Here is a 142234-nt window from a genome sequence, read left to right on the forward strand (position 1 = left end):
GGAGTTGGGGACTTGGGGAAGGGGACCTGGGGTCACCTTGGTGTTGGGATTTGGGGAAGGGGACCTGGGGTCACCTTGGTGGGGTGATTTGGGGAAGGGGACCTGGCGTCACCTTGGTGTTGAGGATTTATGGAAGGGGACCTGGGGTCACCTGGGTGTTGGGGACTTGGGGAAGGGGACATGGGGTCACCTTGGTTTTGGGAAATGGGGAAGAGGACCTGGGGTTACCTTGATGTTGGGGACTCGGGGAAGGTGACCTGGAGTCACCTTGGTGTTCAGGACTTGAGGAAGGGGACCTGGGGTCACCTTGGTTGGGGATTTTGGGAAAGGGACCTGGGGTCACTTTGGTGTATTGGATTTAGGGAAGGGGACCTGGAGTCACTTTGGTTGGGGGATTTGGGGAAGGGGACCTGGGTCACCTTGGGGTTGGGGATTTGGGAAAGGCAACCTTTGTTCACCTTGGTGGTGGGGATTTGAGGAAGGGGACCTGGGGTCAGTTTATTGTTTGAGATTTGGTGATGAGGACCTGGGGTTATCTTGGTGGGGGGAGATTTGGGGAAGGGGACTCTGGGTCACCTTGGTTTTGGGGATTTGGGGAAGGGGACCTGGGGTCACCTGGGTGTTGTGGATTTGGGAAGGGGTCCTGGGTTCACCTTGGTGTTGGGGACTTGGGGAAGGGGACCTAGAGTCATCTTGGTTTGGGGAATTTGGGGAAGGGGACCTGGGGTCACCTTGTTGGGGGGATTCGAGGAAAGGGACATGGGGTCAACTTGGTGGGGTAGCTTTTGGGAAGGTGACCTTGGGTCATGTAGGTGGGGTAGATTTTGGGAAATGGACCTGGGGTCACCTTTGTGGGGGGGATTTTGGGAATGGGGATCTGGGGTCACCTTGGTGGGGTGGATCTGGGGAAGGGGACCTGGGGTCACCTTGGTGTTGGGATTTGGGGGAAGGAGACCTTGGGTCACCTTGTTGTTGGGGATTTGGGGAATGTGACCTGGGGTCACCTTGGTGGAGGGAGATTTGGGGAAGGGGACATGTGGTCACCTATTTGTTGGGGATTTGGGGAAGGGGACCTGGGGTCACCTTGGGGTTGGGGACTCGGGGAAGGGGACCTGGGGTCACCTTGGTCTGGTAGATTTGGGGAAGGGGACCTGGGGTCACCTTGGTGTTTGGGATATGTGGAAGGGGACAAGGTCACCTTGGTGTTGGGGATTTCGGGAAGGGGACCTGAGGTCACCTTGGTGGGAAAAATTTAGGGAAGTGGACCATGGACCACCTTGGTGGGGAAAAATTGGGGAAGGGGACCTGGGTTCACCTTGGTGGGGGGGATTTGGGGAAGGTGACCCGGGGTCACCTTGGTGGGGAGATTTGGGGAAGGGTAACTGGGGTCACCTTGGTAGGGTGGATTTGGGGAAGGGGACCTGGGGTCACCTGGGTGGAGTTGATTTGGGGAAGGGGCCCTAAGGTCACCTTTGTAGGTGGATTTTGGGGAAGGGGACCTGGGGTTACCTTGGTGGGGGAAATTTGGGGAAGGTGACTTAAAGTCACTTTGGTTGGGGAAATTTGGGGAAGGTGGGCTGGGGTCACCTTGTTGGGCGAAATTTGCAAAATGGGACATGAGGTCTCTTTGGTGGGGAGGATTTGGGGAAGGGGACCTTGGGTACACTTGGTGGGGTTGATTTTGGGAGGGAGACCTGGGGTCACCTTGGTGTTGGGGGTATGGGGAAGGGGACCTGTAGTCACCTTGGTGTTGGGATTTGGGGAAGGGGACCTGGGGTCACTTTGTTGGGGTGATTTAGAGAAGGGGACCTGGGGTTACCATTGTGGTTAGGATTTGGGGATTGGGACCTGAGGTCACTTTGGTGTTGGGGATTTGTGAAAGGGGACATGGGGTCACCATGGTGTTATGGATTTGGGGGAGGGGACCTGGGGTCACCTGGGTGTTTAGGATTTGGGGAAGGGGACCTGTTGTCACCTTAGTGCTGGGGATTTGGTGAAAGGGACCTGGGGTCACCTTGGTGTTGGGGACTTGGGGAAGGGGACCTGGGGTTCCCTTGTTGTTGGGTACTTTGGGAAGGGGACCTGGGGTAACCTTGGTGTTGGGGATTTGGGGAAGGGGACCTGGGGTCACCTTGGTTTTGGGAATTGGGGAAGAGGACCTGGGGTCACCTTGATGTTCAGGACTTGAGGAAGGGGACCTGGGGTCACCTTGGTTGGTGATTTTGGGAAAGGGACCTGGGGTCACTTTGGTGTTGTGGATTTAGGGAAGGGGACCTGGAGTCACTTTGGTTGGGGGATTTGGGGAAGGGGACCTGGGGTCACCTTGGGGTTGGGGATTTGGGAAAGGGGACCTTTGGTCACCTTGGTGGTGGGGATTTGAGGAAGGGGACCTGGGGTCAGTTTGGTGTTTGAGATTTGGGGATGGGGACCTGGGGTTACCTTGCTGGGGGGAGATTTGGGGAAGGGGACTCTGGGTCACCTTGGTGTTGGGGATTTGGGGAAGGGGACCTGGGGTCACCTGGGTGTTGTGGATTTGGGGAAGGGGTCCTGGGGTCACCTTGGTGTTGGGGACTTGGGGAAGGGGACCTAGAGTCATCTGGGTTGGGGGAATTTGGGGAAGGGGACCTATGGTCACCTTGGTGGGGGGATTTGGGGAAAGGGACATGGGGTCAACTTGGTGGGGTAGATTTGGGGAAGGTGACCTTGGGTCATGTTGGTGGGGTAGATTTGGGGAGATGGACCTGGGGTCACCTTTGTGGGGGGGATTTTGGGAATGGGGACCTGGGGTCACCTTGGTGTTGGGATTTGGGGGAAGGAGACCTTGGGTCACCTTGTTGTTGGGGATTTGGGGAATGTGACCTGGGGTCACCTTGGTGGAGGAAGATTTGGGGAAGGGGACATGGGGTCACCTATTTGTTGGGGATTTGGGGAACGGGACCTGGGGTCACCTTGGGGTTGGGGACTTCGGGGAAGGGGACCTGGGGTCACCTTGGTGTTGGGGACTTGGGGAAGGGGACCTGGGGTCACCTTGGGGTTTGGGACTTGGGGAAGGGGACCAGGGGTCACCTTGCTGTTGGGGACTTGAGGAAGGGGACCTGGGGTCACCTTGGTGTTGGGGACTTGGGGAAGGGAACCTGGGGTCACCTTGGTTTTCGGAATTGGGAAAGAGGACCCGGGGTCACCTTGATGTTTGGGACTCTGGGAAGGGGACCTGGGGTCACCTTGGTGTTCAGGACCTGAGGAAGGGGACCTCACATTGGTGGGGGGATTTGGGGAAGGGGACTACGGGTCACCTTGGTGGAGGGAGATTTGGGGAAGGGGACATGGGGTTACCTATTTGTTGAGGATTTGGGGAAGGGGACCTGGGGTCACCTTGGTGTTGGGGACTCGGGGAAGGTGACCTGGGGTCACCTTTAGGTTGGGGACTTGGGGAAGGGGACCAGGGGTCACGTTGGTGTTGGGGACTTGGGGAAGGGGACCTAGGGTCACATTGGTGTTGGGGACTTGTGGAAGGGGTCCTGGGGTCACCTTGGTTTTGGGAATTGCGGAGGAGGACCTGGGGTCACCTTGGTGTTCAGGACTTGAGGAAGGGGACCTGGGGTCACCTTGGTGGGGGGATTTGGGGAAGGTGACCTAGGGTCACTTTGGTGTTGTGGATTCAAGGAACGGGACCTAGGGTCACTTTGGTGGGGGGATTTGGGGAAGGGGACCTCAGGTCACCTTGTGGTTGGGGATTTGGGAAAGGGGACCTGGGGTCACCTTGTTGGTGGGGATTTGGGGAAGGGGACCTGGGGTCACCTTGTGGTTGGAGATTTGGGAAAGGGGACCTGGGGTCACCTTGTTGGTGGGCATTTGGGAAAGGGGACCTCGGGTCACCTTGTGGTTGGGGATTTGTGAAAGGGGACCTGGGGTCACCTTGTTGGTGGGGATTTGGGGAAGGGGACCTGGGGTCACCTTGTGGCTGGGGATTTGGGAAAGGGGACCTGGGGTCACCTTGTTGGTGGGGACTTCGGGAATGGAACCTGGGGTCACTTTGGTGTCGGGGAATTGGGGAAGGGGTCCTGGGGTTACCTTGGTGTTATGGTTCACCTTCGTTTCGAGGATTTTGGGATGGGGACCTGGGGTCACCTTGGTGGTGGGGATTTGGTGAAGGGGACCTCGTGTCCCCTTGGTGGGGGAAATTTGGGGAAGGGGACCTGGGGTTACCTTGGTGGGGGAAATTTGGGGAAGGTGACTTAAAGTCACCTTGGTGGGGGAAATTTGGGGAAGGTGGCCTGGGTCACCTTGGTGGGCGAAATTTGCAGAATGGGACCTGGGGTCTCTTTGGTAGGGAGGATTTGGTGAAGGGGACCTTGGGTCACCTTGGTGGGGTTGATTTTAGGAAGAAGACCTGGGGTCACCTTGGTGTTCGGGATATGGGGAAGGGGACCTTGGGTCACCTTGGTGTTGGGTTTTGGGGAAGGGGACCTGGGGTTACCTTCGTATGGTGATTTGGGGAAGGGGACCTGGGGTCACCTCGGTGTTGAGGATTTGGGGAAGGGGACCTGGGGTCAACTTGGTTTTGGGGATTTGTGAAAGGGGACCTGGGGTCACCATGGTGTTATGGATTTGGGGGAGGGTACCTGGGGTCACCTGGGTGTTTAGGATTTGGGGAAGGGGACCTGTGGTCACCTTAGTGCTGGGGATTTGGGGAAGGGGACCTGGGGTCACCTTGTTTGTGGGGATTTGGGGAAGGGGACCTGGGGTCACCTTGGTGTTGGGGATATGGGGAACGGGACCTGGGGTCACCTTGGTGTTGGGGATTTGTAGAAGGGGACCTGGGGTCACCTTGGTGGGGTGATTTAGGGAAGGGGACCTAGGGTCACCTTGGTGTTGAGGATTTGGGGAAGGGGACATGGGTCACCTTGGTGTTGAGGTTTTTGAAATGGGACCTTCGGTCACCTTGGTGTTAGGGATTTGGGGAGGGGACCTGGGGTACTTGGGTGTTTAAGTTTTGGGGAAGGGGACCTGGGGTCACCTTAGTGCTGGGGATTTGGGGAAGGCGACCTGAGGTCACCTTGGTGTTGGGGATTTGGGGAAGGGGACCTGGGTTCACCTTGGTGTTGGGGACTTGGGGAAGGGGACCTGGGGTCACATTGGAGTTGGGGACTTGGGGAAGGGGGCCTGGGGTCACCTTGGTGTTGGGGACTTTGGGGAAGGGGACCTGGGGACACCTTTCGGATGGGGACATGGGGAACGGAACCAGGGGTCACCTTGGTGTTGTTGATTTGGGGAGGGGACATGGGGTCACCTTGGTGTTGGGGACTTGGGGAAGGGGACCTGGAGTCACATTGGAGTTGGGGACTTGGGGAAGGGGACCTGCGGTCACCTTGGTGTTGGGATTTGGGGAAGGGGACCTGGGGTCACCTTGGTGGGGTGATTTGGGGAAGGGGACCTGGCGTCACCTTGGTGTTGAGGATTTATGGAAGGGGACCTGGGGTCACCTGGGTGTTGGGGACTTGGGGAAGGGGACATGGGGTCACCTTGGTTTTGGGAAATGGGGAAGAGGACCTGGGGTTACCTTGATGTTGGGGACTCGGGGAAGGTGACCTGGAGTCACCTTGGTGTTCAGGACTTGAGGAAGGGGACCTGGGGTCACCTTGGTTGGGGATTTTGGGAAAGGGACCTGGGGTCACTTTGGTGTATTGGATTTAGGGAAGGGGACCTGGAGTCACTTTGGTTGAGGGATTTGGGGAAGGGGACCTGGGTCACCTTGGGGTTGGGGATTTGGGAAAGGCAACCTTCGTTCACCTTGGTGGTGGGGATTTGAGGAAGGGGACCTGGGGTCAGTTTATTGTTTTAGATTTGGTGATGGGGACCTGGGGTTATCTTGGTGGGGGGAGATTTGGGGAAGGGGACTCTGGGTCACCTTGGTGTTGGGGATTTGGGGAAGGGGACCTGGGGTCACCTGGGTGTTGTGGATTTGGGAAGGGGTCCTGGGTTCACCTTGGTGTTGGGGACTTGGGGAAGGGGACCTAGAGTCATCTTGGTTTGGGGAATTTGGGGAAGGGGACCTGGGGTCACCTTGGTGGGGGGATTCGAGGAAAGGGACATGGGGTCAACTTGGTGGGGTAGCTTTTGGGAAGGTGACCTTGGGTCATGTTGGTGGGGTAGATTTTGGGAAATGGACCTGGGGTCACCTTTGTGGGGGGGATTTTGGGAATGGGGATCTGGGGTCACCTTGGTGTTGGGGACTTGGAGAAGGGGACTTGGGGTCAATTTGGTGTTGGGGACTCAGGGAAGGGGTCCTGGGGTCACCTTGGTGTTGGGGACTTTGGGGAGGGGACCTGGGGTCACCTTGGTGTTGGGGACTTGGGGAAGGGGACCTGAGGTCACCTTGGTGTTGGGGATTTGGGGAGGGGGACGTAGGGTCACCTTGGTGTTGGGGACTTGGGGAAGGGAACCTGGGGTCACCTTGGTGTTGGGGACTTGGGGAGGGGGACCTGGGGTCATCTTGGTGGGTTGGATTTGGGGAAGGGGACTTGGGGTCACCTTGGTATTGGGGACTTGAGGGAGGGGACCTGGGGTCACCTTGGTGTTGGGGACTTTGCGAAGGGGACTCGGGGTCACCTTGGTGTTGGTGACTTGGGGAAGGGGACCTGGGGTCACGTTGATGTTGGGGACTTGGGGAAGGGGACATGAGGTCACCTTGATTTTGGGGACATGGGGAGGTTAACCTGGGGTCACCATGGTGTTGGGGTCTTGGGGAAGGGGACCTTTGGTCACCTTGGTGTGGGGGATTTATGGGAAGGGGAACTGGGGTCACCTTTGTGGGGGGGATTTTGGGGATGGGGATCTGGGGTCACCTTGGTGGGTGGATTTGGGGAAGGGGACCTTTGGTCACCTTGGTGGGGGGATTTGGGGGAAGGGGACCTGGGGTCACCTTGTTTTTGGGGATTTAGGGAAGGGGACCGGGGGTCACCTTGGTGGAGGGAGATTTGGGGAAGTGGACATGGGGTTACCTATTTGTTGGGGATTTGGGGAAGGGCACCTGGGGTCACCTTGGTGTTGGGGACTCGGGGAAGGGGACCTGGGGTCACCTTGGTGTTGGGGACTTGGGGAAGGGGACCTCTGGTCACCTTGGGGTTGGGGACTTGGGGAAGGGGACCAGGGGTTACGTTGGTGTTGGGGACTTGGGGAAGGGGACCTGGGGTCACCTTGGTTTTGGAAATTAGGGAAGAGGACCTGGGGTCACCTTGATGTTGGGGACCCGGGGAAGGGGAGCTGGGGTCACCTTGGTGGTCAGGACCAAAGGAAGGGGACCTGGGGTCACTTTGGTGGGGGGATTTGGGGAAGGGACCTGGGGTCACTTTGGTGTTGTGGATTTGGGGCAGGGGACCTGGCGTCACTTTGGTGGGGGGATTTAGGGAAGGGGACCTAGAGTCACCTTGTGGTTGGGGATTTGGGAAAGGGGACCTAGGGTCACCTTGTTGGTGGGGATTTTGGGAAGGGGACCTGGGGTCATCTTGGTGGTGGGGACTTGGGGAAAGGAACCTGGGGTCCCTTTGGTGTTGGGGACTTGTGGAAGGGGACCTGGGGTTACCTTAGTGTTAGGGACTTTGGGAAGGTGACCCCGGGTCACCTTGGTTTCGGGGATTTGGGGATGGGGACCTGGGGTCACATTGGTGGTGAGGATTTGTGGAAGGGGACCAGGGGTCCCCTTGGTGGGGGAAATTTGGGGAAGGGGACTTGGGGTTACCTTGGTGGGGGAAATTTGTGGAAGGTGACTTAACCCTGGATAGGTACGGTCCTCGGACACCCCTTTAAGGGTATACTCGGACGCGAACGACCCCGACGCCAAAAAAAATTCTTGAAAAATCAGTTTTTGCAGTAACCTCCTTTTTTCTTTTGCCAAAAAAAACTTCAATGAATGCTTAAAACAACTGTAAAGATAAATACTACTCATCTGCAGAAAAACTATTTATTATAAATATTTTAAAAAATTAAGTAGAAAAAAAAAAGACCTGACATAAAAATTCATAAAAAAAAGTTTATACATATATACACAAATCCTTTTAGGAATTGATTCTTGAATGTTTAGGACACATCTTGATGTATTTTGGATGAAGTCAGACCCATGGAGGTGAAGATCTGAAATGAGAAAAAAGGGTAACTTTTTTTGGCCAAAAAAAATTGTCCAAATTTCATGAATTTTTTTGGGTACCCAAATGAAATAGGAAGTGGCTAATTTTTTTAGGGAATAAACATATGTTATCCTAAAATAGAAATATGTAAAAAAATCTTCATTATTTTGTAAATTACATTTATATCAGGGGCCATATCTAAAGGTAATTTTTTGAGTACTTGGAAATTTCGTAAAAAAATACATATATTTAATATATAATATGATATTTATGCAGGTAAAAATATACCAAAATATCACAAATTCTATAGGGAACAAGAATATATATAGATAGGGCAGCTTACGCTTCGGATATGTCCACAAAATGGCCGCCAACCACACTGACTCAGACTCCCTAATGTGCCACTTGAAATGTAGGAAGGGTATGTCAATTTCAAGGTGTTATTTACTAATCTAATATTATTGGATATGCATAAAAATTGTATGGTGGGTTGCTGGATAATTGTCGATTATTTTACGTCTATAAAATTAAAATTCTGACCCAAAAAATTTTTTTTGAAGGGAAATAAAATCGAAAAAAAAAATGTAAAACAATATTTTAGCTAAAAAAATTTGATGATATTCAATCAAAAAAAAAGTAAACAAAATTTTCCGACAAATAAACATCTAGAGGAATCATTACTCTGTGATAGTTCCTTAGTACGTAGTAATTTTGAAAGAATTGGGAAAAAACGAAAAAATGGCAATCACCGGAAAATCGAACACATACCTATATATACGCCATATCTGGCTAAAAAAAGATAGGCATGGGTAGCCAGATCATCTAGAAACACTTTCCAACACTATAAAAATATAAGTTTTGCGACACTACTTGCCAATTCCTTACGGTAACATGACTAAGCAAAAAAATGCAAAACAAATAAAAAGGGGCACTCGTGGAAAAATGGCCATTCTAATATACGGCATTTCAGAAAAAAAAAATTTCAGCCACGTGCTAGGCAAACCATCAAGGCATATTTTCCGACAAATAAACATATAAATGAAATATTACTCTGTGATAGTTCCTTAGTACGTAGTAATTTTGAAAGAAATGGGAAAAAACGAAAAAATGGCAATCACAGGAAAATCGAACACATACTTATATATACGCCATATCTGGCTAAAAAAAAAATAGGCATGGGTAGCCAGATCATCTAGAAACACTTTCCAACACTATAAAAATATAAGTTTTGCGACACTACTTGCCAATTCCTTACGGTAACATGACTAAGCAAAAAAATGCAAAACAAATAAAAAGGGGCACTCGCGGAAAAATGCCCAACATTCTAATATACGGCATCTCAGATAAAAAAAAAAGACATGCACGTGTTAGCCCAACCATCAAGGCACACTTTCTAACACATAAACATGAAAAATAAATCAATAATATACGGCAATTCCTTACTACGTAGTAAATTTTTACAAATATTGAAAAAAACTGAAATTGGCAACCGCAGTTAAATACCCAATATACCAATAACTACGTCGTATCTGACAAAAACAAAATCACGCATGGGTAGCCAGATTATCTAGACACACTTTCCAACATTAAAAAAGCAAAAGTTTTACGACACTATTTGGCAATATCTTACGGAAAAATGACTTGGCAAAAAAATTAAAAAAAATTAAAAAGGGACACTCGCGGTAAAATGCCCGACATTCTAATATACGACATCTCAGATAAAAAAAAAGACATGCACGTGTTAGCCCAACCATCAAGGCACACTTTCTAACACATAAACATGAAAAAAAAATGAATAATATACGGCAATTCCTTACTACGTAGTAATTTTTACAAATATTGAAAAAAAAACAGAAATTGGTAACCGCAGTTAAATACCCAATATACCAATAACTACGTCGTATCTGACAAAAACAAAGTCATGCATGGGTAGCCAGATCATCTAGACACACTTTCCAACACTAAACAAGCAAAAGTTTTACGACACTATTTGGCAATATCTTACGGAAAAATGACTTGGCAAAAAAATGAAAAAAAAATGAAAAAGGGGCACTCGCGGTAAAATGGTCCTCGTGGTGATGAACGACATTTTAACTAAAAAAAAAAACATGCACATGGTAGCCAAACAATCCACCAAGACTTTCCACAACTGATAACCTATACAAGTTGCACCATTCTACGACAATTTCATAATACGTAATAACTTTGATAATTATGCAAACTACCTCAGAAGGGTAAACTCGGACACGAACGACCCCGACGCGTCTCAGAAATCGGGGAAGGAGTACAGCTACAGCAATGCACATCTGGACACTACTAGAGCGTGTAGGGGAGACACCTCCTGCAGGTCGATCACCCACAAATTCAGTCACAGGGGTGAGTCACGTGAGAAAAACCTGTTTTTTTTGACGCTCGGGGTCGCAAAAGACCCACCGTACCTATCCAGGGTTAAAGCCACCTGAGTGGGGTGAAATTTGGGGAAGGTGGCCGGGGGTCACCTTGGTGGGTGAAATTTGCAAAATGGGACCTGGGTCTATTTGGTGGGGAGGATTTGGGGAAGGGGACCTTGGGTCACCTTGGTGGGGTTGATTTTGGGAAGGAGACCTGGGGTCACCTTGGCGGGGTGATTTGGGGAAGGGGACCTGGGGTCACCTTGGTGTATAGGATTTAGGGAAGGGGACCTGGGTTCACCTTGGTGTTGAGGTTTGTGAAAGGGGACCTGGGGTCACCTTGGTGTTAGGGATTTGGGGAGGGGACCTGGGGTCATCTTGGTGTTGGGGACTTGGGGAAGGGGACCTGGGGTCACAATGGAGTTGGGGACTTGGGGAAGGGGACCTGGGGTCACCTTGGTGTTGGGATTTGGAGAAGGGGACCTAGGGTCACCTTGATGGGGTGATTTGGGGGAGGGGACCTGGCATTCCCTTGGTGTTGAGGATTTGGGGAAGGGGACCTGGGGTCACCTGGGTGTTGGGGATTCCTGAAAGGGGACCTGGGGTCACCATGGTGTTATGGATTTGGGGGAGGGGATCTGGGGTCACCTGGGATCACATTGGAGTTGGGGACTTGGGGAAGGGGACCTGGGGTCACCTTGGTGTTGGGGACTTGGGGAAGGGGACCTGGTGTCACCTTTCGGATGGGGACTTGGGGAAGGGAACCAGGGGTCACCTTGGTGTTGGGGACTTGGGGAAGGGGACCTTGGGTCACCTTGGTATTGGGGAATTGGGGAAGGGGACCTGGGGTCACCTTGGTTTTGGGAATTGGGGAAGAGGACCTGGGGTCACCTTGATGTTGGGGACTCGGGGAAGGCGACCTGGAGTCACCTTGGTGTTCAGGACTTGAGGAAGGGGACCTGGGGTCACCTTGGTTGGGGATTTTGGGAAAGGGACCTGGGGTCACTTTGGTGTTGTGGATTTAGGGAAGGGGACCTGGAGTCACTTTGGTTGGGGGATTTGGGGAAGGGGACCTGGGGTCACCTTGGGGTTGGGGATATGGGAAAGGGGACCTTTGGTCACCTTGGTGGGGGGGATTTGAGGAAGGGGACCTGGGGTCAGTTTGGTGTTTGAGATTGGGGGATGGGGACCTGGGGTTACCTTGGTGGGGGGAGATTTGGGGAATGGGACTCTGGGTCACCTTGGTGTTGGGGATTTGGGGAAGGGGACCTGGGGTCACCTGGGTGTTGTGGATTTGGGGAAGGGGTCCTGGGGTCACCTTGGTATTGGGGACTTGGGGAAGGGGACCTAGAGTCATCTTGGTTGGGGGAATTTGGAGAAGGGGACCTGGGGTCACTTTTGGTGGGGGGATTTGGGGAAAGGGACATGGGGTCAACTTGGTGGGGTAGATTTGGGGAAGGTGACCTTGGGTCATGTTGGTGGGGTAGATTTGGGGAAATGGACCTGGGGTCACCTATGTGGGGGGGATTTTGGGAATGGGGATCTGGGGTCACCTTGGTGGGGTGGATCTGGGGAAGGGGACCTGGGGTCACCTTGGTGTTGGGATTTGGGGGAAGGAGACCTTGGGTCACCTTGTTGTTGGGGATTTGGGGAATGTGACCTGGGATCACCTTGGTGGAGGAAGATTTGGGGAAGGGGACGTGGGGTCACCTATTTGTTGGGGATTTGGGGAACGGGACCTGGGGTCACCTTGGGGTTGGGGACTCTGGGAAGGGGACCTGGGGTCACCTTGGTGTTGGGGACTTGGGGAAGGGGACCTGGGGTCACTTTGGGGTTTGGGACTTGGGGAAGGGGACCAGGGGTCACCTTGGTGTTGGGGACTTGGGGAAGGGGACCTGGGGTCACCTTGGTGTTGGGGACTTGGGGAAGGGAACCTGGGGTCACCTTGGTTTTCGGAATTGGGGAGGAGGACCCGGGGTCACCTTGATGTTTGGGACTCGGGGAAGGGGACCTGGGGTCACCTTGGTGTTCAGGACCTGAGGAAGGGGACCTGGGGTCACAATGGTGGGGGGATTTGGGGAAGGGGACCGCGGGTCACCTTGGTGGAGGGAGATTTGGGGAAGGGGACATGGGGTTACCTATTTGTTGAGGATTTGGGGAAGGGGACCTGGGGTCACCTTGGTGTTGGGGACTCGAGGAGGGGGACCTGGGGTCACCTTGGTGTTGGGGACTTGGGATAGGGGACCTGGGGTCACCTTGAGGTTGGGGACTTGGGGAAGGGGACCAGGGGTCAAGGTGGTGTTAGGGACTTGGGGAAGGGGACCTAGGGTCACCTTGGTGTTGGGGACTTGTGGAAGGGGTCCTAAGGTCACCTTGATTTTGGGAATTGCGGAGGAGGACCTGGGGTCACCTTGGTGTTCAGGACTTGAGGAAGGGGACCTGGGGTCACCTTGGTGGGGGGATTTGGGGAAGGTGACCTGGGGTCACTTTGGTGTTGTGGATTCAAGGAAGGGGACCTGGGGTCACTTTGGTGGGGGGATTTGGGGAAGGGGACCTCGGGTCACCTTGTGGTTGGGGATTTGGGAAAGGGGACCTGGGGTCACCTTGTTGGTGGGGATTTGGGGAAGGGGACCTGGGGTCACCTCGTGGTTGGGGATTTGGGAAAGGGGACCTGGGGTCACCTTGTTGGTGGGGATTTGGGGAAGGGACCTGGGGTCACCTTGGTGTTGGGGATTTGGGGAAGGGGACCTGGGGTCACCTTGTTGGTGGGGATTTGGGGAAGGGGACCTGGGGTCACCTTGTGGTTGGGGATTTGGGGAAGGAGACCTGGGGTCACCTTGGTGGGGGAAATTTGGGGAAGGTGGCCTGGGGTCACCTTGGTGGGCGAAATTTGCAGAATGGGACCTGGGGTCTCTTTGGTAGGGGGATTTGGGAAGGGGACCTTGGGTCACCTTGGTGGGGGATTTTAGGGAAGACCTGGGGTCACTTGGTGTTGGGGATTGGGGAAGGGGACCTGGGGTCACCTTGGTGTTGGGATTTGGGGAAGGGGACCTGGAGTTACCTTTGTTGGTGATTTGGGGAAGGGGACCTGGGGTCACCTTGGTGTTGAGGATTTGGGGAAGGGGACCTGGGGTCACTTGGTGTTGGGGATTTGGAAAGGGGACCTGGGGTCACCTGGTGTTATGGATTTGGGGAAGGGTACCTGGGGTCACCTGGGTGTTTAGGATTTGGGGAAGGGGACCTGTGGGTCACCTTAGTGCTGGGGATTTGGGGAAGGGGACCTGGGGTCACCTTGTTTGTGGGGATTTGGGGAAGGGGACCTTGGGTCACCTTGGTGTTGGGGATTTGGGAAGGGGACCTGGGGTCACCTTGGTTGGGTGATTTGGGGAAGGGGACCTGGGGTCACCTTGGTGTTGGGGACTTGGGGAAGGAGACCTGGGGTCACCTTGGTTGGGGACATGGGGAACGGACCAGGGGTCACCTTGGTGTTGGGAATTTGGGGAGGGGACCTGGGGTCACCTTGGTGTTGGGTGGAAGGGGACCTGGGGTCACATTGGAGTTGGGGACTTGGGGAAGGGGACCTTGGGTCACCTTGGTGTTGGGATTTGGGGAAGGGGACCTGGGGTCACCTTGGTGGGGTGATTTGGGGAAGGGGACCTGGCATCACCTTGGTGTTGAGGATTTGGGGAAGGGGACCTGGGGTCACCTGGGTGTTGGGGATTTCTGAAAGGGGACCTGGGGTCACCATGGTGTAATGGATTTGGGGAGGGGACCTGGGGTCACCTGGGGTCATATTGGAGTTGGGGACTTGGGGAAGGGGACCTGGGGTCACCTTGGTATTGGGGGCTTGGGGAAGGGGACCTGGTGTCACCTTTCGGTTGGGGACTTTGGGGAAGGGAATCAGGGGTCACCTTGGTGTTTGGGACTTGGGGAAGGGGACCTGGGGTCACCTTGGTATTGGGGACTTGGGGAAGGGGACATGGGGTCACCTTGGTTTTGGGAATTGGGGAAGAGGACCTGGGGTCACCTTGATGTTGGGGACTTGGGGAAGGTGACCTGGAGTCACCTTGGTGTTCAGGACTTGAGGAAGGGGACCTGGGGTCACCTTGGTTGGGGATTTTGGGAAAGGGACCTGGGGTCACTTTGGTGTTGTGGATTTAGGGAAGGGGACCTGGAGTCACTTTGGTTGGGGGATTTGGGGAAGGGGACCTGGGGTCACCTTAGGGTTGGGGATTTGGGAAGGGGACCTTTGGTCACCTTGGTGGTGGGGATTTGAGGAAGGAGACCTGGGGTCAGTTTGGTGTTTGAGATTTGGTGATGGGGACCTGGGGTTATCTTGGTGGGGGGAGATTTGGAGAAGAGGACTCTGGGTCACCTTGGTGTTGGGGATTTGGGGAAAGGGACCTGGGGTCACCTGGGTGTTGTGGATTTGGGAAGGAGTCCTGGGGTCACCTTGGTGTTGGGGACTTGGGGAAGGGGACCTAGAGTCATCTTGGTTTGGGGAATTTGGGGAAGGGGACCTGGGGTCACCTTGGTGGGGGGATTTGGGGAAAGGGACATGGGGTCAACTTGGTGGGGTAGCTTTTGGGAAGGTGACCTTGGGTCTTGTTGGTGGGGTAGATTTTGGGAAATGGACCTGGGGTCACCTTTGTGGGGGGGATTTTGGGAATGGGGATCTGGGGTCACCTTGGTTGGGTGGATCTGGGGAAGGGGACCTGGGGTCACCTTGTGTGGGGATTTGGGAAGGGGACCTGGGGTCACCTTGTGGTTGGGGATTTGGGAAAGGGGACCTGGGGTCACCTTGTGGTGGGGATTTGGGGAAGGGGACCTGGGGTCACCTTGTGGTTGGGGATTTGGGAAGGGGACCTGGGGTCACCTTGTTGGTGGGGATTTGGGGAAGGGACCTGGGGTCACCTTGTGTTTGGGGATTTGGGAAGGGGACCTGGGGTCACCTTGTTGGTGGGACTTGGGGAAAGGACCTGGGGTCATTGGTGTTGGGGACTTGGGGAAGGGGTCCTGGGGTTACCTTGGTGTTAGGGGTCACCTTGTTTCGGGGATTTGGGGATGGGGACCTGGGGTCACCTTGGGTGTGGGGATTTGGGGAAGGGGACCTCGTGTCACCTTGGTGGTGGAAATTTGGGGAAGGGGACCTGGGGTCACCTTGGTGGGGGAAATTTGGGGAAGGTAACCTTGGGGTCACCTTGGAGGGGGATTTGGGGAAGGTGGCCTGGGGTCACCTTGGTGGGGAATTTGGGGAAGGGGACCTGGGGTCTCCTTTGGTAGGGAAGATTTGGGAAGGGGACCTGGGGTCACCTTGGTGGGGGATTTGGGGAAGGGGACCTGGGGTCACCTTGGTGTTGGGGATATGGGGAAGGGGACCTGGGGTCACCTTGGTGTTGGGATTTGGGGAAGGGGACCTGGGGTCACCTTGTAGGGGATTTGGGGAAGGGGACCTGGGTCACCTTGGTGTTGGGATTTGGGGAAGGGGACCTGGGTCACCTTGGTGTTGGGGATTTGGAAGGGGACCTGGGGTCACCTTGGTGTTGGGGACTTGGGGAAGGGGACCTGGGGTCACCTTGGTGTTGGGGACTTGGGGAAGGGGACCTGGGGTCACCTTGGTTAGGGGGATTTGGGGAAGGGGACCTGGGGTCACCTTGGTGGGGGGATTTGGGGAAGGGGACCTGGGTCACTTTGTGGGGTGGATTTGGGAAGGGGACCTGGGTCACCTGGTGGGAAAAATTTGGGGAAGGGACCATGGATCACCTTGGTTGTGAAAATTTGGGGAAGGGAACCTGGGTCACCTTGGTGGGGGGGGGATTTTGGGAAGGTGACCCGGGGTCACCTTGGTGGGGAGATTTGGGGAAGGTGAACTGGGGTCACCTTGGTGGGGTGGCTTTGGGGAAGGGGACCTGGGGTTACCTGGGTGGAGTGGATTTGGGGAAGGGGACCTAGGGTCACATTTGTGGGAGGATTAAGGGATGGGAACCGTGGGTCACCCTGGTGAAAGGATTTGGGGAAGCGGACCTGGGGATACCTTGGTGTTGGGATTTTGGGAAGGGGACCTGGGGGCACCTTGGTGGGGGGAGATTTGGGGAAGGGGACCTGGGGTCACCTTGGTGGGGGAAATTTGGGTAAGGGCACCTGGGGTTACCTTGGTGGGGGAAATTTGGGGAAGGTGGCCTGGTGTCACCTTGGTGGGCAAAATTTGCAAAATGGGACCTGGGGTCTCTTTGGTGGGGAGGATTTGGGGGAGGGGACCTTGGGTCACCTTGTTGGGATTGATTTTGGGAAGGAGACCTGGGGTCACCGTGGTGTTGAGGATTTGGGGAAGGGGACCTGGGGTCACCTTGGTGTTGGGGATTTGTGAAAGGGGACCTGGGGTCACCATGGTGTTATGGATTTGGGGAGGGGACCTGGGGTCACCAGGGTGTTTAGGATTTGGGGAAGGGGACCTGGGGTCACCTTAGTGTTGGGGACTTGGGGAAGGGGACCTGGGGTTACTTTGGTGTTGGGGACTTTGGGAAGGGGACATGGTGTCACCTTGGTGTTGGGGATTCTGGGAAGGGGACCTGGGGTCACCTTGGTTTTGGGGACTTTGGGAAGGGGACCCGTGGTCATTTTGGTGTCGGGGACTTGGGGAAGGGGACCTGGGGTCACCTTGGTGGTTGGGACTTTGGGGAGGGGACCTGGGGTCACCTTGATGTTGGGGACTTGGGGAAAGGGACCTGGGGACACCTTGGTGCTGGGGATTTGGGGAAGGGGACCTGGGGTCACCTTGGTGTTGGGGACTTGGGGAAGGGGACCTGGGGTTACTTTGGTGTCGGAGACTTTTGGAAGGAGACCTGTGTATACCTTGGTGTTGGAGATTTTGGGGAAGGGGACCTGGGGTCACCTTGGTGTTGGAGACTTGGGGAAGGGGACCTGGGGTCACCTTGGTGTTGGGGACTTGGGGATGGGGACCTGGGGTCATCTTGGTGGGTTGGATTTGTGGAAGGGACTTGGGGTCAACTTGGTGTTGGAGACTTGGGGAAGGGGACCTGGGATCACCTTGTTGGTGGGGATTTGGGGAAGGGGACCTGGGGTCACCTTGGTGGTGGGGACTTGGGGAAAATAACCTGAGGTCACTTTGGTGTCGGGGACTTGGGGTAGGGGTCCTGGGGTTACCTTGGTGTTAGGAGTCACCTTCGTTTCAGGGATTTGGGGATGGGGACCTGGGGTCACCTTGGTGGTGGGGATTTGGGGAATGGGACCTGGGGTCCCCTTTTTGGGGGAAATTTGGGGAAGGGGACGTGGGGTTACCTTGGTGGGGGAAATTTTGGAAAGGTGACCTAAAGTCACCTTGGTGGGGGAAATTTGGGGAAGGTGGCCTGGCGTCACCTTGGTGGGCGAAATTTGCAAAATAGGACCTGGGTTCTCTTTGGTGGGGAGGATTTGGGGAAGGGGACCTTGGGTCACATTTGGTGGGGTTGATTTTGGGAAGGAGACCTGGGGTCACCTTAATGTTGGGGATATGGGGAAGGAGACCTGGGGTCACCCTGGTGTTGGGATTTGGGGAAGGGGACCTTGGGTCACCTTGGTAGGGTGATTTGAGGAAGGGGACCTGGGGTCACCTTGGTGTTGAGGATTTGGGGAAGGGGACCTGGGGTCACCTTGGTGTTGGGGATTCGTGAAAGGGGACCTGGGGTCACCATGGTGTTATGGATTTGGGGGAGGGGACCTGGGGTCACCTGGGTGTTTAGGATTTGGGGAAGGTGACCTGTGGTCACCTTAGTGCTGGGGATTTGGGGAAGGGGACCTGGGGTCACCTTGTTGTTGGGGATTTGGGGAAAGGGGACCTGGGGTCACCTTGGTGTTGGGGATATGGGGAATGGGACCAGGGGTCACCTTGGTGTTGGGGATTTGGAGAAGGGGACCTGGGGTCACTTTGGTGGGGTGATTAGGGGAAGGGGACCTGGGGTCACCTTGCTGTTGACGATTTGGGGAAAGGGACCTAGGGTCACCTTGGTGTTGGGGTTTGTGAAAGGGGACCTGGGGTCACCTTGGTGTTAGGGATTTGGGGAGGGGACCTTGGGTCACCTGGGTGATTAAGATTTGGGGAAGGGGACCTGGGGTCATCTTAGTGCTGGGGATTTGGGGAAGGGGACCTGGGGTCACCTTGGTGTTGGGGATTTGGGGAAAGGGGACCTGGGGTCACCTTGGTTTTGGGGACTTGGGGAAGGGGACCTGAGGTCACATTGGAGTTGGGGACTTGGGGAAGGGGACCTGGGGTCACCTTGGTGTTTGGGACTTGGGGAAGGGGACCTGGGGTCACCTTTCGGTTGGGGACATGGGGAAGGGAACCAGGGGTCACCTTGGTGTTGGGGACTTGGGGAAGGGGACCTAGGGTCAACTTGGTTTTGGGAATTGGGGAAGAGGACCTGGGGTCACCTTGATGTTGGGGACTCGGGGAAGGTGACCTGGGGTCACCTTGGTGGTCGGGACTTGAGGAAGGGGATCTGGGGTCACCTTGGTGGGGGATTTTGGGAAGGGGACCTATGGTCACTGTTGTTGTGAATTTAGGGATGGTGACCTGGAGTCACTTTGGTTGGGGGATTTGGGGAAGGGGACCTGGGGTCACCTTGGGGTTGGGGATTTGGGAAAGGGGACCTGGATCACCTTGGTGGTGGGGATTTGGGGAAGGGGACCTGGGGTCACTTTGGTGTTGGGGATTTGGGGAAGGGGACCTGGGGTCACCTTGGTGGGGGGAGATTTGGGGAAGGGGACTCTGGGGTCACCTTGGTGTGGGGATTTGGGGAAGGGGACCTGGGGTCACCTTGGGTGTTGGGATTTGGGGAAGGGGACCTGGGGTCACCTTGGTGTTGGGACTTGGGGAAGGGGACCTGGGGTCACCTTGGGGTTGGGGACTTGGGGAAGGGGACCAGGGGTCACCTTGGTGTTGGGGACTTGGGGAAGGGGACCTGGGGTCACCTTGGTGTTGGGGACTTGGGGAAGGGGACCTTGGGGTCACCTTGGTGGGGGGATTTGGGGAAAAGGACCTGGGGTCACCTTGGTGGGGATTTGGGAAGGGGACCTGGGGTCATGTTGGTGGGGTAGATTTGGGGAAGGGGACCTGGGGTCACCTTGTGAGGGATTTTGGGGAAGGGGACCTGGGGTCATCCTGGTGGGGTGGATTTGGGGAAGGGGACCTGGGGTCACCTTGGTGAGGGATTTGGGAAGGGGACCTGGGGTCACCTTGGTTGAGGGATTAGGGGAAGGGGACCTGGGGTCACCTTGGTGTAGGGGATTTGGGGAAGGGGACCTGGGGTCACCTTGGTGTGGTAGGATTTGGGGAAGGGGACCTGGGGTCACCTTGGTGGGAATTTGGGGAAGTGGACCATGGATCACCTTGGTGGGGAAAATTTGGGGAAGGGAACCTGGGGTCACCTTGGTGGGGGGGATTTGGGAAGGTGACCCGGGGTCACCTTGGTGGGGAGATTTGGGGAAGGTGAACTGGGGTCACCATGGTGGGGTGGCTTTGGGGAAATGCACCTGGGGTCACCTGGGTGGAGTGGATTTGGGGAGGGGGGCCTAGGGTCACCTTTGTGGGTGGATTTTGGGGATGGGGACCATGGATCACCTTTGTGAGAAGGATTTGGGGAAGGGACCTGGGGATACCTTGGTGTTGGGGATTTTGGGAAGGGGACCTGGGGGCACCTTGGTGGGGGGAGATTTGGGGAAGGGGACCTGGGGTCACCTTGGTGGGGAAATTTGTGGAAGAGGACCTGGGGTTACCTTGGTGGGCGAAATTTGGGGAAGTTCACTTAAAGTCACCTTGGTGGGGAGGATTTGGGGAAGGGGACCTTGGGTCACCTTGGTGGGGTTGATTTTGGGAAGGAGACCTGGAGTCACCTTGGTGTTGGGGATATGGGGAAGGGGACCTGGGTCACCTTGGTGTTGGGATTTGGGGAAGGGGACCTGGGGTCACTTTGGTGGGGATTTGGGGAAGGGGACCTGGGGTCACCTTGGTGTTGGGATTTGGGGAAGGGGACCTGGGGTCACCTTGGTGTTGGGGATTTGGAAAGGGGACCTGGGGTCACCTGGTGTTGGATTTGGGGAGGGGACCTGGGGTCACCTGGGTATTTAGGATTTGGGGATGGGGGCCTGTTGTCACCTTAGTGCTGGGGATTTGGGGAAGGGGACCTGGGGTCACCTTGGTGTTGGGGACTTGGGGAAGGGGACCTGGGGTTACCTTGGTGTTGGGGACTTTGGGAAGGGGACCTGGGGTCACCTTGGTGTTGGGGATTTGGGGAAGGGGACCTGGGGTCACCTTGGTTTTGGGACTTGGGGAAGGGGACCAGGGGTCACTTTGGTGTCGGGGACTTGGGGAAGGGGACCTGGGTCACCTTGGTGTTGGGGACTTAGGGGATGGGACCTGGGGTCACCTTGGTGTTGGGGACTTGGGGAAGGGGACCTGGGGTCACCTTGGTGTTGGGGATTTGGGGGAAGGGGACCTGTGGTCACCTTGGTGGTGGGGACTTGGGGAAGGGGACCTGGGGTTACTTGGTGTCGGAGACTTGGGGAAGGGGACCTGTGTATACCTTGGTGTTGGGGATTTTGGGAAGGGACCTGGGGTCACCTTGGTGTTTGGGACTTGGGGAAGGGGACCTGGGGTCACCTTGGTGTTGGGGACTTGAGGAAGGGGACCTTGGGTCGCCTTGGTGGGGGCATTTGGGGAAGGTGACCTGGGGTCACTTTGGTGTTGTGGATTTAAGGAAGGGGACCTGGGGTCACTTTGGTGGGGGATTGGGGAAGGGGACCTGGGGTCACCTTGTGGTTGGGGATTTGGGAATGGGGACCTGGGGTCACCTTGTTGGTGGGATTTGGGGAAGGGGACCTGGGGTCACCTTGGGGTGGGGACTTGGGGAAAGGAACCTGGGGTCACTTTGGTGTTGGGGACTTGGGGAAGGGGTCCTGGGGTTACCTTGGTGTTAGGGGTCACCTTTGTTTCTGGGATTTGGGAAGGGGACCTGGGGTCCCCTTGGTAGGGGAAATTTGGGGAAGGGGACCTGGGATTACCTTGGTGGGGGAAACTTGGGGAAGGTGACTTAAGGTCACCTTGGTGGGGGAAATTTGGGGAAAGTGGCCTGGGGTCACCTTGGTGGGCGAAATTTGCAAAATGGGACCTGGGGTCTCTTTGGTGGGGAGGATTTGGTGAAGGGGACCTTGGGTCACCTTGGTGGGGTTGATTTTGGGAAGGAGACCTGGGGTCACCTTGGTGTTGGGGATATGGGGAAGGGGACCTGGGGTTACCTTGGTGTTGGGATTTGGGGGAGGGGACCTGGGGTTACCTTCGTATGGTGATTTGGGGATTGGGACCTGGGGTCACCTTGGTGTTGATTATTTGGGGAAGGGGACCTGGGGTCAACTTGGTGTTTGGGATTTGTGAAAGGGGACCTGGGGTCACCATGGTGTTATGGATTTGGGAGGGGACCTGGGGTCACCTGGGTGTTTCGGATTTGGGGAAGGGGACCTGTGGTCACCTTAGTGCTGGAGATTTGGGGAAGGGGACCTAGGGTCACCTTGGTGTTTAGGATTTGGGGAAGGGGACCTTTGGTCAACTTGGTGTTGGAGATTTGTGAAAGGGGACCTGGGGTCACCTTGGTGTTAGGGATTTGGGGGAGGGGACCTGGGGTCACCTTGGTAGGTTACATTTGGGTAAGGGGATTTGGGGTCACCTTAGTGTCGTGGGACTTGGGGGAGGGGACCTGGGGTCACCTTGGTATTGGGGACTTCGGGGAAGGGGACATGGGGTCACCTTGGAGTTGGGGACTTGGGGAAGGGGACCTGGGATCACCTTGGTGTTGTGGACTTGGGGAAGGGGATTTGGGGTCACCTTGGTGTTGGGGACTTGAGGGAGGGGACCTGGGGTCATGTTGGTGTTTGGTACTTGGGGAAGGGGACTTGGGGACACCTCTATGATGGGGACATGGGGAGAAGAACCTGGGGTCACCTTGGTGTTGGGGACTTGGGGAAGGGGACCTGTGGTCACCTTGGTGTGGGGATTTGGGTAAGGGGACCTTTGGTCACCTTTTTGGGGGGATTTAGGGAATGGGACCTGGGGTCACCTTGGGGTTGGCGATTTGGGGAAGGGGACCTGGGGTCACCTTGGTTGTGGGGATTTGGGGGAAGACGACCTGGGGTCACCTTGGTGGGGGAAATTTGGGGAAGGGGATCTGGGGTCACCTTTGGTGGGGAAATTTGGGAAGGTGACCTGGGGTCACTTGGTGAGCAAAATTTGGGGAATGGGACCTGGGGTCTCCTAGGTTGGGGATTAGGGGAAGGGGACCTCGGGTCACCTTGGTGTTGGGGATTTGGGGAAGGGGTCCTGGGGTCACCTTGGTGTGGTAGATTTGGGGAAGGGGACCTGGGGTCACCTTGGTGTTTGGGATATGAGGAAGGGGACCTGGGGTCACCTTGGTGTTGGGGATTTGGGGAAGGGGACCTGAGGTCACCTTGGTGGGGAAATTTGGGGAAGTGGACCTGGATCACCTTGGTGGGGAAAAATTTGGGGAAGGGACCTGGGGTCACCTTGGTGGGGGATTTGGGGAAGGGACCTGGGGTCACCTTGGTGGGGAGATTTGGGGAAGGGACCGGGGTCACCTTGGTGGGTGGATTTGGGGAAGGGGACCTGGGGTCACCTGGTGGATTGATTTGGGGAAGGGGACCTAAGGTCACCTTTGTAGGTGGATTTTGGGGAAGGGGACCTGGGGTTACCTTGGTGGGGGAAATTTGGGGAAGGTGACTTTAAGTCACCTCGGTTGGGGAAATTTGGGGAAGGGGCCTGGGGTCCCCTTGGTGGGGAAATATGCAAAATGGGACCTGGGTCACTTTGGTGGAAAGGATTTGGGGAAGGGGACCTTGGGTCACTCTTGTTGGGGTTGATTTTGGGAAGGGACCTGGGGTCACCTTGGTGTTGGGGATATGGGGAAGGGGACCTGTAGTCACCTTGGTGTTGGGATTTGGGGAAGGGGACCTGGGGTCACTTTGGTGGGGTGATTTAGGGAAGGGGACCTTGGGTCACCATTGTGTTGAGGATTTGGGGATTGGGACCTGGGGTCACCTTGGTGTTGGGGATTTGGAAAGGGGACCTGGGGTCACCATGGTGTTATGGATTTGGGGGAGGGGACCTGGGGTCACCTGGGTGTTGGATTTGGGGAAGGGGACCTGTTGTCACCTTGGTGTTGGGATTTGGGGAAGGGGACCTGGGGTCACCTTGGTGTTGGATCTTGGGGAAGGGGACCTGGGGTCACCTTGGTGTTGGGGACTTTGGGGAAGGGGACCTGGGGTCACCTTGGTGTTGGGGATTTGGGGAAGGGGACCTGGGGTCACCTTGGTGTTGGGGACTTTGGGGAAGGGGACCTGGGGTCACCTTGGTGTTGGGGACTTGGGGAAGGGGACCTGGGATCACCTTGGTGTTGGGGATTTGGGGAAGGGGACCTGGGGTCACCTTGGTGTTGGGGACTTGGGGAAGGGGACCTGGGGTTCACCTTGGTGTTGGGGATTTGGGGAAGGGGACCTTGGGTCACCTTGGTGGTTGGGGACTTGGGAAGGGGACCTGGGGTCACCTTGGTGTTGGGGACTTGGGGAAGGGGACCTGGGGTCACCTTGGTGTTGGGGACTTGGGGAAGGGGACCTGGGGTCACCTTGGTGTTGGGGACTTGGGGAAGGGACCTGGGGTCACCTTGGTGTTGGGGACTTGGGGAAGGGGACCTGGGGTCACTTGGTGGGTTGATTTGGGGAAGGGGACTGGGGTCACCTTGTGTTGGGGACTTGGGGAAGGGACCTGGGGTCACTTGGTGTTGGGGACTTTGGAAGGGGACTGGGGTCACCTTGGTGTTGGGACTTGGGGAAGGGGACCTGGGGTCACCTTGGTGTTGGGGACATGGGGAAGGGGAACCTGGGGTCACCTTGGTGTTGGGGATTTGGGGAAGGGGACCTGGGGTCACCTTGGTGTGGGGGATTTGGGAAGGGGACTGGGGTCACCTTGGTGGGGATTTGGGGAAGGGGACCTGGGGTCACCTTGGTGGGGGGATTTGGGGAAGGGGACCTGGGGTCACCTTGGTGGGGGGATTTGGGGAAGGGGACCTGGGTCACCTTGGTGGGGGGATTTGGGGAAGGGGACCTGGGGTCACCTTCTTTTTGGGGATTTGGGGAAGGGGACCAGGGGTCACCTTGGTGGGGGAGATTTGGGGAAGGGACCTGGGGTCACCTTTGTTGGGGATTTGGGGAAGGGGACCTGGGTCACCTTGGTGTTGGGATTTGGGGAAGGGGACCTGGGGTCACCTTGGTGGGGGATTGGGGAAGGGGACCTGGGGTCACCTTGGTGTTGGGATTGGGGAAGGGGACCTGGGGTCACCTTGGTGTTGGGGATTTAAGGGGACCTGGGGTCACCTTGGTGTTGGATTTGGGGAAGGGGACCTGGGGTCACCTTGGGGTCATGGAGTTGGGGACTTGGGGAAGGGGACCTGGGGTCACCTTGGTTGGGGGTTTGGGGAAGGGGACCTGGGGTCACCTTGGTTGGGGACTTTGGGGAAGGGGACCTGGGGTCACCTTGGTGTTGGGGACTTGGGGAAGGGGACCTGGGGTCACCTTGGTTTGGGGACTTGGGGAAGGGGACCTGGGGTCACCTTGGTTTGGGGATTGGGGAAGGGGACCTGGGGTCACCTTGGTGTGGGGACTTGGGGAAGGGACCTGGGTCACCTTGGTGTTGGACTTGGGAAGGGGACCTGGGGTCACCTTGGTTGGGACTTTGGGAAGGGACCTGGGGTCACCTTGGTGTTGGGATTTGGGAAGGGGACCTGGGGTCACCTTGGTTGGGGGATTTGGGGAAGGGGACCTGGGGTCACCTTGGTTGGGGATTTGGGGAAGGGGACCTGGGGTCACCTTGGTGGTGGGGATTTGGGGAAGGGGACCTGGGGTCACCTTGGTGTTGGATTTGGGGAAGGGGACCTGGGGTCACCTTGGTGGGGGAGATTTGGGGAAGGGGACCTGGGGTCACCTTGGTGTTGGGGATTTGGGGAAGGGGACCTGGGGTCACCTTGGTGTTGGGATTTGGGGAAGGGGACCTGGGGTCACCTTGGTGTTGGGGACTTGGGGAAGGGGACCTGGGGTCACCTTGGTTTGGGGATTTGGGGAAGGGGACCTGGGGTCACCTTGGTGGGGGGATTTGGGGAAAGGGACCTGGGGTCACCTTGGTGGGGACTTTGGGGAAGGGACCTGGGGTCACCTTGGTGGGGAGATTTGGGGAATGGACCTGGGGTCACCTTTGTGGGGATTTGGGGAAGGGGACCTGGGGTCACTTGGTTGGGGGATCTTGGGGAAGGGGACCTGGGGTCACCTTGTTGTGGGGATTTGGGAAGGGGACCTGGGGTCACCTTGTGGTTGGGGATTTGGGAAGGGGACCTGGGGTCACCTTGTTGGTGGGGATTTGGGGAAGGGGACCTGGGGTCACCTTGTGGTTGGGGATTTGGGAAGGGGACCTGGGGTCACCTTGTTGGTGGGGATTTGGGGAAGGGGACCTGGGGTCACCTTGTGTTGGGGATTTGGGGAAAGGGGACCTGGGGTCACCTTGTTGGTGGGACTTGGGGAAGGAACCTGGGGTCATTTGGTGTTGGGGACTTGGGGAAGGGGTCCTGGGGTTACCTTGGTGTTAGGGGTCACCTTCGTTTCGGGGATTTGGGGATGGGGACCTGGGGTCACCTTGGGTGTGGGGATTTGGGGAAGGGGACCTCGTGTCCCCTTGGTGGTGGAAATTTGGGGGAGGGGACCTGGGATTACCTTGGTGGGGGAAATTTGGGGAAGGTAACTTAAAGTCACCTTGGAGGGGGAAATTTGGGGAAGGTGGCCTGGGGTCACCTTGGTGGGCGAAATTTGCAGAAGGGGACCTGGGGTCTCTTTGGTAGGGAAGATTTGGTGAAGGGGACCTTGGGTCACCTTGGTGGGGTTGATTTTGGGAAGGAGACCTGGGGTCACCTTGGTGTTGGGGATATGGGGAAGGGGACCTTGGGTCACCTTGGTGTTGGGATTTGGGGAAGGGGACCTGGGGTTACCTTCGTAGGGTGATTTGGGGAAGGGGACCTTGGGTCACCTTGGTGTTGAGGATTTGGGGAAGGGGACCTGGGTCACTTGGTGTTGGGGATTTGGGGAAGGGGACCTGGGGTCACCTTGGTGTTGGGGACTTGGGGAAGGGGACCTGGGGTCACCTTGGTGTTGGGGACTTGGGGAAGGGGACCTGGGGTCACCTTGGTGGGGGATTTGGGGAAGGGGACCTGGGGTCACCTTGGTGGGGGATTTGGGGAAGGGGACCTGGGGTCACATTTGTGGGGTGGATTTGGTGAAGGGGACCTGAGGTCACCATGGTGGGAAAAATTTGGGGAAGTGGACCATGGATCACCTTGGTTGTGAAAATTTGGGGAAGGGAACCTAGGGTCACCTTGGTGGGGGGGGATTTTGGGAAGGTGACCCGGGGTCACCTTGGTGGAGATTTGGGGAAGGTGAACTGGGGTCACCTTGGTGGGGTGGCTTTGGGGAAGGGGACCTGGGGTTACCTGGGTGGAGTGGATTTGGGGAAGGGGACCTAGGGTCACATTTGTGGGAGGATTAAGGGATGGGAACCGTGGGTCACCCTGGTGAGAAGGATTTGGGGAAGCGGACCTGGGGATACCTTGGTGTTGGGGATTTTGGGAAGGGGACCTGGGGTCACCTTGGTGGGGGGAGATTTGGGGAAGGGGACCTGGGGTCACCTTGGTGGGGGAAATTTGGGTAAGGGCACCTGGGGTTACCTTGGTGGGGGAAATTTGGGGAAGGTGACCTTAAAGTCACCTTGGTGGGGGAAATTTGGGGAAGGTGGCCTGGTGTCACCTTGGTGGGCAAAATTTGCAAAATGGGACCTGGGGTCTCTTTGGTGGGGAATTTGGGGGAGGGGACCTTGGGTCACCTTGTGGGATTGATTTTGGGAAGGGACCTGGGGTCACCTTGGTGTTGGGATTTGGGGAAGGGGACCTGGGGTCACCTTGGTGTTGGGGATTTGGGGAAAGGGGACCTGGGGTCACCTTGGTGTTATGGATTTGGGGAAGGGGACCTGGGGTCACCTTGGGTGTTTAGGATTTGGGGAAGGGGACCTGGGGTCACCTTGTGTTGGGGATTGGGGAAGGGGACCTGGGGTCACTTTGGTGTTGGGGACTTTGGGAAGGGGACCTGGGGTCACCTTGGTGTTGGGGATTTGGGAAGGGGACCTGGGGTCACCTTGGTTGGGGACTTTGGGAAGGGGACCTGGTCACCTTTTGGTGTGGGGACTTGGGGAAGGGGACCTGGGGTCACCTTGGTGTTGGGACTTTGGGGAAGGGGACCTGGGGTCACCTTGTGTTGGGGATTTGGGGAAGGGGACCTGGGGTCACCTTGGTGGGGGATTTGGGGAAGGGGACCTGGGGTCACCTTGGTGTTGGGGATTTGGGGAAGGGGACCTGGGGTCACCTTGGTGTTGGGACTTTTGGAAGGGGACCTGGTCACCTTGGTGTTGGGATTTGGGGAAGGGGACCTGGGGTCACCTTGGTGTTGGAGATTTGGGGAAGGGGACCTGGGGTCACCTTGGTGTTGGGGACTTGGGGAAGGGGACCTGGGGTCACCTTGGTGGGTTGGATTTGGGGAAGGGACCTGGGGTCACCTTGGTGTTGGGACTTGGGGAAGGGGACCTGGGTCACCTTGTTGGTGGGGATTGGGGAAGGGGACCTGGGGTCACCTTGGTGTTGGTGGGGATTTGGGGAAGGGGACCTGGGGTCACCTTGGTGGTGGGGATTGGGGAAGGGACCTGAGGGTCACCTTGGTGTTGGGGACTTGGGGAAGGGGACCTGGGGTTACCTTGGTGTTAGGAGTCACCTTGTTTGGGATTTGGGGAAGGGGACCTGGGGTCACCTTGGTGGTGGGGATTTGGGGAAGGGACCTGGGGTCACCTTTTTGGGGATTTGGGGAAGGGGACCTGGGGTCACCTTGGTGGGGGATTTGGGAAGGGGACCTGGGGTCACCTTGGTGGGGGATTTGGGGAAGGGGACCTGGGTCACCTTGGTGGGGATTTGGGAAGGGGACCTGGGGTCACCTTGGTGGGGAGGATTTGGGGAAGGGGACCTGGGTCACCTTGGTGGGGGATTTGGGAAGGGGACCTGGGGTCACCTTTGTTGGGGATTGGGGAAGGGGACCTGGGGTCACCTTGGTGTTGGGGATTTGGGGAAGGGGACCTGGGGTCACCTTGGTGGGGATTTGGGAAGGGGACCTGGGGTCACCTTGGTGTTGGGATTTGGGGAAGGGGACCTGGGGTCACCTTGGTGTTGGGGATTCGTGAAGGGGACCTGGGGTCACCTTGGTGTGTGGGGATTTGGGGAAGGGGACCTGGGGTCACCTTGGTGTTGGGGATTTGGGGAAGGGGACCTGGGGTCACCTTGTGTGGGGATTTGGGGAAGGGGACCTGGGGTCACCTTGTGTTGGGGATTTGGGGAAAGGGGACCTGGGGTCACCTTGGTGTTGGGGATTGGGGAAGGGACCTGGGGTCACCTTGGTGTTGGGGATTTGGGAAGGGGACCTGGGGTCACCTTTGGTGGGGATTTGGGGAAGGGGACCTGGGGTCACCTTGGTGTTGACGATTTGGGGAAGGGGACCTGGGTCACCTTGGTGTTGGGGTTTGGGGAAGGGGACCTGGGGTCACCTTGGTGTTGGGATTTGGGGAAGGGGACCTGGGGTCACCTGGTGTTAGATTTGGGGAAGGGGACCTGGGGTCACTTGTGTGGGGATTTGGGGAAGGGGACCTGGGGTCACCTTGGTGTTGGGGATTTGGGGAAGGGGACCTGGGGTCACCTTGGTTGGGGATTTGGGGAAGGGGACCTGAGGTCACCTTGGAGTTGGGGATTTGGGGAAGGGGACCTGGGGTCACCTTGGTGTTGGGATTTGGGGAAGGGGACCTGGGGTCACCTTGGTTGGGGAATGGGGAAGGGACCTGGGGTCACCTTGGTGTTGGGGATTTGGGGAAGGGGACCTGGGGTCACCTTGGTTTGGGATTGGGGAAGGGGACCTGGGGTCACCTTGGTGTTGGGGATTTGGGGAAGGGACCTGGGGTCACCTTGGTGTTGGGATTTGAGGAAGGGGACCTGGGGTCACCTTGGTGGGGATTTGGGAAGGGGACCTGGGGTCACCTGTGTTGTGATTTGGGGATGGGGACCTGGGTCACCTTTGGTGGGGATTTGGGGAAGGGGACCTGGGGTCACCTTGGTGGTTGGGGATTTGGGGAAGGGGACCTGGGGTCACCTTGGTGTGGGGATTTGGGGAAGGGGACCTGGGGTCACCTTTGGTGTTGGATTTGGGGAAGGGGACCTGGGGTCACCTTGGTGGGGGATTTGGGGAAGGGGACCTGGGTCACCTTGGTGTGGGGATTTGGGGAAGGGGACCTGGGGTCACCTTGGTGTTGTGGATTTGGGGAAGGGGACCTGGGGTCACCTTGGTGTTGGGACTTGGGGAAGGGGACCTGGGGTCACCTTGGGGTTGGGGATTGGGGAAGGGGACCTGGGGTCACCTTGGTGTTGGGGACTTGGGGAAGGGGACCTGGGGTCACCTTGGTGTTGGGGACTTGGGGAAGGGGACCTGGGGTCACCTTGGTGGGGGATTTGGGGAAGGGGACCTGGGGTCACCTTGGTTGGGGATTTGGGGAAGGGGACCTATGGGGTCACCTTGTTGGTGGGGAGATTTGGGGAAGGACCTGGGGTCACCTTTGTGAGGGGGATTTGGGAAGGGGACCTGGGGTCACCTGGTGGGGATTTGGGGAAGGGGACCTGGGGTCACCTTGGTGAGGGATTTGAGGAAGGGGACCTGGGGTCACCTTGGTTGGGGATTTGGGGAAGGGGACCTGGGGTCACCTTGGTGTGGGGATTTGGGAAGGGGACCTGGGGTCACCTTGGTGTGGGGATTTGGGGAAGGGGACCTGGGGTCACCTTGGTGTTTGGGATTTGGGGAAGGGGACCTGGGTCACCTTTGTGGGGGATTTGGGGAAGGGGACCCTGGGTCACCTGGTGGGAAAATTTGGGGAAGTGGACCTGGTCACCTTGGTGGGGATTTGGGGAAGACCTGGGGTCACCTTGGTGGGGGATTTGGGGAAGGGACCTGGGGTCACCTTGGTGGGGAGATTTGGGGAAGGGACTGGGGTCACCTTGGTGGGGTGGCTTTGGGGAATGACCTGGGGTCACCTGGGTGGGGGATTTGGGGAAGGGGCCTGGGTCACCTTTGTGGGGGATTTGGGGATGGGGACCTGGGGTCACCTTGTGGGGATTTGGGGAAGGGACCTGGGGTCACCTTGGTGTTGGGGATTTTGGGAAGGGGACCTGGGGTCACCTTGGTGGGGAGATTTGGGGAAGGGGACCTGGGGTCACCTTGGTGGGGGATTTGGGGAAGGGACCTGGGGTCACCTTGGTGGGGATTTGGGGAAGGGGACCTGTCACCTTGGTGGGGAGATTTGGGGAAGGGGACCTGGGTCACCTTGGTGGGTTGATTTGGGGAAGGGACCTGGGGTCACCTTGGTGTTGGGGATTGGGGAAGGGGACCTGGGTCACCTTGGTGTTGGGATTTGGGGAAGGGGACCTGGGGTCACTTGGTGGGGATTTGGGAAGGGGACCTGGGGTCACCTTGGTGTTGGGATTTGGGGAAGGGGACCTGGGGTCACCTTGGTGTTGGGGATTTGGGGAAGGGGACCTGGGGTCACCTTGGTGTTGGGGATTTGGGGAAGGGGACCTGGGGTCACCTTGGGTATGGATTTGGGGAAGGGGACCTGTTGTCACCTTGTGCTGGGGATTTGGGAAGGGGACCTGGGGTCACCTTGGTGTTGGGGACTTGGGGAAGGGGACCTGGGGTTACCTTGGTGTTGGGGACTTTGGGAAGGGGACCTGGGGTCACCTTGGTGTTGGGGATTTGGGGAAGGGGACCTGGGGTCACCTTGGTGTTGGGACTTGGGGAAGGGGACCTGGGGTCACTTTGGTGTTGGGGACTTGGGGAAGGGGACCTGGGTCACCTTGGTGTTGGGGATTTGGGGAAGGGACCTGGGGTCACCTTGGTGTTGGGGACTTGGGGAAGGGGACCTGGGGTCACCTTGGTGTTGGGGATTTGGGGAAGGGGACCTGGGGTCACCTTGGTGGTGGGGACTTGGGGAAGGGGACCTGGGGTTACTTTGGTGTGGAGACTTGGGGAAGGGGACCTGGGGTCACCTTGGTGTTGGGGATTTGGGAAGGGACCTGGGGTCACCTTGGTGTTGGGACTTGGGGAAGGGGACCTGGGGTCACCTTGGTGTTGGGGATTGGGGAAGGGGACCTGGGGTCACCTTGGTGGGGGATTTGGGGAAGGGACCTGGGGTCACCTTTGGTGTTGGGATTTGGAAGGGGACCTGGGGTCACCTTTGGTGGGGGATTTGGGGAAGGGGACCTGGGGTCACCTTGTGGTGGGGATTTGGGGAAGGGGACCTGGGGTCACCTTGGTGGGGACTTGGGGAAGGACCTGGGGTCACTTTGGTGTTGGGGATTTGGGGAAGGGGACCTGGGGTCACCTTGGTGTTGGGGATTTGGGGAGGAAGGGGACCTGGGGTCACCTTGGTGGGGATTTGGGGAAGGGGACCTGGGTCACCTTGGTGGGGGATTTGGGGAAGGGGACCTTGGGTCACCTTGGTGGGGGATTTGGGGAAGGGCCTGGGGTCACCTTGGTGGGGATTTGGGGAAGGGACCTGGGGTCACTTTGGTGGGAGGATTTGGGAAGGGGACCTGGGGTCACCTTGGTGGGGTTGATTTGGGAAGGAGACCTGGGGTCACCTTGGTGTTGGGGATATGGGGAAGGGGACCTGGGGTCACCTTGGTGTTGGGATTTGGGGAAGGGGACCTGGGGTCACCTTGTATGGTGATTTGGGGAAGGGGACCTGGGGTCACCTTGGTGTTGATTATTTGGGGAAGGGGACCTGGGGTCACCTTGGTGTTGGGGATTTGGAAAGGGGACCTGGGGTCACCTTGGTGTTGGATTTGGGGAAGGGGACCTGGGGTCACCTGGTGTTGGATTTGGGGAAGGGGACCTGGGGTCACCTTGTGTGGGATTTGGGGAAGGGGACCTGGGGTCACCTTGGTGTTGGATTTGGGGAAGGGGACCTGGGGTCACCTTGGTGTTGGGATTTGGGGAAGGGGACCTGGGGTCACCTTGGTGTTGGGGATTTGGGGAAGGGGACCTGGGGTCACCTTGGTGGTTATTTGGGGAAGGGGACCTGGGGTCACCTTGTGTGTGGGGACTTGGGGAAGGGGACCTGGGGTCACCTTGGTGTTGGGGACTTGGGGAAGGGGACCTGGGGTCACCTTGGTGTTGGGGACTTGGGGAAGGGGACCTGGGGTCACCTTGGTGTTGGGGACTTGGGGAAGGGGACCTGGGGTCACCTTGGTGTTGGGGACTTGGGGAAGGGGACCTGGGGTCACCTTGGTGTTGGACTTGGGGAAGGGGACCTTGGGGTCACCTTTGTTGGGGACTGGGGAAGACCTGGGGTCACCTTGGTGTTGGGGACTTGGGGAAGGGGACCTGGGGTCACCTTGGTGTGGGGATTTGGGAAGGGGACCTGGGGTCACCTTTTTGGGGGGATTTGGGGAAGGGACCTGGGGTCACCTTGGTGTTGGGATTTGGGGAAGGGGACCTGGGGTCACCTTGGTTGGGGGATTTGGGGAAGGGGACCTGGGGTCACCTTGGTGGGGGATTTGGGGAAGGGACCTGGGGTCACTTTGGTGGGGGATTTGGGGAAGGGGACCTGGGGTCACCTTGTGGGGATTTGGGAAGGGACCTGGGGTCACCTTGGTGAGATTTGGGGAAGGGACCTGGGGTCACCTTGGTGTTGGGGATTTGGGGAAGGGGACCTGGGGTCACCTTGGTGTTGGGGATTTGGGGAAGGGGACCTGGGGTCACCTTGGTGTGGGATTTGGGGAAGGGGACCTGGGGTCACCTTGGTGTTGGGGATTGGGGAAGGGGACCTGGGGTCACCTTGGTGGGGGATTTGGGGAAGGGGACCTGGGGTCACCTTGGTGGGGAAATTTGGGGAAGGGACCTGGGGTCACCTTGGTGGGGATTTGGGGAAGGGACCTGGGGTCACCTTGGTGGGGGATTTGGGGAAGGGGACCTGGGGTCACCTTGGTGGGGAGATTTGGGGAAGGGGACCTGGGGTCACCTTGGTGGGGGATTTGGGGAAGGGGACCTGGGGTCACCTTGGGTGGAGGATTTGGGGAAGGGGACCTGGGGTCACCTTTGTAGGGGATTTGGGGAAGGGGACCTGGGGTCACCTTGGTGGGGGATTTGGGGAAGGGGACTGGGGTCACCTGGTTGGGGAAATTTGGGGAAGGGGACCTGGGGTCACCTTGGTGGGGAAATATGGGGAAAATGGGACCTGGGTCACCTTGGTGGGGATTTGGGGAAGGGGACCTGGGTCACCTTGTGGGGGATTTGGGAAGGGACCTGGGGTCACCTTGGTGTTGGGGATTGGGGAAGGGGACCTGGGGTCACCTTGGTGTTGGGATTTGGGGAGGGGACCTGGGGTCACCTTTGGTGGGGTGATTTGGGAAGGGGACCTGGGTCACCTTGTGTGAGGGATTTGGGGAAGGGACCTGGGGTCACCTTGGTGTTGGGGATTTGTGGGAAAGGGGACCTGGGGTCACCTGGTGTTATGGATTTGGGGAGGGGACCTGGGGTCACCTTGGTGTGGATTTGGGAAGGGGACCTGGTCACCTTGTGTGGGATTTGGGGAAGGGGACCTGGGGTCACCTTGGTGTTGGAGTTTGGGGAAGGGGACCTGGGGTCACCTTGGTGTTGGGATTTGGGAAGGGGACCTGGGGTCACCTTGGTGTTGGGGATTTGGGGAAGGGGACCTGGGGTCACCTTGGTGTTGGGGATTTGGGGAAGGGGACCTGGGGTCACCTTGGTGTTGGGGATTTGGGGAAGGGGACCTGGGGTCACCTTGGTGTTGGGGATTTGGGGAAGGGGACCTGGGGTCACCTTGGTGTTGGGGATTTGGGGAAGGGGACCTTTCACCTTGGTGTTGGGGATTTGGGGAAGGGGACCTGGGTCACTGTGGTGGTGGGGATTTGGGAAGGGGACCTGGGGTCACCTTGGTGTGAAGGATTTGGGGAAGGGGACCTGTGTCACCTTGGTGTTGGGGATTTGGGGAAGGGGACCTGGGGTCACCTTGGTGTTGGGGACTTGGGGAAGGGGACCTGGGGTCACCTTGGTGTTGGGGACTTTGGGGAAGGGGACCTGGGGTCACCTTGGTGTTGGGGATTTGGGGAAGGGGACCTGGGGTCACCTTGGTTTTGGGGACTTGGGGAAGGGGACCAGGGGTCACTTTGGTGTCGGGGACTTGGGGAAGGGGACCTGGGTCACCTTGGTGTTGGGGACTTAGGGGATGGGACCTGGGGTCACCTTGGTGTTGGGGACTTGGGGAAGGGGACCTGGGGTCACCTTGGTGTTGGGGATTTGGGGGAAGGGGACCTGTGGTCACCTTGGTGGTGGGGACTTGGGGAAGGGGACCTGGGGTTACTTTGGTGTCGGAGACTTGGGGAAGGGGACCTGTGTATACCTTGGTGTTGGGGATTTTGGGAAGGGACCTGGGGTCACCTTGGTGTTTGGGACTTGGGGAAGGGGACCTGGGGTCACCTTGGTGTTGGGGATTGAGGAAGGGGACCTTGGGTCGCCTTGGTGGGGGCATTTGGGGAAGGTGACCTGGGGTCACTTTGGTGTTGTGGATTTAAGGAAGGGGACCTGGGGTCACTTTGGTGGGGGATTTGGGGAAGGGGACCTGGGGTCACCTTGTGGTTGGGGATTTGGGAATGGGGACCTGGGGTCACCTTGTTGGTGGGGATTTGGGGAAGGGGACCTGGGGTCACCTTGGGGTTGGGGACTTGGGGAAAGGAACCTGGGGTCACTTTGGTGTTGGGGACTTGGGGAAGGGGTCCTGGGGTTACCTTGGTGTTAGGGGTCACCTTTGTTTCTGGGATTTGGGGAAGGGGACCTGGGGTCCCCTTGGTAGGGGAAATTTGGGGAAGGGGACCTGGGATTACCTTGGTGGGGGAAACTTGGGGAAGGTGACTTAAGGTCACCTTGGTGGGGGAAATTTGGGGAAAGTGGCCTGGGGTCACCTTGGTGGGCGAAATTTGCAAAATGGGACCTGGGGTCTCTTTGGTGGGGAGGATTTGGTGATGGGGACCTTGGGTCACCTTGGTGGGGTTGATTTTGGGAAGGAGACCTGGGGTCACCTTGGTGTTGGGGATATGGGGAAGGGGACCTGGGGTTACCTTGGTGTTGGGATTTGGGGGAGGGGACCTGGGGTTACCTTCGTATGGTGATTTGGGGATTGGGACCTGGGGTCACCTTGGTGTTGATTATTTGGGGAAGGGGACCTGGGGTCAACTTGGTGTTTGGGATTTGTGAAAGGGGACCTGGGGTCACCATGGTGTTATGGATTTGGGGAGGGGACCTGGGGTCACCTGGGTGTTTCGGATTTGGGGAAGGGGACCTGTGGTCACCTTAGTGCTGGAGATTTGGGGAAGGGGACCTAGGGTCACCTTGGTGTTTAGGATTTGGGGAAGGGGACCTTTGGTCAACTTGGTGTTGGAGATTTGTGAAAGGGGACCTGGGGTCACCTTGGTGTTAGGGATTTGGGGGAGGGGACCTGGGGTCACCTTGGTAGGTTACATTTGGGTAAGGGGATTTGGGGTCACCTTAGTGTCGTGGGACTTGGGGGAGGGGACCTGGGGTCACCTTGGTATTGGGGACTTCGGGAAGGGGACATGGGGTCACCTTGGAGTTGGGGACTTGGGGAAGGGGACCTGGGATCACCTTGGTGTTGTGGACTTGGGGAAGGGGATTTGGGGTCACCTTGGTGTTGGGGACTTGAGGGAGGGGACCTGGGGTCATGTTGGTGTTTGGTACTTGGGGAAGGGGACTTGGGGACACCTCTATGATGGGGACATGGGGAGAAGAACCTGGGGTCACCTTGGTGTTGGGGACTTGGGGAAGGGGACCTGTGGTCACCTTGGTGTGGGGGATTTGGGTAAGGGGACCTTTGGTCACCTTTTTGGGGGGATTTGGGGAATGGGACCTGGGGTCACCTTGGGGTTGGCGATTTGGGGAAGGGGACCTGGGGTCACCTTGGTTGTGGGGATTTGGGGAAGACGACCTGGGGTCACCTTGGTGGGGGAAATTTGGGGAAGGGGATCTGGGGTCACTTTGGTGGGGGAAATTTGGGGAAGGTGACCTGGGGTCACCTTTGTGGGGAAATTTTGGGAAGGTGACCTGGGGTCATCTTGGTGAGCAAATTTGGGGAATGGGACCTGGGGTCTCCTAGGTTGGGGATTAGGGGAAGGGGACCTCGGGTCACCTTGGTGTTGGGGATTTGGGGAAGGGGTCCTGGGGTCACCTTGGTGTGGTAGATTTGGGGAAGGGGACCTGGGGTCACCTTGGTGTTTGGGATATGAGGAAGGGGACAAGGTCACCTTGGTGTTGGGGATTTGGGGAAGGGGACCTGGGTCACCTTGGTGGGGATTTGGGGAAGTGGACCATGGATCACCTTGGTGGGGAAAAATTGGGGAAGGGAACCTGGGGTCACCTTGGTGCGGTGGATTTGGGGAAGGGGACCTGGGGTCACCTGGGTGGAGTTGATTTGGGGAAGGGGACCTAAGGTCACCTTTGTAGGTGGATTTTGGGGAAGGGGACCTGGGGTTACCTTGGTGGGGGAAATTTGGGGAAGGTGACTTTAAGTCACCTCGGTTGGGGAAATTTGGGGAAGGTGGCCTGGGGTCCCCTTGGTGGGCGAAATATGCAAAATGGGACCTGAGGTCGCTTTGGTGGAAAGGATTTGGGGAAGGGGACCTTGGGTACTCTTGTTGGGGTTGATTTTGGGAAGGAGACCTGGGGTCACCTTGGTGTTGGGGATATGGGGAAGGGGACCTGTAGTCACCTTGGTGTTGGGATTTGGGGAGGGGACCTGGGGTCACTTTGGTGGGGTGATTTAGGGAAGGGGACCTTGGGTCACCATTGTGTTGAGGATTTGGGGATTGGGACCTGGGGTCACCTTGGTGTTGGGGATTTGTGAAAGGGGACCTGGGGTCACCATGGTGTTATGGATTTGGGGGAGGGGACCTGGGGTCACCTGGGTGTTTAGGATTTGGGGAAGGGGACCTGTTGTCACCTTAGTGCTAGGGATTTGGGGAAGGGGACCCGGGGTCACCTTGGTGTTGGATCTTGGGGAAGGGGACCTTTGGTTCCCTTGGTGTTGGGTACTTTGGGAAGGGGACCTGGGGTGACCTTGGTGTTGGATTTGGGGAAGGGGACCTGGGGTCACCTTGGTGTTGGGGACTTGGGGAAGGGGACCCGGGGTCACTTTGGTGTTGGGGACTTGGGGAAGGGGACCTGGGATCACCTTGGTGTTGGGGACTTTGGGGAGGGGACATGGGGTCACCTTGGTGTTGGGGACTTGGGGAAGGTGACCTTAAATCACCTTGGTGTTGGGGATTTGGGGAAGGGGACCTTGGGTCACTGTGGTGGTGGGGACCTTGGGAAGGGGACCTGGGGTTACTTTGGTGTCGAAGACTGGGGGAAGGGGACCTGTGTATACCTTGGTGTTGGGGATTTTGGGTAAGGGGACGTAGGGTCACCTTGGTGTTGGGGACTTGGGGAAGGGAACCTGGGGTCACCTTGGTGTTGGGGACTTGGGGATGGGGACCTGGGGTCATCTTGGTGGGTTGTATTTGGGGAAGGGGACTTGGGGTCACCTTTGTGTTGGGGACTTGAGGGAGGTGACCTGGGGTCAACTTGGTGTTGGGGACTTTGCGAAGGGGACTCGGGGTCACCTTGGTGTTGGTGACTTGGGGAAGGGGACCTGGGGTTACGTTGATGTTGGGGACATGGGGAGGTTAACTTGGGGTCACATTGGTGTTGGGGTCTTAGGGAAGGGGACCTGTGGTCACCTTGGTGTGGGGGATTTATGGGAAGGGGAACTGGGATCACCTTGGTTATGGGGATTTGGGGAAGGGGACCTGGGGTCACCCTTGTGGGGGGGGGATTTGGGGATGGGGATCTGGGGTCACCTTGGTGGGGTGGATTTGGGGAAGGGGACCTTGGGTCACCTTGGTGGGGGGATTTGGGGGAAGGGGACCTGGGGTCACCTTCTTTTTGGGGATTTGGGGAAGGGGACCAGGGATCACCTTGGTGGAGGGAGATTTGGGGAAGTGGACATGGGGTTACCTATTTGTTGGGGATTTGGGGAAGACCACCTGGGGTCATCTTGGTGTTGGGGGCTCGGGGAAGGGGACCTGCGGTCACCTTGGTGTTGGGGACTTGGGGAAGGGGACCTCTGGTCACCTTGGGGTTGGGGACTTGGGGAAGGGGACCTGGGGTTACGTTGGTGTTGGGGACTTGGGGAAGGGGACCTGGGGTCACCTTGGTGTTGGGGACTTGGGGAAGGGGACTTGGGTCACCTTGGTTTTGGAAATTGGGGAGGAGGACCTGTGGTCACATTGATGTTGGGGACCCGTGGAAGGGGACCTGGGGTCACCTTGGTGGTCAGGACTAGAGGAAGGGGACCTGGGGTCACTTTGGTGGGGGGATTTGGGGAAGGGACCTGGGGTCACTTTGGTGTTGTGGATTTGGGGCAGGGGACCTGGGGTCACTTTGGTGGAGGTATTTAAGGAAGGGGACCTGGAGTCACCTTGTGGTTGGGGATTTGGGAAGGGGTACCCAGGGTCACCTTGTTGGTGGGGATTTGGGGAAGGGGACCTGGGGTCATCTTGGTGGTGGGGACTTGGGGAAAGGAACCTGGGGTCACTTTGGTGTTGGAGACTTGTGGAAAGGGACCTGGGGTTACCTTAGTGTTAGGGACTTTGGGAAGGTGACCCCGGGTCACCTTGGTTTCGGGGATTTGGGGATGGGGACCTGGGGTCACATTGGTGGTGGGGATTTGTGGAAGGGGACCAGGGGTCCCCTTGGTGGGGGAAATTTGGGGAAGGGGACCTGGGGTTACCTTGGTGGGGGAAATTTGGGGAAGGTGACTTAAAGCCACGGGGAAGGAGACCTGGGGTCACCTTGGTGTTGGGGATATGGGGAAGGGGACCTGGGGTCACCTTGGTGTTGGGATTTGGGGAAGGGGACCTGGGGTCACCTTGGTAGGGTGATTTGGGGAAGGGGACCTGGGGTCACCTTGGTGTTGAGGATTTTGGGAAGGGGACCTCGGGTCACCTTGGTGTTGGGGATTCGCGAAAGGGGACCTGGGGTCACCATGGTGTTATGGATTTGGGGAGGGGACCTGGGGTCACCTTGTTTTTGGGGATTTGGGGAAGGGGACCAGGGATCACCTTGGTGGAGGGAGATTTGGGGAAGTGGACATGGGGTTACCTATTTGTTGGGGATTTGGGGAAGGGCACCTGGGGTCATCTTGGTGTTGGGGGCTCGGGGAAGGGATCCTGGGGTCACCTTGGTATTGGGGACTTGGGGAAGGGGACCTCTGGTCACCTTGGGGTTGGGGACTTGGGGAAGGGGACCAGGGGTTACGTTGGTGTTGGGACTTGGGGAAGGGGACCTGGGTCACCTTGGTGTTGGGGACTTGGGGAAGGGGACTTGGGTTCACCTTGGTTTTGGAAATTGGGGAAGAGGACCTGGGGTCACCTTGATGTTGGGGACCCGGGGAAGGGGACCTGGGGTCACCTTGGTTTTCAGGACTAGAGGAAGGGGACCTGGGGTCACTTTGGTGGGGGGATTTGGGGAAGGACCTGGGGTCACTTTGGTGTTGTGGATTTGGGGCAGGGGACCTGGGGTCACTTTGGTGGGGGTATTTAAGGAAGGGGACCTGGAGTCACCTTGTGGTTGGGGAAATTTGGGGAAGGGGACCTGGGGTTACCTTGGTGGGGGAAATTTGGGGAAGGTGATTTAAAGCCACGGGGAAGGAGACCTGGGGTCACCTTGGTGTTGGGGATATGGGGAAGGGGACCTGGGGTCACCTTGGTGTTGGGATTTGGGGAAGGGGACCTGGGGTCACCTTGGTAGGGGGATTTGGGGAAGGGGACCTGGGGTCACCTTGGTGTTGGGGATTTTGGGGAAGGGGACCTGGGTCACCTTGGTGTTGGGGATTTGGGGAAGGGGACCTGGGGTCACCTTGGTGTTATGGATTTGGGGGAGGGACCTGGGGTCACCTTGGTGTTTAGGATTTGGGGAAGGGGACCTGTGGTCACCTGGTGGGGATTTGGGGAAGGGGACCTGGGGTCACCTTGGTGTTGGGGATTGGGGAACGGGACCTGGGTCACCTTTTGGTGTTGGGGATTGGGGAAGGGACCTGGGGTCACCTTGGTGTTGGGGATTTGGGGAAGGGGACCTGGGGTCACCTTGGTGGGGTGATTTGGGGAAGGGGACCTGGGGTCACCTTGGTGTTGGGATTTGGGGAAGGGGACCTGGGTCACCTTGGTGTTGAGGTTTGGGAATGGGACCTGGGGTCACCTTGGTGTTAGGGATTTGGGGAGGGGACCTGGGGACACCTTGGTGTTGGGGATTGGGGAAGGGGACCTGGGGTCACATTGGAGTTGGGGACTTGGGGAAGGGGACCTGGGGTCACCTTGGTATTGGGATTTGGGGAAGGGGACCTGGGGTCACCTTGGTGGGGTGATTTGGGGAAGGGGACCTGGGGTCACCTTGGTGTTGAGGATTTGGGGAAGGGGACCTGGGGTCACCTTGATGTTGGGATTTCTGAAGGGGACCCGAGGTTACCATGGTGTTATGGATTTGGGGGAGGGGACCTGGGGTCACCTGGGGTCACATTGGAGTTGGGGACTTGGGGAAGGGGACCTGGGATCACCTTGTTGTTGGGGACTTGGGGAAGGGGACCTGGTGTCACCTTTAGGTTGGGGACTTGGGGAAGGGACCAGGGGTCACCTTGGTGTTGGGGACTTGGGGAAGGGGACCTGGGGTCACCTTGGTATTGGGGACTTGTGGAAGGGGACCTGGGGTCACCTTGGTTTTGGGAATTGGGGAAGAGGACCTGGGTCACCTTGATGTTGGGGACTCGGGGAAGGTGACCTGGAGTCACCTTGGTGTTCAGGACTTGAGGAAGGGGACCTGGGGTCACCTTGGTTGGGGATTTTGGGAAAGGGACCTGGGGTCACTTTGGTGTTGTGGATTTAGGGAAGGGGACCTGAAGTCACTTTGGTTGGGGGATTTGGGGAAGGGGACCTGGGGTCACCTTGGGGTTGGGGATTTGGGAAAGGGGACCTTTGGTCACCTTGGTGGTGGGGATTTGAGGAAGGGGACCTGGGGTCAGTTTGGTGTTTGAGATTTGGGGATGGGGACCTGGGGTTACCTTGGTGGGGGGAGATTTGGGGAAGGGGACTCTGGGTCACCTTGGTGTTGGGGATTTGGGGAAGGGGACCTGGGGTCACCTGGGTGTTGTGGATTTGGGAAGGGGTCCTGGGGTCACCTGCGTGTTGGGGACTTGGGGAAGAGGACCTAGAGTCATCTTGGTAGGGGGAATTTGGGGAAGGGGACCTTGGGTCACATTGGTGGGGGGATTTGGGGAAAGGGACCTTGGGTCATGTTGGTGGGGTAGATTTTGGGAATTAGACCTGGGGTCACCTTGGTGGAGGGAGATTATGGGAAGGGGACATGCGGTCACCTATTTGTTGGGGATTTGGGGAGGGGACCTGGGGTCACCTTGGTGTTGGGGACTCGGGGAAGGGGATCTATGGTCACCTTGGTGTTGGGGACTTGGGGAAGGGGTCCTGGGGTCACCTTGGGGTTTGGGACTTGGGGAAGGGGACCATGGGTCACCTTGGTGTTGGGGACTTGGGGAAGGGGACCTGGGGTCACCTTGGTGTTGGGGACTTGAGGAAGGGAACCTGGGGTCTCCTTGGTTTTCGGAATTGGGGAAGAGGACCCAGGGTCACCATGATGTTGGGGACTTGAGGAAGGGGACCTGGGGTCACCTTGGTGTTCAGGACCTGAGGAAGGGGACCTGGGGTCACCTTGGTGGGGGGATTTGGGGAAGGGGACCGTGGGTCACCTTGGTGGAGGGAGATTTGGGGAAGGGGACATGGGGTTACTTATTTGTTGAGGATGTGGGGAAGGGGACCTGGGGTCACCTTGGTGTTGGGGACTCGGGGATGGGGACCTGGGGTCACCTTGGTGTTGGGGACTTGGGGAAAGGGACCTGGGGTCACCTTGAGGTTGGGGACTTGGGGAAGGGGACCAGGGGTCACGTTGGTGTTGGGGACTTGGGGAAGGGGACCTAGGGTCACCTTGGTGTTGGGGACTTGTGGAAGGGGACCTGGGGTCACCTTTGTTTTGGGAATTGCGGAGAAGGACCTGGGGTCACCTTGATGTTGGGGACTCGGGGAAAGGGACCTGGGGTCACCTTGGTGTTCAGGACTTGAGAAAGGGGACCTTGTGTCACCTTGGTGGGGGGATTTGGGGAAGGTGACCTGGGGTCACTTTGGTGTTGTGGATTCAAGGGGACCTGGGGTCACTTTGGTGGGGGGATTTGGGGAAGGGGACCTCGGGTCACCTTGTGGTTGGGGATTTGGGAAAGGGGACTTGGGGTCACCTTGTTGGTGGGGATTTGGGGAAGGGGACCTGGGGTCACCTTGTGGTTGGGGATTTGGGAAAAAGGACCTGGGGTCACCTTGTTGGTGGGGATTTGGGGAAGGGGACCTGGGGTCACCTTGTGGTTGGGGATTTGGGAAAGGGGACCTGGAGTCACCTTGTTGGTGGGGATTTGGGGAAGGGGACCTGGGGTCACCTTTTCGTTAGGAATTTGGGGAAGGGGACCTGGGGTCACCTTGTTGGTGGGGACTTGGGGAAAGGAACCTGGGGTCACTTTGGTGTCGGGAACTTGGGGAAGTGGTCCTGGGGTTACCTTGGTGTTAGGGGTCACCTTCGTTTCGGGGATTTGGGGATGGGGAACTGGGGTCACCTTGGTGGTGAGGATTTGGGGAAGGGGACCTCGTGTCCCCTTGGTGGGAGAAATTTCGGGAAGGGGACCTGAGGTTACCTTGGTGGGGGAAATTTGGGGAAGGTGACTTAAAGTCACCTTGGTGGGGGAAATTTGGGGAAGGTGGCCTGGGGATACCTTCGTGGGCGAAATTTGCAGAATGGGACCTGGGGTCTCTTTGGTAGGGAAGATTTGGTGAAGGGGACCTTGGGTCACCTTGGTGGGGTTGATTTTGGGAAGGAGACCTTGGGTCACCTTGGTGTTGGGAATATGGGGAATTGGACCAGGGGTCACCTTGGTGTCGGGATTTGGGGAAAGGGACCTGGGGTTACCTTCGTATGGTGATTTGGGGAAGGGGACCTGTGGTCACCTTGGTGTTGAGGATTTGGGGAAGGGGCCCTGGGGTCAACTTAGTGTTGGGGATTTGTGAAAGGGGACCTGGGGTCACCTGGGTGTTTAGGATTTGAGGAAGGGGACCTGGGGTCACCTTGGTGTTGGGGATATGGGGAACGGGACCTGAGGTCACCTTGGTGTTGGGGATTTGGAGAAGGGGACCTGGGGTCACTTTGGTGGGGTGATTTGGGGAAGGGGACCTGGGTCACCTTGGTGTTGAGGATTTGGGAGAGGGGACCTGAGGTCACCTTGGTGTTGGGTTTTTTGAAAGGGGACCTGGGGTCACCTTGGTGTTAGGGATTTGGGGAGGGGACCTGAGGTCACCTGGGTGTTTAAGATTTGGGGAAGGGGACCTGGAGTCACCTTAGTGCTGGGGATTTGGGGAAGGGGACCTGAGGTCACCTTGGTATTGGGGATTTGGGAAAGGGGACCTGGGTTCACCTTGGTGTTGAGAACTTGGGGAAGGGGACCTGGGGTCACATTGGAGATGGGGACTTGGGGAAGGGGACCTGGGGTCACCTTGGTGTTGGGGACTTGGGGAAGGGGACCTGGGGTCACCTTGGTTTTGGGAATTGGGGAAGAGGACCTGGGGTCACCTTGATGTTGGGGACTCGGGGAAGGTGACATGGGGTCATCTTGGTGTACAGGACTTGAGAAAGGGGATCTGGGGTCACTTTGGTTGGGGATTTGGGGAAGGGGACCTGGGGTCACTTTCTTGTTGTGGATTTAGGGAAGGTGACCTGGAGTCACTTTGGTTGGGGGATTTGGGGAAGGGGACCTGGGGTCACCTTGGGGTTAGGGATTTGAGAAAGGGGACCTGGGTCACCTTGGTGGTGGGGGTTTGGGGAAGGGGACCTGGGGTCACTTTGGTGTTTAAGATTTGGGGAAGGGAACCTGGGGTCACCTTGGTGGGGGGAGATTTGGGGAAGGGGACTCCCGGTCACATTGGTGTTGGGGATTTGGGGAAGGGAACCTTGTGTCACCTTGGTATTGTGGATTTGGGGAAGGGGTCCTGGGTCACCTTGGTGTTGGGGACTTGGGGAAGGGGACCTGGGGTCATCTTGGGGTTGGGGACTCGGGGAAGGGGACCAGGGGTCACGTTGGTGTTGGGGACTTGGTGATGTGGACCTGGGGTCACCTTAGTGTTGGGGACTTGGGGAAGGGGACCTTGGGTCATCTTGGTTAGGGGGATTTGGGGAAGGGGACCTGGGGTCACCTTGGTCGGAGGATTAGGGGAAGGGGACCTGTAGTCACATTTGTGGGGTGGATTTGGTGAAGGGGACCTGAGGTCACCTTGGTGGGAAAAATTTGGGGAAGTGGACAATGGATCACCTTGGTGGTGAAAATTTGGGGAAGGGAACCTTGGGTCACCTTGGTGGGTGGGGGGATTTGGGGAAGGTGTCCCGGGGTCACCTTGGTGGGGAGGGTGGCTTTGGGGAAGGGGACCTCGGGTCACCTTGGTGGGGGGAGATTTGGGGAAGGGGACCTAGGGTCACCTTTGTGGGAGGATTAAGGGATGGGAACCGTGGGTCACCTTGGTGAGAAAGATTTGGGGAAGCGGACCTGGGGATACCTTGGTGTTGGGGATTTTGGGAAGGGGACCTGGGGGCACCTTGGTGGGGGGAGATTTGGGGAAGGGGACCTGGGGTCACCTTGGTGGGGGAAATTTGGGGAAGGGGACCTGGGGTTACCTTGGTGGGGGAAATTTGGGGAAGGTGACTTAAAGTCACCTTGGTGGGGGAAATTTGGGGAAGGTGGCCTGGGGTCACCTAGGTGGGCAAAATTTGCAAAATGGGACCTGGGGTCTCTTTGGTGGGGAGGATTTGGGGAAGGGGACCTTGGGTCACCTTGTTGGGATTGATTTTGGGAAGGAGACCTGGGGTCACCTTGGTGTTGGGGATATGGGGAATGGGACATGGAGTCACTTTGGTGTTGGGATTTGGGGAAGGGGACCTGGGGTCACCTTGGTGGGGTGATTTGGAGAAGGGAACCTGGGGTCACCTTGGTGTTGAGGATTTGGGGAAGGGGACCTGGGGTCACCTTGGTGTTGGGGATTTGTGAAAGGGGACCTGGGGTCACCATGGTGTTATGGATTTTGGGGAGGGGACCTGGGGTCACCTGGGTGTTTAGGATTCGGGGAAGGGGACCTGGGGTCAGCTTGGTGTTGGGGACTTTGGGATGGGGAGCTGGGGTCACCTTGGTGTTGGGGATTCGGGGAAGGGGACCTGGGGTCACCTTGGTTTTGGGGGCTTGGGGAAGGGGACCCGGGGTCATTTTGGTGTCGGGGACTTGGGGAAGGGGACCTGGGGTCACTTTGGTGTTGGGGACTTTGGGGAGGGAACCTGGGGTCACATTGATGTTCGGGACTTGGGGAAGGGGACCTGGGGTCACCTTGGTGGTGGGGACTTGGGGAAGGGGACCTGTGTATACCTTGGTGTTGGGGATTTTGGGGAAGGGGACCTGGGGTCACCTTGGTGTTGGAGACTTGGGGAAGGGGACCTGGGGTCACCTTGGTGTTGGGGACTTGGGGATGGGGACCTGTGGTCATCTTGGTGGGTTGGATTTGGGGAAGGGGACTTGGGGTCAACTTGGTGGGGTAGATTTGGGGAAGGGGACCTGGGGTCATGTTTTGTTGTAGAATTTGGGAAATGGACCTGGGGTCACCTTGTTGGTGGGGATTTGGGAAAGGGGACCTGGGATCACCTTGTTAGTGGGGATTTGGGGAAGGGAACCTGGGGTCAACTTGTTGGTGGGGATTTGGGGAAGGGGACCTGGGGTCACCTTGGTGGGTTGGACTTGGGGAAAGGAACCTGAGGTCACTTTGGTGTCAGGGACTTGGGGTAGGGGTCCTGGGGTTACCTTGGTGTTACGGGTCACCTTCGTTTCAGGGATTTGGGGATGGGGACCTGGGGTCACCTTGCTGGTAGGGATTTGGGGAAGGGGACCTGGGGTACCCTTGGTGGGGGAAATTTGGGAAAGGGGACCTGGGGTTACCTTGGAGGGGGAAATTTGGGGAAGGTGACCTAAAGTCACCTTGGTGGGGGAAATTTGGAGAAGGTGGCCTGGGGCCACCTTGGTGGGCAAAATTTGCAAAATGGAACCTGGGGTCTCTTTGGTGGGGAGGATTTGGGGAAGGGGACCTTGGGTCACATTTGGTGGGGTTGATTTTGGGAAGGAGACCTGGGGTCACCTTAGTGTTGGGATTTGGGGAAGGGGACCTGGGGTCACCTTGGTAGGGTGATTTGGGGAAGGGGACCTGGGGTCACCTTGGTGTTGAGGATTTGGGGAAGGGGACCTGGGGTCAACTTGGTGTTGGGATTTGTCAAAGGGGACCTGGGGTCACCATGGTGTTATGGATTTGGGGGAGGGGACCTGGGGTCACCTGGGTGTTTAGGATTTGGGGAAGGTGACCTGTGGTCACCTTAGTGCTGGGGATTTGGGGAAGGGGACCTGGGGTCACCTTGTTGGTGGGGATTTGGGGAAGGGGACCTGGGGTAACCTTGGTGTTGGGGATATGGGGAACGGAACCTGGGGTCACCTTGGTGTTGGGGATTTGGAGAAGGGGACCTTGGGTCACCTTGGTGGGGTGATTTGGGGAAGGGGACCTGGGGTCACCTTGCTGTTGAGGATTTGGGGAAGGGGACCTGGGGTCACCTTGGTGTTGGGGTTTGTAAAAGAGGATCTGGGGTCACCTTGGTGTTAGGGATTTGGGGAGGGGACCTTAAGTCACCTGGGTTATTAAGATTTGGGGAAGGGGACCTGGGGTCATCTTAATGCTGGGGATTTGGGGAATGGGACCTGGGGTCACCTTGGTGTTGGGGATTTGGGGAAGGGGACCTGGGGTCACCTTGGTGTTGGGGACTTGGGGAAAGGGACCTGGGGTCACATTGGTGTTGGGGTTTGGGGAAAGGGACCTGGGGTCACATTGGAGTTGGGGACTTGGGGAAGGGGACCTGGGGTCAACTTGGTTTTGGGAATTGGGGAAGAGGACCTGGGGTCACCTTGATATTGGGGACTCGGGGAAGGTGACATGGGGTCACCTTGGTGTTCAGGACTTGATGAAGGGGATCTGGGGTCACCTTGGTGGGGGATTTTGGGAAGGGGACCTGGGGTCACTTTGTTGTTGTGGATTTAGGGAAGGTGACCTGGAGTCACTTTGGTTGGGGGATTTGGGGAAGGGGACCTGGGGTCACGTTGGGGTTGGGGATTTGGGAAAGGGGACCTGGGTCACCTTGGTGGTGGGGATTTGGGGAAGGGGACCTGGGGTCACTTTGGTGTTTGAGATTTGGAGAAGGGGACCTGGGGTCACCTTGGTGGGGGGAGATTTGGGGAAGGGGACTCTGGGTCACCCTGGTGTTGGGGATTTGGGGAAGGGGACTCTGGGTCACCCTGGTGTTGGGGATTTGGGGAAGGGGACCTGGGGTCACCTGGGTGTTGTGGATTTGGGGAAGGGGTCCTGGGGTCACCTTGGTATTGTGGACTTGGGGAAGGGGACCTGGGGTCACCTTGGGGTTGGGGACTTGGGGTAGGGGACCAGGGGTCACGTTGGTGTTGGGGACTTGGGGAAGGGGACCTGGGGTCACCTTGGTGTTGGGGACTTGGGGAAGGGGACATGGGGTCATCTTGGTTGGGGGGATTTGGGGAAGGGGACTTGGGGTCACCTTGGTGGGGGATTTGGGGAAAAGGACTTGGGGTCACATTGGTGGGGTAAATTTGAGGAAGGGGACTTATGTCATGTTGGTGGGGTAGATTTAGGGAAATGGACCTGGGGTCACCTGTGTGAGGGTGATTTTGGGTATGGGGATCTGGGGTCATCTTGGTGGGGTGGATTTGGGGAAGGGGACCTGGGATCACCTTGGTGAGGGAAATTTGGGGAAGGGGACCTGGGGTCTCCTAGGTGGAGGGATTAGGGGAAGGGGGCCTGGGGTCACCCTGGTGTGTGGGATTTTGGGAAGGGGACCTGGGGTCAGCTTGGTGTGGTAGATTTGGGGAAGGGGACCTGGGGTCACCTTGGTGTTTGGGATTTGGGGAAGGGGACCTGTGGTCACCTTTGTGGGGTGGACTTGGTGAAGGGGACCAGAGGTCACCTTAGTGGGAAAAATTTGGGGAAGTGGACTTTGGATATCCTTGGTGGGGAAAATTTGGGGAAGGGAACCTGGGGTCACCTTGGTGGGGGGTATTTGGGGAAGGTGACCCGGGGTCACCTTGGTGGGGAGATTTGGGGAAGGTGATCTGGGGTCACCTTGGTAGGGTGGCTTTGGGGAAATGGACCTGGGGTCACCTGGGTGGAGTGGATTTGGGGAGGGGGGCCTAGGGTCACCTTTGTGGGTGGATTTTGGGGATGGGGACCATGGGTCACCTTGGTGAGAAGGATCTGTGGAAGCGGACCTGGGGATACCTTGGTGTTGGGGATTTTGGGAAGGGGACCTGGTGGCACCTTGGTGGGGGGATATTTGGGGAAGGGGACCTGGGGTCACCTGGGTGGGAAAAAATTTGCGGAAGGGGACCTGGGGTTACCTTGGTGGGGGAAATTTGGGGAAGGTGACTTAAAGTCACCTTGGTGGGGAGGATTTGGGGAAGGGGACCTTGGGTCACCTAGGTGGGATTGATTTTGGGAAGGAGACCTGGGGTCACCTTGGTGTTGGGGATATGGGGAAGGGGACCTGGAGTCACCTTGGTGTTGGGATTTGGGGAAGTGGACCTGGGGTCACTTTGGTGGGGTGATTTAGGGAAGGTGACCTGGGGTCACCATGGTGTTATGGATTTGGGGGAGGGGACCTGGGGTCACCTGGGTGTTTAGTATTTGTGGAAGAGGGCATGTTGTCACCTTAGTGCTGGGGATTTGGGGAATGGGACCTGGGGTCACCTTGGTGTTGGGGACTTGGGGAAGGGGACCTGGGGTTACCTTGGTGTTGGGGACTTTGGGAAGGGGACCTTGGGTCACCTTTGTGTTGGGGATTTGGGGAAGGGGACCTGGGGTCACCTTGGTTTTGGGGACTTGGGGAAGGGACCAGGGGTCACTTTGGTGTCAGGGACTTGGGGAACGGGACCTGGGTCAACTTGGTGTTGGGGACTTTGGGGAGGGGACCTGGGGTCACCTTGGTGTTGGGGACTTGGGGAAGGGGACCTGGGGTCACCTTGGTGTTGGGGATTTTGGGGAAGGGACCTGGGGTCACCTTGGTGTTGGGGACTTGGGGAAGGGGACCTGGGGTCACCTTGGTGTTGGGGACTTGGGGATGGGGACCTGGGGTCATCTTGGTGGGTTGGATTTGAGGAAGGGGACTTGGGGTCAACTTGGGGTAGATTTGGGGAAGGGGACCTGGGGTCATGTTTTGTGGTAGATTTTGGGAAATGGACCTGGGGTCACCTTTGTGTGGAGAATTTGAGGATGGGGATCTGGGGTCACATTGGTGGGGTGGATTTGGGAAAGGGGACCTGGGGTCACCTTGGTGGGGGGATTTGGGGGGAGGGGACCTGGGGTCACCTCGTTTTTGGGGATTTGGGAAAGGGGACTGCGGGTCACCTTGGTGGAGGGAGATTTTAGGAAGGGGACATGGGGTTACCTATTTGTTGGGGATTTGGGGAGGGGGACCTAGGATCACCTTGGTGTTGGGGACTCGGGGATGGGGACCTGGGGTCACCTTGGTGTTGGGGACTTGGGGAAGAGGACCTGGGGTCACCTTGAGGTTGGGGACTTGGGGAAGGGGACTTGGGGTCACCTTGGTGTTGGGGACTTGGGGAAGGGGACCTGGGGTCACATTGGTTTTGGGAATTGCGGAGTATGACCTGGGGTCACCTTGATGTTGGGGACTCGGGGAAGGGGACCTGGGGTCACCTTGGTGTTCAGGACTTGAGGAAGGGGACCTGGGGTCACCTTGGTTGGGGGATTTGGGGAAGGTGACCTGGGGTCACTTTGGTGTTGTGGATTTAAGGAAGGGGACCTGGGGTCACTTTGGTGGGGGGATTTGGGGAAGGGGGCCTGGGGTCACCTTGTGGTTGGGGATTTGAGAAAGGGGACCTGGGGTCACCTTGTTGGTGGGGATTTGGGGAAGGGGACCTGGGGTGACCTTGGGGTGGGGACTTGGGGAAAGGAACCTTGGGTCACTTTGGTGTCGGGGACTTGGGGAAGGGGTCCTGGGGTTACCTTGGAGTTAGGGGTCACCTTTGTTTCTGGGATTTGGGGAAAGGGACCTGGGGTCCCCTTGGTGGGGGAAATTTGGGGAAGGGGACCTGGGGTTACCTTGGTGAGGGAAACTTGAAGAAGGTGACTTAAAGTCACCTTGGTGGGGGAAATTTGGGGAAGGTGGCCTGGGGTCACCTTGGTGGGCGAAATTTGCAAAATGGGACCTGGGGACTCTTTGGTGGGGACGATTTGGTGAAGGGGACCTTGGGTCACCTTGGTGGGGTAGATTTTGGGAAGTCGACCTGGGGTCACCTTGGTGTTGGGGATATGGGGAAGGGGACCTGGGGTCACCTTGGTGTTGGGATTTGGGGAAGGGGACCTGGGGTTACCTTCGTATGGTGATTTGGGGAAGGGGACCTGGGGTCACCTTGGTGTTATGGATTTGGGGAAGGGGACCTGGGGTCAACTTGGTGTTGGGGATTTGTGTAAGGGGACCTGGGGTCACCATGGTGTTATAGATTTGGGGAAGGGGACCTGTGGTCACCATAGTGCTGGGGATTTGGGGAAGGGGACCTGGGGTCACCTTGTTGGTGGGGATTTGGGGAAGGGGACCTGGGGTCACCTTGGTGTTGGGGATATGGGCTACGGGACCTGGGGTCACCTTGGTGTTTTGGGATTTGGAGAAGGGGACCTGGGGTCACCTTGGTGGGGTGAATGGGGGAAGGGGAACTGGGGTCACCTTGGTGTTGAGGATTTGGGGAAGGGGACCTGGGGTCTCCTTGTTGTTGGGGTTTGTGAAAGGGGACCTGGGGTCACCTTTGTGTTAGGGATCTGGGGAGGGGACCTGGGGTCACCTGGGTGTTTAAGATTTGGGGAAGGGGACCTGGGGTCACCTTAGTGCTGGGGATTTGTGGAAGGGGACATGGGGTCACCTTGGTGTTGGGGATTTGGGGAAGGGGACATGGGGTTATCTATTTGTTGGGGATTTGGGGAAGGGGACCTGGGGTCACCTTGATGTTGGGGACTCGGGGATGGGGTCCTGGGGTCACCTTTTTTTAGGGGACTTGGGGAAGGGGACCTGGGGTCACCTTGGGGTTGGGGACTTGGGGAAGCGGACCAGGGGTCATGTTGGTGTTGGGGACTTGGGGAAGGGGACCTGGGGTCAACTTGGTGTTGGGGACTTGTGGAAGGGGACCTGGGGTCATCTTGGTTTTGGGAATTGGGGAAGAGGACCTGGGGTCACCTTGATGTTGGGGACTCGGGGAAGGGGACCTGGGGTCACCTTGGTGTTCAAGACTTGAGGAAGGGGACCTGGGGTCACCTTGGTGGGGGGGATTTGGGGAAGGGGACCCGGGGTCACCTTGTGGTTGGGGATTTGGGAAAAAGGACCTGGGGTCACCTTGTTGGTGGGGATTTGGGGAAGGGGACCTGGGGTCACCCTGTCGTTGGGGATTTGGAAAAGGGGACCTGGAGTCACCTTGTTGGTGGGGATTTGGGTAAGGGGACCTGGGGTCACCTTGTGGTTGGGGATTTGGGAAAGGGGACCTAGGGTCACCTTGTTGGTGGGGACTTGGGGAAAGGAACCTGGAGTCACTTTGGTGTCGGGAACTTGGGGAAGGGGTCCTGGGGTTACCTTGGTGTTAGGGGTCACCTTCGTTTCGGGGATTTGGGGATGGGGAACAGGGGTCACCTTGGTGGGGGAAATTTGGGGAAGGGGACCTGGGGTTACCTTGGTGGGGGAAATTTGAGGAAGGTGACTTAAAGTCACCTTGGTGGGGGAAATTTGGGGAAGGTGGCCTGGGGTCACCTTGGTGGGTGAAATTTGCAGAATGGGACCTGGGGTCTCTTTGGTAGGGAGGATTTGGTGAAGGGGACCTTGGGTCTCCTTGGTGGGGTGGATTTTGGGAAGGAGACCTTGGGTCACCTTGGTGTTGGGGATATGGGGAAGGGGACCAGGGGTCACCTTGGTGTTGGGATTTGGGGAAAGGGACCTGGGGTTTCCTTCGTATGGTGATTTGGGGAAGGGGACCTTGGGTTACCTTGGTGTTGAGGATTTGGGGGAAGGGGACCTGGGGTCAACTTAGTGTTGGGGATTTGTGAAAGGGGACCTGGGGTCACCATGGTGTTATGGATTTGGGGAAGGGGACCTGGGGTAACCTGGGTGTTTAGGATTTGAGGAAGGGGACCTGTGGTCACCTTAGTGCTGGGGATTTGGGGAAGGGGACCTGGGGTCACCTTGTTTATGGGGATTTGGGGAAGGGGACCCGGGGTCACCTTGGTGTTGGGGATATGGGGAACGGGACCTGGGGTCACCTTGGTGTTCGGGATTTGGAGAAGGGGACCTGGGGTCACCTTGGTGGGGTGATTTGGGGAAGGGGACCTGGGGTCACCTTGGTGTTGAGGATTTGGGGGAGGGGACCTGAGGTCACCTTGGTGTTGGGTTTTTTGAAAAGGGACCTGGGGTCACCTTGGTGTTAGGGATTTTGTGAGGGGACCTGAGGTCACCTAGGTGTTTAAGATTTTGGGAAGGGGACCTGGGGTCACCTTAGTGCTGGGGATTTGGGGAAGGGGACCTGAGGTCACCTTGGTGTTGGGGATTTGGGGAAGGAGACCTGGGTTCACCTTGGTGTTGGGGACTTGGGGAAGGGGACCTGGGGTCACATTGGAGATAGGGACTTGGGGAAAAGGACCTGAGGTCACCTTGGTGTTGGGGACTTGGGGAAGGGGACCTGGGGTCACCTTGGTTTTGGGAATTGGGGAAGAGGACCTGGGGTCACCTTGATGTTGGGGACTCGGGGAAGGTGACATGGGGTCACCTTGGTGTTCAGGACTTGAGAAAGAGGATCTGGGGTCACCTTGGTTGGGGATTTGGGGAAGGGGACCTGGGGTCACTTTGTTGTTGTGGATTTAGGGAAGGTGACCTGGAGTCACTTTGGTTGGGGGATTTGGGAAAGGGGACCTGGGGTCACCTTGGGGTTGGGGATTTGAGAAAGGGGACCTGGGTCACCTTCGTGGTGGGGATTTGGGGAAGGGGACCTGGGGTCACTTTGGTGTTTAAGATTTGGGGAAGGGAACCTAGGGTCACCTTGGTGGGGGGAGATTTGGGGAAGGGGACTCCCGGTCACCTTGGTGTTGGGGATTTGGGGAAGGGAACCTTGTGTCACCTTGGTGTTGTGGATTTGGGGAAGGGGTCCTGGGTCACCTTGGTGTTGGGGACTTGGGGAAGGGGACCTGGGGTCACCTTGGGGTTGGGGACTCGGGGAAGGGGACCAGGGGTCACGTTGGTGTTGGGGACTTGGGGATGTGGACCTGGGGTCACCTTAGTGTTGGGGACTTGGGGAAGGGGACCTGGGGTCATCTTGGTTAGGGGGATTTTAGGGAAGGGGACCTGGGGTCACCTTGGTCGGGGGATTTGGGGAAGGGGACCTGTGGTCACATTTTTGGGGTGGATTTGGTGAAGGGGACCTGAGGTCACCTTGGTGGGAAAAAATTGGGGAATTGGACTATGGATCACCTTGGGGGTGAAAATTTGGGGAAGGGAACCTTGGGTCACCTTGGTGGGGGAGGATTTGGGGAAGGTGTCCTGGGGTCACCTTGGTGGGGGGGGGGGTGGCTTTGGGGAAGGGGACCTGGGGTCACCTGGGTTGAGTGGATTTGGGGAAGGGGACCTAGGGTCACCTTTGTGGGAGGATTAAGGGATGGGAACCGTGGGTCACCTTGGTGAGAAAGATTTGGGGAAGCAGACCTGGGGATACCTTGGTGTTGGGGATTTTGGGAAGGGGACCTGGGGGCACCTTGGTGGGGGGAGATTTGGGGAAGGGGACCTGGGGTCACCTTGGTAGGGGAAATTTGGGGAAGGGGACTTTGGGTTACCTTGGTGGGGGAAATTTGGGGAAGGTGACTTAAAGTCACCTTGGTGGGGGAAATTTGGAGAAGGTGGCCTGGGGTCACCTAGGTGGGCAAAATTTGCAAAATGGGACCTGGGGTCTCTTTGGTGGGGAGGATTTGGGGAAGGGGACCTTGGGTCACCTTGTTGGGATTGATTTTGGGAAGGAGACCTGGGGTCACCTTGGTGTTGGGGATATGGGGAAAGGGACATGGAGTCACTTTGGTGTTGGGATTTGGGGAAGGGGACATGAGGTCACCTTGGTGGGGTGATTTGGAGAAGGGAACCTGGGGTCACCGTGGTGTTGAGGATTTGGGGAAGGGAACCTGGGGTCACCTTGGTGTTGGAGATTTGTGAAAGGGGACCTGGGGTCACCATGGTGTTATGGATTTTGGGGAGGGGACCTGGGGTCACCTGGGTGTTTAGGATTCGGGGAAGGGGACCTGGGGTCAGCTTGGTGTTGGGGACTTGGGGAAGGGGACCTGGGGTTACCTTGGTGTTGGGGACTTTGGGAAAGGGAGCTGGGGTCACCTCGGTGTTGGGGATTCGGGGAAGGGGACCTGGGGTCACCTTGGTTTTGGGGACTTGGGGAAGGGGACCCGGGGTCATTTTGGTTTTGGGGACTTGGGGAAGGGGACCTGGGGTCACCTTGGTGTTGGGGACTTTGGGGAGGGAACCTGGGGTCACATTGATGTTGGGGACTTGGGGAAGGGGACCTGGGGTCACCTTGGTGGTGGGGACTTGGGGAAGGGGACCTGGGGTTACTTTGGTGTCGGAGACTTGGGGAAGGGGACCTGTGTATACCTTGGTTTTGGGGATTTTGGGGAAGGGGACCTGGGGTCACCTTGGTGTTGGAGACTTGGGGAAGGGGACCTGGGGTCACCTTGGTGTTGGGGACTTGGGGATGGGGACCTGTGGTCATCTTGGTGGGTTGGATTTGGGGAAGGGGACATGGGGTCAACCTGGTGGGGTAGATTTGGGGAAGGGGACCTGGGGTCATGTTTTGTTGTAGAATTTGGGAAATGGACCTGGGGTCACCTTGTTGGTGGGAATTTGGGAAAGGGGACCTGGGATCACCTTGTTGGTGGGGATTTGGGGAAGGGGACCTGGGGTCACCTTGTTGGTGGGGATTTGGGGGAGGGGACCTGGGGTCACCTTGGTGGGTTGGACTTGGGGAAAGGAACCAAAGGTCACTTTGGTGTCGGGGACTTGGGGTAGGGGTCCTGGGGTTACCTTGGTGTTTCGGGTCACCTTCGTTTCAGGGATTTGGGGATGGGGACCTGGGGTCACCTTGCTGGTGGGGATTTGGGGAAGGGGACCTGGGGTCCCCTTGGTGGGGGAAATTTGGGAAAGGGGACCTGGGGTTACCTTGGAGGGGGAAATTTGGGGAAGGTGACCTAAAGTCACCTTGGTGGGGGAAATTTGGAGAAGGTGGCCTGGGGTCACCTTGGTGGGCAAAATTTGCAAAATGGGACCTGGGGTCTCTTTGGTGGGGAGGATTTGGGGAAGGGGACCTTGGGTCACATTTGGTGGGGTTGATTTTGGGAAGGAGACCTGGGGTCACCTTAGTGTTGGGATTTGGGGAAGGGAACCTGGGGTCACCTTGGTAGGGTGATTTGGGGAAGGGGACCTGGGGTCACCTTGGTGTTGAGGATTTGGGGAAGGGGACCTGGGGTCAACTTGGTGTTGGGGATTTGTCAAAGGGGACCTGGGGTCACCATGGTGTTATGGATTTGGGGGAGGGGACCTGGGGTCACCTGGGTGTTTAGGATTTGGGGAAGGTGACCTATGGTCACCTTAGTGCTGGGGATTTGGGGAAGGGGACCTGGGGTCACTTGTTGGTGGGGATTTGGGGAAGGGGACCTGGGGTCACCTTGGTGTTGGGATATGGGGAACGGAACCTGGGGTCACCTTGGTATTGGGGATTTGGAGAAGGGGACCTGGGGTCACCTTGGTGGGGTGATTTGGGGAAGGGACCTGGGGTCACCTTGCTGTTGAGGATTTGGGGAAGGGGACCTGGGGTCACCTTGGTGTTGGGGTTTGTGAAAGGGGATCTGGGGTCACCTTGGTGTTAGGGATTTTGGGGAGGGGACCTTGGGTCACCTGGGTGATTAAGATTTGGGGAAGGGGACCTGGGGTCATCTTAGTGCTGGGGATTTGGGGAAGGGGACCTGGGGTCACCTTGGTGTTGGGGATTTGGGAAAGGGGACCTGGGGTCACCTTGGTGTTGGGGACTTGGGGAAAGGGACCTGGGGTCACATTGGTGTTGGGGATTTGGGGAAGGGGACCTGGGGTCACATTGGAGTTTGGGACTTGGGGAAGGGGACCTGGGGTCAACTTGGTTTTGGGAATTGGGGAAGAGGACCTGGGGTCACCTTGATGTTGGGGACTCGGGGAAGGTGACATGGGGTCACCTTGGTGTTCAGGACTTGAGGAAGGGGATCTGGGGTCACCTTGGTGGGGGATTTTGGGAAGGGGACCTGGGGTCACTTTGTTGTTGTGGATTTAGGGAAGTGACCTGGAGTCACTTTGGTTGGGGGATTTGGGGAAGGGGACCTGGGGTCCCCTTGGGGTTGGGGATTTGGGAAAGGGGACCTGGGTCACCTTGGTGGTGGGGATTTGGGGAAGGGGACCTGGGGTCACTTTGGTGTTTGAGATTTGGAGAAGGGGACCTGGGGTCACCTTGGTGGGGGGAGATTTGGGGAAGGGGACTCTGGGTCACCCTGGTGTTGGGGATTTGGGGAAGGGGACCTGGGGTCACCTGGGTGTTGTGGATTTGGGGAAGGGGTCCTGGGGTCACCTTGGTATTGTGGACTTGGGGAAGGGGACCTGGGGTCACCTTGGGGTTGGGGACTTGGGGAAGGGGACCAGGGGTCACGTTGGTGTTGGGGACTTGGGGAAGGGGACCTGGGGTCACCTTGGTGTTGGGGACTTGGGGAAGGGGACCTGGGGTCATCTTGGTTGGGGGGATTTGGGGAAGGGGACTTGGGGTCACCTTGGTGGGGGATTTGGGGAAAAGGACTTGGGGTCAACTTGGTGGGGTAAATTTGAGGAAGGGGACTTATGTCATGTTGGTGGGGTAGATTTTGGGAAATGGACCTGGGGTCACCTTTATGAGGGTGATTTTGGGTATGGGGATCTGGGGTCATCTTGGTGGGGTGGATTTGGGGAAGGGGACCTGGGATCACCTTGGTGAGGGAAATTTTGGGAAGGGGACCTGGGGTCTCCTAGGTGGAGGGATTAGGGGAAGGGGCCCTGGGGTCACCCTGGTGTGTGGGATTTCGGGAAGGGGACCTGGGGTCAGCTTGGTGTGGTAGATTTGGGGAAGGGGACCTGGGGTCACCTTGGTGTTTGGGATTTGGGGAAGAGGACCTGTGGTCACCTTTGTGGGGTGGACTTGGTGAAGGGGACCAGAGGTCACCTTAGTGGGAAAAATTTGGGGAAGTGGACTATGGATCACCTTGGTGGTGAAAATTTGGGGAAGGGAACCTGGGGTCACCTTGGTGGGGGGGATTTGGGAAAGGTGACCCGGGGTCACCTTGGTGGGGAGATTTGGGGAAGGTGAACTGGGGTCACCTTGGTGGGGTGGCTTTGGGGGAATGGACCTGGGGTCACCTGGGTGGAGTGGATTTGGGGAGGGGGGCCTAGGGTCACCTTTGTGGGTGGATTTTGGGGATGGGGACCATGGGTCACCTTGGTGAGAAGGATCTGTGGAAGCGGACCTGGGGATACCTTGGTGTTGGGGATTTTGGGAAGGGGGCCTGGTGGCACCTTGGTGGGGGGAGATTTGGGGAAGGGGACCTGGGGTCACCTGGGTGGGGGAAATTTGCGGAAGGGGACCTGGGGTTACCTTGGTGGGGGAAATTTGGGGAAGGTGACTTAAAGTCACCTTGGTGGGGAGGATTTGGGGAAGGGGACCTTGGGTCACCTTGGTGGGATTGATTTTGGGAAGGAGACCTGGGGTCACCTTGGTGTTGAGGATATGGGGAAGGGGACCTGGAGTCACCTTGGTGTTGGGATTTGGGGAAGTGGACCTGGGGTCACTTTGGTGGGGTGATTTAGGGAAGGGGACCTGGGGTCACCGTGGTGTTGAAGATTTGGGGAAGGGGACCTGGGGTCAACTTGGTGTTGGGGATTTGTGAAAGGGGACCTGGGGTCACCATGGTGTTATGGATTTGGGGGAGGGGACCTGGGGTCACCTGGGTGTTTAGGATTTGGGGAAGGGGGCCTGTTGTCACCTTAGTGCTGGGGATTTGGGGAAGGGGACCTGGGGTCACCTTGGTGTTGGGGACTTGGGGAAGGGGACCTGGGGTTACCTTGGTGTTGGGGACTTTGGGAAGGGGACCTTGGGTCACCTTGGTGTTGGGGATTTGGGGAAGGGGACCTGGGGTCACCTTGGTTTTGGGGACTTGGGAAGGGACCAGGGGTCACTTTGGTGTCAGGGACTTGGGGAAGGGGACCTGGGTCACCTTGGTGTTGGGGACTTTGGGGAGGGGACCTGGGGTCACCTTGGTGTTGGGTACTTGGGGAAGTGGACCTGGGGTCACCTTGGTGTTGGGGATTTTGGGGAAGGGACCTGGGGTCACCTTGGTGTTGGGGACTTGGGGAAGGGGACCTGGGGTCACCTTGGTGTTGGGGACTTGGGGATGGGGACCTGGGGTCATCTTGGTGGGTTGGATTTGAGGAAGGGGACTTGGGGTCAACTTGGGGTAGATTTGGGGAAGGGGACCTGGGGTCATGTTTTGTGGTAGATTTTGGGAAATGGACCTGGGGTCACCTTTGTGGGAGATTTTGGGGATGGGGATCTGGGGTCACATTGGTGGGGTGGATTTGGGGAAGGGGACCTGGGGTCACCTTGGTGGGGGGATTTGGGCGGAGGGGACCTGGGGTCACCGCGTTTTTGGGGAAGGGGACTACGGGTCACCTTGGTGGAGGGAGATTTGGGGAAGGGGACATGGGGTTACCTATTTGTTGGGGATTTGGGGAGGAGGAGCTAGGATCACCTTGATGTTGGGGACCGGGGATGGGTACCTGGGGTCACCTTGGTGTTTGGGACATGGGGAAGAGGACCTGGGGTCACCTTGAGGTTGGGGACCTGGGGAAGGGGACCTGGGGTCACCTTGGTGTTGGGGACTCGGGGAAGGGGACCTGGGGTCACATTGGTTTTGGGAATTACGGAGTAGGACCTGGGGTCACCTTGATGTTGGGGACTCGGGGAAGGGGACCTGGGGTCACCTTGGTGTTCAGGACTTGAGGAAGGGGACCTGGGGTCACCTTGGTGGGGGGATTTGGGGAAGGTGACCTGGGGTCACTTTGGTGTTGTGGATTTAAGGAAGGGGACCTGGGGTCACTTTGGTGGGGGGATTTGGGGAAGGGGGCCTGGGGTCACCTTGTGGTTGGGGATTTGGGAAAGGGGACCTAGGGTCACCTTGTTGGTGGGGATTTGGGGAAGGGGACCTGGGGTGACCTTGGGGTGAGGACTTGGGGAAAAGGAACCTTGGGTCACTTTGGTGTCGGGGACTTGGGGAAGGGGTCCTGGGGTTACCTTGGAGTTAGGGGTCACCTTTGTTTCTGGGATTTGGGGAAGGGGACCTGGGGTCCCCTTGGTGGGGGAAATTTGGGGAAGGGGACCTGGGGTTACCTTGGTGAGGGAAACTTGAAGAAGGTGACTTAAAGTCACCTTGGTGGGGGAAATTTGGGGAAGGTGGCCTGGGGTCACCTTGGTGGGCGAAATTTGCAAAATGGGACCTGGGGACTCTTTGGTGGGGACGATTTGGTGAAGGGGACCTTGGGTCACCTTGGTGGGGTTGATTTTGGGAAGGAGACCTGGGGTCACCTTGGTGTTGGGGATATGGGGAAGGGGACCTGGGGTCACCCTGGTGTTGGGATTTGGGGAAGCGGACCTGGGGTTACCTTCGTATGGTGATTTGGGGAAGGGGACCTGGGGTCACCTTGGTGTTGGGATATGGGGAAGGGGACCTGGGGTCACCTTGGTGTTGGGATTTGGGGAAGGGGACCTGGGGTCACCTGGTGTTATTGATTTGGGGAGGGGACCTGGGGTCACCTGGGTGTTTAGGATTTGGGGAAGGGGACCTGGGTCACTTAGTGCTTGGGGATTTGGAGAAGGGGACCTGGGGTCACCTTGTTGGTGGGGATTTGGGGAAGGGGACCTGGGGTCACCTTGGTGTTGGGGATTGGGGAACAGGGGACCTGGGGTCACCTTGGTGTTGGGGATTTGGGGAAGGGACCTGGGGTCACCTTGGTGGGGTGAATTGGGGAAGGGGACCTGGGGTCACCTTGGTGTTGAGGATTTGGGGAAGGGGACCTGGGGTCACCTTGGTGTTGGGGTTTGTGAAAGGGGACCTGGGGTCACCTTGGTGTTAGGGATTTGGGGAGGGGACCTGGGGTCACCTGGGTGTTTGAGATTTGGGGAAAGGGACCTGGGGTCACCTTAGTGCTGGGGATTTGGGGAAGGGGACCTGGGGTCACCTTGGTGTTGGGGAATTGGGGAAGGGGACATGGGGTTACCTATTTGTTGGGGATTTGGGGAAGGGGACCTGGGTCACCTTGGTGTTGTGGACATGGGGATGGGGACCTGGGGTCACCTTGGTGTAGGGGACTTGGGGAAGGGGACATGGGGTCACCTTGGTGTTGGGGACTTGGGGAAGGGGACCTGGGGTCACCTTGGTTTTGGGAATTGGGGAAGAGGACCTGGGGTCACCTTGATGTTGGGGACTCGGGGAAGGGGACCTGGGGTCACCTTGGTGTTCAGGACTTGAAGAAAGGGACCTGGGGTCACCTCGGTTGGGGGATTTGGGGAAGGGGACCTGGGGTCACTTTGGTGTTGTGGATTTAAACCTGGAAAGGTATGATGGGTTGTACACGACCCCTACAGCATTTTCAAAACCTGTTTTTTCCCCATAAATCATCAGCTGTCTCGAATATGGAAGTGATCGACCTGCAAGGGGTGACTAGTCTACATGCCATTGTCTGCTTTAGGACTGATTTTCGTCTAACTCCCCCCAGGGGTCGACCTCGACCCTGACATACATTTATAGGGGTAAGTGATCAAACAGCAAAGTTATTATATAATTATAAATTGTCGAACAGTGTTGATACTTGTTTGGTTCTTTATAGTTGGAAAGTGTGGGTGGATGGTGTGTCTACCACTTGCATGACATTGGTTTTGGCTTAGATGCCATATATTGCCATGAGGTCCATTTTCCCTCAAATGCTAATTTCTGAATTTTGTTTATTTTTTGCAAATTTGATTTTTTTCTATTTATTTTGAATTTATCTTCAATAATGGCCAGGTGGCAGTTTTCCCTAGGCATGGATGTCATCAACACACTTCTAATGGAGTTAAAAAGAGATGTTGATGATAATATGGAGCTTGCAACCCCATTCTTCATTTCAAGTGGTAGATTGGGCTGTAAGAGTTGTTGCGGTCTGCGGCCATTTTGTTGTCATACCCGAAAGGTAAGTTGGCATATCTCTATATATTCTTGTTCTGTATAGAATTTGTGATATTTTGGTATATTTTAATGCATAAATATCATATATTTATAGGAGATACAATGATTTTCATAAGAAATTTACATTGTGAAACTAGGCCGTCAAAAATGACCTTTAGATTTCGCCCCTGTTATAACAGTAAATTACATCTTAGTGCACATTTTATTATGTATTTCTGTTCTAGGATAATATGAGTTTATTCTGTAAAAAAATTATCCTCTTCCTATTTCATTTGGGTACCCAAAAAAATTCATGAAATTTGAACAATTTTTTTTGGCCAAAAAAAGTTACCCTTTTTTTCTCATTTCAGATCTTGACTTCTATGGGTCAAACTCATTTCCAGCAATTACACGCTGTTGCTTTGCCATCTAAGAAGGTGTCCCTAAAGGGATTTATGTGTATATGTATATTTCTATTTTTTGTGAATATTTACATCAAGTCTTTTTTTGTATACTTAAATTTTTAGTTATTTTGTAGATGGGTATCATTTATATTTTCAGTAGTTTTTAGCATTCTTTGAAGTATTTTTAGAAAGTCAAATAATACAGATTGATGCATATCTGAATTTTTCCTGAATTTTTTTCTGAGTCGGGGTCGCTCACGACCAAGTATACCCTTGTGGTTGGGGATTTGGGAAAGGGGACCTGGGGTCACCTTGTTGGTGGGGATTTTGGGAAGGGGACCTGGGGTCACCTTGGTGGTGGGGACTTGGGGAAAGGAACCTGGGGTCACTTTGGTGTTGGCGACTTAAGGAAGGGGTCCTGGGGTTACCTTGGTGTTAGGGGTCACATTTGTTTCGGGGATTTGGGGATGGGGACCCGGGGTCACCTTGTTGGTGGGGATTTGGGGAAGGGGACCTGGGGTCCCCTTGGTGGGGGAAATTTGGGGAAGGAGACCTGGGGGTCACCTTGGTGGGGGAAATTTGGGGAAGATGACTTAAAGTCACCTTGGTGGGGGAAATTTGGAGAAAGTGGCCTGGGGTCACCTTGGTGGGCAAAATTTGCAAAATAGGACCTGTGGTCTCTTAGGTGGGGAGGATTTGGGGAAGGGGACTGGGTCACCTTGGTGTTGGGGATTTGGAAAGGGGACCTGGGGTCACCATTGGTGTTATGGGGATTTGGGGAGGGGACCTGGGGTTACCTTGGTGGGGTGATTTGGGGAAGGGAACCTAGGAGACCAGGGGTCACCTTAGTGTTGGGGATATGGGGAAGGGACCTGGGGTCACCTTGGTGTTGGAATTTGGGGAAGGGGACCTGGGGTCACCTTGGTGGGGTGATTTGGGGAAGGGACCTGGGTCACCTTGGTGTTGAGCATTTGGGGAAGGGACCTGGGGTCACCTTGGTGTTGGGGATTTGTGAAGGGGACCTGGGGTCACCATGGTGTTATGGATTTGGGGAAGGGGACCTGGGTCACCTGGTTGTTGGATTTGGGGAAGGGGACCTGGGTCACCTTAGTGTGGGGATTTGGGGAAGGGGACCTGGGGTCACCTTGTGGTGGGGATTTGGGGAAGGGGACCTGGGGTCACCTTGGTGTTGGGGACTTGGGGAAGGGGACCGTGGGGTCACCTTGGTGTTGGGGACTTTGGGAAGGGGACCTGGGGTCACCTTGGTGTTGGGGATTTGGGGAAGGGGACCTGGGGTCACCTTGGTTTTGGGGACTTGGGGAAGGGGACCCGGGGTCACTTGGTGTCGGGGACTTGGGGAAGGGGACCTGGGGTCACCTTGGTGTTGGGGACTTTGGGAGGGGCCTGGGGTCACTTTGGTGTTAGAGACTTGGGGAAGGGGACCTGGGGTCACCTTGGTGTTGGGGATTTGGGGAAGGGGACCTGGGTCACCTTGGGTGTTGGATTTGGGGAAGGGGACCTGGTCACCTTGTGTGGAGATTTGGGGAAGGGGACCTGGGGTCACCTTGGTGTTGGGGATTGGGGAAGGGGACCTGGGTCACCTTGGTGTTGGGGATTTGGGAAGGGGACCTGGGGTCACTTTGGTGTTGGGGATTTGGGGAAGGGGACCTGGGGTCACCTTGGTTTGGGGATTTGGGGAAGGGGACCTGGGGTTACCTTCGTATGGTGATTTGGGGAAGGGGACCTGGGGTCACCTTGGTGTTGAGGATTTGGGGAAGGGGACCGGGGGTCAACTTGGTGTTGGGGATTTGTGAAAGGGGACCTGGGGTCACCATGGTGTTATGCATTAGGGGGAGGAGACCTGGGGTCACCAGGGTGTTTAGGATTTGGGGAAGGGGACCTGTGGTCACCTTAGTGCTGGGGATTTGGGGAAGGGGACCTGGGGTCACCTTGTTGGTGGGGATTTGGGGAAGGGGACCTGGGGTCACCTTGGTGTTGGGGATATGGGGAACTGGACCTGGGGTCACCTTGGTCTTGGGGATTTGGAGAAGGGGACCTGGGGTCACCTTGGTGGGGTGATTTGGGGAAGGGGACTTTGGGTCACCTTGGTGTTGAGGATTTGGGGAAGAGGACCTGGGGTCACCTTGGTGTTGGGGTTTGTGAAAGGGGACCTGGGGTCACCTTGGTGTTAGGGATTTGGGGAGGGGACCTGGGGTCACCTGGGTGTTTAAGATTTGGGGAAGGGGACCTGGGGTCACCTTAGTGCTGGGGATTTGGGGAAGGGGACCTGGGGTCACCTTGGTGTTGAGGATTTTGGGAAGAGACCTGGGGTTACCTTGGTGTTGGGGACTTGGGGAAGGGGACATGGGGTCACATTGAGTTGGGGACTTGGGGAAGGGGACCTGGGGTCACCTTTCAGTTAGGGACATGGGAAAGGGAACCAGGGGCCACCTTGGTGTTATGGACTTGGGGAAGGGGACCTGGGGTCACCTTGGTTTTGGGAATATGGGGAGAGGACCTGGGGTCACCTTGATGTTGGGGACTCGAGAAGGTGACATGGGGTCACCTTGGTGTTCAGGACTTGAGGAAGGGGATCTAGGGTCACCTTGGTGTTCAGGACTTGAAGAACGGGACCTGGGGTCACCTTGGTGTTGGAATTTGGGTAAGGGGACCTGGGGTCACCTTGGTAGGGTGATTTGGGGAAGGGGACCTGGGGTCACCTTGGTGTTGAGCATTTGGGGAAGAGGACCTGGGGTCACCTTGGTGTTGGGGATTTGTGAAAGGGGACCTGGGGTCACCATGGTGTTATGGATTTGGGGGAGGGGACTTGCGGTCACCTGGTTGTTTAGGATTTGGGGAAGGGGACTTGTGGTCACCTTAGTGCTGGGGATTTGGGGAAGGGGACCTGGGGTCACCTTGTTGGTGGGGCTTTGGGGAAGGGGACCTGGGGTCACCTTGGTGTTGGGGATATGGGGAACGGGACCTGGGGTCAACTTGGTGTTGGGGATTTGGGGAAGGGAACCTGGGGTCACCTTGGTGTTGTGGATTTGGGGAAAGGGGCCTGGGGTCACCTTGGTGTTGGGGACTTGGGGAATGAGACCTGGGGTCACCTTGGTGTTGAGCGTTTGGGGAAGAGGACCTGGGGTCACCTTGGTGTTGGGGATTTGTGAAAGGGGACCTGGGGTCACCATGGTGTTATGGATTTGGGGGAGGGGACCTGCGGTCACCTGGTTGTTTAGGATTTGGGGAAGGGGACCTGTGGTCACCTTAGTGCTGGGGATTTGGGGAAGGGGACCTGGGGTCACCTTGTTGGTGGGGATTTGGGGAAGGGGACCTGGGGTCACCTTGGTGTTGGGGATATGGGGAACGGGACCTGGGGTCACCTTGGTGTTGGGGATTTGGGGAAGGGAACCTGGGGTCACCTGGGTGTTGTGGATTTGGGGAAAGGGGCCTGGGGTCACCTTGGTGTTGGGGACTTGGGGAATGGGACCTGGGGTCACCTTGGGGTTGGGGACTTGGGGAAGGGGACCAGGGGTCACGTTGGTGTTGGGGACTCGGGGAAGGGGACCTGGGGTCACCTTGTGTTGGGGACTTTGGGAAGGGGACCTGGGGTCATCTTGGTTAGGGGGATTTGGGGAAGGGGACCTGGGGTCACCTTGGTGGGGGGATTTGGGGAAGGGGACCTGTGGTCACCTTTGTGGGGTGGATTTGGTGAAGGGGACCTGACGTCACCTTGGTGGGAAAAATTTGGGGAAGTGGACCATGGATCACCTTGGTGGGGAAAATTTTGGGAAGGGAACCTGGGGTCACCTTGGTGGGGGGGATTTGTGAAAGAGGACTTGGGGTCACCATGGTGTTATGGATTTTGGGGAGGGGACCTGGGGTCACCTTGGTGGGGAGATTTGGGGAAGGTGAACTGGGGTCACCTTGGTGGGGTGGCTTTGGGGAAGGGTACCTGGGGTCACCTGGGTGGAGTGGATTTGGGGAAGGGGACCTAGGGTCACCTTTGTGGGTGGATTTTGGGTATGGGGACCGTTGGTCACCTTGGTGAGAAGGATTTGGGGAAGCGGACCTGGGGATACCTTGGTGTTGGGGATTTAGGGAAGGGGACCTGGGGGCACCTTGGTGGGGGGAGATTTGGGTAAAGGGACCTGGGGTCACCTTGGTGGGGGAAATTTGGGGAAGGGGACCTGGGGTTACCATGGTGGGGGAAATTTGGGGAAGGTGACTTAAAGTCACCTTAGTGGGGGAAATTTGGGGAAGAGGGCCTGGGGTCACCTTGGTGGGCAAAATTTGCAAAATGGGACCTGGGGTCTCTTTGGTGGGGAGGATTTGGGGAAGGGGACCTTGGGTCACCTTGGTGGGGTTGATTTTGGGAAGGAGACCTGGGGTCACCTTGGTGTTGGGGATATGGGGTAGGGGACCTGGAGTCACTTGGTGTTGGGATTTGGGGAAGGGGACCTGGGGTCACCTTGGTGGGATGATTTGGGAAGAGGACCTGGGGTCACCGTGGTGTTGAGGATTAGGGGAGGGAGACCTGGGATCACCTTGGTGTTGGGGATTTGTGAAAGGGACTGGGGTCACCATGGTGTTATGGATTTTGGGAAGGGGACTTGGGGTCACCTGGGTGTTTAGGATTTGGGGAAGGGGACCTGGGGTCACCTTAGTGCTGGGATTTGGGGAAGGGGACCTGGGGTCACCTTGGTGTTGGGGACTTGGGGAAGGGGACCTGGGTTACCTTGGTGTTGGGGACTTTGGGAAGGGGACCTGGGGTCACCTTGGTGTTGGGGATTTGGGGAAGGGGACCTGGGGTCACCTTGGTTTTGGGGACTTGGGGAAGGGGACCCGGGGTCACTTTGGTGTCGGGGACTTGGGGAAGGGGACCTGGGGTCACCTTGGTGTTGGGGACTTTAGGGGAAGGGGCCTGGGGTCACTTTGGTGTTAGGGACTTGGGAAGGGGACATGGGGTCACCTGGTGTTGGGGATTTGGGGAAGGGGACCTGGGGTCACCTTGGTGGGGTAGATTTTGGAAAGGGGACTTATGTCATGTTGGTGGGGTAGATTTTGGGAAATGGACCTGGGGTCACCTTTGTGATGGGGATTTGGGGAAGGGGACTGGGGTCACCTTGGTGGGGTGGATTTGGGGAAGGGGACCTGGGGTCACCTTGGTGTTGGGATTGGGGGAAGGGGACCTGGGGTCACCTTGTGTTGGGGATTTGGGGAAGGGGACCTGGGTCACCTTGGTGGGGATTTGGGGAAGGGGACCTGGGGTCACCTTGGTGTTGGGGACTTTGGGGAAGGGACCTGGGGTCACCTTGGTTTTGGGGATTGGGGAAGGGGACCTGGGGTCACCTTGGGTTGGGGACTTGGGGAAGGGATCCTGGGGTCACCTTGGTGTTGAAGACTTGGGGAAGGGGACCTGGGTCACCTTGGTGTTGGGGACTTGGGGAAGGGACCTGGGTCACCTTGGTTTTGGGATTTGGGGAAGAGGACCTGGGGTCACCTTGATGTTGGGGATTTGGGGAAGGGGACCTGGGGTCACCTTGGTGTTCAGGACTTTGAGGAAAGGGGACCTGGGGTCACCTTGGTGGGGGGATTTGGGGAAGGGGACCTGGGGTCACTTTGGTGTTGGGATTTGGGAAGGGGACCTGGGTCACCTTTGGTGGGGGGATTTGGGGAAGGGGACCTGGGGTCACCTTGGGTTGGGGACTTGGGAAAGGGGACCTGGGGTCACCTTGGTGGTGGGGATTTGGGGAAGGGGACCTGGGGTCACCTTGGTGTTGGAGACTTGGGGAAGGGGACCTGGGGTCACCTTGGTGGGGCGAGATTTGGGAAAGGGGACCTGGGGTCACCTTGGTGTTGGGGATTTGGGGAAGGGGACCTGGGTCACCTTGGGGGTTGTGGATTTGGGGAAGGGGACCTGGGGTCACCTTGGTGGTGGGGACTTTGGGAAGGGGACCTGGGGTCACCTGGTGTCGAGGACTTTGGGAAGGACCTGGGGTCACCTTGGTGTTGGGGACTTTGGGAAGGGGACCTGATGTCACCTTGGTGTTGGGGACTTGGGGAAAGGGAGATGGGGTCACCTTGGTGTTGGGGATTTGGGGAAGGGACCTGGGGTCACCTTGGTGGTGGGGACTTGGGGAAAGGGACCTGGGGTCACTTGGTGTCGGGGACTTAGGAAAGGGGACCTGGGGTCACCTTGATGTTGGGGATTTGGGGAAGGGACCTGGGGTCACCTTGGTGTGGGGACTTGGGGAAAGGGTCCTGGGGTCACTTTGGTGTCAGGGACTTGGGAAGGGGACCTGGGGTCACCTTGGTGTTGGGGACTTGGGGAAGGGGTCCTGGGGTCACCAAGGTTTTGGGAATTGGGGAAGGAGGACCTGGGGTCACCTTGATGTTGGGGACTCGGGGAAGGGGACCTGGGACACCTTGGTGTTCAGGACTTGAGGAAGGGGACCTGGGGTCACCTTGGTGGGGGGATTTGGGGAAGGGACCTGGGGTCACTTAGGTGTTGTGGATTTATGGAAGGGGACCTGGGGTCACTTTGGTGGGGGATTTGGGGAAGGGGACCTGGGGTCACCTTGTGGTTGGGGATTTGGGAAAGGGGACCTGGGGTCACCTTGTTGGTGGGGATTTGGGGAAGGGGACCTTGGGGTCACCTTGATGGTGGGGACTTGGGAAGGACCTGGGGTCACTGTGGTGTCGGGGACTTTGGGAAGGGGTCCTGGGGTCACCTTGGTGTTGAGGATTTGGGGAAGAGGGCCTGGGGTCCCTTGGTGGGGGAAATTTGGGGAAGGGGACCTGGGGTTGCCTTGGTGGGGACAATTTGGGGAAGGTGACTTAAAGTCACCTTGAAGGGGAAAATTTTGGGGAAGATGGCCTGGGGTCACCTTGGTGGGCGAAATTTGCAAAATGGGACCTGGGGTCTCTTTGGTGGGGAGGATTTAGGGAAGGGGACCTTGGGTCACCTTGGTGGGATTGATTTTGGGAAATAGACCTGGGGTCACCTTGGTGTTGGGGATATGGGGAAGGCGACCTGGGGTCACCTTGGTGTTGGGATTTGGGGAAGGGGACCTGGGGTTACCTTCGTATGGTGATTTGGGGAAGGGGACCTGGGGTCACCTTGGTGTTGAGGATTTGGGGAAGGGGACCGGGGGTCAACTTGGTGTTGGGGATTTGTGAAAGGGGACCTGGGGTCACCATTGGTGTTATGCATTAGGGGGAGGAGACCTGGGGTCACCAGGGTGTTTAGGATTTGGGGAAGGGGACCTGTGGTCACCTTAGTGCTGGGGATTTGGGGAAGGGGACCTGGGGTCACCTTGTTGGTGGGGATTTGGGGAAGGGGACCTGGGGTCACCTTGGTGTTGGGGATTTGGGGAAGGGGACCTGGGGTCACCTTGGTCTTGGGGATTTGGGAAGGGGACCTGGGGTCACCTTGGTGGGGATTTGGGGAAGGGGACCTGGGGTCACCTTGGTGTTGGGATTTGGGGAAGAGGACCTGGGGTCACCTTGGTGTTGGGGTTTGGAAAGGGGACCTGGGGTCACCTTGGTGTTAGGGATTTGGGGAAGGGGACCTGGGGTCACCTGGTGTTTAGATTTGGGGAAGGGGACCTGGGGTCACCTTGTGTGGGGATTTGGGGAAGGGGACCTGGGGTCACCTTGGTGTTGAGGATTTGGGAAGAGACCTGGGGTCACCTTGGTGTTGGGGACTTGGGGAAGGGGACCTGGGGTCACATTGGAGTTGGGGACTTGGGGAAGGGGACCTGGGGTCACCTTTCAGTTGGGACATGGGAAAGGGACCAGGGGCCACCTTGGTGTTATGGACTTGGGGAAGGGGACCTGGGGTCACCTTGGTTTTGGGAATATGGGGAGAGGACCTGGGGTCACCTTGATGTTGGGGACTCGGAGAAGGTGACATGGGGTCACCTTGGTGTTCAGGACTTGAGGAAGGGGATCTAGGGTCACCTTGGTGTTCAGGACTTGAAGAACGGGACCTGGGGTCACCTTGGTGTTGGATTTGGGTAAGGGGACCTGGGGTCACCTTGGTAGGGTGATTTGGGGAAGGGGACCTGGGGTCACCTTGGTGTTGAGCATTTGGGGAAGAGGACCTGGGGTCACCTTGGTGTTGGGGATTTGTGAAAGGGGACCTGGGGTCACCATGGTGTTATGGATTTGGGGGAGGGGACTTGCGGTCACCTGGTTGTTTAGGATTTGGGGAAGGGGACTTGTGGTCACCTTAGTGCTGGGGATTTGGGGAAGGGGACCTGGGGTCACCTTGTGGTGGGGATTTGGGGAAGGGGACCTGGGGTCACCTTGGTGTTGGGGATTGGGGAAGGGACCTGGGGTCACCTTGGTGTTGGGGATTTGGGGAAGGGACCTGGGGTCACCTTGGTGTTGGGATTTGGGGAAAGGGGCCTGGGGTCACCTTGGTGTTGGGGACTTGGGGAAGGGGACCTGGGGTCACCTTGGTGTTGAGCATTTGGGGAAGGGACCTGGGGTCACCTTGGTGTTGGGGATTTGAAGGGGACCTGGGGTCACCTTGGTGTTAGGATTTGGGGAAGGGGACCTGGGGTCACCTTGGTGTTGGATTTGGGGAAGGGGACCTGTGGTCACCTTGTGTGGGGATTTGGGGAAGGGGACCTGGGGTCACCTTGTTGGTGGGGATTTGGGGAAGGGGACCTGGGGTCACCTTGGTGTTGGGGATATGGGGAAGGGACCTGGGGTCACCTTGGTGTTGGGGATTTGGGGAAGGGACCTGGGGTCACCTGGTGTTGTGGATTTGGGGAAGGGGACCTGGGGTCACCTTGGTGTTGGGGACTTTGGGGAAGGGACCTGGGGTCACCTTGGGGTTGGGGACTTTGGGGAAGGGGACCTGGGGTCACCTTGGTGTTGGGGATTTGGGGAAGGGGACCTGGGGTCACCTTGTGTTGGGGATTTGGGAAGGGGACCTGGGGTCACCTTGGTTAGGGGATTTGGGGAAGGGGACCTGGGGTCACCTTGGTGGGGGATTTGGGGAAGGGGACCTGGGGTCACCTTTGTGGGGGGATTTGGGAAGGGGACCTGGGGTCACCTTGGTGGGAAATTTGGGGAAGGGGACCTGGGGTCACCTTGGTGGGGAAATTTGGGGAAGGGACCTGGGGTCACCTTGGTGGGGGATTTGGGGAAGAGGGACCTGGGGTCACCTGGTGTTATGGATTTGGGGAAGGGGACCTGGGGTCACCTTGGTGGGGAGATTTGGGGAAGGGGACCTGGGGTCACCTTGGTGGGGTGGCTTTGGGGAAGGGACCTGGGGTCACCTTGGTGTGGGGATTTGGGGAAGGGGACCTGGGTCACCTTTGTGGGGGATTTGGGGAAGGGGACCTGGGGTCACCTTGGTGGGGATTTGGGGAAGGGACCTGGGGTCACCTTGGTGTTGGGGATTTGGGAAGGGGACCTGGGGTCACCTTGGTGGGGGATTTGGGAAAGGGACCTGGGGTCACCTTGGTGGGGGATTTGGGGAAGGGGACCTGGGGTCACCTGGTGGGGGATTTGGGGAAGGGACCTGTCACCTTAGTGGGGATTTGGGGAAGAGGGCCTGGGGTCACCTTGGTGGGCTTTGGGGAAGGGGACCTGGGGTCACCTTGGTGGGGGATTTGGGGAAGGGGACCTGGGGTCACCTTGGTGGGGGATTTGGGGAAGGGGACCTGGGGTCACCTTGGTGTTGGGGATTGGGGAAGGGGACCTGGGGTCACTTGGTGTTGGGATTTGGGGAAGGGGACCTGGGGTCACCTTGGTGGGGGATTTGGGAAGGGGACCTGGGGTCACCTTGGTGTTGGGATTGGGGAAGGGGACCTGGGGTCACCTTGGTGTTGGGGATTTGGGGAAGGGACCTGGGGTCACCTTGGTGTTATGGATTTTGGGAAGGGGACTGGGGTCACCTGGTGTTTAGGATTTGGGGAAGGGGACCTGGGGTCACCTTGTGTGGGATTTGGGGAAGGGGACCTGGGGTCACCTTGGTGTTGGGGATTTGGGGAAGGGGACCTGGGTCACCTTGGTGTTGGGGATTTGGGGAAGGGGACCTGGGGTCACCTTGGTGTTGGGGATTTGGGGAAGGGGACCTGGGGTCACCTTGGTTTGGGGACTTTGGGGAAGGGGACCTGGGGTCACCTTGGTGTTGGGGACTTTGGGGAAGGGGACCTGGGGTCACCTTGGTGTTGGGGACTTTGGGGAAGGGGCCTGGGGTCACCTTGGTGTTGGGACTTGGGGAAGGGGACCTGGGGTCACCTTGGTGTTGGGGATTTGGGGAAGGGGACCTGGGGTCACCTTGGTGGGGAGATTTGGGGAAGGGACCTGTCACCTTGGTGGGGGATTGGGGAAGGACCTGGGGTCACCTTGTGTGGGGATTTGGGGAAGGGGACCTGGGGTCACCTTGGTGGGGTGGATTTGGGGAAGGGGACCTGGGGTCACCTTGGTGTTGGGATTTGGGGAAGGGGACCTGGGGTCACCTTGTGTTGGGATTTGGGGAAGGGGACCTGGGGTCACCTTGGTGGGGAGATTTGGGGAAGGGGACCTGGGGTCACCTTTGTTGGGGATTTGGGGAAGGGGACCTGGGGTCACCTTGGTGTTGGGGATTTGGGGAAGGGGACCTGGGGTCACCTTGGTTTGGGGATTTGGGGAAGGGGACCTGGGGTCACCTTGGTGTTGGGGATTTGGGGAAGGGACCTGGGGTCACCTTGGTGTTGGATTTGGGGAAGGGGACCTGGGGTCACCTTGGTGTTGGGGATTTGGGGAAGGGACCTGGGGTCACCTTGGTTTGGGATTTGGGGAAGAGGACCTGGGGTCACCTTGTGTTGGGGATTTGGGGAAGGGGACCTGGGGTCACCTTGGTGTTAGGATTTGGGGAAGGGGACCTGGGGTCACCTTGGTGGGGATTTGGGGAAGGGGACCTGGGGTCACCTTGGTGTTGGGATTTGGGAAGGGGACCTGGGGTCACCTTGGTGGGGGATTTGGGGAAGGGGACCTGGGGTCACCTTGGGTTGGGGATTTGGGAAGGGGACCTGGGGTCACCTTGGTGGTGGGGATTTGGGGAAGGGGACCTGGGGTCACCTTGGTGTTGGGGATTTGGGGAGGGGACCTGGGGTCACCTTGGTGGGGGATTTGGGAAGGGGACCTGGGGTCACCTTGGTGTTGGGGATTTGGGGAAGGGGACCTGGGTCACCTTGGGGGTTGGGATTTGGGGAAGGGGACCTGGGGTCACCTTGGTGGTGGGGATTTGGGGAAGGGGACCTGGGGTCACCTTGGTGTTGGGATTGGGGAAGGACCTGGGGTCACCTTGGTGTTGGGGATTTGGGAAGGGGACCTGGGGTCACCTTGGTGTTGGGGATTTGGGGAAGGGAGATGGGGTCACCTTGGTGTTGGGGATTTGGGGAAGGGACCTGGGGTCACCTTGGTGTTGGGGACTTTGGGGAAGGGACCTGGGGTCACCTTGGTGTTGGGGATTTGGGGAAGGGGACCTGGGGTCACCTTGTGTTGGGGATTTGGGGAAGGGGACCTGGGGTCACCTTGGTGTGGGGACTTGGGGAAGGGGACCTGGGGTCACCTTGGTGTTGGGGACTTGGGGAAGGGGACCTGGGGTCACCTTGGTGTTGGGGACTTGGGGAAGGGGACCTGGGGTCACCTTGGTTTTGGGGATTGGGGAAGGGGACCTGGGGTCACCTTGATGTTGGGGACTTTGGGGAAGGGGACCTGGGGTCACCTTGGTGTTGGACTTTGGGGAAGGGGACCTGGGGTCACCTTGGTGGGGGATTTGGGGAAGGGACCTGGGGTCACCTTGGTGTTGGGATTTGGAAGGGGACCTGGGGTCACCTTGGTGGGGGATTTGGGGAAGGGGACCTGGGGTCACCTTGTGTTGGGGATTTGGGAAGGGGACCTGGGGTCACCTTGTGGTGGGGATTTGGGGAAGGGGACCTGGGGTCACCTTGTGGTGGGGATTTGGGAAGGACCTGGGGTCACCTTGGTGTTGGGGATTTGGGGAAGGGGACCTGGGGTCACCTTGGTGTTGGGATTTGGGGAAGAGGGCCTGGGGTCACCTTGGTGGGGGATTTGGGGAAGGGGACCTGGGGTCACTTGGTGGGGATTTGGGGAAGGGACCTTGGGGTCACCTTGGGGGATTTGGGGAAGGGCCTGGGGTCACCTTGGTGGGGATTTGGGGAAGGGGACCTGGGGTCTCCTTGGTGGGGAGGATTTGGGGAAGGGGACCTGGGTCACCTTGGTGGGATTGATTTGGGGAAATGACCTGGGGTCACCTTGGTGTTGGGGATTGGGGAAGGGACCTGGGGTCACCTTGGTGTTGGGATTTGGGGAAGGGGACCTGGGGTCACCTTGGTGGTTGATTTGGGGAAGGGGACCTGGGGTCACCTTGGTGTTGGGGATTTGGGGAAGGGGACCTGGGGTCACCTTGGTGTTGGGGATTTGGGGAAGGGGACCTGGGGTCACCTTGTATGGTGATTTGGGGAAGGGGACCTGGGGTCACCTTGGTGTTGAGGATTTGGGGAAGGGGACCTGGGGTCACCTTGGTGTGGGGATTTGGGGAAGGGGACCTGGGGTCACCTGGTGTTATGGATTTGGGGAGGAGACCTGGGGTCACCTTGGTGTTGGATTTGGGGAAGGGGACCTGGGGTCACCTTGTGTGGGGATTTGGGGAAGGGGACCTGGGGTCACCTTGGTGGTGGGGATTTGGGGAAGGGGACCTGGGGTCACCTTGGTGTTGGGGATTTGGGGAAGGACCTGGGGTCACCTTGGTGTTGGGGATTTGGGAAGGGGACCTGGGGTCACCTTGGTGGGGATTTGGGGAAGGGGACCTGGGGTCACCTTGGTGTTGGGATTTGGGGAAGAGGGACCTGGGGTCACCTTGGTGTTGGGGTTTGGGGAAAGGGGACCTGGGGTCACCTTGGTGTTGGGATTTGGGGAAGGGGACCTGGGGTCACCTTGGTGTTGATTTGGGGAAGGGGACCTGGGGTCACCTTAGTGTGGGGATTTGGGGAAGGGGACCTGGGGTCACCTTGGTGTTGGGATTTGGGAAGGGGACCTGGGGTCACCTTGGTGTTGGGGACTTGGGGAAGGGGACCTGGGGTCACCTTGGGTTGGGGACTTGGGGAAGGGGACCTGGGGTCACCTTTGTTGGGGATGGGGAAGGGACCAGGGGTCACCTTGGTGTTAGGACTTGGGGAAGGGGACCTGGGGTCACCTTGGTTTGGGAATTGGGGAGAGGACCTGGGGTCACCTTGATGTTGGGGAGGAAGGGACCTGGGGTCACCTTGGTGTTGGATTGGGAAGGGGACTGGGGTCACCTTGGTGTTCAGGATTTGGGGAAGGGACCTGGGGTCACCTTGGTGGGGATTTGGGGAAGGGGACCTGGGGTCACCTTGGTGTTGGGGATTTGGGGAAGGGGACCTGGGGTCACCTTGGTGTTGGATTTGGGGAAGGGGACCTGGGGTCACCTTGGTGTTGGGGATTTGGGGAAGGGGACCTGGGGTCACCTTGGTGTTGGGGATTTGGGGAAGGGGACCTGGGGTCACCTTGGTGTTGGGGATTTGGGGAAGGGGACCTGGGGTCACCTTGGTGTTGGGGATTTGGGGAAGGGGACCTGGGGTCACCTGGTGTTGGGGATTTGGGGAAGGGGACCTGGGGTCACCTTGGTGTTGGGGATTGGGGAAGGGACCTGGGGTCACCTTGGTGTTGGGGATTTGGGGAAGGGGACCTGGGGTCACCTTGGTGTTGGGGATTTGGGGAAGGGGACCTGGGGTCACCTTGGTGTTGGGGATTTGGGGAAGGGGACCTGGGGTCACCTTGGTGGGGATTTGGGGAAGGGGACCTGGGGTCACCTTGGTGGGGGATTTGGGGAAGGGGACCTGGGGTCACCTTTGTGGGGATTTGGGAAGGGGACCTGGGGTCACCTTGGTGGGATTTGGGGAAGGGGACCTGGGGTCACCTTGGTGGGGATTTGGGGAAGGGACCTGGGGTCACCTTGGTGGGGGGATTTGGGGAAGGGACCTGGGGTCACCTTGGTGTTGGATTTGGGGAAGGGGACCTGGGGTCACCTTGGTGGGGAGATTTGGGGAAGGGAACCTGGGGTCACCTTGGTGGGGTGGCTTTGGGGAAGGGGACCTGGGGTCACCTTGGTGTTGGGGATTTGGGGAAGGGGACCTGGGGTCACCTTTGTGGGGGATTTGGGAAGGGGACCTGGGGTCACCTTGGTGGGGATTTGGGGAAGGGGACCTGGGGTCACCTTGGTGTTGGGGATTTGGGAAGGGGACCTGGGGTCACCTTGGTGGGGGGATTTGGGGAAGGGGACCTGGGGTCACCTTGGTGGGGGATTTGGGGAAGGGGACCTGGGGTCACCTTGGTGGGGGATTTGGGAAGGGGACCTGGGGTCACCTTGGTGGGGGATTTGGGGAAGAGGGCCTGGGGTCACCTTGGTGGGGATTTGGGAAGGGGACCTGGGGTCACCTTGGTGGGGAGGATTTGGGGAAGGGGACCTTGGGGTCACCTTGGTGGGGGATTTGGGGAAGGGGACCTGGGGTCACCTTGGTGTTGGGGATTTGGGGAAGGGGACCTGGGGTCACCTTGGTGTTGGGATTTGGGGAAGGGGACCTGGGGTCACCTTGGTGGGGTGATTTGGGAAGGGGACCTGGGGTCACCTTGGTGTTGGGGATTTGGGGAAGGGGACCTGGGGTCACCTTGGTGTTGGGGATTTGGAAAGGGACCTGGGGTCACCTTGGTGTTGGGGATTTGGGAAGGGGACCTGGGGTCACCTTGGTGTTGGATTTGGGGAAGGGGACCTGGGGTCACCTTGTGTGGGGATTTGGGGAAGGGGACCTGGGGTCACCTTGGTGTTGGGGACTTTGGGGAAGGGGACCTGGGGTCACCTTGGTGTTGGGGACTTTGGGGAAGGGGACCTGGGGTCACCTTGGTGTTGGGGATTTGGGGAAGGGGACCTGGGGTCACCTTGGTTTGGGGACTTGGGGAAGGGGACCTGGGGTCACCTTGGTGTTGGGGATTTGGGGAAGGGGACCTGGGGTCACCTTGGTTTGGGGATTTGGGGAAGGGGACCTGGGGTCACCTTGGTGTTGGGATTGGGGAAGGGGACCTGGGGTCACCTTGGTGTTGGGGATTTGGGGAAGGGGACCTGGGGTCACCTTGGTGGGGAGATTTTGGAAGGGGACCTGGGGTCACCTGTTGGTGGGGAGATTTGGGAAGGGGACCTGGGGTCACCTTGTGTGGGGATTTGGGAAGGGGACCTGGGGTCACCTTGGTGGGGGGATTTGGGGAAGGGGACCTGGGGTCACCTTGGTGTTGGGATTTGGGGAAGGGGACCTGGGGTCACCTTGTGTTGGGGATTTGGGGAAGGGGACCTGGGGTCACCTTGGTGGGGAGATTTGGGGAAGGGGACCTGGGGTCACCTTTTGTTGGGGATTTGGGGAAGGGACCTGGGGTCACCTTGGTGTTGGGGATTTGGGGAAGGGGACCTGGGGTCACCTTGGTGGGGACTTTGGGGAAGGGGACCTGGGGTCACCTTGGTGTTGGGGATTTGGGGAAGGGGACCTGGGGTCACCTTGGTGTTGGGGATTTGGGGAAGGGGACCTGGGGTCACCTTGGTGTTGGGATTTGGGGAAGGGACCTGGGGTCACCTTGTGTTGGGGATTTGGGGAAGGGGACCTGGGGTCACCTTGGTGTTGGATTGGGAAAGGGGACCTGGGGTCACCTTGGTGTTGGGGATTGGGGAAGGGACCTGGGGTCACCTTGGTGTTGGGATTTGGGGAAGGGGACCTGGGGTCACCTTGTATGGTGATTTGGGGAAGGGGACCTGGGGTCACCTTGGTGTTGGGATTTGGGGAAGGGGACCGGGGGTCACCTTGGTGTTGGGGATTTGGAAAGGGGACCTGGGGTCACCTGGTGTTATGCATTAGGGGGAGGAGACCTGGGGTCACCAGGGTGTTTAGGATTTGGGGAAGGGGACCTGTGGTCACCTTGTGCTGGGGATTTGGGGAAGGGGACCTGGGGTCACCTTGTTGGTGGGGATTTGGGGAAGGGGACCTGGGGTCACCTTGGTGTTGGGGATTGGGGAAGGACCTGGGGTCACCTTGGTTTGGGGATTTGGGGAAGGGGACCTGGGGTCACCTTGGTGGGGATTTGGGGAAGGGGACCTGGGGTCACCTTGGTGTTGGGATTTGGGGAAGAGGGACCTGGGGTCACCTTGGTGTTGGGGTTTGGAAAGGGGACCTGGGGTCACCTTGGTGTTGGGATTTGGGGAAGGGGACCTGGGGTCACCTTGGTGTTGATTTGGGGAAGGGGACCTGGGGTCACCTTGTGTGGGGATTTGGGGAAGGGGACCTGGGGTCACCTTGGTGTTGGGATTTGGGAAGAGACCTGGGGTCACCTTGGTGTTGGGGACTTGGGGAAGGGGACATGGGGTCACATTGGAGTTGGGGACTTGGGGAAGGGGACCTGGGGTCACCTTTCAGTTGGGGACATGGGGAAGGGACCAGGGGCACCTTGGTGTTATGGACTTTGGGGAAGGGGACCTGGGGTCACCTTGGTTTGGGATATGGGGAAGGACCTGGGGTCACCTTGATGTTGGGGACTCGGAAGGGACATGGGGTCACCTTGGTGTTGGACTTGGGAAGGGGACTAGGGTCACCTTGGTGTTGGACTTGGGAAGGGACCTGGGGTCACCTTGGTGGGATTTGGGGAAGGGGACCTGGGGTCACCTTGGTGTTGAGGATTTGGGGAAGAGGACCTGGGGTCACCTTGGTGTTGGGGATTTGGAAAGGGGACCTGGGGTCACCTTGGTGTTATGGATTTGGGGAGGGGACCTGGGGTCACCTGGTGTTTAGGATTTGGGGAAGGGGACCTGGGTCACCTTAGTGCTGGGGATTTGGGGAAGGGGACCTGGGGTCACCTTGGTGTTGGGGATTTGGGGAAGGGGACCTGGGGTCACCTTGGTGTTGGGGATTGGGGAAGGGACCTGGGGTCACCTTGGTGTTGGGGATTTGGGGAAGGGGCCTGGGGTCACCTTGGTGTTGGGGACTTTGGGGAAGGGGACCTGGGGTCACCTTGGTGTTGGGACTTTGGGAAGGGGACCTGGGGTCACTTGGTGTTGGGGATTTGGGGAAGGGGACCTGGGGTCACCTTGGTGTTGGGGATTTGGGAAGGGGACCTGGGGTCACCTTGGTTGGGGGATTTGGGGAAGGGGACCTGGGGTCACCTTGGTGGGGGGATTTGGGGAAGGGGACCTGTGGTCACCTTTGTGGGGGGATTTGGGAAGGGGACCTGGGGTCACCTTGGTTGGGATTTGGGGAAGGGGACCTGGGGTCACCTTGGTGGGGATTTGGGGAAGGGACCTGGGGTCACCTTGGTGGGGGATTTGGGGAAGGGACCTGGGGTCACCTGGTGTTGGATTTGGGGAAGGGGACCTGGGGTCACCTTGGTGGGGAGATTTGGGGAAGGGACTGGGGTCACCTTGGTGGGGGGCTTTGGGGAAGGGGACCTGGGGTCACCTGGGTGGGGATTTGGGGAAGGGGACCTGGGTCACCTTTGTGGGGATTTGGGAAGGGGACCTGGGGTCACCTTGGTGGGGATTTGGGGAAGGGACCTGGGGTCACCTTGGTGTTGGGGATTTGGGGAAGGGGACCTGGGGTCACCTTGGTGGGGGGATTTGGGAAGGGACCTGGGGTCACCTTGGTGGGGGATTTGGGGAAGGGGACCTGGGGTCACCTTGGTGGGGATTTGGGGAAGGGACCTGGGGTCACCTTGTGGGGGATTTGGGGAAGAGGGCCTGGGGTCACCTTGGTGGGATTTGGGGAAGGGGACCTGGGGTCACTTGGTGGGGAGATTTGGGGAAGGGGACCTGGGGTCACCTTGGTGGGGGATTTGGGGAAGGGACCTGGGGTCACCTTGGTGTTGGGGATTTGGGGAAGGGGACCTGGGTCACCTTGGTGTGGGATTTGGGGAAGGGGACCTGGGGTCACCTTGGTGGGGATTTGGGGAAGGGACCTGGGGTCACCTTGGTGTTGGGATTTGGGGAAGGGGACCTGGGGTCACCTTGGTGTTGGGGATTTGTGAAAGGGACCTGGGGTCACCTTGGTGTTGGATTTGGGGAAGGGGACCTGGGGTCACCTGGTGTTGGATTTGGGGAAGGGGACCTGGGGTCACCTTGTGTGGGATTTGGGGAAGGGGACCTGGGGTCACCTTGGTGTTGGGGACTTTGGGGAAGGGGACCTGGGGTCACCTTGGTGTTGGGGATTTGGGGAAGGGGACCTGGGGTCACCTTGTGTGGGGATTTGGGGAAGGGGACCTGGGGTCACCTTGGTTTGGGGATTGGGGAAGGGGACCTGGGGTCACTTGGTGTTGGGGACTTGGGGAAGGGGACCTGGGGTCACCTTGGTGGGGGGATTTGGGAAGGGGCCTGGGGTCACCTTGGTGTTGGGGATTGGGGAAGGGGACCTGGGGTCACCTTGGTGTTGGGGATTTGGGGAAGGGGACCTGGGGTCACCTTGGTGGGGTAGATTTTGGGAAAGGGGACTTGTCATGTTGGTGGGAGATTTGGGAAGGACCTGGGGTCACCTTGTGATGGGGATTTGGGAAGGGGACTGGGGTCACCTTGGTGTTGGATTTGGGGAAGGGGACCTGGGGTCACCTTGGTGTTGGGATTGGGGAAGGGGACCTGGGGTCACCTTGGTGTTGGGGATTTGGGGAAGGGGACCTGGGGTCACCTTGGTGGGGAGATTTGGGGAAGGGGACCTGGGTCACCTTTGTTGGGGATTTGGGGAAGGGGACCTGGGTCACCTTGGTGTTGGGGACTTTGGGGAAGGGGACCTGGGGTCACCTTGGTGTTGGGGACTTGGGGAAGGGGACCTGGGGTCACCTTGGTGTTGGGGATTTGGGGAAGGGGACCTGGGGTCACCTTGGTGTTGAGATTTGGGGAAGGGGACCTGGGTCACCTTGGTGTTGGGGATTGGGGAAGGGACCTGGGGTCACCTTGGTTTGGGATTTGGGGAAGGGGACCTGGGGTCACCTGGTGTTGGGGACTTTGGGGAAGGGGACCTGGGGTCACCTTGGTGTTGGACTTGGGAAGGGGACCTGGGGTCACCTTGGTGGGGGATTTGGGGAAGGGGACCTGGGGTCACCTTGGTGTTGGGATTTGGGGAAGGGGACCTGGGTCACCTTTGGTGGGGGGATTTGGGGAAGGGGACCTGGGGTCACCTTGTGTTGGGGATTTGGGGAAGGGGACCTGGGGTCACCTTGTTGTGGGGATTTGGGGAAGGGGACCTGGGGTCACCTTGGTGATTGGGGAAGGGGACCTGGGGTCACCTTGGTGTTGGGATTTGGGGAAGGGGACCTGGGGTCACCTTGGTGTTGGGATTTGGGGAAGGGGACCTGGGGTCACCTTGGTGTTAGGATTTGGGGAGGGACCTGGGGTCACCTTGGTGTTAGGATTTGGGGAAGGGGACCTGGGGTCACCTTGTGTGGGGATTTGGGGAAGGGGACCTGGGGTCACCTTGTGGTGGGGATTTGGGGAAGGGGACCTGGGGTCACCTTGGTGTTGGGGATTGGGGAAGGGGACCTGGGGTCACCTTGGTTTGGGGATTTGGGAAGGGGACCTGGGGTCACCTTGGTGGGGGATTTGGGGAAGGGGACCTGGGGTCACCTTGGTGTTGGGATTTGGGGAAGGGGACCTGGGGTCACCTTGGTGTTGGGGATTTGGGGAAAGGGGACCTGGGGTCACCTTGGTGTTGCATTTGGGGAAGGGGACCTGGGGTCACCTGGTGTTGGATTTGGGGAAGGGGACCTGGGGTCACCTTGTGTGGGGATTTGGGGAAGGGGACCTGGGGTCACCTTGGTGGTGGAGATTTGGGGAAGGGGACCTGGGGTCACCTTGGTGTTGGGGATTTGGGAAGGGGACCTGGGGTCACCTTGGTTTGGGGATTTGGGAAGGGGACCTGGGGTCACCTTGGTGGGGGATTTGGGGAAGGGGACCTGGGGTCACCTTGGTGTTGGGGATTTGGGGAAAGGGACCTGGGGTCACCTTGGTGTTGGGGATTTGGGGAAGGGGACCTGGGGTCACCTTGGTGTTGGATTTGGGGAAGGGGACCTGGGGTCACCTTGTGTGGGGATTTGGGGAAGGGGACCTGGGGTCACCTTGGTGTTGGGATTTGGGAAGGGGACCTGGGGTCACCTTGGTGTTGGGGACTTTGGGGAAGGGGACCTGGGGTCACCTTGGGTTGGGGATTTGGGGAAGGGGACCTGGGGTCACCTTGTTGGGGACTTTGGGGAAGGGGACCTGGGGTCACCTTGGTGTTGGACTTGGGGAAGGGACCTGGGGTCACCTTGGTGGGGATTGGGGAAGGGGACCTGGGGTCACCTTGGTGTTGGGGATTTGGGGAAGGGACCTGGGGTCACCTTGGTGTTGGATTTGGGGAAGGGGACCTGGGTCACCTTGGTGTTGGATTGGGAAGGGACCTGGGGTCACCTTGGTGTTGGGGATTTGGGTAAGGGGACCTGGGGTCACCTTGGTGGGGATTTGGGGAAGGGGACCTGGGGTCACCTTGGTGTTGAGCATTTGGGGAAGGGGACCTGGGGTCACCTTGTGTTGGGGATTTGGAAGGGACCTGGGGTCACCTGGTGTTGGATTTGGGGAAGGGGACTTGGGGTCACCTGGTGTTTAGGATTTGGGGAAGGGGACCTGGGTCACCTTGTGTGGGGATTTGGGGAAGGGGACCTGGGGTCACCTTGGTTGGGGATTTGGGGAAGGGGACCTGGGGTCACCTTGGTGTTGGGGATTGGGGAAGGGGACCTGGGGTCACCTTGGTGTTGGGGATTTGGGGAAGGGACCTGGGGTCACCTTGGTGTTGTGGATTTGGGGAAGGGGACCTGGGGTCACCTTGGTGTTGGGGATTGGGGAAGGGGACCTGGGGTCACCTTGGTGTTGGGGATTTGGGAAGGGGACCTGGGGTCACCTTGGTGTTGGGGATTGGGGAAGGGGACCTGGGGTCACCTTGGTGTTGGGGATTTGGGGAAGGGGACCTGGGGTCACCTTGGTGGGGATTTGGGGAAGGGGACCTGGGGTCACCTTGGTGGGGGATTTGGGGAAGGGGACCTGGGGTCACCTTTGTTGGGGATTTGGGAAGGGGACCTGGGGTCACCTTGGTGGGGATTTGGGGAAGGGGACCTGGGGTCACCTTGGTGGGGATTTGGGGAAGGGGACCTGGGGTCACCTTGGTGGGGGATTTGGAAGAGGACCTGGGGTCACCTTGGTGTTGGATTTGGGGAAGGGGACCTGGGGTCACCTTGGTGGGGAGATTTGGGGAAGGGGACCTGGGGTCACCTTGGTGGGGTTTTGGGGAAGGGGACCTGGGGTCACCTGGGTGGGGATTTGGGGAAGGGGACCTGGGGTCACCTTTGTGGGGGATTTTGGGTATGGGGACCTTGGGGTCACCTTTGTGGGGATTTGGGGAAGGGACCTGGGGTCACCTTGGTGTTGGGGATTTAGGGAAGGGGACCTGGGGTCACCTTGGTGGGGGGAGATTTGGGAAAGGGGACCTGGGGTCACCTTGGTGGGGATTTGGGGAAGGGGACCTGGGGTTACCTTGGTGGGGGATTTGGGGAAGGGACCTGGGGTCACCTTGTGGGGGATTTGGGGAAGGGGACCTGGGGTCACCTTGGTGGGGATTTGGGGAAGGGACCTGGGGTCACCTTGGTGGGGAGGATTTGGGGAAGGGGACCTGGGGTCACCTTGGTGGGGTTGATTTGGGAAGGAGACCTGGGGTCACCTTGGTGTTGGGGATATGGGGAAGGGGACCTGGGGTCACCTTGGTGTTGGGATTTGGGGAAGGGGACCTGGGGTCACCTTGGTCTTGAGGATTAGGGGAGGGGACCTGGGGTCACCTTGGTGTTGGGGATTTGGAAAGGGACCTGGGGTCACCTGGTGTTATGGATTTGGGAAGGGGATGGGGTCACCTGGTGTTTAGGATTTGGGGAAGGGGACCTGGGGTCACCTTGTGTGGGATTTGGGGAAGGGGACCTGGGGTCACCTTGGTGTTGGGGATTTGGGGAAGGGGACCGGGGTCACCTTGGTGTTGGGGATTTGGGGAAGGGGACCTGGGGTCACCTTGGTGTTGGGGATTTGGGGAAGGGGACCTGGGGTCACCTTGGTGTTGGGGACTTGGGGAAGGGGACCTGGGGTCACCTTGGTGTTGGGGATTTGGGGAAGGGGACCTGGGGTCACCTTGGTGGGGAGATTTGGGGAAGGGGACCTGGGGTCACCTTTGGTGGGGATTTGGGGAAGGACCTGGGGTCACCTTGTGTGGGGATTTGGGAAGGGGACCTGGGGTCACCTTGGTGTTGGGGATTTGGGGAAGGGGACCTGGGGTCACCTTGGTGTTGGGATTGGGGAAGGGGACCTGGGGTCACCTTGTGTTGGGGATTTGGGGAAGGGACCTGGGGTCACCTTGGTGGGGAGATTTGGGGAAGGGGACCTGGGTCACCTTTTGTTGGGGATTTGGGGAAGGGACCTGGGTCACCTTGGTGTTGGGGATTTGGGAAGGGGACCTGGGGTCACCTTGGTGGGGACTTGGGGAAGGGGACTTGGGAAGGAGACTGGGGTCACCTTGGTGTTGGGGACTTGGGGAAGGGACCTGGGGTCACCTTGGTGTTGGATTGGGGAAGGGGACCTGGGGTCACCTTGTGTTGGGGACTTTGGGAAGGGGACCTGGGGTCACCTTGGTGTTGGACTTTGGGGAAGGGACCTGGGGTCACCTTGTTGGGGATTTGGGGAAGGGGACCTGGGGTCACCTTTGGTGTTGGGATTTGGGAAGGGGACCTGGGTCACCTTGGTGGGGGATTTGGGGAAGGGGACCTGGGGTCACCTTGGTGTTGGGGATTGGGAAGGGGACCTGGGGTCACCTTGGTGGGGGATTTGGGGAAGGGGACCTGGGGTCACCTTGGTGTTGGGGATTGGGGAAGGGGACCTGGGGTCACCTTGGTGGGGGATTTGGGAAGGGGACCTGGGGTCACCTTGGTGTTGGGGATTTGGGGAAGGGGACCTGGGGTCACCTTGGTGTTGGGATTTGGGGAAGGGGACCTGGGGTCACCTTGGTGGTTGGGGATTTGGGGAAGGGGACCTGGGGTCACCTGGTGTTGGGGATTTGGGGAAGGGACCTGGGGTCACCTTGGTGTTGGGGATTTGGGAAGGGGACCTGGGGTCACCTTGGTGTTGGGGATTTGGGGAAGGGGACCTGGGGTCACCTTGGTGTTGGGGATTTGGGGAAGGGACCTGGGGTCACCTTGGTGTGGGGATTTGGGGAAGGGGACCTGGGGTCACCTTGGTGTTGGGGATTTGGAAAGGGGACCTGGGGTCACCTTGTGTTGGGGATTTGGGGAAGGGACCTGGGGTCACCTTGTGTGGGGACTTGGGGAAGGGGACCTGGGGTCACCTTGGTGTGGGGACTTTGGGGAAGGGGACCTGGGGTCACCTTGGTGTTGGGGACTTGGGGACTTGGTGGGGGAGATTTGGGGAAGGGGACCTGGGGTCACCTTGGTGTTGGGGATTTGGGGAAGGGGACCTGGGTCACCTTTGTTGGGTGGATTTGGGAAGGGGACCTGGGGTCACCTTGGTGGGAATTTGGGGAAGGGACCTGGGGTCACCTTGGTGGGGATTTGGGAAGGGGACCTGGGGTCACCTTGGTGGGGGATTTGGGGAAGGGACCTGGGGTCACCTTGGTGGGGAGATTTGGGGAAGGGGACCTGGGGTCACCTTGGTGGGATTTGGGGAAGGGACCTGGGGTCACCTTGGTGTTGGGGATTTGGGGAAAGGGACCTGGGGTCACCTTGGTGGGGGGATTTGGGGAAGGGGACCTGGGGTCACCTTGGTGGGGATTTGGGGAAGGGGACCTGGGTCACCTTGGTGGGGATTTGGGGAAGGGACCTGGGGTCACCTTGGTTGGGGATTTGGGGAAGGGGACCTGGGGTCACCTTGGTGGGGATTTGGGGAAGGGACCTGGGGTCACCTTGTGGGGAGGATTTGGGGAAGGGGACCTGGGGTCACCTTGGTGGGGGATTTGGGAAGGACCTGGGGTCACCTTGGTGTTGGGGATTGGGGAAGGGGACCTGGGGTCACCTTGGTGTTGGGACTTGGGAAGGGGACCTGGGGTCACCTTGGTGGTGGGGATTTGGGGAAGGGGACCTGGGGTCACCTTGGTGTTGGGATTTGGGGAAGGGGACCTGGGGTCACCTTGGTGGGGGAGATTTGGGGAAGGGGACCTGGGTCACCTTGGTGTTGGGGATTTGGGGAAGGGGACCTGGGGTCACCTTGGGGGTTGGGATTTGGGGAAGGGGACCTGGGGTCACCTTGGTGGTGGGGACTTTGGGGAAGGGGACCTGGGGTCACCTTGGTGTCGGGGACTTTGGGAAGGGGACCTGGGGTCACCTTGGTGTTGGGGACTTTGGGAAGGGGACCTGGGGTCACCTTGGTGTTGGGGATTTGGGGAAGGGACCTGGGGTCACCTTGGTGTTGGGGATTTGGGGAAGGGGACCTGGGGTCACCTTGGTGGTGGGGACTTGGGGAAGGGGACCTGGGGTCACCTTGGTGTGGGGACTTTGGGGAAGGGGACCTGGGGTCACCTTGGTGTTGGGATTTGGGGAAGGGACCTGGGGTCACCTTGGTGTGGGGCTTGGGGAAGGGGACCTGGGGTCACCTTGGTTTTGGGATTGGGGAAGGGGACCTGGGGTCACCTTGATGTTGGGGACTTTGGGGAAGGGACCTGGGGTCACCTTGGTGTTGGACTTGGGGAAAGGGGACTGGGGTCACCTTGGTGGGGGATTTGGGGAAGGGGACCTGGGGTCACCTTTGGTGTGGATTTGGGAAGGGGACCTGGGTCACCTTTGGTGGGGGATTTGGGAAGGGGACCTGGGGTCACCTTGGGTTGGGGATTTGGAAAGGGGACCTGGGGTCACCTTGGTGGTGGGGATTTGGGGAAGGGGACCTGGGGTCACCTTTGGTGTTTAAGATTTGGGGAAGGGACCTGGGGTCACCTTGGTGGGGGATTTGGGGAAGGGGACTGGGTCACCTTGGTGTTGGGGATTTGGGGAAGGGACCTGGGTCACCTGGTGTTGTGGATTTGGGGAAGGGGACCTGGGGTCACCTTGGTGGTTGGGACTTGGGGAAGGGGACCTGGGGTCACCTTGGTGTTGGGGACTTGGGGAAGGGGACCTGGGGTCACCTTGGTGTTGGGGACTTGGGGAAGGGGACCTGGGGTCACCTTGGTTAGGGGATTTGGGGAAGGGGACCTGGGGTCACCTTGGTGGGGGATTTGGGGAAGGGGACCTGGTCACCTTTGTGGGGTGGATTTGGGAAGGGGACCTGGGGTCACCTTGGTGATTTGGGAAGGACCTGGGGTCACCTTGGTGGGGGGAGGATTTGGGGAAGGGACCTGGGGTCACATGGTGGGGGGGGGGGGTGGCTTTGGGGAAGGGGACCTGGGTCACCTTGGGTTGGGGATTTGGGGAAGGGGACCTGGGGTCACCTTTGGGGGGATTGGGGAAGGGACCTGGGGTCACCTTGGTGGGATTTGGGGAAGGGGACCTGGGGTCACCTTGGTGTTGGGGATTTGGGAAGGGGACCTGGGGTCACCTTGGTGGGGGAGATTTGGGGAAGGGGACCTGGGTCACCTTGGTGGGGGATTTGGGGAAGGGGACCTGGGGTCACCTTGGTGGGGATTTGGGGAAGGGACTGGGGTCACCTTGGTGGGGGATTTGGGGAAGGGGACCTGGGGTCACCTTTGTGGGGAGGATTTGGGGAAGGGGACCTTGGGTCACCTTGCTGGGTTGATTTGGGAAGGGACCTGGGGTCACCTTGGTGTTGGGGATTTGGGGAAGGGGACCTGGGTCACTTGGTGTTGGGATTTGGGGAAGGGGACCTGGGGTCACCTTGGTGGGGGATTTGGGAAGGGACCTGGGGTCACCTGGTGTTGGCATTTGGGGAAGGGGACCTGGGGTCACCTTGGTGTTGGGGATTTGGGGAAGGGACCTGGGGTCACCTTGTGTTGGGGATTTGGGGAAGGGGACCTGGGGTCACCTGGGTGTTTAGGATTTGGGGAAGGGGACCTGGGGTCACCTTGGTGTTGGGGACTTGGGGAAGGGGACCTGGGGTCACCTTGGTGTTGGGGACTTTGGGAAGGGGACCTGGGGTCACCTTGGTGTTGGGGATTCGGGGAAGGGGACCTGGGTCACCTTGGTGTTGGGGACTTGGGGAAGGGACCTGGGGTCATTGGTGGGGGATTTGGGGAAGGGGACCTGGGGTCACCTTGGTGTTTGGGACTTTGGGGAAGGGGACCTGGGGTCACCTTGGTGTTGGGGACTTTGGGAAGGGGACCTGGGGTCACCTTGGTGGTGGGGATTTGGGGAAGGGGACCTGGGGTCACCTTTGGTGTGGGGACTTGGGGAAGGGGACCTGGGGTCACCTGGTGTTGGGGATTTGGGGAAGGGGACCTGGGTCACCTTGGTGTTGGGACTTGGGGAAGGGGACCTGGGGTCACCTTGGTGTTGGGGACTTGGGGAAGGGGACCTGGGGTCACCTTGGTTGGGTTGGATTTGGGGAAGGGGACCTGGGGTCACCTTGGTGAGGGATTTGGGGAAGGGGACCTGGGGTCATGTGTTGTAGATTTGGGAAGGACCTGGGGTCACCTTGTGGTGGGGATTTGGGGAAGGGGACCTGGGTCACCTTGTGGTGGGGATTTGGGGAAGGGGACCTGGGGTCACCTTGTTGGTGGGGATTTGGGGAAGGGGACCTGGGGTCACCTTTTTGGTGGGGACTTGGAAAAGGACCTGGGTCACCTTGGTGTCGGGGACTTGGGGTAGGGGTCCTGGGGTTACCTTGGTGTTAGGGGTCATCTTGTTTCAGGGATTTGGGGATGGGGACCTGGGGTCACCTTGGTGGTGGGGATTTGGGGAAGGGGACCTGGGGTCACCTTGGTGGGGGATTAGGGGAAGGGGACCTGGGGTCACCTTGGTGGGGGAAATTTGGGGAAGGGACCTGGGGTCACCTTGGTGGGGGATTTGGGGAAGGGGCCTGGGGTCACCTTGGTGGGGATTTGGAAATGGGACCTGGGGTCTCCTTGGTGGGGAGGATTTGGGGAAGGGGACCTTGGGTCACCTTTGGTGGGGTTGATTTTGGGAAGGAGACCTGGGGTCACCTTAGTGTTGGGGATATGGGGAAGGGGACCTGGGGTCACCTTGGTGTTGGGGATTTGGGGAAGGGGACCTGGGGTCACCTTGGTGTTGGATTTGGGGGGGGGAATGGGGTCACCTGGTGTTGGATTTGGGGAAGGGACCTGGGTCACCTTTGTGTGGGGATTTGGGGAAGGGGACCTGGGGTCACCTTGTTGGTGGGGATTTGGGGAAGGGGACCTGGGGTCACCTTGGTGTTGGGGATATGGGGAAGGACCTGGGGTCACCTTGGTGTTGGGGATTTGGGAAGGGGACCTGGGGTCACCTTGGTGGGGTGATTTGGGGAAGGGGACCTGGGGTCACCTTGGTGTTGAGGATTTGGGGAAGGGGACCTGGGGTCACCTTGGTGTTTGGGTTTGTGAAAGGGGACCTGGGGTCACCTTGGTGTTAGGGATTTGGGGAGGGGACCTGGTCACCTGGGTGATTAAGATTTGGGGAAGGGAACCTTGGGGTCATCCTTAGTGCTGGGGATTTGGGGAAGAGGACCTGGGGTCACCTTGGTGTTGGGGATTTGGGGGAGGGGACCTGGGGTCACCTTGGTGTTGGGGACTTGGGGAAGGGGACCTGAGGTCACATTGGAGTTGGGGACTTGGGGAAGGGGACCTGGGGTCACCTTGGTGTTTGGGACTTGGGGAAGGGGACCTGGGGTCACTTGGTTTTGGGAATTGGGGAAGAGACCTGGGGTCACCTTGATGTTGGGGACTCGGGGAAGGGACATGGGGTCACCTTGGTATTCAGGACTTAAGGAAGGGGATCTGGGGTCACCTTGGTGGGGTATTTTGGGAAGGGGACATGGGGTCACTTTGTTGTTGTGGATTTAGGGAAGGTGACCTGGAGTCACTTTGGTTGGGGGACTTGGGGAAGGGGACCTGGGGTCACCTTGGGGTTGGGGATTTGGGAAAGGGGACCTGGGCACCTTGGTGGTGGGGATTTGGGGATGGGGACCTGGGGTCACTTTGGTGTTTAAGATTTCGGGCGGGGACCTGGGGTCACCTTGGTGGGGGGAGATTTCGGGAAGGGGACTCTGGGTCACCTTGGTGTTGGGGATTTGGGGAAAGGAACCTGGGGTCTCCTGTGTGTTGTGGAATTAGGGAAGGGGTCCTGGGGTCACCTTGGTGTTGGGGACTTGGGGAAGGGGACCTGGGGTCACCTTGGGGTTGGGGACTTGTGGAAGGGGACCAGGGGTCACGTTGGTGTTGGGGACTTGGGGATGGGGACATGGGGTCACCTTGGTGTTGGGTTCTTAGGGAAGGGGACCTGGGGTCATCTTGGTTAGGGGGATTTGGGAAAAGGGACCTGGGGTCACCTTGGTGGGGGGATTTGGGTATGGGGACCTGTGGTCACCTTTGTGGGGTGGATTTGGTGAAGGGGACCTGAGGTCACCTTGTCGGGAAAAATTTGGGGAAGTGGACCATAGATTTGGGGAAGGTGACCCGGGGTCACCTTGGTGGGGCAATTTGGGGAAGGTGAACTGAGGTCACCTTGGTGGGGTGGCTTCGGGGAAGGGGACCTGGGGTCACCTGGGTGGAGTGGATTTGGGGAAGGGGACCTAGGGTCACCTTTGTGGGTGGATTTTGGGGATGGGGACCGTTGGTCACCTTAGTGAGAAGGATTTGGGGAAGCGGACCTGGGGATACCTTGGTGTTGGGGATTTTGGGAAGGGGACCTGGGCGCACCTTGGTGGGGGGAGATTTGGGGAAGGGGACCTGGGGTCTCCTTGGTGGGGGAAATTTTGGGAAGGGGACCTGGGGTTACCCTGGTGGGGGAAATTTGGGGAAGGTGACTTAAAGTCACCTTGGTGTGGAAATTTGGGGAAGGTGGCCTGGGGTCACCTTGGAGGGCAAAATTTGCAAAATGGGACCTTGGGTCTCTTTGGTGGGGAGGATTTGGGGAAGGAGACCTTGGGTCACCTTGGTGGGGTTGATTTTGGGAAGAAGACCTGGGGTCACCTTGGTGTTGGGGATATGGGGAAGGGGACCTGGAGTCACCTTGGTGTTGGGATTTGGGGAAGGGGACCTGGAGTCACCTTGGTGGGGTGATTTGGGGAAGGGGAACTGGGGTGACCTTGGTGGGGTGATTTGGGGAAGGGGACCTGGGGTCACCTTGGTGTTGGGGACTTTGTGGAGGGGCCCTGTGGTCACTTAGGTGTTGGGGAATTTGGGAAGGGGACCTTTGGTCACCTTGGTGTTTAGGATTTCGGGAAGAGGACCTGGGGTCACCTTGGTTTTGGGGACTTGGGGAAAGGGACCCATGGTCACTTTGGTGTCGGGGACTTGGGGATGGGGACCTGGGGTCACTTTGGTGTTGGGGACTTTGGGGAGGAGACCTGGGGTCACCTTGGTGTTGGGGACTTGGGGAAAGGGACCTGGGGTCACCTTGGTGTTGGGGATTTGGGGAAGGGGACCTAGGGTCACCTTGGTGGGGTAGATTTGGAGAAGGGGACCTATGTCATGTTGGTGGGGTAGATTTTGGGAAATGGACCTGGGGTCACCTTTGTGAGGCGGATTTTGGGTATGGGGATCTGGGGTCACCTTGGTGGGGTGGATTTGGGGAAGGGGACCTTGGGTCAAATTTGGAGGGGTTGATTTTGGGAAGGAGACCTGGGGTCACCTTAGTGTTGGGGATATGGGGAAGGAGACCTGGGGTCACCCTGGTGTTATGATTTGGGGAAGGGGACCTGGGGTCACCTTGGTAGGGTGATGTGGGGAGGGGGACCTGGGGTCACCTTGGTGTTGAGGATTTGGGGAAGGGGACCTGGGATCATGTTTTGTTGTAGAATTTGGGAAATGGACCTGGGGTCACCTTGTTGGTGGGGATTTGGGAAAGGGGACCTGGGATCACCTTGTATGTGGGGATTTGGGGAAGGGGAACTGGGGTCACCTTGTTGGTGGGGATTTGGGGAAGGGGACCTGGGGTCACTTTTGTGGTGGGGACTTGAGAAAAGGAACCTGAGGTCACTTTGGTGTCGGGGACTTGGGGTAGGGGTCCTGGGGTTACCTTGGTGTTAGGGGTCACCTTCGTTTCAGGGATTTGGGGATGGGGACCTGGGGTCACCTTGCTGGTGGGGATTTGGGGAAGGGGACCTGGGGTCCCCTTGGTGGGGGAAATTTGGGGAAGGGGACCTGGGGTTACCTTGGTGGGGGAAATTTGGGGAAGGTGACCTAAAGTCACCTTGGTGGGGGAAATTTGGGGAAGGTGGCCTGGGGTCACCTTTGTGGGCGAAATTTGCGAAATGGGACCTGGGGTCTCTTTGGTGGGGAGGATTTGGGGAAGGGGACCTTGGGTCACATTTGGTGGGGTTGATTTTGGGAAGGAGACCTGGGGTCACCTTAGTGTTGGGGATATGGGGAAGGAGACCTGGGGTCACCCTGGTGTTATGATTTGGGGAAGGGGACCTGGGGTCACCTTGGTAGGGTGATGTGGGGAGGGGGACCTGGGGTCACCTTGGTGATGAGGATTTGGGGAAGGGGACCTGGGGTCACCTTGGTGTTGGGAATTTGTCAAAGGGGACCTGGGGTCACCATGGTGTTATGGATTTGGGGGGGGAATTGGGGTCACCTGGGTGTTTAGGATTTGGGGAAGGTGACCTGTGGTCACCTTAGTGCTGGGGATTTGGGGAAGGGGACCTGGGGTCACCTTGTTGGTGGGGATTTGGGGAAGGGGACCTGGGGTCATCTTGGTGTTGGGGATATGGGGAACGGAACCTGGGGTCACCTTGGTGTTGGGGATTTGGAGAAGGGGACCTGGGGTCACCTTGGTGGCGTGATTTGGGGAAGGGGACCTGGGGTCACCTTGCTGTTGAGGATTTGGGGAAGGGGACCTGGGGTCACCTTGGTGTTTGGGTTTGTGAAAGGGGACCTGGGGTCACCTTGGTGTTAGGGATTTGGGGAGGGGACCTTTGGTCACCTGGGTGATTAAGATTTGGGGAAGGGGACCTGGGGTCATCTTAGTGCTGGGGATTTGGGGAAGAGGACCTGGGGTCACCTTGGTGTTGGGGATTCGGGGGAGGGGACCAGGGGTCACCTTGGTGTTGGGTACTTGGGGAAGGGGACCTGAGGTCACATTGGAGTTGGGGACTTGGGGAAGGGGACCTGGGGTCACCTTTGTGTTTGGGACTTGGGGAAGGGGACCTGGGGTCAACTTGGTTTTGGGAATTGGGGAAGAGAACCTGGTGTCACCTTGACGTTGGGGACTCGGGGAAGGTGACATGGGGTCACCTTGGTGTTCAGGACTTGAGGAAGGGGATCTGGGGTTACCTTGGTGGGGGATTTTGGGAAGGGGACTTGGGGTCACTTTATTGTTGTGGATTTAGGGAAGGTGACCTGGAGTCACTTTGGTTGGGGGATTTGGGGAAGGGGACCTGGGGTCACCTTGGGGTTGGGGATTTGGGAAAGGGGACCTGGGTCACCTTGGTGTTGGGGATTTGGGGAAGGGGACCTGGGGTCACTTTGGTGTTTGAGATTTGGAGAAGGGGACCTGGGGTCACCTTGGTGGGGGGAGATTTGGGTCAACCTAGTGTTGGGGATTTGGGGAAGGGGACCTGGGGTCACCTGGTTGTTGTGGATTTGGGGAAGGGGTCTTGGGGTCACCTTGGTATTGTGGACTTGGGGAAGGGGACCTGGGGTCACCTTGGGGTTGGGGACTTGGGGAAGGGGACCAGGGGTCACGTTGGTGTTGGGGACTTGGGGAAGGGGACCTGGGGTCACCTTGGTGTTGGGGACTTGGAGAAGGGGACCTGGGGTCATCTTGGTTGGGGGGATTTGGGTAAGGGGACGTGGGGTCACCTTGGTGGGGGGATTTGGGGAAAAGGACTTTGGGTCAACTTGGTGGAATAAATTTGAGGAAGGGGACCTATGTCATGTTGGTGGGGTAGATTCTGGGAAATGGACCTGGGGTCACCTTTGTGAGGGTGATTTTGGGTATGGGGATCTGGGTCATCTTGGTGGGGAGGATTTGGGGAAGGGGACGGGGGATCACCTTGGTGAGGGAAATTTTGGGAAGGGGACCTTGGGTCTCCTAGGTGGAGGGATTAGGGGAGAGGGGACCTGGGGTCACCCTGGTGTGGTGGATTTTGGGAAGGGGACCTGGGGTCAGCTTGGTGTGGTATATTTGGGGAAGGGGACCTGGGGTCACCTTGGTGTTTGGGATTTGGGAAGGGGACCTGTGGTCACCTTTGTGGGGTGGACTTGGTGAAGGGGACCTGAGGTTACCTTAGTGGGAAAAATTTGGGGAAGTGGACAATGGATCACCTTGGTGGAGAAAATTTGGGGAAGGGAACCTGGGGTCACCTTGGTGGGGGGGATTTGGGGAAGCTGACCCGGGGTCACCTTGGTGGGGAGATTTGGGGAAGGTGAACTGGGGTCACCTTGGTGGGGTGGTTTGGGGAAATGGACCTGGGGTCACCTGGGTGGAGTGAATTTGGGGAGGGGGGTCTTGGGTCACCTTGTTGGGATTGATTTTGGGAAGGACACCTGGGGTCACCTTGGTGTTGGGGATATGGGGAAGGGGACCTGGAGTCACCTTGGTGTTGGGATTTGGGGAAGGGGACCTGGGGTCACCTTGGTGTTGGGGATTTGTGAAAGGGGACCTGGGGTCACCATGGTGTTATGGATTTGGGGGAGGGGACCTGGGGTCACCTGGGTGTTCAGGATTTGGGGAAGGGGGCCTGTTGTCACCTTAGTGCTGGGGATTAGGGGAAGGGGACCTGGGGTCACCTTGGTGTTGGTGACTTTGGGAAGGGGAACTGGGGTTACCTTGGTGTTGGGGACTTTGGGAAGGGTACCTTGGGTCACCTTGGTGTTGGGGATTTGGGGAAGGGGACCTGGGGTCACCTTGGTTTTGGGGACTTGGGGAAGGGACCAGGGGTCACTTTGGTGTCGGGGACTTGGGGAAGGGGACCTGGGTCACCTTGGTGTTGGGGACTTTGGGGAGGGGACCTGGGGTCACCTTGGTGTTGGGGACTTGTGGAAGGGGACCTGGGGTCACCTTGGTGTTGGGGATTTGGGAAAGGGGACCTATGGTCACCTTGGTGGTGGGGACTTGGGGAAGGGGACCTGGGGTTACTTTGGTGTCAGAGACTTGGGGAAGGGGACCTGTGTATACCTTGGTGTTGGGGATTTTGGGGAAGGTACCTGGGGTCACCTTGGTGTTGGGGACTTGGGGAAGGGGACCTGGGGTCACCTTGGGGTTGGGGACTAGGGGATGGGGACCTGGGCTCATCTTGGTGGGTAGGATTTGAGGAAGGGGACTTGGGGTCAACTTGGGGTAGATTTGGGGAAGTGGACCTTGGGTCATGTTTTGTGGTAGATTTTGGGAAATGGACCTGGGGTCACCTTTGTGGGGAGATTTTGGGGATGGGGATCTGGGGTCACATTAGTGGGGTGGATTTGGGGAAGGGGACCTGGGGTCACCTTGGTGGGGGGATTTGGGGGAAGGGGACCTGGGGTCACCTCGTTTTTGGGGATCTGGGGAAGGGGACCGCGGGTCACCTTGGTCGAGGGAGATTTGGGGAAGGGGACATGGGGTTTCCTATTTGTTGTGGATTTGGGGAGGGGGACCTAGGACCACCTTGGTGTTGGGGACTCGGGTGTGGGGACCTTGGGTCATCTTGGTGTTGGGGACTTGGGGAAGAGGACCTGGGGTCACCTTGAGGTTGGGGACTTGGGGAAGGGGACTAGGGGTCACGTTGGTGTTGGGGACTTGGGGAAGGGGACCTGGGGTCACCTTAGTTTTGGGAATTGCGGAGTAGGACCTGGGGTCACCTTGATGTTGGGGACTCGGGGAAGGGGACTTGGGGTCACCTTGGTGTTCAGGACTTGTGGAAGGGGACCTGGGGTCACCTTGGTGGGGGGATTTGGGGAAGGTGACCTGGGGTCACTTTGGTGTTGTGGATTTAAGGAAGGGGACCTGGGGTCACTTTGGTGGGGGGATTTGGGGAAGAGGACCTGGGGTCACCTTGTGGTTGGGGATTTGGGAAAGGGGACCTGGGGTCACCTTGTTGGAGGGGATTTGGGGAAGGGGACCTGGGGTCACCTTGGGGTGGGGACTTGGGTAAGGGGTCCTGGGGTTACTTTGGTGTTAGGGGTCACCTTTGTTTCTGGGATTTGGGGAAGGGGACCTGGGGTCCCCTTGGTGGGGGAAATTTGGGGAAGGGGACCTGGGGTTACCTTGGTGGGGGAAACTTGAAGAAGGTGACTTAAAGTCACCTTGGTGGGGGAAATTTGGGGAAGGTGGCTTGGGTCACCTTGGTGGGTGAAATTTGCAAAATGGGACCTGGGGTCTCTTTGGTGGGGACGATTTGGTGAAGGGGACCTTGGGTCACCTTGGTGGGGTTGATTTTGGGAAGGAGACCTGGGGTCACCTTGGTGTTGGGGATATTGGGAAGGGACCTGGGGTCACCTTGGTGTTGGGATTTGGGGAAGGGGATCTGGGGTTACCTTCGTATGGTGATTTGGGGAAGGGGACCTGGGGTCACCTTGGTGTTGAGGATTTGGGGAAGGGGACCTGGGGTCAACTTGGTGTTGGGGATTTGTGAAAGGGGACCTGGGGTCACTATGGTGTTATGGATTCTGGGGAGGGGACTTGGGGTCACCTGGGTGTTTAGGATTTGGGGAAGGGGACCTGTGGTCACCTTAGTGCTGGGGATTTGGGGAAGGGGACCTGGGGTCACCTTGTTGGTGGGGATTTGGGGAAGGGGACCTGGGGTCACCTTGGTGTTGGGGATATGGGGAACAGGACCTGGGGTCACCTTGGTGTTGGGGATTTGGAGAAGGGGACCTGGGGTCACCTTGGTGGGTGAAATTTGCAAAATGGGACCTGGGGTCTCTTTGGTGGGGACGATTTGGTGAAGGGGACCTTGGGTCACCTTGGTGGGGTTGATTTTGGGAAGGAGACCTGGGGTCACCTTGGTGTTGGGGATATGGGGAAGGGGACCTGGGGTCACCTTGGTTTTGGGATTCAGTTGAAGTGGCTATCCTGGAGGGTATTTAGCCTTGCATGGTGTATCGGCTCCTCCATGTTGACCAGTTTTTCCGACTTTTTTACTATAGTCTATGGGTATCATCAATCACTTTGTTTATAATTCATTACGTATTGTTTTTGTTATAATTCTTGTTAATCTAGTTTTTAAGTATGCTGTCTCTTTTTTATTTCTATTAATTCTTATTCTGTCTGGAGACATTGAGCGAAATCCGGGACCAGTACGTCCTAGATTTCGTCAATGTCGTCTTCTGTATTGCAATATTCGTGGTCTTCATGCAAATATCCAAGACCTTACAGTTGCGTCCAGACAGTATGATATTCTTTTGTGCTCAGAAACTTTGGTTTCTAATATGAGGCACTCATCTGAGCTCCTTATAACTGGTTTTAAGAAGCCAATAATGTTGAAACGTGATGCCATCCCTAGGGCCAGGGGAATGGCGGTGTATATTAGGACCGAGTACCCTGCTTCTCATAAGTCCTGCTATCAATGTGGATGTCATGAGATTCAGGTAATAAAAGTTTGTGGCAGGCATAACAACTTTTATTTGTGTTCGATCTACCGGAATCCAGAAATAGATGATTCTATCTTCGATTGTCTTCTTACCATTATGGCTAAGATACAAGAAGATGATAGAAAGGCTTCTTGTGTCTTTGTTTGTGATTTTAATGCTCACCATAGGGAGTGGTTAAGTTCTATCTCTCCTACCGATCGCCATGGCTTAAGAGCTTTAGACTTTGCCTCTGAATCAGGCTGTGAGCAAATCATAAATGAAGCTACTCACAGGTCTGGTAATTGCTTGGACCTCGTATACACTGACTCCCCTGGCGTTATAACTAGTAAGGTTGGTTCTCCAGTCGGGACATCTGATCATGCCTTGATTTCATTATTAGTGAAGACTGAGCAGCCTGTCCCTGATATATCATATTCTTGTAAAATTTATATGAAATCCCAAGCAGACTGGAATGGGATTTTACATGATCTTTTGTGCTTGAATTGGTCACAATTATATAATAGTGTAGATCCTGTTGTCCCTTTGAATGAGAATCTAGTCAACATAATTGATAGGCGTATCCCTTCTCGTGTGCTAAGGTATCGAGTGAAGGACAAACCGTGGTTCAATGATGATTGTAGACGTGCTTATTTGGAGAAACAGGAGGCCTATCATCTTTGGAAGGGGAACAGATCAGATTTGACCTGGAACAACTATACTCAGCTTCGAGCTTTTGCTCAGAGAGTTTATGTCTCAACTGAAAAGGAGTACAATTTAACCATAAAAGAAACACTTTCTGGTACAACTCAGGAACATAAATGGTGGTCTACCCTTAAATCTGCACTCTTTGGTGTAGATGCAACAGTTCCTCCTTTACTTAAACCAGATGGCTCAGTCACTCACTGTCCAAAGGAAAAGGCAACCCTTTTGGCTGATGTTTTTGACAGTAAACAGAGTAATGAAAAACTTGAACTTCCTCATTCCTGTTTTCCTGAGGCTAAACTAACTAGTTTAGCTTTTCGATCTCGTGAGATTAAAGCTCTGTTGATGGACCTTGATGCTTATGGAGGTGTAGACCCAAATGGTATTTTTCCTTTGTTTTTTATAAAGACAGCAGATTTCTTAGCTCCAAAGTTATCTGTTATTTTGCGCAAGTTAGCAAGAAGAGGAGCTTTTAGCACTAGTTGGAGAATTGGTAATGTTACTCCTCTATGTAAATGTGTTTGTGGTAGCTCAAGTCCCACTGATTACCGCCCAATTTCCATAACTCCCATATTATCTAAAGTTTTTGAACGTCTTCTGGCAAAACGTCTTAATAGGTTTGCTGAAGGTAATCATCTACTCCCTAGTTTGCAATTTGGTTTTCGTAAAGGCCTTGGAGCATGTGATGCCCTTCTTACAATCTCCAATGCTGTACAGAAATCCCTTGATTGTGGTCGGGAAGTTCGTATGATTGGCCTTGATTTTAGTGCTGCCTTTGACCGTGTTAATCATGAGGCCCTTGTTTTCAAACTGAAACAGTTGGGAGTGGGTGGGTTGTTTCTTAGCATTATTATTGATTTTTTAAGTAATAGATCTCAAAGAGTTGTTGTTGATGGGCACCATAGTGATTATAGGAATGTGATATCCGGTGTTCCACAGGGTAGTGTTCTTGGCCCATTACTTTTCATACTATATACACATGACATGTGGTTTGGCCTAGAAAACAAGCTTGTTGCATATGCAGATGATGCAACTCTCTTTGCATCAATTCCATCCCCTGAATGTAGATCTAGGGTTGGTGAATCCCTTAATAGAGATTTAGCTAGAATTAGTGCATGGTGCAAATTATGGGGTATGAAGTTGAATCCTAACAAAACTCAAAGTATGATTGTAAGTAGGTCAAGGACGGTGGCTCCTCAACATCCGGATCTCAGTATTGATAATGTTTCTTTAAATATGTATGACTCTTTCAAAATTTTAGGTGTGATTCTCGACAGTAAATTTACTTTTGAGAAACATATAAGGTCTCTGTCTTCTTCAATTGCACAAAAAATAGGCTTATTGAGAAAGTCTTTCAAGATTTTCGGTGATCAATCTATTCTGAAGAAGTGTTTTAATTCTTTCATTCTACCTTGTTTTGAGTATTGTTCTCCTGTTTGGTCTTCAGCTGCTGATTCTCATCTTAATTTGTTGGACAGAAACTTACGGTATATTAAATTTCTTATTCCTGATCTAGATATTAATCTCTGGCACCGTCGTTCAATTAGTTCATTATGCATGTTGCATAAGATTTTTCATAACTCTGACCATCCTTTACATTCAGATCTCCCTGGACAATTCTATCCTGTTCGTAATACTAGGCAGGCAGTTAATTCTAATAGCCAGGCCTTCTCCATCACGAGACTCAATACTACGCAGTACTCTAGAAGTTTTATTCCAGCTGTTACCAAGTTGTGGAATGATCTTCCTAATCGGGTGGTTGAATCAGTAGAACTTCAAAAGTTCAAAGTTGGAGCAAATGCTTTTTTGTTGACCAGGCGGACATGAGTCTTTTTATAGTTTATTTATGACATATTTGTTTTTGATGCTGTTAATAGTTTATATATGACATGTCTGTTTTGACGTTGTTACTGTTTTTAGAATGATTTATTGTTAATTTGTTCTCTTCATTAATTTATTTCCTTATTTCCTTTCCTCACTGGGCTATTTTTCCCTGTTGGAGCCCCTGGGCTTATAGCATCTTGCTTTTCCAACTAGGGTTGTAGCTTGGATAGTAATAATAATAATAATTTGGGGAAGGGGACCTGGGGTTACCTTCGTATGGTGATTTGGGGAAGGGGACCTGGGGTCACCTTGATGTTGAGGATTTGGGGAAGGGGACCTGGGGTCAACTTGGTGTTGGGGATTTGTGAAAGGGGACCTGGGGTCACCATGGTGTTATGGATTCTGGGGAGGGGACTTGTGGTCACCTGGGTGTTTAGGATTTGGGGAAGGGGACCTGTGGTCACCTTAGTGCTGGGGATATGGGGAACGGGACCTAGGGTTACTTTGGTGTTGGGGACTTGGGGAAGGGGACCTGGGGTCACCTTGTTGGTGGGGATTTGGGGAAGGGGACCTGGGGTCACCTTGGTGTTGGGGATATGGGGAACGTGACCTAGGGTTACTTTGGTGTCGGACACTTGGGGAAGAGGACCTGTGTATACCTTAGTGTTGGGGATTTTGGGGAAGAGACCTGGGGTCACCTTGGTGTTGGGGACTTGGGGAAGGGGACCTGGGGTCACCTTGGTGTTGGGGACTTGGGGATGGGGACCTGGGGTCATCTTGGTAGGTTGGATTTGAGGAAGGGGACTTGGGGTCAACTTGGTGGTGTAGATTTGGGGAAGGGGACCTGGGGTCATGTTTTGTGGTATATTTTGGGAAATGGACCTGGGGTCACCTTTTTGGGGGGGATTTTGGGGATGGGGATCTGGGGTCACATTGGTGGGGTGGATTTGGGGAAGGGGACCTGGGGTCAACTTGGTTTTGGGAATTGGGGAAGAGAACCTGGGGTCACCTTGATGTTGGGGACTCGGGGAAGGTGACATGGGGTCACCTTGGTATTCAGGACTTAAGGAAGGGGATCTGGGGTCACCTTGGTGGGGTATTTTGGGAAGGGGACATGGGGTCACTTTGTTGTTGTGGATTTAGGGAAGGTGACCTGGAGTCACTTTGGTTGGGGGACTTGGGGAAGGGGACCTGGGGTCACCTTGGGGTTGGGGATTTGGGAAAGGGGACCTTGGGCACCTTGGTGGTGGGGATTTGGGGATGGGGACCTGGGGTCACTTTGGTGTTTAAGATTTCGGGCGGGGACCTGGGGTCACCTTGGTGGGGGGAGATTTCGGGAAGGGGACTCTGGGTCACCTTGGTGTTGGGGATTTGGGGAAAGGAACCTGGGGTCTCCTGTGTGTTGTGGAATTAGGGAAGGGGTCCTGGGGTCACCTTGGTGTTGGGGACTTGGGGAAGGGGACCTGGGGTCACCTTGGGGTTGGGGACTTGTGGAAGGGGACCAGGGGTCACGTTGGTGTTGGGGACTTGGGGATGGGGACATGGGGTCACCTTGGTGTTGGGTTCTTAGGGAAGGGGACCTGGGGTCATCTTGGTTAGGGGGATTTGGGAAAAGGGACCTGGGGTCACCTTGGTGGGGGGATTTGGGTATGGGGACATGTGGTCACCTTTGTGGGGTGGATTTGGTGAAGGGGACCTGAGGTCACCTTGTCGGGAAAAATTTGGGGAAGTGGACCATAGATTTGGGGAAGGTGACCCGGGGTCACCTTGGTGGGGCAATTTGGGGAAGGTGAACTGAGGTCACCTTGGTGGGGTGGCTTCGGGGAAGGGGACCTGGGGTCACCTGGGTGGAGTGGATTTGGGGAAGGGGACCTAGGGTCACCTTTGTGGGTGGATTTTGGGGATGGGGACCGTTGGTCACCTTAGTGAGAAGGATTTGGGGAAGCGGACCTGGGGATACCTTGGTGTTGGGGATTTTGGGAAGGGGACCTGGGCGCACCTTGGTGGGGGGAGATTTGGGGAAGGGGACCTGGGGTCTCCTTGGTGGGGGAAATTTTGGGAAGGGGACCTGGGGTTACCTTGGTGGGGGAAATTTGGGGAAGGTGACTTAAAGTCACCTTGGTGTGGAAATTTGGGGAAGGTGGCCTGGGGTCACCTTGGAGGGCAAAATTTGCAAAATGGGACCTTGGGTCTCTTTGGTGGGGAGGATTTGGGGAAGGAGACCTTGGGTCACCTTGGTGGGGTTGATTTTGGGAAGAAGACCTGGGGTCACCTTGGTGTTGGGGATATGGGGAAGGGGACCTGGAGTCACCTTGGTGTTGGGATTTGGGGAAGGGGACCTGGAGTCACCTTGGTGGGGTGATTTGGGGAAGGGGAACTGGGGTGACCTTGGTGGGGTGATTTGGGGAAGGGGACCTGGGGTCACCTTGGTGTTGGGGACTTTGTGGAGGGGCCCTGTGGTCACTTAGGTGTTGGGGAATTTGGGAAGGGGACCTTTGGTCACCTTGGTGTTTAGGATTTCGGGAAGAGGACCTGGGGTCACCTTGGTTTTGGGGACTTGGGGAAGGGGACCCATGGTCACTTTGGTGTCGGGGACTTGGGGATGGGGACCTGGGGTCACTTTGGTGTTGGGGACTTTGGGGAGGAGACCTGGGGTCACCTTGGTGTTGGGGACTTGGGGAAAGGGACCTGGGGTCACCTTGGTGTTGGGGATTTGGGGAAGGGGACCTAGGGTCACCTTGGTGGGGTAGATTTGGAGAAGGGGACCTATGTCATGTTGGTGGGGTAGATTTTGGGAAATGGACCTGGGGTCACCTTTGTGAGGCGGATTTTGGGTATGGGGATCTGGGGTCACCTTGGTGGGGTGGATTTGGGGAAGGGGACCTTGGGTCAAATTTGATTTTGGGAAGGAGACCTGGGGTCACCTTAGTGTTGGGGATATGGGGAAGGAGACCTGGGGTCACCCTGGTGTTATGATTTGGGGAAGGGGACCTGGGGTCACCTTGGTAGGGTGATGTGGGGAGGGGGACCTGGGGTCACCTTGGTGTTGAGGATTTGGGGAAGGGGACCTGGGATCATGTTTTGTTGTAGAATTTGGGAAATGGACCTGGGGTCACCTTGTTGGTGGGGATTTGGGAAAGGGGACCTGGGATCACCTTGTATGTGGGGATTTGGGGAAGGGGAACTGGGGTCACCTTGTTGGTGGGGATTTGGGGAAGGGGACCTTGGGTCACTTTTGTGGTGGGGACTTGAGAAAAGGAACCTGAGGTCACTTTGGTGTCGGGGACTTGGGGTAGGGGTCCTGGGGTTACCTTGGTGTTAGGGGTCACCTTCGTTTCAGGGATTTGGGGATGGGGACCTGGGGTCACCTTGCTGGTGGGGATTTGGGGAAGGGGACCTGGGGTCCCCTTGGTGGGGGAAATTTGGGGAAGGGGACCTGGGGTTACCTTGGTGGGGGAAATTTGGGGAAGGTGACCTAAAGTCACCTTGGTGGGGGAAATTTGGGGAAGGTGGCCTGGGGTCACCTTTGTGGGCGAAATTTGCGAAATGGGACCTGGGGTCTCTTTGGTGGGGAGGATTTGGGGAAGGGGACCTTGGGTCACATTTGGTGGGGTTGATTTTGGGAAGGAGACCTGGGGTCACCTTAGTGTTGGGGATATGGGGAAGGAGACCTGGGGTCACCCTGGTGTTATGATTTGGGGAAGGGGACCTGGGGTCACCTTGGTAGGGTGATGTGGGGAGGGGGACCTGGGGTCACCTTGGTGATGAGGATTTGGGGAAGGGGACCTGGGGTCACCTTGGTGTTGGGAATTTGTCAAAGGGGACCTGGGGTCACCATGGTGTTATGGATTTGGGGGGGGGAATTGGGGTCACCTGGGTGTTTAGGATTTGGGGAAGGTGACCTGTGGTCACCTTAGTGCTGGGGATTTGGGGAAGGGGACCTGGGGTCACCTTGTTGGTGGGGATTTGGGGAAGGGGACCTGGGGTCATCTTGGTGTTGGGGATATGGGGAACGGAACCTGGGGTCACCTTGGTGTTGGGGATTTGGAGAAGGGGACCTGGGGTCACCTTGGTGGCGTGATTTGGGGAAGGGGACCTGGGGTCACCTTGCTGTTGAGGATTTGGGGAAGGGGACCTGGGGTCACCTTGGTGTTTGGGTTTGTGAAAGGGGACCTGGGGTCACCTTGGTGTTAGGGATTTGGGGAGGGGACCTTTGGTCACCTGGGTGATTAAGATTTGGGGAAGGGGACCTGGGGTCATCTTAGTGCTGGGGATTTGGGGAAGAGGACCTGGGGTCACCTTGGTGTTGGGGATTCGGGGGAGGGGACCAGGGGTCACCTTGGTGTTGGGTACTTGGGGAAGGGGACCTGAGGTCACATTGGAGTTGGGGACTTGGGGAAGGGGACCTGGGGTCACCTTTGTGTTTGGGACTTGGGGAAGGGGACCTGGGGTCAACTTGGTTTTGGGAATTGGGGAAGAGAACCTGGTGTCACCTTGACGTTGGGGACTCGGGGAAGGTGACATGGGGTCACCTTGGTGTTCAGGACTTGAGGAAGGGGATCTGGGGTTACCTTGGTGGGGGATTTTGGGAAGGGGACTTGGGGTCACTTTATTGTTGTGGATTTAGGGAAGGTGACCTGGAGTCACTTTGGTTGGGGGATTTGGGGAAGGGGACCTGGGGTCACCTTGGGGTTGGGGATTTGGGAAAGGGGACCTGGGTCACCTTGGTGTTGGGGATTTGGGGAAGGGGACCTGGGGTCACTTTGGTGTTTGAGATTTGGAGAAGGGGACCTGGGGTCACCTTGGTGGGGGGAGATTTGGGTCAACCTAGTGTTGGGGATTTGGGGAAGGGGACCTGGGGTCACCTGGTTGTTGTGGATTTGGGGAAGGGGTCTTGGGGTCACCTTGGTATTGTGGACTTGGGGAAGGGGACCTGGGGTCACCTTGGGGTTGGGGACTTGGGGAAGGGGACCAGGGGTCACGTTGGTGTTGGGGACTTGGGGAAGGGGACCTGGGGTCACCTTGGTGTTGGGGACTTGGAGAAGGGGACCTGGGGTCATCTTGGTTGGGGGGATTTGGGTAAGGGGACGTGGGGTCACCTTGGTGGGGGGATTTGGGGAAAAGGACTTGGGGTCAACTTGGTGGAATAAATTTGAGGAAGGGGACCTATGTCATGTTGGTGGGGTAGATTCTGGGAAATGGACCTGGGGTCACCTTTGTGAGGGTGATTTTGGGTATGGGGATCTGGGTCATCTTGGTGGGGAGGATTTGGGGAAGGGGACGGGGGATCACCTTGGTGAGGGAAATTTTGGGAAGGGGACCTTGGGTCTCCTAGGTGGAGGGATTAGGGGAGAGGGGACCTGGGGTCACCCTGGTGTGGTGGATTTTGGGAAGGGGACCTGGGGTCAGCTTGGTGTGGTATATTTGGGGAAGGGGACCTGGGGTCACCTTGGTGTTTGGGATTTGGGAAGGGGACCTGTGGTCACCTTTGTGGGGTGGACTTGGTGAAGGGGACCTGAGGTTACCTTAGTGGGAAAAATTTGGGGAAGTGGACCATGGATCACCTTGGTGGAGAAAATTTGGGGAAGGGAACCTGGGGTCACCTTGGTGGGGGGGATTTGGGGAAGCTGACCCGGGGTCACCTTGGTGGGGAGATTTGGGGAAGGTGAACTGGGGTCACCTTGGTGGGGTGGTTTGGGGAAATGGACCTGGGGTCACCTGGGTGGAGTGAATTTGGGGAGGGGGGTCTTGGGTCACCTTGTTGGGATTGATTTTGGGAAGGACACCTGGGGTCACCTTGGTGTTGGGGATATGGGGAAGGGGACCTGGAGTCACCTTGGTGTTGGGATTTGGGGAAGGGGACCTGGGGTCACCTTGGTGTTGGGGATTTGTGAAAGGGGACCTGGGGTCACCATGGTGTTATGGATTTGGGGGAGGGGACCTGGGGTCACCTGGGTGTTCAGGATTTGGGGAAGGGGGCCTGTTGTCACCTTAGTGCTGGGGATTAGGGGAAGGGGACCTGGGGTCACCTTGGTGTTGGTGACTTTGGGAAGGGGAACTGGGGTTACCTTGGTGTTGGGGACTTTGGGAAGGGTACCTTGGGTCACCTTGGTGTTGGGGATTTGGGGAAGGGGACCTGGGGTCACCTTGGTTTTGGGGACTTGGGGAAGGGACCAGGGGTCACTTTGGTGTCGGGGACCTGGGGAAGGGGACCTGGGTCACCTTGGTGTTGGGGACTTTGGGGAGGGGACCTGGGGTCACCTTGGTGTTGGGGACTTGTGGAAGGGGACCTGGGGTCACCTTGGTGTTGGGGATTTGGGAAAGGGGACCTATGGTCACCTTGGTGGTGGGGACTTGGGGAAGGGGACCTGGGGTTACTTTGGTGTCAGAGACTTGGGGAAGGGGACCTGTGTATACCTTGGTGTTGGGGATTTTGGGGAAGGTACCTGGGGTCACCTTGGTGTTGGGGACTTGGGGAAGGGGACCTGGGGTCACCTTGGGGTTGGGGACTAGGGGATGGGGACCTGGGCTCATCTTGGTGGGTAGGATTTGAGGAAGGGGACTTGGGGTCAACTTGGGGTAGATTTGGGGAAGTGGACCTTGGGTCATGTTTTGTGGTAGATTTTGGGAAATGGACCTGGGGTCACCTTTGTGGGGAGATTTTGGGGATGGGGATCTGGGGTCACATTAGTGGGGTGGATTTGGGGAAGGGGACCTGGGGTCACCTTGGTGGGGGGATTTGGGGGAAGGGGACCTGGGGTCACCTCGTTTTTGGGGATCTGGGGAAGGGGACCGCGGGTCACCTTGGTCGAGGGAGATTTGGGGAAGGGGACATGGGGTTTCCTATTTGTTGGGGATTTGGGGAGGGGGACCTAGGACCACCTTGGTGTTGGGGACTCGGGTGTGGGGACCTTGGGTCATCTTGGTGTTGGGGACTTGGGGAAGAGGACCTGGGGTCACCTTGAGGTTGGGGACTTGGGGAAGGGGACTAGGGGTCACGTTGGTGTTGGGGACTTGGGGAAGGGGACCTGGGGTCACCTTAGTTTTGGGAATTGCGGAGTAGGACCTGGGGTCACCTTGATGTTGGGGACTCGGGGAAGGGGACTTGGGGTCACCTTGGTGTTCAGGACTTGTGGAAGGGGACCTGGGGTCACCTTGGTGGGGGGATTTGGGGAAGGTGACCTGGGGTCACTTTGGTGTTGTGGATTTAAGGAAGGGGACCTGGGGTCACTTTGGTGGGGGGATTTGGGGAAGAGGACCTGGGGTCACCTTGTGGTTGGGGATTTGGGAAAGGGGACCTGGGGTCACCTTGTTGGAGGGGATTTGGGGAAGGGGACCTGGGGTCACCTTGGGGTGGGGACTTGGGTAAGGGGTCCTGGGGTTACTTTGGTGTTAGGGGTCACCTTTGTTTCTGGGATTTGGGGAAGGGGACCTGGGGTCCCCTTGGTGGGGGAAATTTGGGGAAGGGGACCTGGGGTTACCTTGGTGGGGGAAACTTGAAGAAGGTGACTTAAAGTCACCTTGGTGGGGGAAATTTGGGGAAGGTGGCTTGGGTCACCTTGGTGGGTGAAATTTGCAAAATGGGACCTGGGGTCTCTTTGGTGGGGACGATTTGGTGAAGGGGACCTTGGGTCACCTTGGTGGGGTTGATTTTGGGAAGGAGACCTGGGGTCACCTTGGTGTTGGGGATATTGGGAAGGGACCTGGGGTCACCTTGGTGTTGGGATTTGGGGAAGGGGACCTGGGGTTACCTTCGTATGGTGATTTGGGGAAGGGGACCTGGGGTCACCTTGGTGTTGAGGATTTGGGGAAGGGGACCTGGGGTCAACTTGGTGTTGGGGATTTGTGAAAGGGGACCTGGGGTCACTATGGTGTTATGGATTCTGGGGAGGGGACTTGGGGTCACCTGGGTGTTTAGGATTTGGGGAAGGGGACCTGTGGTCACCTTAGTGCTGGGGATTTGGGGAAGGGGACCTGGGGTCACCTTGTTGGTGGGGATTTGGGGAAGGGGACCTGGGGTCACCTTGGTGTTGGGGATATGGGGAACAGGACCTGGGGTCACCTTGGTGTTGGGGATTTGGAGAAGGGGACCTGGGGTCACCTTGGTGGGTGAAATTTGCAAAATGGGACCTGGGGTCTCTTTGGTGGGGACGATTTGGTGAAGGGGACCTTGGGTCACCTTGGTGGGGTTGATTTTGGGAAGGAGACCTGGGGTCACCTTGGTGTTGGGGATATGGGGAAGGGGACCTGGGGTCACCTTGGTTTTGGGATTCAGTTGAAGTGGCTATCCTGGAGGGTATTTAGCCTTGCATGGTGTATCGGCTCCTCCATGTTGACCAGTTTTTCCGACTTTTTTACTATAGTCTATGGGTATCATCAATCACTTTGTTTATAATTCATTACGTATTGTTTTTGTTATAATTCTTGTTAATCTAGTTTTTAAGTATGCTGTCTCTTTTTTATTTCTATTAATTCTTATTCTGTCTGGAGACATTGAGCGAAATCCGGGACCAGTACGTCCTAGATTTCGTCAATGTCGTCTTCTGTATTGCAATATTCGTGGTCTTCATGCAAATATCCAAGACCTTACAGTTGCGTCCAGACAGTATGATATTCTTTTGTGCTCAGAAACTTTGGTTTCTAATATGAGGCACTCATCTGAGCTCCTTATAACTGGTTTTAAGAAGCCAATAATGTTGAAACGTGATGCCATCCCTAGGGCCAGGGGAATGGCGGTGTATATTAGGACCGAGTACCCTGCTTCTCATAAGTCCTGCTATCAATGTGGATGTCATGAGATTCAGGTAATAAAAGTTTGTGGCAGGCATAACAACTTTTATTTGTGTTCGATCTACCGGAATCCAGAAATAGATGATTCTATCTTCGATTGTCTTCTTACCATTATGGCTAAGATACAAGAAGATGATAGAAAGGCTTCTTGTGTCTTTGTTTGTGATTTTAATGCTCACCATAGGGAGTGGTTAAGTTCTATCTCTCCTACCGATCGCCATGGCTTAAGAGCTTTAGACTTTGCCTCTGAATCAGGCTGTGAGCAAATCATAAATGAAGCTACTCACAGGTCTGGTAATTGCTTGGACCTCGTATACACTGACTCCCCTGGCGTTATAACTAGTAAGGTTGGTTCTCCAGTCGGGACATCTGATCATGCCTTGATTTCATTATTAGTGAAGACTGAGCAGCCTGTCCCTGATATATCATATTCTTGTAAAATTTATATGAAATCCCAAGCAGACTGGAATGGGATTTTACATGATCTTTTGTGCTTGAATTGGTCACAATTATATAATAGTGTAGATCCTGTTGTCCCTTTGAATGAGAATCTAGTCAACATAATTGATAGGCGTATCCCTTCTCGTGTGCTAAGGTATCGAGTGAAGGACAAACCGTGGTTCAATGATGATTGTAGACGTGCTTATTTGGAGAAACAGGAGGCCTATCATCTTTGGAAGGGGAACAGATCAGATTTGACCTGGAACAACTATACTCAGCTTCGAGCTTTTGCTCAGAGAGTTTATGTCTCAACTGAAAAGGAGTACAATTTAACCATAAAAGAAACACTTTCTGGTACAACTCAGGAACATAAATGGTGGTCTACCCTTAAATCTGCACTCTTTGGTGTAGATGCAACAGTTCCTCCTTTACTTAAACCAGATGGCTCAGTCACTCACTGTCCAAAGGAAAAGGCAACCCTTTTGGCTGATGTTTTTGACAGTAAACAGAGTAATGAAAAACTTGAACTTCCTCATTCCTGTTTTCCTGAGGCTAAACTAACTAGTTTAGCTTTTCGATCTCGTGAGATTAAAGCTCTGTTGATGGACCTTGATGCTTATGGAGGTGTAGACCCAAATGGTATTTTTCCTTTGTTTTTTATAAAGACAGCAGATTTCTTAGCTCCAAAGTTATCTGTTATTTTGCGCAAGTTAGCAAGAAGAGGAGCTTTTAGCACTAGTTGGAGAATTGGTAATGTTACTCCTCTATGTAAATGTGTTTGTGGTAGCTCAAGTCCCACTGATTACCGCCCAATTTCCATAACTCCCATATTATCTAAAGTTTTTGAACGTCTTCTGGCAAAACGTCTTAATAGGTTTGCTGAAGGTAATCATCTACTCCCTAGTTTGCAATTTGGTTTTCGTAAAGGCCTTGGAGCATGTGATGCCCTTCTTACAATCTCCAATGCTGTACAGAAATCCCTTGATTGTGGTCGGGAAGTTCGTATGATTGGCCTTGATTTTAGTGCTGCCTTTGACCGTGTTAATCATGAGGCCCTTGTTTTCAAACTGAAACAGTTGGGAGTGGGTGGGTTGTTTCTTAGCATTATTATTGATTTTTTAAGTAATAGATCTCAAAGAGTTGTTGTTGATGGGCACCATAGTGATTATAGGAATGTGATATCCGGTGTTCCACAGGGTAGTGTTCTTGGCCCATTACTTTTCATACTATATACACATGACATGTGGTTTGGCCTAGAAAACAAGCTTGTTGCATATGCAGATGATGCAACTCTCTTTGCATCAATTCCATCCCCTGAATGTAGATCTAGGGTTGGTGAATCCCTTAATAGAGATTTAGCTAGAATTAGTGCATGGTGCAAATTATGGGGTATGAAGTTGAATCCTAACAAAACTCAAAGTATGATTGTAAGTAGGTCAAGGACGGTGGCTCCTCAACATCCGGATCTCAGTATTGATAATGTTTCTTTAAATATGTATGACTCTTTCAAAATTTTAGGTGTGATTCTCGACAGTAAATTTACTTTTGAGAAACATATAAGGTCTCTGTCTTCTTCAATTGCACAAAAAATAGGCTTATTGAGAAAGTCTTTCAAGATTTTCGGTGATCAATCTATTCTGAAGAAGTGTTTTAATTCTTTCATTCTACCTTGTTTTGAGTATTGTTCTCCTGTTTGGTCTTCAGCTGCTGATTCTCATCTTAATTTGTTGGACAGAAACTTACGGTATATTAAATTTCTTATTCCTGATCTAGATATTAATCTCTGGCACCGTCGTTCAATTAGTTCATTATGCATGTTGCATAAGATTTTTCATAACTCTGACCATCCTTTACATTCAGATCTCCCTGGACAATTCTATCCTGTTCGTAATACTAGGCAGGCAGTTAATTCTAATAGCCAGGCCTTCTCCATCACGAGACTCAATACTACGCAGTACTCTAGAAGTTTTATTCCAGCTGTTACCAAGTTGTGGAATGATCTTCCTAATCGGGTGGTTGAATCAGTAGAACTTCAAAAGTTCAAAGTTGGAGCAAATGCTTTTTTGTTGACCAGGCGGACATGAGTCTTTTTATAGTTTATTTATGACATATTTGTTTTTGATGCTGTTAATAGTTTATATATGACATGTCTGTTTTGACGTTGTTACTGTTTTTAGAATGATTTATTGTTAATTTGTTCTCTTCATTAATTTATTTCCTTATTTCCTTTCCTCACTGGGCTATTTTTCCCTGTTGGAGCCCCTGGGCTTATAGCATCTTGCTTTTCCAACTAGGGTTGTAGCTTGGATAGTAATAATAATAATAATTTGGGGAAGGGGACCTGGGGTTACCTTCGTATGGTGATTTGGGGAAGGGGACCTGGGGTCACCTTGATGTTGAGGATTTGGGGAAGGGGACCTGGGGTCAACTTGGTGTTGGGGATTTGTGAAAGGGGACCTGGGGTCACCATGGTGTTATGGATTCTGGGGAGGGGACTTGTGGTCACCTGGGTGTTTAGGATTTGGGGAAGGGGACCTGTGGTCACCTTAGTGCTGGGGATATGGGGAACGGGACCTAGGGTTACTTTGGTGTTGGGGACTTGGGGAAGGGGACCTGGGGTCACCTTGTTGGTGGGGATTTGGGGAAGGGGACCTGGGGTCACCTTGGTGTTGGGGATATGGGGAACGTGACCTAGGGTTACTTTGGTGTCGGACACTTGGGGAAGAGGACCTGTGTATACCTTAGTGTTGGGGATTTTGGGGAAGAGACCTGGGGTCACCTTGGTGTTGGGGACTTGGGGAAGGGGACCTGGGGTCACCTTGGTGTTGGGGACTTGGGGATGGGGACCTGGGGTCATCTTGGTAGGTTGGATTTGAGGAAGGGGACTTGGGGTCAACTTGGTGGTGTAGATTTGGGGAAGGGGACCTGGGGTCATGTTTTGTGGTATATTTTGGGAAATGGACCTGGGGTCACCTTTTTGGGGGGGATTTTGGGGATGGGGATCTGGGGTCACATTGGTGGGGTGGATTTGGGGAAGGGGACCTGGGGTCACCTTGGTGGGGGGATTTGGGGGAAGGGGACCTGGGGTCACCTTGTTTTTGGGGATTTGGGGAAGGGGAGCGCGGGTCACCTTGGTGGAGGAAGATTTGGGGGAAGGGACACGGGGTTACCTATTTGTTGGGGATTTGGTGAAGGGGACCTGGGATCACCTTGGTGTTGGGGACTCAGGGATGGGGACCTGGGGTCACCTTGGAGTTGGGGACTTGGGGAAGAGGACCTAGGGTCACCTTGAGGTTGGGGACTTGGGGAAGGGGACCACGGGTCACGTTGGTGTTGGGGACTTGGGGAAGGGGACCTGGGGTCACCTTGGTGTTGGGGACTTGGGGAAAGGGACCAGTGGTCACCTTCGTTTTGGGAATTGCGGAGTAGGACCTGGGGTCACCTTGATGTTGGGGACTCGGGGAAGGGGACCTGGGGTCACCTTGGTGTTCAGGACTTGAGGAAGGGGACATGGGGTCACCTTGGTGGGGGGATTTGGGGAAGGTGACCTGGGGTCACTTTGGTGTTGTGGATTTAAGGAAGGGGACCTGGTGTCAATTTAGTGGGGGGATTTGGGGAAGGGGACTTGGGGTCACCTTGTGGTTGGGGATTTGGGAAAGGGGACCTGGGGTCACCTTGTTGGTGGGGATTTGGGAAAGGGGACCTGGGGTCACCTTGGGGTGGGGACTTGGGGAAAGGAACTTGGGGTCACTTTGGTGTCGGGGACTTGGGGAAGGGGTCCTGGGGTTACTTTGGTGTTAGGGGTCACGTTTGTTTCTGGGATTTGGGGAAGGGGACCTGGGGTCCCCTTGTGGGGGAAATTTGGGGAAGGGGACCTGGGGTTACCTTGGTGGGGGAAACTTGAAGAAGGTGACTTAAAGTCACGTTGGTGGGGGAAATTAGGGGAAGGTGGCCTGGGGTCACCTTGGTGGGCGAAATTTGCTAAATGGGACCTGGGGTCTCTTTGGTGGGGACGATTTGGTGAAGGGGACCTTGGGTCACCTTGGTGGGGTTGATTTTGGGAAGGAGACCTGGGGTCACCTGGGTGTTGGGGATATGGGGAAGGGGACCTGGGGTCACCTTGGTGTAGGGATTTGGGGAAGGGGACCTGGGGTTACCTTCGTATGGTGATTTGGGGAAGGGGTCCTGGGGTCACCTTGGTGTTGAGGATTTGGGGAAGGGGACCTGGGGTCAACTTGGTGTTGGGGATTTGTGAAAGGGGACCTGGGGTCACCATGGTGTTATGGATTCTGGGGAGGGGACCTGGGGTCACCTGGGTGTTTAGGATTTGGGGAAGGGGACCTGTGGTCACCTTAGTGCTGGGGATTTGGGGAAGGGGACCTGGGGTCACCTTGTTGGTGGGGATTTGAGGAAGGGGACCTGGGGTCACCTTGGTGTTGGGGATATGGGGAACGGGACCTGGGGTCACCTTGGTGTTGGGGATTTGGAGAAGGGGACATGGGGTCACCTTTAGGGGGTGAATTGGGATCACCTTGGTGTTAAGGATTTGGGGAAGGGGACCTGGGGTCACCTTGGTGTTGGGGTTTGTGAAAGGGGACCTGGGGTCACCTTGGTGTTAGGGATATGGGTAGGGGACCTGGGGTCACCTGGGTGTTTAAGATTTGGGGAAGGGGACCTGGGGTCACCTTAGTGCTGGGGATTTGGGGAAGGGGACCTGGGGTCACCTTGGTGTTGGGGATTTGGGGAAGGGGACATGGGGTTATCTATTTGCTGGGGATTTGGGGAAGGGGACCTGGGGTCACCTTGGTGTTGGGGACTCGGGGATGGGGACCTGGGGTCACCTTTGTTTACGGGACTTGAGGAAGGGGACCTGGGGTCACCTTCGTGTTGGGGATTTGGAGAAGGGGACATGGGGTCACCTTTAGGGGGTGAATTGGGATCACCTTGGTGTTAAGGATTTGGGGAAGGGGACCTGGGGTCACCTTGGTGTTGGGGTTTGTGAAAGGGGACCTGGGGTCACCTTGGTGTTAGGGATATGGGTAGGGGACCTGGGGTCACCTGGGTGTTTAAGATTTGGGGAAGGGGACCTGGGGTCACCTTAGTGCTGGGGACTTGGGGATGGGGACCAGGGGTCATGTTGGTGTTGGGAACTTGGGGAAGGGGACCTGGGGTCAACTTTGTGTTGGGGACTTGGGGAAGGGGACCTGGGGTCACTTTGGTTTTAGGAATTGGGGAAGAGGACTTGGGGTCACCTTGATGTTGGGGACTCGGGGAAGGGGACCTTGGGTCACCTTGGTGTTCAGGACTTGAGGAAGGGGACCTGGGGTCACCTTGGTGGGGGGATTTGGGGAAGGGGACCTGGGGTCACTTTGGTGTTGTGGATTTAAGACAGGGGACCTGGGGTCACTTTGGTGGTGGGATTTGGGGAAGGGGACCTGGGGTCACCTTGTGTTTGGGGATTTGGGAAAGGGGACCTGGGGTCACCTTGTTGGTGGGGATATGGGGAAGGGGACCTGGGGTCACCTTGGTGGTGGGGACTTGGGGAAAGGAACCTGGGGTCACTTTGGTATCCGAGACTTGGGGAAGGGGTCCTAGGGTTACCTTGGCGTTAGGGGTCACCTTCGTTTCGGGGATTTGGGGATGGGGACCTGGGGTCACCTTGGTGGTGGGGACTTGGGAAAGGGGACCTGGGGTCACTTTGGTGTCGGGGACTTGTGGAACGGGACCTGGGTCACCTTGGTGTTGGGGACTTTGGGGAGGGGACCTGGGGTCACCTTGGTGTTGGGGACTTCGGGAAGGGCACTGGGGTCACCTTGGTGTTGGGGATTTGGGGAAGGGGACCTGGGGTCAACTTGGTTTTGGGAATTGGGGAAGAGGTCCTGGGGTCACCTTGATGTTGGGGACTCGGGGAAGGTGACATGGGGTCACCTTGGTGTTCAGGACTTGAGGAAGGGGATCTGGGTTCACCTTGGTGGGGGATTTTGGGAAGGGGACTTGGGGGTCACTTTATTGTTGTAGATTTAGGGAAGGTGACCTGGAGTCACTTTGGTTGGGGGATTTGGGGAAGGGGACCTAGGGTCACCTTGGGGTTGGGGATTTGGGAAAGGGGACCTGGGTCACCTTGGTGGTGGGGATTTGGGGAAGGGGACCTGGGGTCACTTTGGTGTTTGAGATTTGGAGAAGGGGACCTGGGGTCACCTTGGTGGGGGGAGATTTGGGGAAGGGGACTCTGGGTCACCCTGGTGTTGGGGATTTGGGGAAGGGGACCTGGGGTCACCTGGGTGTTTTGGATTTGGGGAAGGGGTCCTGGGGTCACCTTGGTATTGTGGACTTGGGGAAGGGGACCTGGGGTCACCTTGGGGTTGGGGACTTGGGGAAGGGGACCAGGGGTCACGTTGGTGTTGGGGACTTGGGGAAGGGGACCTGGGGTCACCTTGGTGTTGGGGACTTGGTGAAGGGGACCTGGGGTCATCTTGGTTGGGGGGATTTGGGTAAGGGGACTTGGGGTCACCTTGGTGGGGGGATTTGGGGAAAAGGACTTGGGGTCAACTTGGTGGGATAAATTTGAGGAAGGGACCTATGTCATGTTGGTGGGGTAGATTCGGGGAAATGGACCTGGGGTCACCTTTGTGAGGGTGATTTTGGGTATGGGGATCCGGGGTCATCTTGGTGGGGAGGATTTGTGGAAGGGGACCTGGGATCACCTTGGTGAGGGAAATTTGGGGAAGGGGACCTGGGGTCTCCTAGGTGGAGGGATTAGGGGAAGGGAACCTGGGGTCACCCTGGTGTGGTGGATTTTGGGAAGGGGACCTGGGGTCAGCTTGGTGTGGTAGATTCGGGGAAGGGGACCTGGGGTCACCTTGGTGTTTGGGATTTGGGGAAGGGGACCTGTGGTCACCTTTGTGGGGTGGACTTGGTGAAGGGGACCTGAGGTCACCTTAGTGGGAAAAATTTGGGGAAGTGGACCATAGATCACCTTGGTGGAGAAAATTTGGGGAAGGAAACCTGGGGTCACCTTGGTGGGGGGGATTTGGGGAAGCTGACCCGGGGTCACCTTGGTGGGGAGATTTGGGGAAGGTGAACTGGGGTCACCTTGGTGGGGTGGCTTTGGGGAAATGGACTTTGGGTCACCTGGGTGGAGTGGATTTGGGGAGGGGGGTCTTGGGTCACCTTGGTGGGATTGATTTTGGGAAGGACACCTGGGGTCACCTTGGTGTTGGGGATATGGGGAAGGGGACCTGGAGTCACCTTGGTGTTGGGATTTGGGGAAGGGGACCTGGGGTCACCTTGGAATTGGGGATTTGTGAAAGGGGACCTGGGGTCACCATGGTGTTATGGATTTGGGGGAGGGGACCTGGGGTCACCTGGGTGTTTAGGATTTGGGGAAGGGGGCCTGTTGTCACCTTAGTGCTGGGGATTTGGGGAAGGGGACCTTTTGGAGGATTAATTTTATTTTAATTTATTTTTTTTGTTTTGCCAAATCGAGAGAGAGAGAGAGAGAGAGAGAGAGAGAGAGAGAGAGAGAGAGAGAGAGAGAGAGAGAGAGAGAGAGAGAGAGAGAGTTGTAGTATTGTTAAATCGAGACATTTTATTTGCTTTAGCTTTGTCATTAGAGAGAGAGAGAGAGAGAGAGAGAGAGAGAGAGAGAGAGAGAGAGAGAGAGAGAGAGAGAGAGAGTGAGTGAGTGAGTGAGTGTTTATTTACTTAAGTTTTGTCAAACCGCAAGAGAAAGTGTTTATTTGCTTAGTTTTGTGAGAGAGAGAGAGAGAGAGAGAGAGAAAGAAAGAAAGTGTTTATTTGCTTTAGTTTTGTCAGAGAGAGAGAGAGAGAGAGAATTTCATGTGCTTTAATTTTGTTAGATCGCGCGTGCGCGAGAGAATGTGTGTGTATGTGCGTTTGTGTGTGCGTGTTTTGTGTGTCCGCGGTGCGCGCTGAAGAAAAAGGGTAATTAGCGAATGATTGTTTGAAGTTGGAAAGATTGTTGGTATATTTGAGGTTGTTTGTTTAGCTTTTTAGCTAGGATAGGGTGGTGATGAATGTCTTGGGCGAAAGCATTGGATCTCGAACGATAGAAGGAGTCGGTTCTGCATTTTTTTGTTCTTCGGAAGCCGGCTGTTTAGTGTTTTTATGTTCTGAGTAAGTACTGTTTTTATTCATTTTTGTTAGGCGCGTTCGTGAATGATAGAAAGTTTATTGTTTATCTTTGATTATAGTGCGATAGTTGTTAGTTAGGAGTGTTCATAAGTGTTTTTTATTTTTTTGGCAGGCCGCGATTCCTCCTTTGGAGAGGTTTTCTTGAATGTAAATTTGTTTGTTGACGACCTGGCCTGTATTAGATTGTTTTAAGACTGCTCTTGGATTACGCAACCGTTGATGACCTGGACTATGATTAGGATTACGATTTGATTGCACTGAACGATTTCCTTGATTTTGATGCCATAATGACCCAGCCCATTTGAAGGATTTTCCGTTTGGATTACTGTTTATAAAGATTGTGTAAGATGACGATGATGATGATGATGATGATACTGACACCTGTGACTCAAGGAGTTGAGGCCGTTATGGCAAATTAAGAACTCTTCGGTTACCATAAACTGTAGTGGTAGTTTGCCGTGAAAGGACAGTTCGGCTTGTGTGTGGCGACAGTGTTGGTGTCGTAATATATATAAACACATATTTTGAGCTGGTGTGCGGTTTAGTATTAAGTTTGTTAGGGTTTTATTTATTTGAATGGTGATACGGTTTTTTTGGTATATTTATGAATTTAATGATTTGTTTTACGTGTAATTATTTTGGTTGTTGGTGGTTTATATGTTGAGCTTATTTTGAATGCAGAATTTTTTTGCTTTTGGTTGCGGTGAATATAATTTTAAGGCTATGTTTTGTTTTCATTTTCCTTCTGTCCAAGAGTCCAGTTTGAAGTAGAGTCAGGGGAAAGTTTGTATTGTGGGATATTGAGAAAGTAGGAGTGATCAAGGGTGTGGGGGGGTTGTGTTCTTTTACATTCCGCCACATAAATTTGGTGCCCGAACAGGGACGACAGTTGAAGGTGGGATTGAAACTGGACTGTTGGACAAGGGTAAATAGGAATTAGATTCAAGATATTAAAGGTATTGAAATGGAGTTAATGGAAGAACAGTTGCATATTTTAAAGGAGGAATTGCGGTTGTCTAATGAGCGAGAGGAGAGGTTGTTGTTGGAGAATGCGAGGTTAAGTAGTGAGAATGAGGAGATGCAAAGGAAACTTAGGGAACTTCAGGGAACTGTAGAGAGAGTGGAAGAGGGTGTTGAGATGAGGATGCGAGAAAATGAGAAATGAATGGAAGCTATGATAGGGCAAGTATTGGGGATGATGAAAACTGTTATAGGTGAAGGTGCAGTCGGAGGAGTGGCTTCTGCTTCTGGTAACGGGTTGATTGTGGAAGAGGATAGGGTAAGTGATAATGGGGAAGTTAGTGATAGTGATATTGAAAGTAAAGGGCCTAGACATAGTAAGATTGGAACAAAGGGTGATAGGAAGAAGGAGAAGAAAGGTAAAGATAATGTGAAGAAAGAAAAGAAGAAAGGTCAGGGTGTGAGTGAGGATGATCATGATTGGGTGAAGGTGGTAAGTAAGAAAAAGGTTAAGAAGGGAATAGTTAAAGATAGGACTTTGAGTGTAGAATTAGATTCATTGTATTCAAATGAAGAAGAAGGCAACAAGAAGGGAGTAGACAGTGAAGATAGTAGTGAGAATGAAGTAGAGGAAGTTTGTAAGACAGTGTTTATGAGAGAGGTACCTAGGTGTGAAAGGTTTAATGAACATAGCAGTAGGGATGTATATGACTTCTTTAGGGAATATGAAAAGTTTTGTCAGGTTAAGTATGGGGATAGTAAGAGAGTTTGGGCTAGGGAGTTGGGAGAATTTTTGTCAGGATATTTGTTGACGATGTATGGGGTGATAATGAGTGTAGGAGAGGTTGAGTATGAAAGTGTAAAGAATAGGATAATTGAACAGGTAAAACGTATGAAAGGTAGTGTTAGGTATAAGCGAAAAAATGATTTTGATGAAGCACGAATGAAGGTGGGTAAAGCAATCTCGATGTATGTATGTCGGTTAGAAACATTGGCTAGAAAGAAGTATGGGGACGAAGGAATAAATGAAAATAAGGAACTAATGAAGAAGTTTTTGGGTACAGTACCAGAGAGTGTGTGTGAGTTTATTAATTTGAAACGGAAGGAGAAAATGAGGTGGACTAGAGAGAGATTGACTTGGGATGATATTTTAGAGATAGTTGAGGATTACGAGTTGGATAGGTGTATGAAAGAAAGTAAATCTGTGAGTGTAAGAACTGGAATGGAGGAATGTGTGCCAGAATTTGGTAGTTTTAGAGATGCTGTTATGAGAGGGCCAATGAGGGCAGCTGATAGTGTAATAGATAGAAGTGTTAGGGTGAGTAATGTAGGAATACCCATGCCGAGAAATGACGGGTTTAGACAGGGAAATCAAGTTTGGAGAGATAGAAGTGCTAGTACGCAGCAAGTTAGGTTAGGTAGTGGTATCCGTGAAGAGAGGTGTTATAGGTGTGGGAAGGTAGGACATAAAAAGAACGAGTGTAGATGGGCATTAGGAGCATGTTTCGGGTGTGGAGAGACAGGGCATCGTATTAGCGACTGTAAGAAAGAGAAAGTGGTTAAGTGTTATCGGTGTGGTATGACTGGACACATAGCGAGTGGATGCCGTAATAATCGTATGAATGTAATTTGTGGTAATTGTGGTAAGGATGGTCATTATGCTAGAATGTGCAAGTGTACTGAATGTGGTGCAGATGGGCATGTAGCTAGGGTTAGTAGAAAGAAGGGATCAAGTCAGCCAGGATGTTCGGGAAACTAATTAATCAGAGGGTTCAGCTGGGTGAGTCCTCGTGTGTGTGGGGAGTGAATGTGATGCATGTTCGTGAGGGTTTATTGCATGAAGATGTGATGGGAGAAAGAGCACATGATTGCATGAGTGTGAAAATGATTTTTAATGGTGTAGAGTTGGTTGGTTTGATTGATACTGGTTGTGGTGTCAATTTAATGTTTAGGAATGCATATGATAAGGTAAAAGAGGTTTGTGAATTTAAAGGATGTAAGGGTGAAGTAAAAGGTATTGGTAATTTGCGTATGCCTGTGCAAGGAAAGTTGCGGGAAAATGTTATTATTGGGGGGCTGATGATGGCGGATAATGATTTTTACGTGGTTGAGGGAGCAAATGAGAATTATGACGTACTGCTTGGGTATAAATTTCTGAAAAAATGTGGTATGATTGTACATCCAAGTGTGAATATGATTGAAATAAAGGTTAAAGGTAATATTTGTGGGGAATTTTATTTAAAGGAAGACGGCAGAGTGAGTACGAAGGTGTGGAAGGGAGTGCCATTGGTAGCAAGGGAAAGTGTAAAGTTATCGGGTAAGAAAGGTGAGGTTATTAGTGTAAAATTGCATGGCCGAGCAGTCTGGGAATTTCAAATAGTGACGAGGATGAATATGTAGTGGAAGGTATGGAAGCAGGTAATTTGGTGAAAACGAGTGCATATATATATGATGGTGTTATGAATATGCAGGAACCCCAGGTGTATGTAAGGTTGTTGCCGAGTGTTAGGAGGAAGAGAGTACGTGGAATACGTGAGGGCGATTGCATGGGATGTATGTATACACTGATCAATGTAGAGGATGGAAGATATGTTAAGGTGAGACAGGTAATGGCTGGTAAGGTAAAGAACGATGACGATTGGGATTACGATACGTTGAAAGGAAGAATTAAGTTAGATGAGAGTATAAGTGAGGTCGAAAGGGAACGATTGCTTAAGATATTATGGGATAAGCGGAGAGTTGTGAGTCTCGGTGACGATGATTGTGGGGGGTCAGACCTGCCAGAATTTAAAATAGTTCTCAGTGATGATACCCCCATATATCAGCGTCCCAGGCATATTTCTCCGCCTATTGCCAAGGAGATAGAGGAGCAGTGTCAGGAACTAGAGCGTATGGGTGTAATAGAAAGGAGTGAGAGGGCCTGGAATAGCCCTATTGTCCCTGTACGAAAGCCTGATGGAAGTTTACGCATGTGTATTGATTATAGGAAGGTGAATGAGGTGACTGTTAAAGAACGTTTTCCAATGAATGTGGTGTCTGATTGTGTTTATAAGATGCATGGAATGAAAGTTTTTACTAAATTAGATTTGGTGCGGGGCTATTATCAGATGCCTCTAGCAGAGGGGAGCAGGCCCATTACCGCATTTTCAAGTACGAATTGTCACTTTCAATTTAAAAGGTTGAGTTTTGGTCTTGCTAATGCGCCTGCTGCCTTCCAAAGAGCGATGAATGTTGTATTGGCTGGTTTCGATCGACAGAAGGTGACTGTTTTTATAGATGATATTCTGATTGCGAGCGAAACTGTTGAGGAACATATGCGGTTGCTTGAGGCAGTGTTGATGCGGTTAATTGAAGTTGGTGTGAAAATTAAGCTTGAGAAGTGTACATGGTTGTCCAGGGAGGTGGAATTTCTTGGGCATGTAGTGGGTGAATCTGGTATAAGGAAGAGTGACAAGTTTGTGAATAAGGTGCGAGAATTTCCACGTCCCCGGACTGTGCGTGAGTTGCGTGGTTTTCTTGGTTTGGTTGAGTTTGGGCGCAAGTTTGTTAGAGATTGTTCAGGTATAGGGAAGCCTTTGAATGAATGGACGGGTAAAAGGAATAGTACAAAATTAAAATGGGATGATCGGATGATAGAAGCGTTTGAAAGGTTGAAGGAAGAGGCCGCAAAAGACGTCACTTTGGCATTTCCGGACTACAGTGAAAATGCGAATATGCTAGAGTTGTATACGGATGCGAGTGGGGTTAGTATGGGTGGTTGTTTGGTTCAAATGCAGAGAGTAAATGGAGAAGAGCAATTGAGAGTAATAGTGTATGTTAGTAAAGCGTTTAATAAAGCTGAGCGGAAGTATTCGACGATTGACAGGGAATTGGCTGCAATACGATTTTGTGTGAAAGCATTGAAAGTATTTTTGTATGGTGTAAAATTCATTGTGCGTACTGACCATCAGCCCCTAGTGTATATGATAAGGAAAGAGTGTGTGAATGCAAGGGTTGCTAGGACCATAGAGGATTTGAATGAATTTGATTTTAGGTTAGAATATGTACCGGGAAATAAGAATGTGATAGCAGATGCGATGTCGAGGATGCATGGGAGGATGGAAGATAAAGAGAGTAATCAGAATTCTGAAAGGTTGCCTGAAGGTTTAGTTGTGGAGCAGAGTTGTGAAGGGCAAGATATGGTATATAAGTGTATCCTAATGGGTTTAAGTAAGTTGGTACAAGAGGGGTTAAATACGGAAATACCAGGTAGTGTAACTGAGCTTAAAAGAAGGGTGATGAATGAAGTGTCAAAAGAAATGGTATATGAGGAGGAGAGTAGTGTACTAGAAGGGGAAGTATTATCAAGGATATTAATGGTGGTAAGTATGTTGTATGGTGTAACTGTGTATTTGTATTTTGGATGGAATCGACCGATGGAATATAGGGCATGTAAGGAGAATGATAGGGAATATATTTTGAGGATTCAATGTAAGGAGGAATGTTGCAAATTGTTGAGTGAGAAGGATAATGGTGCAAGTGACCTTAATCTAAGATATGAAGGTATAGAGGACAGTGAATATGATGATGAACATATTGGTGAAGTGAGCGACAGAATTGAAAGGAGAGTAAATGTATGTATGCATGGTGTAAAAGGAAGGATGATGACATATGTGAATATAAATGAGAATGAATATTGTAGTTTAATTGATACGGGTGCTCAAGTGTCATTAGTAAATGAGTCGGTTATCAGGGAAATTGAGAGGTACAATTGGGAAGTGAAAAGACAGTGTACGAGTGTGAGAATTCATGGAATAGGTCAGGGAAGTTTACTTGTTTGGGAAGAAGTGAGGTTGAAGGTGAAACTAGGGAGTATGGAAGTTGAACATAATTTTATTGTAATGGGAGAGAATGAAATGCCTAGTTGTTTTTTGATGGGAATAGATTTTTTGAGGTTGCACCATGTGTCAGTTGATGTTGGTAAGGGTTTGCTTTCAAAGAATGGCTGTAAGGTAATAGTAATTGAGGATAATAGTGTATTCATGGCGAATTTTGTTGGCATGATTGATATTGCAAAGAGTGAAGATGATTTGTTAAGCAAAGAAGAGGTGGAAGAAATGCAAGGTGAATGTTTCGAAATAAATCGGTTACGTGAATGTATTTTAAATGGTATTAGGGTGGAAGAATGGCCGTGTGATTTGGAAGCGTATAAGAAAGTTGTTAAAAGATTTGTTGTTTGTAAGAATATTGTGTATTTTTTGCATAGGGGAATGGATGAAGATATATATGTTCCTGTATTTCCAATGCATGCAGCTGTAAGTATGTGTATGGTAGTGCATGACAGGTATGGACATATGGGGAAGAATAAATTGTGGGAATGCATGCGAGAGAGGTTGTTTACGCCTGGGTTGAGTCAAATTTGTAGGGATGTAGCGACTACTTATGAGGATTGTCAGAAGGGAAAGTATCAGAGCATGCATGCAAGTCCGCCTGTTCTGAGGTTACGTATGAAAGAGCCATTTGAGATGTTTGTGATTGATTGTGTTTCGTTGCCTGTGACTGTGAGAAGACATGTAGGAATGATTGTCATGGTCGATCATATGAGCAAGTTTGCGTATGCCGTACCCATCAAGAATAAAAGAAGTGAGACTGTAGCGAGAATGGTAAGTCAAGTGATGTTGCCGATGAGTGTGTGTAAGCCTGCAAAAATGTTAAGTGACAATGGTCCGGAGTTTGTTGGATGGGAGTTTGAGCAGATGTTGAGAGAATGGGGCATTGAACATGTGTATTCGACTCCGTATATGCCAAGTGCGAATGGTTTGGCTGAAAGGACTGTAAGAACCTTAACAGAAATTTTGCCGATGATGAGTACATGTGATAATGATTGGGATTTATATGTTGGGCGTGCGTTGTGGGCGTATAATGCGACGGTGCACAAGAGTACTGGTATGTCTCCGTGTAAGTTTGTGTTGAATTTTGAAAAGATAGTAAGACCGAGATTGAGTGTGTCCGAGAATGATAGAGATGTTTGGAAGAAAGCAAATGAGAGGTTTGAAAGCTACAAAGTGGGAGAGAAAGTGTTAAAAGAAGTAATTGAAAAAGGAAGAATGAATGTCAATAAGGTACGTGATAAGTTTGAAGGTCCATATGAGGTGTTAGATGTTGGTTTTAGTGGGTTGAGTTATGTTTTAGGTAAGGTAAGTGTGGATGGTAGTGTGGAAAAGGTTAGGGCACACCACAATCAGTTGCGGAAATGGAAGGAGGTACCAAGATATATTCAGGAGAATGGTATGACTAAATGGCTAAAAACGAACAAGTATGAACCGAGTATGTGTGAGGCATTAGGTTTAGAAGATAAGCAATTGGTGTTAGTAGAGTATGGAAGGAAAAAGAAGTCTTAGAATTTTACTGGGGATAAAAGGCTGGAAAATTTTGTAGTTGTAGGCGGGAATCAGAATAAGCAGGACAAGGGTGTAAATGTACAGGTGAGTATGGAAGATAAATGTATTAATACAGATGAAACTTGGATGAGTATGAATGATACTTATAGTGTGTGTGGTTTTTCGTTAGATGAGGCAAGAGAACGTATGACGGACACGAGAATGAAAGATAGGAGAATGATAAGCAGTATGAATGATTCTTTTGTTAAAGTAGAAAATGGTTTAGATGTAATGGATGAAATGTTGACAGAAATTAGTGGGATTTTCGGGCCAGATGAAACTGAGGTAGATGAAATAGTGAATGATATCTTAGACGAGCAGAGCATAGACGGGAATCGTAATAGTACGTTGAATGAAAACGACATGGAAGAAGTGAATGAGAGAGTGCATGTATATGAAGGCCCAGTTACCCGAAGCCGAGGCCCTGTTCCTGATTGCGACTGGGTAATGAGAAAATAGGTAAGTGTTGTGTGAGGATTTGGCAAAGTAAGGGGGGAGGAATGTGGAGGATTAATTTTATTTTAATTTATTTTTTTTGTTTTGCCAAATCGAGAGAGAGAGAGAGAGAGAGAGAGAGAGAGAGAGAGAGAGAGAGAGAGAGAGAGAGAGAGAGAGTTGTAGTATTGTTAAATCGAGAAATTTTATTTGCTTTAGCTTTGTCATTAGAGAGAGAGAGAGAGAGAGAGAGAGAGAGAGAGAGAGAGAGAGAGAGAGTGAGTGAGTGAGTGAGTGTTTATTTACTTAAGTTTTGTCAAACCGCAAGAGAAAGTGTTTATTTGCTTAGTTTTGTGAGAGAGAGAGAGAGAGAGAGAGAGAGAGAGAGAGAGAGAGAGAGAAGAAAGAAAGTGTTTATTTGCTTTAGTTTTGTCAGAGAGAGAGAGAGAGAATTTCATGTGCTTTAATTTTGTTAGATCGCGCGTGCGCGAGAGAATGTGTGTGTATGTGCGTTTGTGTGTGCGTGTTTTGTGTGTCCGCGGTGCGCGCTGAAGAAAAAGGGTAATTAGCGAATGATTGTTTGAAGTTGGAAAGATTGTTGGTATATTTGAGGTTGTTTGTTTACCTTTTTAGCTAGGATAGGGTGGTGATGAATGTCTTGGGCGAAAGCATTGGATCTCGAACGATAGAAGGAGTCGGTTCTGCATTTTTTTGTTCTTCGGAAGCCGGCTGTTTAGTGTTTTTATGTTCTGAGTAAGTACTGTTTTTATTCATTTTTGTTAGGCACGTTCGTGAATGATAGAAAGTTTATTGTTTATCTTTGATTATAGTGCGATAGTTGTTAGTTAGTAGTGTTCATAAGTGTTTTTTTATTTTTTTGGCAGGCCGCGATTCCTCCTTTGGAGAGGTTTTCTTGAATGTAAATTTGTTTGTTGACGACCTGGCCTGTATTAGATTGTTTTAAGACTGCTCTTGGATTACGCAACCGTTGATGACCTGGACTACGATAAGGATTACGATTTGATTGCACTGAACGATTTCCTTGATTTTGATGCCATAATGACCCAGCCCGTTTGAAGGATTTTCCGTTTGGATTACTGTTTATAAAGATTGTGTAAGATGACGATGATGATGATGATGATGATACTGACACCTGTGACTTAAGGAGTTGAGGCCGTTATGGCAAATTAAGAACTCTTCGGTTACCATAAACTGTAGTGGTAGTTTGCCGTGAAAGGACAGTTCGGCTTGTGTGTGGTGACAGTGTTGGTGTCGTAATATATATAAACACATATTTTGAGCTGGTGTGCGGTTTAGTATTAAGTTTGTTAGGGTTTTTTTATTTGAATGGTGATACGGTTTTTTTTGGTATATTTATGAATTTAATGATTTGTTTTACGTGTAATTATTTTGGTTGTTGGCGGTTTATATGTTAAGCTTATTTTGAATGCAGAATTTTTTTGCTTTTGGTTGCGGTGAATATAATTTTAAGGCTATGTTTTGTTTTCATTTTCCTTCTGTCCAAGAGTCCAGTTTGAAGTAGAGTCAGGGGAAAGTTTGTATTGTGGGATATTGAGAAAGTAAGAGTGATCAAGGGTGTGGGGGGGTTGTGTTTGTTTACATTCCGCCACAACCTGGGGTCACCTTGGTGTTGGTGACTTTGGGAAGGGGAACTGGGGTTACCTTGGTGTTGGGGACTTTGGGAAGGGGACCTTGGGTCACCTTGGTGTTGGGGATTTGGGGAAGGAGACCTGGGGTCACCTTGGTTTTGGGGACTTGGGGAAGGGACCAGGGGTCACTTTGGTGTCGGGGACTTGGGGAAGGGGACCTGGGTCACCTTGGTGTTGGGGACTTTGGGGAGGGGACCTGGGGTCACCTTGGTGTTGGGGACTTGTGGAAGGGGACCTGGGGTCACCTTGGTGTTGGGGATTTGGGAAAGGGGACCTGTGGTCACCTTGGTGGTGGGGACTTGGGGAAGGGGACCTGGGGTTACTTTGGTGTCGGAGACTTGGGGAAGGGGACCTGTGTATACCTTGGTGTTGGGGATTTTGGGGAAGGGACCTGGGGTCACCTTGGTGTTGGGGACTTGGGGAAGGGGACCTGGGGTCACCTTGGTGTTGGGGACTTGGGGATGGGGACCTGGGGTCATCTTGGTGGGTTGGATTTGAGGAAGGGGACTTGGGGTCAACTTGGGGTAGATTTGGGGAAGGGGACCTTGGGTCATGTTTTGTGGTAGATTTTGGGAAATGGACCTGGGGTCACCTTTGTGGGGAGATTTAGGGGATGGGGATCTGGGGTCACATTGGTGGGGTGGATTTGGGGAAGGGGACCTGGGGTCACCTTGGTGGGGGGATTTGGGGGAAGGGGACCTGGGGTCACCTCGTTTTTGGGGATTTGGGGAAGGGGACCGCGGGTCACCTTGGTGGAGGGAGATTTGGGGAAGGGGACATGGGGTTACCTATTTGTTGGGGATTTGGGGAGGGGGACCTAGGACCACCTTGGTGTTGGGGACTCGGGGATGGGGACCTGGGATCACCTTGGTGTTGGGACTTGGGGAAGAGGACCTGGGGTCACCTTGAGGTTGGGGACTTGGGGAAGGGGACTAGGGGTCACGTTGGTGTTGGGGACTTGGGGAAGGGGACCTGGGGTCACCTTGGTTTTGGGAATTGCGGAGTAGGACCTGGGGTCACCTTGATGTTGGGGACTCGGGGAAGGGGACCTGGGGTCACCTTGGTGTTCAGGACTTGTGGAAGGGGACCTGGGGTAATCTTGGTGGGGGGATTTGGGGAAGGTGACCTTGGGTCACTTTGGTGTTGTGGATTTAAGGAAGGGGACCTGGGGTCACTTTGGTGGGGGGATTTGGGGAAGAGGACCTGGGGTCACCTTGTGGTTGGGGATTTGGGAAAGGGGACCTGGGGTCACCTTGTTGGTGGGGATTTAGGGAAGGGGACCTGGGGTCACCTTGGGGTGGGGACTTGGGTAAGGGGTCCTGGGGTTACTTTGGTGTTAGGGGTCACCTTTGTTTCTGGGATTTGGGGAAGGGGACCTGGGGTCCCCTTGGTGGGGGAAATTTGGGGAAGGGGACCTGGGGTTACCTTGGTAGGGGAAACTTGAAGAAGGTGACTTAAAGTCATCTTGGTGGGGGAAATTTGGGGAAGGTGGCCTGGGGTCACCTTGGTGGGTGAAATTTGCAAAATGGGACCTAGGGTCTCTTTGGTGGGGACGATTTGGTGAAGGGGACCTTGGGTCACCTTGGTGGGGTTGATTTTGGTAAGGAGACCTGGGGTCACCTTGGTGTTGGGGATATTGGGAAGGGACCTGGGGTCGCCTTGGTGTTGGGATTTGGGGAAGGGGACCTGGGGTTACCTTCGTATGGTGATTTGGGGAAGGGGACCTGGGGTCACCTTGGTGTTGAGGATTTGGGGAAGGGGACCTGGGGTCAACTTGGTGTTGGGGATTTGTGAAAGGGGACCTGGGGTCACCATGGTGTTATGGATTCTGGGGAGGGGACTTGGGGTCACCTGGGTGTTTAGGATTTGGGGAAGGGGACCTGTGGTCACCTTAGTGCTGGGGATTTGGGGAAGGGGACCTGGGGTCACCTTGTTGGTGGGGATTTGGGGAAGGGGACCTGGGGTCACCTTGGTTTTGGGGATATGGGGAATGGGACCTGGGATCACCTTGGTGTTGGGGATTTGGAGAAGGGGACCTGGGGTCACCTTGGTGGGTGAAATTTGCAAAATGGGACCTGGGGTCTCTTTGGTGGGGACGATTTGGTGAAGGGGACCTTGGGTCACCTTGGTGGGGTTGATTTTGGGAAGGAGACCTGGGGTCACCTTGGTGTTGGGGATATGGGGAAGGGGACCTGGGGTCACCTTGGTTTTGGGATTTTGGGAAGGGGACCTAGGGTTACCTTCGTATGGTGATTTGGGGAAGGGGACCTGGGGTCACCTTGGTGTTGAAGATTTGGGGAAGGGGACCTGGGGTCAACTTGGTGTTGGGGATTTGTGAAAGGGGACCTGGGGTCACCATGGTGTTATGGATTCTGGGGAGGGGACTTGGGGTCACCTGGGTGTTTAGGATTTGGGGAAGGGGACCTGTGGTCACCTTAGTGCTGGGGTTTTGGGGAAGGGGACCTGGGGTCACCTTGTTGGTGGGGATTTGGGGAAGGGGGCCTGGGGTCACCTTGGTGTTGGGGATATGGGGAACGGGACCTAGGGTTACTTTGGTGTCGGAGACTTGGGGAAGGGGACCTGTGTATACCTTAATGTTGGGGATTTATGGGAAGAGACCTGGGGTCACCTTGGTGTTGGGGACTTGGGGAAGGGGACCTGGGGTCACCTTGGTGTTGGGAACTTGGGGATGGGGACCTGGGGTCATCTTGGTAGGTTGGATTTGAGGAAGGGGACTTGGGGTCAACTTGGTGGTGTAGATTTGGGGAAGGGGACCTGGGGTCATGTTTTGTGGTATATTTTGGGAAATGAACCTGGGGTCACCTTTGTGGGGGGGATTTTGGGGATGGGGATCTGGGGTCACATTGGCAGGGTGGATTTGGGGAAGGGGACCTGGGGTCACCTTGGTGGCAGATTTGGGGGAAGGGGACCTGGGGTCACCTTGTTTTTGGGGATTTGGGGAAGGGGACCACGGGTCACCATGGTGGAGGGAGATTTGGGGGAGGGGACACGGGGTTACCTATTTGTTGGGGATTTGGGGAAGGGGACCTGGGATCACCTTGGTGTTGGGGACTCAGGGATGGGGACCTGGGGTCACCTTGGTGTTGGGGACTTGGGGAAGAGGACCTGGAATCACCTTGAGGTTGGGGACTTGGGGAAGGTGACCACAGGTCACGTTGGTGTTGGGGACTTGGGGAAGGGGACCTGGGGTCACCTTGGTGTTGGGGACTTGGGGAAGGGGACCAGGGGTCACCTTCGTTTTGAGTATTGCGGAGTAGGACCTGGGGTCACCTTGATGTTGGGGACTCGGGGAAGGGGACCTGGGGTCACCTTGGTGTTCAGGACTTGAGGAAGGGGACATGGGGTCACCTTGGTTGGGGGATTTGGGGAAGGTGACCTGGGGTCACTTTGGTGTTGTGGATTTAAGGAAGGGGACCTGGGGTCAATTTGGTGGGGGGATTTGGGGAAGGGGACCTGGGGTCACCTTGTGGTTGGGGATTTGGGAAAGGGGACCTGGGGTCACCTTGTTGGTGGGGATTTTGGAAAGGGGACCTGGAGTCACCTTGGGGTGGGGACTTCGGGAAAGGAACTTGGGGTCACTTTGGTGTCGGGGACTTGGGGAAGGGGTCCTGGGGTTACCTTGGTGTTAGGGGTCATCTTTGTTTCTGGGATTTGGGGAAGGGGACCTGGGGTCACCTTGGTGGGGGAAATTTGGGGAAGGGGACCTGGGGTTACCTTGGTGGGGGAAACTTGAAGAAGGTGACTTAAAGTCACGTTGGTAGGGGAAATTTGGGGAAGGTGGCCTGGGGTCACCTTGGTGGGCGAAATTGGCAAAATGGGACCTGGGGTCTCTTTGGTGGGGACGATTTGGTGAAGGGGACCTTGGGTCACCTTGGTGGGGTTGATTTTGGGAAGGAGACCTGGGGTCACCTTGGTGTTGGGGATATGGGGAAGGGGACCTGGGGTCACCTTGGTGTTGGGATTTGGGGAAGGGGACCTGGGGTTACCTTCGTATGGTGATTTGGGGAAGGGGACCTGGGGTCACCATGGTGTTGAGGATTTGGGGAAGGGGACCTGGGGTTAACTTGGTGTTGGGGATTTGTGAAAGGGGACCTGGGGTCACCATGGTGTTATGGATTCTGGGGAGGGGACCTGGGGTCACCTGGGTGTTTAGGATTTGGGGAATGGGACCTGTGGTCACCTTAGTGCTGGGGATTTGGGGAAGGGGACCTGGGGTCACCTTGTTGGTGGGGATTTGGGGAAGGGGACCTGGGGTCACCTTGGTGTTGGGGATATGGGGAACGGGACCTGGGGTCACCTTGGTGTTGGGGATTTGGAGAAGGGGACCTGGGGTCACCTTTGTGGGGTGAATTGGGGTCACCTTGGTGTTGAGGATTTGGGGAAGGGGACCTGGGGTCACCTTGGTGTTGGGGTTTGTGAAAGGGGACCTGGGGTCACCTTGGTGTTAGGGATCTGGGGAGGGGACCTGGGGTCACCTGGGTGTTTAAGATTTGGGGAAGGGGACATGGGGTCACCTTAGTGCTGGGGATTTGGGGAAGGGGACCTGGGGTCACCTTGGTGTTGGGGATTTGGGGAAGGGGACATGTGGTTATCTATTTGTTGGGGATTTGGGGAAGGGGACATGTGGTTATCTATTTGTTGGGGATTTGGGGAAGGGGACCTGGGGTCACCTTGGTGTTGGGGACTTGGGGATGGGGACCTGGGGTCACCTTTGTTTAGGGGACTTGTTGAAGGGGACCTGGGGTCACCTTGGGGTTGGGGACTTGAGGAAGGGGACCAGGGGTCATGTTGGCGTTGGGAACTTGGGGAAGGGGACCCGGGGTCAACTTTGTGTTGGGGACTTGGGGAAGGGGACCTGGGGTCACCTTGGTTTTGGGAATTGGGGAAGAGGACCTGGGGTCACCTTGATGTTGGGGACTCGGGGAAGGGGACCTGGGGTCACCTTGGTGTTCAGGACTTGAGGAAGGGGACCTGGGGTCACCTTGGTGGGGGGATTTCGGGAAGGGGACCTTGGGTCACTTTGGTGTTGTGGATTCAAGGCAGGGGACCTGGGGTCACTTTGGTGGTGGGATCTGGGGAAGGGGACCTGGGGTCACCTTGTGTTTGGGGATTTGGGAAAGGGGACCTGGGGTCACCTTGTTGGTGGGGATACGGGGAAGGGGACCTGGGGTCACCTTGGTGGTGGGGACTTGGGGAAAGGAACCTGGGGTCACTTTGGTATCCGAGACTTAGGGAAGGGGTCCTGGGGTTACCTTGGCGTTAGGGGTCACCTTCGTTTTGGGGATTTGGGGATGGGGACCTGGGGTCACCTTGGTGGTGGGGACTTGGGAAAGGGGACCCGGGGTCACTTTGGTGTCGGGGACTTGTGGAACGGGACCTGGGTCACCTTGGTGTTAGGGACTTTGGGGAGGGGACCTGGGGTCACCTTGGTGTTGGGGACTCCGGGAAGGGCACTGGGGTCACCTTGGTGTTGGGGATTTGGGGAAGGGGACCTGTGGTCACCTTGGTGGTTGAGACTTGGGTAAGGGGACCTACGGTTACTTTGGTGTCGGAGACTTGGAGAAGGGGACATGTGTATACCTTAGTGTTGGGGATTTTGGGGAAGAGACCTGGGGTCACCTTGGTGTTGGGGACTTGGGGAAGGGGACCTGGGGTCACCTTGGTGTTGGGGACTTGGGGATGGGGACCTGGGGTCATCTTGGTAGGTTGGATTTGAGGAAGGGGACTTGGGGTCAACTTGGTGGTGTAGATTTGGGGAAGGGGACCTGGGGTCATGTTTTGTGGTATATTTTGGGAAATGGACCTTGTGTCACCTATGTGGGGGGGATTTTGGGGATGGGGATCTGGGGTCACACTGGTGGGGTGAATTTGGGGAAGGGGACCTGGGGTCACCTTGGTGGGGGGATTTGGGGGAAGGGGACCTGGGGTCACCTTGTTTTTGGGGATTTGGGGAAGGGGACCGCGGGTCACCTTGGTGGAGGGAGATTTGGGGAAGGGGACATGGGGTTACCTATTTGTTGAGGATTTGGGGAAGGGGACCTGGGATCACTTTGGTGTTGGGGACTCGGATATGGGGACCTGGGATCACCTTGGTGTTGGGGACTTGGGGAAGAGGACCTGGGGTCACCTTGAGGTTGGGGACTTGGGGAAGGGGACCACGGGTCACGTTTGTGTTGGGGACTTGGGGAAGGGGACCTGGGGTCACCTTGGTGTTGGGGACTTGGGGAAGGGGACCCGGGGTCACCTTGGTTTTGGGAATTGCGGAGTAGGTCCTGGGGTCACCTTGATGTTGGGGACTCAGGGAAGGGGACTTGGGGTCACCTTGGTGTTCAGGACTTGAGGAAGGGGACCTGGGGTCACCTTGGTGGGGAGATTTGGGGAAGGTGACCTGGGGTCACTTTGGTGTTGTGGATTTAATTAAGGGGACCTGGGGTCACTTTGGTGGGGGGATTTGGGGAAGGGAACCTGGGGTCACCTTGTGGTTGGGGATTTGGGAAAGGGGACCTGGGGTCACCTTGTTGGTGGGGATTTGTGGAAGGGGACCTGAGGTCACCTTGGGGTGTGGACTTGGGAAAGGAACCTGGGGTCACTTTGGTGTCGGGGACTTGGGGAAGGGGTCCTGGGGTTACTTTGGGATTAGGGGTCACCTTTGTTTTGGGGATTTGGGGATGGGGTCCTGGGGTCAACTTGGTGGTGGGGATTTGGGGAAGGGGACCTGGGGTCCCTTTGGTGGGGGAAATTTGGGGAAGGGGACCTGGGGTTACCTTGGTGGTTGAAACTTGGGGAAGGTGACTTAACCCTGGATAGGTACGGTCCTCGGACACCCCTTTAAGGGTATACTCGGACGCGAACGACCCCGACGCCAAAAAAAATTCTTGAAAAATAAGTTTTTGCAGTAACCTCCTTTTTTCTTTTGCCAAAAAAAACTTCAATGAATGCTTAAAACAACTGTAAAGATAAATACTACTCATCTGCAGAAAAACTATTTATTATAAATATTTTAAAAAATTAAGTAGAAAAAAAAAGACCTGACATAAAAATTCATAAAAAAAAAGTTTATACATATATACACAAATCCTTTTAGGAATTGATTCTTGAATGTTTAGGACACATCTTAATGTATTTTGGATGAAGTCAGACCCATGGAAGTGAAGATCTGAAATGAGAAAAAAAGGGTAACTTTTTTTGGCCAAAAAAATTGTGCAAATTTCATGAATTTTTTTGGGTACCCAAATGAAATAGGAAGTGGCTAATTTTTTTAGGGAATAAACATATGTTATCCTAAAATAGAAATATGTAAAAAAATCTTCATTATTTTGTAAATTACATTTATATCAGGGGCCATATCTAAAGGTAATTTTTTGAGTACTTGGAAATTTCGTAAAAAAATACATATATTTCATATATAATATGATATTTATGCAGGTAAAAATATACCAAAATATCACAAATTCTATAGGGAACAAGAATATATATAGATAGGGCAGCTTACGCTTCGGATATGTCCACAAAATGGCCGCCAACCACACTGACTCAGACTCCCTAATCTGCCACTTGAAATGTAGGAAGGGTATGTCAATTTCAAGGTGTTATTTACTAATCTAATTATTATTGGATATGCATAAAAATTGTATGGTGGGTTGCTGGATAATTGTCGATTATTTTACGACTATAAAATTAAAATTCTGACCCAAAAAATTTTTTTTGAAGGGAAATAAAATCGAAAAAAAAAATGTAAAACAATATTTTAGCTAAAAAAATTTGATGATATTCAATCAAAAAAAAAGTAAACAAAATTTTCCGACAAATAAACCTCTAAATGAATCATTACTCTGTGATAGTTCCTTAGTACGTAGTAATTTTGAAAGAATTGGGAAAAAACGAAAAAATGGCAATCACCGGAAAATCGAACACATACCTATATATACGCCATATCTGGCTAAAAAAAGATAGGCATGGGTAGCCAGATCATCTAGAAACACTTTCCAACACTATAAAAATATAAGTTTTGCGACACTACTCGCCAATTCCTTACGGTAACATGACTAAGCAAAAAAATGCAAAACAAATAAAAAGGGGCACTCGTGGAAAAATGGCCATTCTAATATACGGCATTTCAGAAAAAAAAAATTTCAGCCACGTGCTAGGCAAACCATCAAGGCATATTTTCCGACAAATAAACATATAAATGAAATATTACTCTGTGATAGTTCCTTAGTACGTAGTAATTTTGAAAGAAATGGGAAAAAACGAAAAAATGGCAATCACAGGAAAATCGAACACATACTTATATATACGCCATATCTGGCTAAAAAAAAATAGGCATGGGTAGCCAGATCATCTAGAAACACTTTCCAACACTATAAAAATATAAGTTTTGCGACACTACTTGCCAATTCCTTACGGTAACATGACTAAGCAAAAAAATGCAAAACAAATAAAAAGGGGCACTCGCGGAAAAATGCCCAACATTCTAATATACGGCATCTCAGATAAAAAAAAAAGACATGCACGTGTTAGCCCAACCATCAAGGCACACTTTCTAACACATAAACATGAAAAAAAAATCAATAATATACGGCAATTCCTTACTACGTAGTAAATTTTTACAAATATTGAAAAAAAAACAGAAATTGGCAACCGCAGTTAAATACCCAATATACCAATAACTACGTCGTATCTGACAAAAACAAAATCACGCATGGGTAGCCAGATCATCTAGACACACTTTCCAACATTAAAAAAGCAAAAGTTTTACGACACTATTTCGCAATATCTTACGGAAAAATGACTTGGCAAAAAAATTAAAAAAAATTAAGAAGGGACACTCGCGGTAAAATGCCCGACATTCTAATATACGACATCTCAGATAAAAAAAAAGACATGCACGTGTTAGCCCAACCATCAAGGCACACTTTCTAACACATAAACATGAAAAAAAAATGAATAATATACGGCAATTCCTTACTACGTAGTAATTTTTACAAATATTGAAAAAAAAACAGAAATTGGTAACAGCAGTTAAATACCCAATATACCAATAACTACGTCGTATCTGACAAAAACAAAGTCATGCATGGGTAGCCAGATCATCTAGACACACTTTCCAACACTAAACAAGCAAAAGTTTTACGACACTATTTGGCAATATCTTACGGAAAAATGACTTGGCAAAAAAATGAAAAAAAATGAAAAAGGGGCACTCGCGGTAAAATGGTCCTCGTGGTGATGAACGACATTTTAACTAAAAAAAAAAACATGCACATGGTAGCCAAACAATCCACCAAGACTTTCCACAACTGATAACCTATACAAGTTGCACCATTCTACGACAATTTCATAATACGTAATAACTTTGATAATTATGCAAACTACCTCAGAAGGGTAAACTCGGACGCGAACGACCCCGACGCGTCTCAGAAATCGGGGAAGGAGTACAGCTACAGCAATGCACATCTGGACACTACTAGAGCGTGTAGGGGAGACACCTCCTGCAGGTCGATCACCCACAAATTCAGTCACAGGGGTGAGTCACGTGAGAAAAACCTGTTTTTTTTTGACGCTCGGGGTCGCAAACGACCCACCGTACCTATCCAGGGTTAAAGTCACCTTGGTGAGGGAAATTTGGGGAAGGTGGCCTGGGGTCACCTTGGTGGGCGAAATTGGCAAAATGGGACTTGGGGTCTCTTTGGTGGGGAGGATTTGGTGAAGGGGACCTTGGGTCACCTTGGTGGGGTTGATTTTGGGAAGGAGACCTGGGGTCACCTTGGTGTTGGGGATATGGGGAAGGGGACCTGGGGTCACCTTGGTGTTGGGATTTGGGGAAGGGGACCTGGGGTTACCTTCGTATGGTGATTTGGGGAAAGGGACCTTGGGTCGCCTTGGTGTTGAGGATTTGGGGAAGGGGACCTGGGGTCAACTTGGTGTTGGGGATTTGTGAAAGGGGACCTGGGGTCACCATGGTATTATGGATTTGGGGAGGGGACCTGGGGTCACCTGGGTGTTTAGAATTTGGGGAAGGGGACCTGTGGTCACCTTAGTGCTGGGGATTTGGGGAAGGGGACCTGGGGTCACCTTGTTGATGGGGATTTGGGGAAGGGGACCTGGGGTCACCTTGGTGTTGGGGATATGGGGAACGGGACATGGGGTCACCTTGGTGGGGTGATTTGGGGAAGGGGACCTGGGGTCACCTTGGTGTTGAGGATTTGGGGAAGGGGACCTGGGGTCACCATGGTGTTATGGATTCTGGGGAGGGGACCTGGGGTCACCTGGGTGTTTAGGATTTGGGGAAGGGGACCTGTGGTCACCTTAGTGCTGGGTATTTGGGGAAGGGGACCTGGGGTCACCTTGTTGGTGGGGATTTGGGGAAGGGGACCTGGGGTCACCTTGGTGTTGGGGATATGGGGAACGGGACCTGGGGTCACCTTGGTGTTGGGGATTTGGAGAAGGGGACCTGGGGTCACCTTTGTGGGGTGAATTGGGGTCACCTTGGTGTTGAGGATTTGGGGAAGAGGACCTGGGGTCACCTTGGTGTTGGGGTTTGTGAAAGGGGACCTGGGGTCACCTTGGTGTTAGGGATCTGGGGAGGGGACCTGGGGTCACCTGGGTGTTTAAGATTTGGGGAAGGGGACCTGGGGTCACCTTAGTGCTGGGGATTTGGGGAAGGGGACCTGGGGTCACCTTGGTGTTGGGGATTTGGGGAAGGGGACATGTGGTTATCTATTTGTTGGGGATTTGGGGAAGGGGACCTGGGGTCACCTTGGTGTTGGGGACTCAGGGATGGGGACCTGGGGTCACCTTTGTTTAGGGGACTTTTTGAAGGGGACCTGGGGTCACCTTGGGGTTGGGGACTTGGGGAAGGGGACCAGGGGTCATGTTGGCGTTGGGAACTTGGGGAAGGGGACCCGGGGTCAACTTTGTGTTGGGGACTTGGGGAAGGGGACCTGGGGTCACCTTGGTTTTGGGAATTGGGGAAAAGGACCTGGGGTCACCTTGATGTTGGGGACTCGGGGAAGGGGACCTGGGGTCACCTTGGTGTTCAGGACTTGAGGAAGGAGACCTGGGGTCACCTTGGTGGGGGGATTTTGGGAAGGGGACCTTGGGTCACTTTGGTGTTGTGGATTCAAGGCAGGGGACCTGGGGTCACTTTGGTGGTGGGATTTGGGGAAGGGGACCTAGGGTCACCTTGTGTTTGGGGATTTGGGAAAGGGGACCTGGGGTCACCTTGTTGGTGGGGATATGGGGAAGGGGACCTGGGGTCATCTTGGTGGTGGGGACTTGGGGAGAGGAACCTGGGGTCACTTTGGTATCCGAGACTTAGGGAATGGGTCCTGGGGTTACCTTGGCGTTAGGGGTCACCTTCGTTTTGGGGATTTGGGGATGGGGACCTGGGGTCACCTTGGTGGTGGGGACTTGGGAAAGGGGACCCGGGGTCACTTTGGTGTCGGGGACTTGTGGAACGGGACCTGGGTCACCTTGGTGTTAGGGACTTTGGGGAGGGGACCTGGGGTCACCTTGGTGTTGGGGACTCCGGGAAGGGCACTGGGGTCACCTTGGTGTTGGGGATTTGGGGAAGGGGACCTGTGGTCACCTTGGTGGTTGGGACTTGGGGAAGGGGACCTAGGGTTACTTTGGTGTCGGAGACTTGGAGAAGGGGACATGTGTATACCTTAGTGTTGGGGATTTTGGGGAAGAGACCTGGGGTCACCTTGGTGTTGGGGACTTGGGGAAGGGGACCTGGGGTCACCTTGGTGTTGGGGACTTGGGGATGGGGACCTGGGGTCATCTTGGTAGGTTGGATTTGAGGAAGGGGACTTGGGGTCAACTTGGTGGTGTAGATTTGGGGAAGGGGACCTGGGGTCATGTTTTGTGGTATATTTTGGGAAATGGACCTGGGGTCACCTTTGTGGGGGGGATTTTGGGGATGGGGATCTGGGGTCACACTGGTGGGGTGAATTTGGGGAAGGGGACCTGGGGTCACCTTGGTGGGGGGATTTGGGGGAAGGGGACCTGGGGTCACCTTGTTTTTGGGGATTTGGGGAAGGGGACCGCGGGTCACCTTGGTGGAGGGAGATTTGGGGAAGGGGACATGGGGTTACCTATTTGTTGGGGATTTGGGGAAGGGGACATGGGATCACTTTGGTGTTGGGGACTCGGATATGGGGACCTGGGGTCACCTTGGTGTTGGGGACTTGGGGAAGAGGACCTGGGGTCACCTTGAGGTTGGGGACTTGGGGAAGGGGACCACGGGTCACGTTTGTGTTGGGGACTTGGGGAAGGGGACCTGGGGTCACCTTGGTGTTGGGGACTTGGGGAAGGGGACCTGGGGTCACCTTGGTTTTGGGAATTGCGGAGTAGGACCTGGGGTCACCTTGATGTTGGAGACTCAGGGAAGGGGACCTGGGGTCACCTTGGTGTTCAGGACTTGAGGAAGTGGACCTGGGGTCACCTTGGTGGGGAGATTTGGGGAAGGTGACCTGGGGTCACTTTGGTGTTGTGGATTTAATTAAGGGGACCTGGGGTCACTTTGGTGGGGGGATTTGGGGAAGGGAACCTGGGGTCACCTTGTGGTTGGGGTTTTGGGAAAGGGGACCTGGGGTCACCTTGTTGGTGGGAATTTGTGGAAGGGGACCTGAGGTCACCTTGGGGTGTGGACTTGGGAAAGGAACCTGGGGTCACTTTGGTGTCGGGGACTTGGGGAAGGGGTCCTGGGGTTACTTTGGGATTAGGGGTCACCTTTGTTTCGGGGATTTGGGGATGGGGTCCTGGGGTCAACTTGGTGGTGGGGATTTGGGGAAGGGGACCTGGGGTCCCTTTGGTGGGGGAAATTTGGGGAAAGGGACCTGGGGTTACCTTGGTGGTTGAAACTTGGGGAAGGTGACTTAAAGTCACCTTGGTGGGGGGAATTTGGGGAAGGTGGCCTGGGGTCACCTTGGTGGGCAAAATTGGCAAAATGGGACTTGGGGTCTCTTTGGTGGGGAGGATTTGGTGAAGGGGACCTTGGGTCACCTTGGTGGGGTTGATTTTGGGAAGGAGACCTGGGGTCACCTTGGTGTTGGGGACTTGGGGAAGAGGACCTGGGGTCACCTTGAGGTTGGGGACTTGGGGAAGGGGACCACGGGTCACGTTTGTGTTGGGGACTTGGGGAAGGGGACCTGGGGTCACCTTGGTGTTGGGGACTTGGGGAAGGGGACCTGGGGTCACCTGGGTTTTGGGAATTGCGGAGTAGGTCCTGGGGTCACCTTGATGTTGGGGACTCAGGGAAGGGGACCTGGGGTCACCTTGGTGTTCAGGACTTGAGGAAGGGGACCTGGGGTCACCTTTTTGGGGAGATTTGGGGAAGGTGACCTGGGGTCACTTTGGTGTTGTGGATTTAATTAAGGGGACCTGGGGTCACTTTGGTGGGGGGATTTGGGGAAGGGAACCTGGGGTCACCTTGTGGTTGGGGATTTGGGAAAGGGGACCTGGGGTCACCTTGTTGGTGGGGATTTGTGGAAGGGGACCTGAGGTCACCTTGGGGTGTGGACTTGGGAAAGGAACCTGGGGTCACTTTGGTGTCGGGGACTTGGGGAAAGGGGTCCTAGGGTTACTTTGGGATTAGGGGTCACCTTTGTTTCGGGGATTTGGGGATGGGGTCCTGGGGTCAACTTGGTGGTGGGGATTTGGGAAAGGGGACCTGGGGTCCCTTTGGTGGGGGAAATTTGGGGAAGGGGACCTGGGGTTACCTTGGTGGTTGAAACTTGGGGAAGGTGACTTAAAGTCACCTTGGTGGGGGAAATTTGGGGAAGGTGGCCTGGGGTCACCTTGGTGGGCGAAATTGGCAAAATGGGACTTGGGGTCTCTTTGGTGGGGAGGATTTGGTGAAGGGGACCTTGGGTCACCTTGGTGGGGTTGATTTTGGGAAGGAGACCTGGGGTCACCTTGGTGTTGGGGATATGGGGAAGGGGACCTGGGGTCACCTTGGTGTTGGGATTTGGGGAAGGGGACCTGGGGTTACCTTCGTATGGTGATTTGGGGAAAGGGACCTTGGGTCGCCTTGGTGTTGAGGATTTGGGGAAGTGGACCTGGGGTCAACTTGGTGTTGGGGATTTGTGAAAGGGGACCTGGGGTCACCATGGTCTTATGGATTTGGGGAGGGGACCTGGGGTCACCTGGGTGTTTAGAATTTGGGGAAGGGGACCTGTGGTCACCTTAGTGCTGGGGATTTGGGGAAGGGGACCTGGGGTCACCTTGTTGGTGGGGATTTGGGGAAGGGGACAAGGGGTCACCTTGGTGTT

Source organism: Palaemon carinicauda, chromosome 43, assembly GCF_036898095.1.
Source record: "Palaemon carinicauda isolate YSFRI2023 chromosome 43, ASM3689809v2, whole genome shotgun sequence".
NCBI lineage: Eukaryota > Metazoa > Arthropoda > Malacostraca > Decapoda > Palaemonidae > Palaemon > Palaemon carinicauda.